Source organism: Vidua macroura, chromosome 5, assembly GCF_024509145.1.
Source record: "Vidua macroura isolate BioBank_ID:100142 chromosome 5, ASM2450914v1, whole genome shotgun sequence".
NCBI classification, from domain to species: Eukaryota; Metazoa; Chordata; class Aves; order Passeriformes; family Viduidae; genus Vidua; species Vidua macroura.
The window spans coordinates 8,634,049-8,778,227 of record NC_071575.1 but is presented as its reverse complement, the minus strand read 5'-3'; the positions used below and the strand labels follow the sequence as shown (position 1 = coordinate 8,778,227).

The window sequence follows — 144,179 nt, the reverse complement described above, 5'->3', positions numbered from 1 at the left end:
GCCCCACGGAATTTTCCAGGAAACCTGGCCAGAGTTTTGTGTTTCTAATAAAACCAAAACGGTTTTTAAATCCAGCTTCAAGCTTCATGGCAAATATTTCTCACAGCCCTCTGCAGCAGGAATAATTACTGTCCTTATTTATCGGGTAGATTATACAAATCCCCTAGTAAGTAAATTGTAGGATTAAGGTTAATGTGCTAGATTAAGCTGACAGATTTATTTACTTCCTCTGAGAAGGAAAGACGAAAGGATGATGACCTATCATGTATATTAATTCAACATTTAACCCTGCTGCAGCTCCAGTGATTATCTCTGCAAGTGCCAAGTCTCAGTTTAGCAGATTAGAGTTGCCATACTGCACATCCAGGGTTCCGTTGTCTCCAGGATTTTATCTGTTCAGCTCCTGGTTTTTCACATGGTAATGTGCTGTACTTTTGCCGTGCCTTCCCTCTGGAGTTTCAGAGGGCTCACAAGGAACTACACACGCACTCACCCTGCAGAAAGCATTACTTATCCTCATGTTACAAGTATTCATGCTGATGCAGATTTTTTTTTTTTTCCTATCACTTGTCTGGATGAAGTAGACAATTCATGCATGATGCAGAGTCACTGGGTGTTTTGGGAGTCCCTTGGAGTGATTTTTCCTGTTGTAAAAAGCCACATTCCAGGTTATGGAAATGTTCATACTTCAGAGCAAGGTGGCCAGCTGGGTTTCATGCTACTTTCTGATACTGACACTGGTATTGTGGTCAAGTTATCTGAGGGCTGATGCTGCAGTTGAGGACAGGAATGAAAAGGCAAGCATGGATGTTCCCTTCTGTTAGGTCTATCCCATCAGTGCATGTAGCCTGAGTAGGGGCCAGGCTGCTTTGCTGTTCAAGTGAATGTGTTTCTCGTCTGCTCTCTCCATCACTAAAGCAGGTTGCATCCAACAGCACTGCCTGAGCATGTGATCCATCCTGAGCAGCACATGCTGCCCAGAGCTGCTCCAGCAGATCATTTCCTGCAGATTAATGTAGGATATTTTATGGGATTACAGAGGTGGAGACTTGCTGCGGCAGGTTGTGTGTCCCCCCCTGCTCCACCTAACTGGCCAGTGAACTGAGGAGAGGGAGATACCAGATGGAGAAGCAACTTTCCTACAACCACAAACAAAGGATGTGGCAGAAGCAGGACTCTGGTCTTCAGAAAAATAACTTCCAGTGCCTAGATTCCCTCTTAGTGTTGTGAGCTCCTCAACGGTGAGATGTGGTAATGAACCAAAAGAGACAACACTGACACAGACATATCTTTCCTAACTGCCACACTAGTGTCATACCTTCCCCACTGTGGTAACCCTCCCAGAGGAACTTGGAAAAGCTATCAAGGTGCAAATGCCTATGCTTGCACAGCAGACTGGCAGCAGGGCTGGGATTTACCTCAAACCCTGGACATTGCCATCTGTGTGTTCTTCCCCCTTCAAATAAAAGGGTTTTTTTCCCCCATGTGCTGGCCCCAACAGGTTTCTATATTTATCTGTCCTTATTTTAGGAGGTCTGCAGAATAAAGGTATAGGTTACAGATGTGGTGCTTCTCATCTTAGCTATGGTTTTCAATAGGGATAGTTGTTCTGGGACAGAATCCCAGCCGAGAGTCATTTGCTGCTTGCCTGCCAAGTGGACTACGAGCATTGCCAATGCTCTGCTTGACTTAGCTTGAACAGTTCACAGCCTCTGAGAAAGGGGAGGAAAATTCCATCATGAAATAGCTGATTTAAAGTGCTGTGTCCCACAGTGACAGGAGAATGTTCACTAATGCTAACGCACTTTTCAGAGAGAGACTCTTAGTTCGGCTTTCAGAATGTGTTCCTGCTTGGGAGAGGGCCAGGATTAAATCCCTTCCTCAGTTCAAAACTTCAGTGAGTCTCTGAAAGAAAACCTATTCTGCTTTCTCAGCTAACACCAGTTTTGCAACATGTGACTCATTACTAGGAGGAAGAGGAGGAGGAAGAAGAGATTTTAGAGACATATCCATCTCCTCTTCTCCATGTCCTGTCCCTCAGTCAGCAGTGAAGCCTGTCCTTCAGTCAACAGTGGGATTTTGCTTGTGTCAGAAACAGAGAGACAAGAGGAATATAGGAAGTGAGCCTGCAAAATGGAAAACTTATTCAGAAATTTACTTTCAAGGAAAATTTGCAGTGTAAAATATGTAGTACATGTTCGAAACTCCCATTTACATGTGATTTTGGCAGATAATATGGTATATAGAGGTGCTCCAGGAAAAAAAAAAAGCAAAAGCAAAGAACTAGAATGGTGGTGTCTCTTAGAGGATCTGATAAAGACCATTTTCAAAGGCCAGTATAAACTTCTTTCCATCAAAAGATGCTAAAAGGGGAAATAATTCTATCCAGAGCGTTGAATTCTACAGAATTGTCTTAGTTTGCAAGGCTTAAATAGTCACAGCATTTTGATGTGTTTACATCTGATAAGTTCCAAAAAAGATAAACATATTTAGTGCATGAAGTGTAAGTTAACACTGGACATATGAAACATATGATAGGAGATTTATGAAAAAGAACATTACAGATTGTTACTAGCTCCAGCTGCAAATATCTATCAGGAAGGAATGGCTGTGTGTGAGTCAGTTGTCTTCAGAATGGTGGACCTCACTAGAAACCCTTCTCAGTGGATGCCTTTCCACCTATTTCAGCAGCATTTGGGTCAAGTCTTCTTTTACTAGAAAGATATTTAATTTAATACTGAGAGGAAGGACTGAAAACCAGACACCCACATTTCCTTTGCCTCTTCATCTGGCAAGGCTACTCTGTGTAATCAGCAATAAAGATTTAGAACATCACCACCAGTGTAAACTGAACATCAGCTGCAGGGAAATGTCTGTGGTGAAAGCTCAGACTAAGTGCATTGGGGGAGAATAGGGGCTTGTTCCAGCATTTTCTAAAACCAGACAAAAAAATTCTAGGTACATTTAAGTAGCACTGGCTCCTTCTCTACTACAGACAGCAGAGATTTTGCTCCCGACTTCAGTAAGGGAAGAACTAAAGCTGTGTGCCTTGGTGTAATTATACAGGAGGTGTTCTAAAAGGACACAAGGATCAGGTGCCTACATGAGTTGTACCTGGTTTTGAAAGAACAACCCTGTGTGGAAAAGGATTTATTATTACAGGGGTTTTGATACACAAATCCCAAGTGTGTGCCTTATTTAGCACTCTAGTTTTCCTATGATTAAAATAGATTAATGTCAATGAAGATAAATATATTTTTTCTTACTGAAAAGCTAGTAGATACAAGAAATATTATGTATGATGGAAACAATGTGGAAGAGAAACAAAAGATATACTGAACTATGATACTTTTTTTTCCTCTTTTTTAATAACTAGGTGGGGCCATTCAGCTATCACTGTCAGCTCACCTCTATTTGCATCCTTCCATACTATGATTTAAGTAAGTAGTTTTAAATTTCCTAGTACAGGAAAAGGGTAAAAGTAGGAAAATCAAATGTTAGATCAGGTCCAAGTGGCCTATCCATTTGTACTCAAGCACATGGCTGCACCAAAACCAGAGAATCACAGTAGCAAGAGTCATGTGCAATCTGTCACAGGTCAATTTTGCATGAGAGCAAATCTGTGATCAAAGTCTGCAAAATTCATCCCACTCAACCCTGACAGCTCCAGGGCCCTGGCACAGCTGAGTCACATGACATCTCTTCAGGAAACTGTGGGGTCAGAAGCTGGGGAGAGGAGACAAACTGTCCTTATTGAATGGAAAACCCAAAAAAGAATGAACACAAAACAGTGTTTAAATAAGTAGGAAAGACAGACAGATGGCCTATGAAATGGATGATATTTTAACTTTAGGCTCCTCTCTCATATTTAGCCCAGGCTGCTGGTGATTAAAACTTGTGGCCAGGGTTTATCTTTTACATTTAGGCTACTTTTTAATAACTACATAGCCACTCCAGAGGAGCATTGCTGCCTTTCATCAGTACTACAGTCTCAAAATGGGAATAGTGGCAACTATTTTCCAGGCTAATTAGAATTCACTGAGTAGTCCAGAAGCTCCTACAAAATCCATAAATAATGACTCGTGCTGGGTAAGGGACAGAATTTGGCCCTTGCTGCTGTTGACAAACAGGCTGAGTAACTCACAGTTTTGGTCTCTCATTCACAACAGGTTCGGATGGTGAATGTGGAGGGGAGGATGAAATGGCTGCCTTTCATTGCCTGCCAGTAACACAAACAGACACATCTAATTGGCCTGTTATCACTCTACAGTGCTTTCTAGGTCTGGTGTCACATCTTATGACAGTTTTTGGCTGATGCTTCATATTCTTGTAAAATGCCAAGCTACATTAGATCATTAATCTTGTGTAATATAGTATCGGACAATGCCACTGAATGAATACAGACCAGAAGTATTTTTAGTTGTTCTTTTTCCCAGGGAACTCCATCTAGCTCTTGGCTTTCTGAAAAATGCACTGTGTTGAGACATTGTAAGGTAGAAGGGAGAGTAAGAACTACAATTATGCAAAAAGGTTCAGAAACATCAATGACTTGCAAAAATATACACTTAAGGATTTGCAGCCTACCCAGGAAATCCTGCATGTTGAAACACCACACTACTCAGGACACGTATTTTAATTGTTGGATGAAGGTCATAGGTGCAAGCCAAACTGCTAAAAGAACAGCTGCAGTAATGTTACCACAATGATATGTAAGCCACAAATCCTGCTGTTGAAAAAGGTTATTCATAAACTGCTTCTATGATAATCTCTGTCTATGAAGTTAACTAGGTTTGGGGGTGGGGGGGGAAAGAACATCTGATATTCATTTTTACCTTCTCAGCATTAACTCACTGACATAAAATGAGATATTTATTATACCTGTGTTTTTTCCATTTAAAATCTGCCCAGATTTCCTATCAATTCATAGCCTTTCTTTATGGATGGTGCTGATGTTTTATCAGTCACCTCAGTGACACTGCCACGGCCTGAGCATGCAGCTGTCTTTCGGTGAGGGTAGCTCAGTGAATCACAGAGGATCAACCCTGTTCCAGAGAATAATCCAGGGGGAAGGATCACAAGTCCAGCCTCCTGCTCCATGTGGGGACAGCTTTGTGGTCAGACCAGCTTGCTCAGGGCTTCACCCAGCTGGGTCTTGAAAGGTTCTGAGCATGGAGGCTGCACAGCCTCTCAGTGCAGCCCCGTCCATGGCCTTCTGGTAAAGAAGTGGGGGTTTATCTCTCCAGAGGGGCCACCAGCAGTGCAGCAGTGGCTGAGGGCCATAAGTGAGACCATGGCTTTGGCTTGTTTAAGAACCAAGGGGCCATGGAAATGTGTACCTTCACACAGGTGAATAAATTCAGTACCTGAACTGTTTGTGTGCCCTGGGACAGGACTGACTGTGCCATGACCACATTCACTGGCACTGCTTAGCCTGGGCCAACTAAAACTCTTCCAAATATATCCTGGCCACAGTCTGGCAGCTCAAACACCTGACAATTTGTATGCAAACACCCTGGTTTACAGACCTGGAGTTTACTAATGTAGATGTTGGCTGTTCCAGGCCAACAGGGCCCTGAGGCTCCCTAGCACCTTTGATCAGCTGATATATATTGAGCCTTTTTTTTTCCCAATTCAGCTGGTTCACACGTGACTTTGTCCTGATCAATTTGTGCCTTCTCCACCTGTGAAGATTTAAAAACTAAGAATTAGTTGCATGCTACAGCACATTTTTGTGAGGGCTTGCACTAATCTAACCAATCTCCTGTATGCATTTATGAAGATGAAAGCTACTCTGTAGATAATTTTCCACGGAAGCTTGTACAACAGCTGGTGCGATACAGTTTTGTCACAAGCATGGATTAGCACCATCATGTAGCATTTCTTTCCTTATCTGAACAGTATCATTAAACTGATGACACCCAAGGCCATTCAGAGAGTTAGATTCCTCCCTCATGTATGAACATGATGTTCTCACAGAGCTAGAAAGTGTGAAAAAATGTGATGAAAGAACTGGCTGCTAAGACAGAGAAAAGTGACTTTCTCCTTCAGACTTTTCAGAGGCACAGGAGACACCCATCTCCATTAAGGATCAATGCCAATTAGCCAACCATCCTCATACAGTGCCCTGCAAGCTGTACAAAGGGGATTCTGCATTCCTGTGAAGATAAAGCTCCATGAGGATGTGTCAATTGCAGGGCTCAACAGGTTGCCCACCTCCTGTTGGCAGACTTACTGGTTCCTGCAGCTGACCAGGACACAGCCATGCACCTAAATGTCATCCACACGATGTCTTCATCAGATTAGTCCTTTCCCCATGAGACAGCAGAGCAGAAACCTACCTTTAGGGATAAGTGAAGCATAATATCCAGAGATATTATGAGAGAAATCCACAGTGAGATCCGAGGTTTTGTGTCACCAAATGACACAAGCAAAAACGACGCACCACAGCCTTGGTCACGATGAAGAGACTCATTTATTTTCTCTGACTCCAATCTTTTATAGTTCTCAAAAGGTGCCAGTGGATTGGAGGGTGAACGTGCCACCTCTCCAACGACACTGGACAAACTACCTGTACATCAAATTTCTCTGCCTCTATAAAAGAATGCAAAACTATAGGTTGTTTACAGAAAGTTGTGTGAGAAAGTTCTCTACAAGAATGTAAACTCAGAAGGCTTTAGAAAACTCTTGATAACCAGGGCGACAGTTTTGTATTGCATTCGTTTTGTTGATAGCTAAACAATTCCACAGATATGCTCAACCATGAAACACATAAATATGCAAGAGGAAAGACATACTTTGTCAGTAAACTTTATGTAAATGTAGCACAGATACAAACACATCAGTAATGGGATAAAGGCTTTTCGTGGATAAAACAGCCAGTTTACTGTAATACAAGACTTTTGTATTAAATTAGTAGTTTTTAATTATGCCAATGAATTTTCTTCCTTTGGGAGGACTGGTGAAATCTTTTTCATATCACGACATGAGGAAGAGGAGAGAATTCCTAGCTTTCAGTCATAATTGATGTGCCACCGGGAGATGTGCAGTGAAATTGTGGGATGCAGAGATCCTCCCATCACCCTTGCCCAGGGGAGGAGCACCATGGGCAGCAGCAGAACCCAGCTGCACCCACAGAGACACTGCATCCTGCAGGAACAGCCCAGTTGGTTCTGCTTGTTCTGGGCCAGCTGGGCCCTGAGCCCAGGAGGCTCCTAAGCCTGTTCCCCCTCTCTGTGAGCTCACTCTACCGAAGCAATCAAGGTCACAATAAAAAAAGCCTTCATGGCACTTCAGTGCTGGGTAGATATGCCATAGGCCTACAAATTGGCCTAGGCTGTTATCAGACAAACACGGATCTCCTAAGTACATAACACTTCTGTCTGCCTTCAAGGGCTCCCCCAAATCTCTGCCTGCCTTGCCAGCTTACAGTGACAACTTACTGATTGCATTAATGAAACATGAGAGGGCTCCATCGACTCAGGAACAACTAGGGAACAGCAACTGTCTGCAAAGACATTTTCTGGTTTGGTTTTGTTTTTTTTTTTTTTTCTTTCCCTGCAACAGATCAGTCAGGTTTGCATTATAGTGCCTGTTTCCATGGCAGAAAGCTCAGACAGGGAAATGTCTGTCTTCCAGGTTTTTAATCATTCTCCTTGTGATCCCAGACAGGGATCCCTGTGTGCCAGGACAGATGTTTTTGCAACCTTCATGATGGACAAAATCACATGTGTTGAAGGAGGGCTGAGATTTCAGTTAAGCCTTGTCAGAGAAGTTTCTAGGGCTGAACAAGATACTGATTTTATACTGAAATAAATGGTTTTGTACAAACACAGCAGCAGTTTCATCTCTTCTCAGTAAACTAAGCATTCCTTGGGGTCTATGACTGTCAAGCTGCAGCTCTCCTTCAGAGGGAGACTGCAGGATAAGGCATGGAGTAAAGTTGATCAACTGGACACAGGACAAAAAAAGACAGCCTCTCTGCATTAACAACAGTGCAGCTTTTGAGTCAGTGATGCAAAAGCCCAGAAGAGAAGCAGAACACCGAACACCTCGTTAATGTGGCCAAAACAAAGTTTCAGCTATGTTTACTGTAGATATTCCTACATCCTTAATATAACAGCAAGTTGTAAATGGAATATCCAGTCACACAAAGCCCAGAAAGGTGCCACGTACCCTGAATTTTATTTGTATCTGTTGTACATATTTTTTGCTGGAGTTTCAAAAGATTTATTCTTCTGGCTACACAAAACCCACTGACTTCACTTTGCGCTGGCAAAACAGAGAGAAGAAAAACAAGGCCAGGAAAGAGCACCTAATTCTATTCTTCAAGATTTGTCATGACACCATTTAAATTTACCTTTACATTTGTATATATGTATACCCATTAGTTTACTTGCAGATGCATATAGAAAAACATGAGACAGAAGTGTCTTTGTCCTTCCATCAACTACAAAGGGAGTTTAGATGGTGAGATCATCTGTCAACATCTCTCCCATAAATGTTTAAATATGGACAGACAAGAGTGTCATTGATTATCTGGTTCCTTTATTCTGTAGTTTGGGGAGTAGATGAATAGTGGTTTACCAGGAGCAGCAGGAGCCCGGCAGTGAGCTGTCAGTCGCACCCAGTCAGTGCAGAGCTGGAAAACTCTCCTCAGGCTTACTCAGCAAGTAGCAGGGAAGACAGAGGTTGGTTTTGCTGGGCACAGTATCATTCCCTTTCCATCCTGAACTGTATATTCTTTGTGTGTGTTGAGTCCCCTGAATTTTTGACTCTGTTATATAAGTGGCAATTAATTAAAACAAAAGGAACAAAAAAAAAAGAATGTGCTCTAAAACTCGTAGAGTTCAATGTGCAGATCCCAGTGTCTTCAGAGGGCTCTGGAGCAGGGTCCTATGCCTTCAATGCTGTTTGAAGTGAGAACATATTGTGAAGTGTTTTACCAAAAAAACAAAACAAAACAAAACAAACAAACAAAAAAACCCCAAAAAACCAAACAAACAAACAAAAAAAACCAAACCAAACCAAACCAACAAAAAAAAAAACCAAAAAAACCCAACAACCCAAACAGCTTCCTATGCCAGTAAAAAAACTTCCAACATGTGCCAGCTCAGGAAGTTCAGCTCTTTATGGAGGGAAAGAGCAACTTCTATCCCTGAGATAAAACTGAACAGAAATTTCTCATGGAAGACTTTCCAACTATTTATTAAAAGCATACAGAACTGATATAATGTTATTCAGCTCCAAATCATTGTTTCACCAGACTTCCACACTTTTTGGTTCTGTTTTGTTTCCAGGACTGGGCTTTTCCTTGCTTTTTTCTTACAGTGGTATCTTTTGGAGGCCAGTTTCCTTCCTGCTATAGCACTACATGGCTGCCCTCTGGAACATCAGATCTCACAAATGCCATTTTAATCTCCACTGGAGAATGACACCAGTTCAAATTCTTTGGAAACATCAAGAGCAATGCTGGACAAGTCTACGATGGAAACTGAGACTAGGGATGAGGTTCATATCTTCCTCATATGAAGTCAGTATTCACTGTTTTCAGGGGGTTTCTCAGGATCAGGACTACAAATAGGTTGGCAGAATATCTGTGCTGTCTTGGAGTTTTATGGCAGCATTATCCCCCTATAAACCTGCAGACCAGAATGTGCAAGTTAGAGTATTCAGGCTGCTTCTATAAAGGCTTCAATTTAAACCTTGCTTGTTCTCAGTTTGCCCATCTGGAACAAAATGTCAGAGAACAAAGAAACTGGAAATTTAATCTGTAGGGATATTTTAGGTACAGAACCCCTAACTAAGAAACAATCCAGTTTTCCTTCTATAATATGTGCTTTCACATATCCTCCACCTTCTTGAACTTCATCTCTATGACAGCTTTTACTACATCAGAAAATACTTTTTAAATGTTGATTTATTAAAAAAAAAAAAAGCATTTTTGTCTAATACAGTTGTTCTGGCCACCACAGAAAGAGCAATTTTTCTGTTAATACTTCCACTGCATTCCCCTCTCCGCCTCCAAAACCCACAGTGGGATCACCATTCTTAAATATGGTGTAGCTTATAAAGCACAGACACAGAACAAGCAACAGCAAAGAAAAAAGGGAGTGAGGATCTGTTTGAGGAGAGGGAAATCATAAAATCATTGTCTCTGCAGCTCAGAGACACAGCAACAGGTTTTGCTGCAGCAACCCAAAGCTCCCAGCAGACCTGGAGTACCTGAAGGTCTGTGTGGAATGATGCAGATTACTGCTAATTTTTGTGTTCCTGAAAAGGATTCAGCACAGAAACTATACATTGCTACCAAGCTGATCGAGGTATTGTTAATTTATATAAATATGCTAGGTAAGAATTTATTAAATAAGTAGTCAATTATTAAAAATAAGTATTTCACTATGCTAATCCTAAGAATTTACAAAAATCACAGGCTTTTCTGGAAGGAAAAATAACACTTGAAACGTTGAGATTTTTTTTTTAAGTGTTGGGATCTTTTTATGCTGTCTTTTTTCAGATGTTAGATTTCATATTTCTAGCTTCTCTCTATTATTGGGAATGGTTAAGTGATAAAAGCTGCAATTCTGCTTTTAGGACAAGGTTTTTTTCACAGGATATGCAGAAAACCATCAAATGTAAGAGCATAAGGACCAAAAACACTGAATATTTTTTATTGCTTTTTTCAAGTGTTCATTGTAGGGTTTTCAATTTTTATTGTATTTTGTTTTAGCCAACCTCTAAAATGTTCCCAAAATGCATGCCATTGTTTCCTCCTCTCTATATTTTTAACCAGACAGCAGATTTGTCTTTGGATTTTACTGAGGAAAGGCAGGTGCCTCTAGGAAACAGTTGACTTGTGGAGAGTTGTATGGGAATTGTATAATTATGTACAAGTGATGGGAAGAAATCGCACAAATCTGCTTCTCTGCAGTCATAGTTTTGTCAAAAATCAACCAAGGGAACAATTTCAAATTGCCATCTGTCTTTGTCACTACCTCTGCCTCCTCAGAAGCAGATCAAAGACTGCCTGCTGGGAAGAATATACAGCAAAAGGGTTAACCCTACTAATATGATTACTAATAATAAATAATTCATTGCTACTGTAATGCAAAGTGAAAGAGGCTAAAGCCAGAGCAGCACATGGCAATCCCACTGCTAGAAATTTGGCTTGCCCAGGAAGTCAGGAGGGCTAAAACCCAGAGCAGAAGGCTGAGCTGTCACGTGCCAATGGACCCCAGCCGCCAAAGCTACTGCTGAGCATCTTCATTAGCACATTCCCAAAAGGTGAGGTAATTCTACCTGCTCAGAATAAACAATCTTTTGCTGTGCATGAGGTCACACACTCACCGGCCAAAGCTTGCAATAAATCTTAGGTAGTTAACTAAATGACAATTGCTATGTAGAAAGGATTTTTAAAAATAAAATCCACATTTAGAAAAGTAAATATAATAGGAGGTGCTTAAAGTTAAGCATCCTTTAAGAAGGAAATAATCATGGCTCCAGTCTTCCTGCCCATAGAATGGGGGTAACATTACATAGCCATTTTCTAAATTACTACAGGATGTTAAGATGGGAGTCTCTACATTAGGGCACGATGGTGTTGTTTTCAATCTCTTTCCACACAATATTAAGTGTAATGCTTTTAAAAACCTGCCTCATCTACACTGCTGCAGAGTCAGGTCTGTTTAAAAAAAAAATAAAGGAGAGTGAGTGATCAAGCACACATTACAGCTGCACCGCTGGGTCAGTAAGTGAGAAGTTAAAATAAGAAGTTCATTCAATAAAATATTGATTCTGGAAACAGATTACAGGAAATCATACCATACCACTAACTTAATTTATGAGTATTTATATTGCAGGAATTATACCAATATATCAAACACAATGCCTTCAACCTTAGTTCAAAAGAGAATTTTATCTCTAAGCTTTAACAACAGGGTTGAAAATAATTCAGATTATATGGGCAGCATTTTAGCAGCCCATTTTCATCTTCTTTAAAAGCAACATTCTAATGCATGATGGTTAAGGATCAAGTTGGGATTATGAGGAGAATGTTAAACATACACCAAGTAATACATCTGTTTTGAATAAAAGATGTTGTATAGAGTTCCAGTTCATTTTTTTCAACTCTTTACTGTACGTGTTGTAGCTGCTAAGTGAAACCATGCATCAGATAAATACATCACTTCAGCAACAGATTGCTAATCAATTGCCTGGCATGTTCTGAAATATGTGGATTAAAAATACTTGGGGCAAAGGCTTTTCTGCTTTGGAAAACTGTTTCATGTGCTGTCATGGTTCACTCTTCCACCTCTGAGCTTCTAGGATGTGTTATTTTTTCTAGACTTGTGCTAGACCATTCCCTCCATGGTAGGAAAGGTATGTTCTCTGTCCATTTCCAAACACCACTATGAGGGAACGGCATATTTGCTGGCCTGTCAGTCTCTGGCCAACAAACAGATTGCTCCCAATAAGAGAATCACTAAAATATTCTGTTTGCTGTATATTATGATTTGGATATTGTTTTGAAGCAACTGATTTTTCAGAAGGTTAATTTAGAAGTTCTGATACAGGGATTGTTTTAATTTTTTCCTTCAATTGGAATAGGAAACAGGAAGTTTGCTGTAGCATACAGTTTATCAAAATTACTCTGTTTCACTCACTAACACTTTCATTTCAATAATGTCAGAACTTCACACTTATATGGATTTTAAATAGCCACTTTTATCAAATCTGTTTGATAACAATAACTAGCATGACTAGTTCCTAATATTCAACCAAAAATATGTTTAATATTTCAATACAAGGGAAAATGGGTGCATGTAGACTCCACATGTGCTAGGCTGCAGCTACAGTTCCTCCAGAATTCTGGAAGCAGTTGTCCTCTCTTCCCATTCTTGGTATCCTCCCTGTCTGCAGCCTCACCTCCTTCTCTTCAGAGCAGCTCTTTGTCAGCTTCCTCAAGGGGCAGAGAAGGAGGGCATTCAGGTTTTTGTTTCCTGATGAGGGGAAAGTAACAGTAGAAACAGCTGCCATACAAAGGCCAAGTGTTTAAGATCAGTGCTCTGGTCCTTGTCTCATCCAGCCTCCAAACACCTCTACTCAGTGTCTAGGTTTGGAAAGACAGGTGTCTGCTAAGGAAGGCAGGAGCCTCCCTTGAAATGGAAAAATGTAGACCCCCTCCCTCTGAATTGTTATAAATTTGAAATTAAGGAGGGCTCTCAGGCAAAAATATGGGAGCATGAATAACAGTTCTTTATTAGGGAAGAAAATAAAAAGGTAAAATAAACAATGCAGTGAACCAAAACAACACTGACAGGGTCAGAACACAACCAGACACCCTGTTGGACAGGGTGTTGGCAGCAGTCCAATTGGGAATTGTGGCTGCAGTCCTCCTGGAGTGTCAGGTGTGGTTCTGCTGGAGCCGTGATCCTGTAGAAAAGGGTGCAGTCTTCCTCTGAAGAGGCAGTGGAAGAGGCAGCTGTTCCTCTGGGAAATCCAGTGCAGAAAAAGCCGTGCTGGTGGGCCAGAATCTCAAGAGTATATACGGGCAGGAATGCTTGGCTCCTCCCTCTGGGCGGAGCATCTCCCAATGGGATGTTATAGTTCCTATCAGTCATGCAGTGACATTCAATAGCCCATTATCAGCAGATGTCTCCCTGGAGGGAGGATTGATTGTGGAAGAAATAAGGAAAAACTGCCCACTTAACACAAGACAACTGCCATACAGATGGCAAACAGAATACTTCTTGCTTTTCAATCTAGGACACTCAGGAACCAGAGATATTTTCCAAGTATTGAGTAATTTAAACTCTATTTGATGCCCTCTACTTCTCATACTGCAGAAAAATGTGAACAATCACTCCTTCTTCAGCTTTTTCACTCCACTAACTCCTATTGTGTCATTGTCCAGTGATGTTTTTTCCATGCTAAAGGGCTTTGGATAATTAATTTTTGTCAAAGACCATCAAAGTGACATTTCTTTGTCTGCCACAGCTGCAACTCATCCAAGCTTTCTCACCTTCATCTGAGGAAGAAAGAGTAATCAAACAAGTCCACACAGACTAAAGAGTCCTGAAGCTGCTGGCCCCCATGAACTCAACCATTCCTACATCAACAGGTATCAGAGACAGAAAGCTTGGTAAAAACGCAGTCATCACCTGTCACTCAGACCGATCCTGGGCTGATCTTTGAATATTTCCTCACTGCTGTAATTCTCTGTGGTTTTCTGATAACCTAAGGCAGATGCATGTGATGACAGAAGAAATACTTTGAACGTGATATAGTGCTGGGTTATGGTTTTGTGCAGTCCTCTTGCTGTGACTGTGAAGTAGGCAGAGAGTTCTTACTGCATCTGCTAAGGACCAGAGGCATTTACAGTCCCACTAGGATCTGACTGAATACCCATCTCCTTTCTACTACACAGAGCAATCCTCCTGGGTCAGATTCTTTAGCACTTAGCTGCCAATGCAAGGGCAATAAATACTCAGTGATTTTGAGGCAAAGAAAATCTAGTCACATCAGCAGATGTTCCTGCATCCAGTGGCAGGAACTGGCACACATAGGAAGTGTATCTCCCAGGGGGAAAAGATGGATTTATGGAGTGGGAAGTTTTCAAAGGGGCTCCCACAGCCCAAAGGGACACCTACTAGCAGATCTGGCAATGACCCTTGGTGTCTTTGTCTCCCCTTTGCCTCGCACCAGGGCTGTGTCTGCAGGTACAGTCCCTGTGAGCATTACAGAGCCACAACAGCAGAGCTCTGCAACAGAGGTCCAATGTTTGCCAGCTGAAAGGATTTTATGCCATCGTAGTTACACCAGGCTCTAAACCCAACAGGTTAATCTGGCAGCAGCCTTTTCCTGGCAGCACAGCTGAGTCCACACCAGGAACTTTGCTGGCTGAGCTCCACTGGGCAGGTGGGATTTATTTTATTTTCAGATCCAGGCTAAGATCAGCATGTGAGCAGAAGTTTCTAATGTAGGCCTGTAAGAAACATCTCTGATCTAAAAGCTCCATTACCTCTGCACATAGCAATGAGCTGTCTTGTCCCTCAACTTCAACTACAAAAAAAACTTGATTCGTGTCCTCCAAAAAAGGAGATGGGAAAACTGGTGATGCTGATGGATCACAGGAATGTCAGAAATGCTTATGAGTTTTCCTGTGACAGAAGCATTTGATTTCTGCACTAACAAGGCAATTGGTAAATCTTCTTGGTACTGCTGGTATGTGAGAGACATGGCATCAAGATACACATTAGAGCAGAATCAACTTCAGCTTTGGAAAACAGAAATAGGACCACTGCCATGCAAAGTTTTTTGGTTTTTTGTTTTTTTTTTTTAAATAAAGGTTTAATTACTAGGCTTAGAGATGTCATACTTTCAATTGCAGTACAGGGACTGGAAAGTAACACAAAATTAATATGCATTTAGAAAGGAATCAAGACATTAAGCATTTATGCTAGATTAGCTGTTTACTTGTTAATATTGTGTATCTTTTTGCTATAGGATGTCATTAACCTTGCTAAACAAAACAAACCTCATTGTATGAAGATCCAATATAAGCTGGAGGTCTTTGTATGAACTGTTGTCACCAAGTGAATCTTCTGCTATCCTTAAGGATCTTTTAACCTTTTACAGGTATTTTTTTCTGATTCATTTGATTTAAAAACAAAGCATCTTTACTGAGAGAAATTCCGTCCCTCATATTACAGATATCTTGAATCAAGATCAGTCCAACATCCTCAGTCTTGTGTAAAATATAAAAAGCCCCAATACAATATTAAAAATATGCCAGTGCATTATTAACATTGGGCATTTTATAAACGTGGAGAATGAAAAAGATCTTGAAACATAAAATGAGACTCTTTGTATTCAGATGGTATAATAGATATCTTCGATTACTAGATACTTGCATTGACCTGATTTGTATTTTAAATGAAATATAATGAACTGTACAGGATATGTAGAGCATAAAGTCACACACTTGTAAAAAACCTGTTGCATTTCCCGACTTAAAAAGCCCCCAACATTTGAAAACTTGATTACTTCATAAAAACTGCAATATGATACATTAATAATAACTCAATGTTATGTAAAGCTCAAATCTGCTGCCAAACCCTGAAGGTTGCCAAGTTAACATTGACTTGCAGATAACCATTATCACGATGGAGAGCTTTTCTTGAATAAGAATGTATTCACCAAAAATGCAGTTTTCTCAAATCAAAGCAGCCCTTAACTCATGTAAAATCTGGCAAACACATCTGAACATTTTTTTTTTCAGTTATGAAAATCCTTTGGCTTTATTAATCAAGTAGATGAAGAGCATTCAAGAGCATGACCCCACAGGGCAAAGGTTAAATCATAAGTTGGGATATCTATTTTGCAGTTTCTGTTCCAAATTCTCTTAAGAGGAGTTTTTGTCTTTTAGTTCTCCCTCACTGGGCTGCTAGTAAAAGCAGGGAAAAGGAAGAATGATGAAAATTACCATCTTCTCCTATTTATCCAGATATATCAGTGTCTTTTTACTTTATGAAAAGTAGTAGAAATATTTTGCCAAAGACAGTTTGTTAATGTGCCATTATTAAAATGCTTGATTCTACCTGAACCAATATGCAAAAACTTATCTTGTCTGCCATAACCAAAACACCCTTTATTCACCTGTTTTTTTTTGATCAGTACCTTTAGAAATGCATTTTCCAGAACTCTCTTCCTTTAGAAAAACCTGTGTTGCAGAACCCTGCCACATCCAGAAAAATAGAAAGGCATTAAATACAGCAGGATGTAAAAATCTCACTGCTGTGCAGGGACAGGAAGAAAAAACTATATTAATGATCAATAACTAAGAGAAATATCACAGAGCCTGTCTTTTACCAAAAAGAACAGGCTGAAGACGCTGAAGCCAACATATTCATTGCATAGAAATGCAGATTTTTATCCCTTAGAAGCTTCACTTCCATGTGTAATACCAAAAAACCACAGTCAGCATCTGAACCGCTCAAATGGACCTTGACCAGCCACTTTTGCTACAACCAGCATCCCTCAGTGCTCCTTCCTCAACTGCATTTAGCATTAATCCTGCCTGATCCAGATTAGAGGGAGCTGAAACCCAGATTGGATACTACTCCCACTTAAAATACAAACCAAAGCAAATGATATTGATATATTTCAGAGGCTTATAGAACACTCCAAGTTAATTTAACTAAATGTTCATTGAGAAATCACAGCAAGTAACAAAGAAGAGACCTAGATGGAAACCTGTTTTTCCAGAGTTATAGATACCTTATTCATTTCACTACTTCCTTTTCTTTCACGAGTTTCTTGTTTCAGACCTCTTAAGAAAAAGCTGTATTTAAGATGTCAAACAAACTCCTTAAGAACCAGCAATACTCTCTCTAGGGGTTGTTTTAGGCAATTATAGTTTTACAGCTTCCTCTTCACATTGGATAAGGATCTTGGATAGTGTCAGATATTTGGTATGTGGACATGATCTTGGCCCCCGGATATGTTGTCATAGCTACTCTGGATGGTTTCTAAACATGACCAAATGCTCCACAGGATCCTTCCCAAGTTTCATGGTCTGCAAAGAGCTTCCCTTTAAAAAAGCAACAGTTTGCAACAGTGTGTGTACTACAGTTTTTCAGGTAGAGTTTGGGATTTTCTTTTGAAAATAAACATTTTTAAAAATTATAAAATAGGGAAAGGGTGGAAAAGAGAAACTATAGACCAACTAAGAGAAAGCTCATCATCTAAGATCACAGGAAGAAGATCCAATTCTTTTATGCTAAGTATACAATAAATTCTGGTTTAGTCACAGCAGTGTAGAACTGGAATAAATTCATCAACACTGGAGAAGCTGAGCTCGAATTATACCAGAACACCTGGAGAGTAAAGCCAGGCCTTTAGGTTTCGTATTTTGTTCAGTTCTCCTATAATTTAAGAAGAATCATAAATCAGCAGCTCATCATCTCTGGAAATATATAGAAAACAAATCAATTTTCTTTTGGGCCTAAAAACATAAGAATGGTTTAATTAGATTCAAGGCAATAATCTTGAAGTATGGTCATACTTCAGAATATGGTTTTATAATCTTTTTAACATGGGACAAGGAACATTTTCCAAACTGCATTCCACCCTAGATACTCAGATTAGTCTCTGTTCTTTTCCAATGCAAGAGGCAAGAGCAGAATAAGACATGAACAGGGATTGTTGATTCCAAAGTTACAGGGTATGTTCATAGCAGAGAAGACAAAAAAGGAAATTTAGTAAATGGAAAGTGGTTTAGAACAAGCTCTTCAGCAAGAACTACTGCCACAAAATACCACCACTGAAGTTATTACAAAAAAAAAAAAAAAAAAAAAAAGGGAAGGAAGAAAGAAAGAAAACCAACTCATCTTAATAGGTTAGGTCTGCTTTGAGTAGGAGGTTGGACCAGATGACCTCCAAAGTCCCTTGCAATCTAAATCATTGCATGATTCTAAACAAACTGGACTTTTCTTGTAAACATATTTGTTCAAGAGACTAAAAGAGATTTAAAAATCAAGATTGATTGGATAGGTACTTATTATTACAGCAAAAATTACAAACAGTCACTTACAAGTAGCAAAAATATTACTTCCTCAGAAATACAAAAAATTATGATCTTATCATTTGAGCATTCAAGTAAAGTCTGGTCAGAAAAAAATATAATGTATAACACTTTTGTCATTTTCCCTAAGCTTTCCCACTGATGGAACACAACCTTTTGGTCATGTATATCACTGCTTCTCTCTCAACCACAGCCCTCTTGTTGGATTCTGAAAGACGAAGGAAATTATGTTGTTGAATACAAAATTTTATGAATGTCCTAATGGAAAATGTTTTGCTGTATAACTGCTAGGAAATTTAGCCTTACTATGGGATCACTTATAAACTGGGCACTTAATTTTTATTGCCTTGTTGATTAAGTTAATTACATTATGACTGCTAGCAATTTTTCATCAAAACAAGAGGCTGTTTTACCATTTCTTTTACGTTTTGCTTCTCTAGAGTGCACTGGAAAGTATCACAAATGTAGACAGAGGACCACTGTTAAGTGGTGGCATTTCTGCTTGTAAGTTTAATCCAAAATAAATTTGCCATAAACCAACAATAAAATGGAATATAAGACTGACATTAAATAAGTGGATTTTGCCACAGTGAACTAGTGAAAAGAGGAATCTTAGAGGTATATTGGGTGAAAAACAGGTAATATGTAAAGTTTATTTTATTGAGTCTCCTATTGCACATGTGTCACTATACAGCGCTTTGTTTGTTCCTGCAAACACAAACATGGTCAGATGGGCAACTAAACAAAAGTAACAATGAAATAGGCACAGAGACTCTGCTGATGCCAGTGTGTGTGTACAGACCCTGCTTCCCTACCCAAAAATCCCACTGAGGTCTCTACTTTGATCATACTCACTTTAACCACAGAGAGAATCCCTTGTTATTTCAAGTATGATATTAGAGTCAAAATGGGCCATAATGCACTAATTTGAAGAATAACTACAATAATTCTTCCTAGTGCAGTTAGAATATGCCCAGCGAGCTCTGCTGGTTTATGTGTCGGCACTTTCATGCTTGCATTTCTGTGCAGAGCTGTAACCCTGGGAGCTATTCTGGTATTCACCATGACCATCTCTGTGTTTTTCCAGTGTTTTGATGTGAAGCTGTTTTTAGATCTGCTTGCAAGTCTCTGAATCAGCAGCACAAGAGAATGAACTGCTTTCAGTGATTAAAGGCAAATATCACTAAACACTTTCAGGACATAATTACAGAGCATTTTCACTCCTCTGCTGCTATTGACTTAAAAGAGTTTGAGTTTCTGCTGATAGTTATCCTCTAACAGCTGGGGCCACTTTTGACCCAAACACATGGATCTGATCTATCTGGTACCACTATGATCCTCAGAGATATTTGGTTAAGATGTTCTTCAAGATCAGGCCCAAAGCATGAAGAAAAGGTGACTCAGCTGTTAGGAAATGTACAAGTACCATTGTAGAACTATTTTCTGTTTTTCCTACTTTTATCATTACTTTGTTGGTAGTATTTATATTTTTCCCCCTCTGAAAAGACCACAGTTTAAAGCTCTCCCCCAAAGATATATTTTCTTCCAATGGGTTTATAGCTTGACATTTTTGCCTTTTATTCCTCTTGCAGTACACCTTTAAACATTAAAATATTTTTATGCCATGTGCATCTTACCAAGGAGCCACAGGTATTTCCTGAGACAAGGAAAGTGCAGAGACAACAAAAGTCTCCCTTCTCACCATAGTGTATATGCACCCTCACCCTTCTTTCTTTTTTTTTTCTCTCTTTGTTAATCATCATCTACTTCAAAACATGGGTTTAAAAGATCAGTCTGTCTTTCTCCAGATGAGGGCATCTTATCACTCAGTAATTGTAAGCCTGGGCCACTACACAAGATGCTATACAGGCATCAGCTATAAAGACAGTTCTTCCCTCAAAAAGCTTACTATAAGTAAAACATCACAGTTGGACACAACACACCCAGAAAAGAAAGAAAACTGAGACTTGCAGTGGTGTTTGGCAGAAAATCAGGTAAATTTTCACTTGGACAATATTCCCCTGTTAGGAGATCAGTGGTAAGATGTGTATGACTACATGAATGCTGCTCAGTTGTACTTACCAAGCCAAGCTAATGCTGATGGAAAACAAACAACTAACCCATGGAAGTTGTATTCCTGAATGAGAAGATGTGGTGCTGGGCAGGATATCACAGCAGCTTGGGATTCAGATTTGAACCCTGGAGCCCCTGTAGATCTGGAGAAGGCAGCCTCTCTGACCTTCCAAAAGTGTAGTATTTTGAGGGCTTTTTCTGCAACTGTTCTCTCACTTAATCCTTTTTAAAGCCACTGCCAAGGAGGGAAGAAGTTCAAAAGACGAGAACTTAACAGTCCTCCAAGATCCCACAGGTGTGGACGTGGCACATTTGGAGAAGAAGACTGTTTCCTCCTTCTGTGTCCCTCTTCTCTCCTCCTACCCCTGCCTTGCCACATAGTCCCTCCATACTTATGGAAGAATTAGATTTGAGCTTAGTTGTAATCAAACCCTACACTCCAGTAAGGCTCAGCTAAGAGACCTGATGAGGAAATGCTGCTGCTGAGAAACATCTGGGCTTTGTTTTATGCACCCAAAGAGTTAAAATTATTGTCAGAAATACCATAATGTATAAAAGCTGCAAACACCCAACTGTAGCGTCAGACTGCCAAATCATACAAATGTATTTGTCTCTCTTATTTGTAAACGTTATTTGAACAGAAATGGCACATTGTAACAACCTAACAAGAAGCAGGCTTTCTGATGACGTTTGAGACTTCTTTACTCCACTGTATGGAAATATTTAAGACTTAAAAGATTTATATTACAAAAATAGCAATTTAAATGGCTCAGTCCTTTTCCCAGTAAAGTCAAAGAGGGGGTTACTGTCAGCTTCAATGAAAGTGGCATAAGGGCCAAGATGAATTTAACATGATTTTTTTCTGTTTTGTTCCAAGAGTCAAGAAGTCTCTCCAAGAAGTCTACTTCTTAAAAAAAAAAGAAGGAAAAAAAAAATCAAGCAAGTTATCAAGCATCCATCACTGCCATGGCCAGACATGAACATCCATCAAGACCTCTGCATGTCAGAGTTCCACCACACAGAGTATGTCGGGCACAGAGAAACACCATGTATTTCCAAGGTTAGGATTGGAAGGCATCTGTTGCCTTTTAAAATATTTTCTCACAATATCCAACACGTCGTCCCATTTGCTCTGAGACAAAGATTCTCATCTTATGCAGACACTTCAAAGATAAAAATCAACACTAAAAAGTAAGTAATACAGTCTGATCCTTTAAAGGGATTAGAGTTTGAGTGAAGACAGCAACCTTTGATTCGTTTTCTTTTTTTATGATTGATAGATGCTAAATTAAATCAGATAAATGAACAAACAGGCCCATACATTTTTATATCCATATTTCGATTTAAATAGCACAACAACATGTATCTTCAACTGAGTTTTCCTATCAGCCTCCAGAATGAAAATGTCTTTCTTTGATGGTTTTTATGTTTTATGCTCAGATTTTTAAAATCATTATTTGGATAATGCATTTTGCATTTCTGTTGATCCTCAGATGTGAATAGCAAAATCATATCTAGCTTCTTGATAAAAGTTTACAGGAAATGTGGAAATGACATATCCTAATATTTAGATTATTCTTTCTTCTTTTCTTTCTTATTATCTCTCTTCATTTTTAGTAATTTATTTAGAATTATAAGCTCTGTTGGAGACCTTATACTGTGCATATGTGGGCTGGGACACCCTTCACTAGGTGAAGGCTGCTCTAAGTCCTGTCCCACCTGATTTTGAACACTTCCAGGGATGGGGCAACCACAACTTCTCTGGGCAACCTGTGCCAGGGCCTCACCACCCTGTTTCCCCTTTGGTGTTCTGCTTGAAGAGCCCTAAGTGACCCTTTGAGCTTAAACATAGCCAGACAACTTTCATCCCAGAAGTTTATGAGGCATAACACGGTATTGTCATGCAAACGTGATCCAGTGACTTAATTAGGATCAAGTTAGCAGAGACAGAATGAAACTGCACATGTCCTGAGAATCCCGGGTGACTGCTGCAGTAGGGTGAAGGCCTGGAAGAGCTGGGAAAGGGTACTAAAAGGACAGGGAAAAAAACCTTACAAACCCAAACCAGAACAAACCAACACGTATTTTATAGAGAAGGAAAAAAAAAAAAAAGAAAAAAAAAAAAAGTTGGAATCCAGCTGTATATTTTAAAAGGGAAAGGTTAGAAAAACATTCAAGGAGAGCGCCCAAAAAGTTAATTTCCAGCAGCACTTGAGGCAGCAAAGCCTGGGAAGGCTCCTGGCGCCCTCTGGTGCGAGGCGGCAGCAGGAGTGGAAATTTCCTCTGGAAAACACCTTTGTCCTGAAGTTCAGGCAGATAAAATGACACTTAAGCGTCCCGATGGGAAGAGGGGTAATTTGATCCCACAAGCGAAGCGGGACCTGGGGTGCAGCTTAGTTTTGGGGTGACGGGGAGGAAAGGAGGGAGATTGCTTTCTATTTTTATTCTTATTATTTTCACTTGGTTTTCATTTTTACTCCGGTGTCTCAAGTTGGGCCGGCTGCAATATGAAGAAAGGAGCCCTGAAAGCCGGTGAATTAAAACCTCGCAGGATCCTCGGGATAATGGTTGCAGCATGACAAACATTTTTTAAAAACAGCAAAACTTCCCAAATCATGCACGCCTGTTTCCCTCCCGTCTGGAGTTTCCGAGGGAGGGACAGCCTAAACGAGCACGGAGGACAAATGTCTTCTTCAACACGACTTAAATATTAAAAGGGAAAAGACTCTGGGGAAAAAAAAAAAAAAAAAAAAAAAAAAAAAAGGCAAAGAAACAAGAAACAACAAAACAGAAAAGGTTTTCTTGACTTCACTCCCTTAAAACTGAAGGACGCTCCCTCACCCAAATCGACACCCTTCATTTAACTGCCAGGAGAGTGAGAAGCACTCTCTGCTAGCAGGCTATGAATTCACATTTTTTAACATCTTTTTTTACCTTTTTACAATCATTAACAGCGATAATAGCTTCTTGTGAGAAACAAATGCACAAAAGCCCACTTCTAAATGCAAAGGGATCGACAGAGCAAACCGGTAAACATCAGGGTTCTTCCTTTAGGCATCTGCTGTGGAAATATACTCTAGTTTTAACCCCTAAAATTAAAAGGGGGGTGGGGCGCGGTGTTTATGCTGATTGGAGACAAATACACAGAGCTTTCCAGCTCATCTTTACCAGCTGTTTTTCCTTCATTCCTAGTATCTTCCAGCAAATGTATCCTCCAACCCCTCCCAGGAGACGAGATTTTTGGCAGGAAGCGCTTTTTGATGGGGGTGGTCCCGCAGTCCTGCCGCGGTGGGGGGCCTCGGCTGCAGGTCCGTCCCCGCGGGGTGTCCAGGTGGGAGATGGTCCCCGTCGCGGGGATGGTGACGGGGGTTTCAGCTGGCCTTGCACTGCAGCTCTTCCTCTCGGCACCCTTTCCATGCGGGCAGGAGGCGCTGGGCTTCTCCCTCAGCTAAAGACAAATTTACCTTAAAAACAAAACATAGGTTTGTTTTATTACCTTTTTTTTTTTCTTAATTACTTTTAAAAAAATATTTTTGTTTTATTTTGTGTGTTTATTTGGTGGGGTTTTCTTCTCTTTTAAAAAGGAAGCTTTCTGTGCGAGTGCTTTCACTGCTGATCTGACAACGCTTGACAAAGTTTGGGGATATTAGCGGCAAATCCCGGACTGCCGCTCTGGTTTTTTGCATACCAACCAAAACACACTTCCTTGGGATAAAAAATGCTAAACTAAACACAATTTATTTAGTAAAAGCCAGCAGATTTCTGTCAAGATGCAGGCAAGGCTCCGCACCTATCCTGGTTTGTAGGTATACAACTCGAGGTGCTCTTCCACTCCAAGCTCCCCATCGAAGTGCTGTGAAAGAGAAAAGATACTTGTACTTTTTTAATTTTTTTTTTTTTAATTAAAGGATCCATTTTACAGGCAGCGATAAGTCAAAGCAAACTGCAGCCGAATTCTTGTAGGAAGGGTCATGCGCGGGCGGATTTGTCCTATTAATAGGACACAGGAAGAGCCGGGAGAGCAAACGCCTGCCCTGAACACAGCGTGGGATATTATTTGAAGTAATAGATTGAGAGCAGACACGAAATCAGTACTTTGTGGACGTTCAAACGCGTCGTTATTTCGCGTTAAATAACATTTTAGAAGACACTCCCCCGTTTTTTCTGCTGGAAGGATGCAGGATTATTTGGAAGCATTTAAAATGGAGAGGAAAAAAAACCTGTATCCAGACGTCAGCTCCCCGTGGGAAGAGAATCAACGTTATAGATACCAAGCGTTCTACTATTAAGGGCCACTTTGCTGCAATTGGTTTTAAACAATAAATATATAAATACAGAAAATAATTCTGAGACCGGAGTTTACGTGGAAACTCGGAGTTTATATCGGAGTTTATGTAGAAATGACGGGAAAGTAACAGAGTATTCCCGATACTGTCAATACCCTTCAGGGAAGCTTGTTGATGCTAAATGACTGACAGTGAGCAGAAAAAATACCCAAAAAAAACCCCAGAAACAAACAAACAAAACTACACACAAAAACAAACAAACAAAACCCAGGACACCCCCCGAGCCCCAGTGTCGCCGCGCTTAGGAGGAAACATACAATACGTTTCTACAAATCCCGCTCCCTTAATTGTTACTATTGTAGTTAAAATACTGACTGACACCGCATTAAAGATCTCAGTAAATTACAGACGTACGGAACATTTAAAACATGACCCTGCCAGTTAAAGAACTAAGCATTTAAGGTAAAAAAAATACTCTAATAGCTATTCACTTTCCCTAATGAAGAATTAATGGGTTTTTTAAAGAATTCTTTTCACAAAAGAGACTTCACAAAACAAGATTTCAGTATTTTTGCTTGTTTTGACCTTCCTTTTCACCAGCAGTAAAAAATGTAGAGTTCAGGAGGTGCTGGATTTTTGGCTGGTTGCATTTTTTTTTTATGTTGAGCTTTTAATTGTTGTTTGTTTGTTTGTCTGTTTTTCAGTGTCCACCTTGTATTCATGTTTATTACATTAGTCCATTTCTAAAAATTTCCAGAAGAAAAAAAAACAAAAATAAAAACAAACCCAAAACTATGAAGGCGACGAGTAGGGTCTTTAATTAACGGAAAGACAAAATTTCTATTGACTTAGGGTGGAAGGGAACGAGGCCCTATGAGAATCACTACAGGAGCCAGGTGTATTTTCCTTCCTTTCCTCAGCCTTGAGAGACGAGGGGGACAATGCCGCACAGGCGCCCCGGCGGCTGCACCATCCCGGGCAGGGCTGCTCCGGCCCAAGCGGCACGGAGGCGCTCCCAAAACTCTTCGGGATCTCTCCCCACCGTGCAGGATCCCTTCCTTTGCAGAGGGAGGGCACACGAGTGGCAGGCAGCAGCTGCCCTGCTCGAGCGGCACCGAAGGATCGGCGCGGCAGCGGGAGCCAGAACCAAGCCAAGGGCTTTGCAAATATTCCCTTCCAAAGCGCAGTGAAAAGGGATTACACTGAATTATCAAGTACCCCGCAAAATTCTGCTTCCATTCACGCTTCAAAAAAATTACTTTTCTAATAATCCATTAACTGCTTTAATGACCAGTGTTACTTATTCACCACTCCTCCGTGAAAGTTATTATTTATTTGAAAATTCTTTCCGATTTCCAGTTGCTCTCCACATAACATGCACTACTCGAAGAAAGCAAGAGGGCTCTCAAACAGGAAAATGCAGCATTAGTCCCTCATTTTGCAAGACGGAGATGCCACTGGGACTCCTAGTTTCATTTTTAATACAAAGAAAATTATTTTCCTCCTTGCTAATCACTTACTATTCCCGTGGATCTCCCTGGCAGGTGCTGGGTGCTGAAGCCTTAGGAGAAAACGGGCCACCTTTTGACAAAGGCCTAACTATGGACTTAAACAGTCTCACTTGAAGCGCCCACATTAACAAGCAATAAACCCTGCGATGTCGTTTCAATCCCAAATTCACTGTACCAAGCTCAAATGATGACGTAAACAATGTGAGTACTACAGAAACATTGTGCGAAACGGGAATTTAAAAAAAAAAACAAAAAAAAAAAAACCAACAACAACAACAACAAATTAAAAAGGGCTCTCATAACCGAAAAATACTTTTAGGATATGTGACAGCCGCACTCTGGAGCAGGATACGCAGACTCGTCCGCTCCCTGAGGAAGCAGAGACAGCGCGCTCCGACCGCCGTCCCACGGACACTGCAGAGTTACACGGGCAGCAAATGCCGCTGCCCCGGCACCCACCCGCGGGGGATGCTCAGCACAAGGACCGCCGGCTGAGAGCCAAAACCACCGCGGGGGAGAGCCGAGGGTGCCCCGACTCCCACCAGTTATTTTTATCCGCGTCCGGCCTTTCCAACCCATCAGATACTCGCTGCGAGGCGGTGCGATGGAAAAGCACCCTTAGAATTCAGCCAGGCTCGCAGGGACACACAGAGCCCTCCACCGGGAGCGAGGAGCCCGCGGCACCGACATGGACCCGGGCAGGGCTGTGACATCGGGCCGCACGCTGCCTTTCCTGACCAGAAAGAGTTAACTACCTAAACCCAAAATATCCCAGAGATCTCAGTAAAGCCAAGAAAGAAAAATTAAAAGTATCAAAAACACACCCCCAAATACCAGCTTAGGACAGGCAGGCAGCAGCACAGCACTGCTGGCTCCCGGAGACTGAGCTGCTGCTCGGATTACCCTCCGCGACGCTCCAACCACGGAGGGAGCGTCTTTTTTTTTGTTGTTGGTTTGGTTCTTTTTTGTTGTTGGTTTGGTTTCTTAGTTTGTTTTTTTGTTTATTTGTTTTCACCCTTTCAATGTCTCTTTCTGTACGAAGCAGCAACCCCGTCCCTGTGCACTAGGCCTTGTAGAATCTCCCAAAACAGTTTAATAAACGGTAAACCCGGGATTGAGATGTTCTGATTAGCATTTAGTTTTTAGACATATAAAATATATAAAGTACATATTATGTATTTATGTGCACATATAAAAAATATATATCTAAGCTCCCCCTGGCCTTTTTCAATCTATCGGGGAAAACTCAGACTCGCGGTAATGCAAAGTCAGTAAACATGAGCAGCTTTTCTCCAGCTCTGTCTGACAGGCTTTGTCTCTATGTCTGTGTCAGACAGCGCTCCGTCTAAACCAACCGGATTAATCAGGACGATCCCCGGGTGATCCTGAGCAGCGTGACAAACCGCAGTGCTAAAATACCCCCGTGCCACTCTCTGCAGGCACCTCGGGATTGTTTTACAGTGGTACAGCCCCAGTTACGCCTCTGCTTGTGACTGTCGGCCGCGGCGCTGGCTGCGGGAATTAAAATCCACCATCGCACCCGGGGAAAGTTTTAAATCCCAGGATTCACTGTCCTCTTCACGAACAGTTTAAAAAAAAAAAAAAAAAAAAAATCAGGTGTAGTGATATGCTCTCATGTTAAAATCGTGACACGGGGGCAACACTTTTTAAAAAAAGTTATGTTTAAATAATTGCATTTTTAAATTAAAAAGCGTAGTCTTCAGGAATAGAATAGCGATAAACTCATGTATAATCATGACACGGATGCAATTCAAGTATTTATTTAAACAATCCGTATGGGTTTCTTTAAAGGGTTAGTATGATTTCAGCAACCTTGTCTTTAGAATACGCTTCGGAGGCCTGGAATGTTACGTGCTCAGTTACTCGGGAGGGAAAGGACAGACCGGGACGCTGTGGATGTTAGCAATTTGGAGAATTTTTGTTAGAGCCGAGGACAGGAGCCCCGGCGGGGGGAGCAGGCGGTCCCTGCACACAGCACCACGCAGACAGTCTCGCCATTTTACACAGCCACCGCTCCTGCGCATTGAACGGGACAGCGGAGGACGGGCTGGGATCACATCCAGGAGCGGCACAAGCGTTAATCCGGGGACGCGGAGGAGCCGGGAAACCTCCAGAGGGGCATGCGAGCAGATGCAGCCCTATGCCCACCGCGCCCCTTCAGCGCTGCTTCCAGAGGGCCCAAGATTTAAAAAAAAAAAATCGTGATAACAAGGGAGGAGAGCCGCGAACTCTCCCAGTTTGTGTTTCCACGCACGGCCCTCCAAGCGAACACGCCTGTGTCGCCGGCGAAGGGGCGACCGAAATGAAGCTGTCTGAGGGCCGCCGGGTCCTGCCCCTCACGGCGGAGAGGGCTCTGCGCTTCGTCAGACAGGGTCCCGCTGTTCGGCACCCGTCCCACGCCCTCCCAGCCGTGCCAGCCCGCTCGGCCCGCAGGGAAGGGCGGGCTGAGGGCGGCGGCTGAGGATGGCTGCCTGCGGGGGGAGCCCGGAGAAAATGGAGGCAGGCGGGATCGCAGCGCTGAGTGGTTGCATGGCGGCAGTGAGAGGCGGCCCGAGCTTCGTGCTGAGGCGGGAGCGAGTGAGCTTCCCCCACGCCCGTCTGGGCTTAACCGGGACACGGCAGGGACACACCGCCCGATCCTCCCCGGGCTCCGGACACGGCGTGCCCGCTCACGGCTCGGCCCCTCACGGCGCAGCCCCTCAAGGCGGCCCTGGGGCCGTTCCAGAACGTTCCCCGCGCCCGGGCTCTGCCAGCCCAGCATGGCGGGCCGAGGCCGCCCCCTGCTGCCCTCAAGCAGCGGTCACGGCCCTCAGGGGCGCCGGGACACTGTAACACGTGAAAAATAGTAATTCTATGGGGAAAACGTCATCTTTTAACGCTGCCTTACCACCCTGCAGCATATAAGCCTCCCCTCGCCTCCTTCACCCCCCCTGCCCACCTGCTGAGTGTGTAATTTGTGTCAGGATTTTGTCAATTTTTTAATTTAGCAGTGTAAATTGAAAGTGCAGAGTTGCCAAGTAAAATGAATGTTGAGTTAAACTCAGCTGACCAGTGCAATGCAGTTTCTTTTCCCATTTCTTTTTTCCCTTTAGAAATACGTGCCCATTTTATCAGCCCTTTATGGTGATTTATGGTTCCTTTAAATGGCCCTGAATATCAGATCGCAAATACTGAAAATGTAAACCTGGTTTGTCTAATCTGGAGTTTAAAATATTCTTGTGATGTCAGAAAGTGATGGCTTATAAAATATTTTCATTTAATTAGGAAGTGCTAAGAGGATTTCTGCAAGGAAAAAAAAAATAAAGGCAAGGAAGCTCAGTTTGAATTATGTATGTGCTATGAATTATCATGATTGCTGCTGCAGCTTTTCAAGTACAAAAATGCAGGATTTGCTCGCTTTTCATTTTTAGAACCTAATTCTTTAATTATTCAGGCATGCAAATTACTGTGAACAGGGATTAATTATGCAGGTAATCAAGGTTTTATTCTACGTTTACTTTTAAATAAAAGTAGATTGGCTGATACTATGTACTCTGTTGCTGACAGTGGGCTTGTGCAGTGAAATACTTCTGTAAGGTATGATAGAAGTTTGGGATTTCCTGGAAGTAAAAGGGGTAGGGATGAATTTGTGCCTTGCATAAGCTAAGGAACATGATGCTTGCCATACATCTTGCTATCCTGCGAGACAGAATGATCTCCTTCCTCACGACCAAGTGTTCATCATCCCCTTTCTTCTCACAGAATCATAGAATATTCCAAGTTGAAAGGAATATTCCAAAAGGATCATGGAGTCCAATCCCTGTCCCTGCCCAGGACACCCCAGCAATCCCACCCTGTGCCTTGAGAGCGTTGTCCAAACGCTCCCAGAGCTCTGGCAGCCTTGGGGCCATGACCATTCCCTGGGGAGCCTGGGCAGTGCCCGACACCCTCTGGGGGAAGAACCTTTCCCTGATCTCCAGTCTGACCCTCCCCTGACCCAGCTCCAGCCATTCCCTCGGGTCCTGTCCCTGGTCACGGAGAGCAGAGATCAGAGCCGTTCCTCTATTGCCCCTTGGGAGGAAGCTGCAGACCGCGGTGAGGTCTGGCCTCAGTCTCCTCCAGCTACAGAACAGGAGCTCTTCCCCTCAGTGGTGTGTACAAAAAGACATTCTGCAGTGTGCCATTAAGTGGGGAAGTCAGATGATGTTTCAGATTGGAAAGAAGTGTAAGTAAGAGGAAAAGGGAAGACCATTAATTCCACCATTTTGTCAAGCTGACTGGCCTCTATCAGTAGTGGGATTTGGTGCCCTCAGGGGTCTGTCTCCTCCAAGAAGGTGCTGCATCACAGCATCATGGCAGTTTAGTTCACCTGTGCTCAGACTCTATCTTGGCATTGGCTATCGTGGTTTGGCTGCCAAAGCACAGAAATCTAACAGTGGCAAACCATAAAATGGAGAAGCTCAACTTCTGTGCATAAACACTACTCTGCATCATTTAATAAATGATGCTGTCAAAAGTACCATAGAAGTGCACCATCAGTGAGGACTGGTTACATTTAGAAATGTTTTTGCAGCTGTAATCACACTTAGATGCTTCAATTAGCAATCCCTTATTTAAAGCTGCTGGGTATACTCATATACTTTCCAGATACACAAGTGGCATTGTATCTTCAGTATGACTGATTTCAGCGGGATTGTAATTTGTTATGAAAGACCTTCTCCCAGCCCTTCAGACTCATATATTCCATTGTGAAGCTGAGCATAAGTCCCTGAAGATAGTGAGGCTTAGGGCAGGGAGTGGTGGGAGGGGGCTGCTGCCTGTTTCAAGGGTCTCTTACAAACTGTTGTTTACTTCAGTACTTCTGGCTTTAAGGCATGTCAAGTTAGAAAGCCAAGATTTGTGGATTGGCCTGCTTTGGATGCTGCTTAGTTACACGTCACTTTTGATCAGTTATGGAAATATAGCCATACCCTACACAAGGCTTTTTTGGTGTTGGAGAAAGGGGGATGTTGTATACCTCTGTCAAAACAGCTGGATCCATAGAAATAAGGAGTAATATTATCTTATTCATTTTCCAAGGAGAAGAAAATTAGAGTGTTTTTTATATGTCAGAGGAATATTTTAAAATGTTAGGACGAGTTAAAAGGTCTGTGGAATGGGGCAGCATGAATCTTTTGGGGGCTTCATGACTCATTTCATCTTCCTCCCTCCCCAGAACTCCCATTCCATTGCAATTGTTTGAGTCACTTTCTGGGCAGCAGGAAGGACTCCACACCATTAAAAAGGCAATTTTATTTCAGACTGACAAAAATGCACTACAGTGTCCACCTCATGCACACACAGCAACTAGCAAAACCTTTTAGTTTCTCCCTGCCAAAGTAGTTTCCTCAAGCATCTTTCAATAGCCACTCCTTAAAGCAGGAGGAAAAAAAGCCTCAAACACTAATCCCCACCAACTACACTGCTGGCAGTCAAAAGGAGAAATGGACCTCTTACTTTTTTTGAAGTTTTGAGAGAGGTTAGCTACCACTGATAAGAGTGATAGTTAAGCATCAGCAGTGTAGTGGCTGTGATGATGTCAGAAGGAAAAGATGGGGTGGGGGATGCTGATACAGCAGGGGAAAAGTCTGCATGCTCGATAACCAGTTACATTCAGTTAGATGATTATCACAATGCAATTGATTACATGGAAAATGCTACAGAAGATATTTATGGCAAATATAAATTTACTCCTTACAAATATGAATAACCTTCTCAAAGAATGGAAATAGTAGTGCTCATACTAATCAGTATTGGCATTAGCATTGGGATAGTGGGGTTTAGCCAGCTTGAAGGAAGACACCCTGTTATGAACAAAACACACGAGTTCAAGCTCCTTCTTTGTTCTGAAGATAAGTTCTTCAATGTAAGAAAAAAAAATGCTGAGAAAAGGAACATGAAGAAAAGAAGTCATGACTATAGAATGTGCAAACTTGCCTGTTCTGGTGACATGTACTTAAGGAAGAAAAAGGTGGGCAGAGAGAAAGAGATAAATTAAACTCACAAAAAAAAAAAAAAATCTGATTAACCCCCTTATTTTGTCCCATGATGAAATGTGAACATAGAGAAAAAGCCCATGCACACAAAGGACACAAGCATCAGCACTTAATAATGGGATTATGACGCTCGATTTACTTCCCTGTAACAGTAAGGTATCATACAATGTCCAGCTTTCAGGGCAGTTTACAGGTGGTTTACAGAGCGCTCACCCTCAGGACATGCCAGCCATGGGGTTGGATACCGTAGTGACATCTCGTCATTGCCCTTAGTTCAGTTCCTCAAAGCGCTGTTTGACACTTCCAGCTTTGGGTGGATGGAAGAAGAAAGGGCAAGGAGCTGATCCTCAATTGTATAGAGTGAACAGCAACAGATGGAAAAGTAGGAGGCAAATTAATTTTCCCTTCCCTTTCTGGATATCTCTCTGTATTTAATTATCCTGGGATTTTATAGCTGTCAACTGATGGATGCGCAGCCTACCAGTGCCTGCTGGCTAATCCACTTTGGGGCTATATTAGATTGGTTGAAAATGACTGGATTAGAATAATATTCTTCTGTAACATTAGACAATAATGGGATAATGAGGAAGTTTACGGAAAAAGTATTATTGGTGTCAATAGAAGAAACTGAGTGTCAATTTCTAAGAGGCACATCTGAGTTTCAGTAACATTAGTGCAGCTTGTTCATATGAGACTGAGAATTACATAAAAGAAAAAAAAAAAGACAGATGAGAAAATAAATAGGATGTATGGTCTGGTGGTTTGGTAGGAAACCAAAGACAGGATATTAAATTATGTGTGGTCAGTAACATCTTGTAGACCCAGATGCAGGACATAAGGAGTGGTAAAACAATAAGAATTGGAAGAAGAGAAATAGAAAGTCATAGACCTGTCAAAAGAAATACAGGGGAGCTACTTTAAATGAGTCCTTGAGGTTTGCATGGGTGAAGATGTGTCTTAAGCCATGAGAATTCTTACTGTGTGTGAAGTTGTTATTTAATCATTCATGCTCAAACAACCCATCACCAAAACCCAGAATGGTCCATAAACCTGAGTGTGTTTTGACACTCTGTGTCCACTTCCTTGCTCTTACTTGTGAATAAAGGTTTGCTCTTAAGGTACTGATTTGGAATTGAGTAAAATGAGAGATTCTCTGTATATGTTAAGGTCTAAGGAAGCTTGGTTTTATATATATGACTTTTTACTTTTTTTGTGCTTAGTGCAACAAACACACAGTGGGTCTTTTGGCAGAAGTGTGAAAACTGTTTCTGCACCAATGCTATGCTTTTATCATCCTGAATTCTTTTCTTCAATATATGTCTACATGCCAGTATCACCATTACCTTGTTTGAATTGAGTATGATGTATTTTCTCTAAGTAATTGTGAAAAAAAAGTATTTTTTTCATCCAAACTGTTTGCAAACTGAGAAATAGAATAGAATAGAATAGAATATTTGCAATTGGAAAGGGGACACAACAATCATCTGGTCTAACTACCTGACCACTTCAGGGCTGGCCAGAAGTTTAAACATGTTATTATTGTCCAAATGTCTTAAGGTCTGGCTTTGATCATTGATCATCTCTCTAGGAAGGGTTTTTCAATGTCTTTGGAAACTTCAATGCTTTTCGGAATGATAGGTAAATAATTTTTTAGTATCTCAAGGGAGTAGAAGTAGCCACGGAAATCAGAGTCCTTGTACTTCCAAAAAGCTCCCTGAACAAACCAAGAGTGATTCAGGGAGTATCAGGAGATCTCATAAAATACATCTCACAAAATCTCATCTCATAAAATGTGATATCTTCAATAAGGTAGGCCTGATCTCCTGACTGGTTTCTCCCTGTGGGAGGAAGTGGTAATTTTCCTTTGTTTCATCCATATTAGTAATTAAACAGATAATTTATGGAAGACCTCTTAGGTGAGAATATTGACAGCTTAATTGCCTGTAATGAGCAACAACTGATGCAGTCACTGGCATTCACAGATGCTTTCTGTAGAAGTGCCTTTATTACAAATTGTGCTAAAGTGACCTATACCCTGCCCTTTATGTAGAAAAGTGTTAACAATTTTCTCAGTAATAACATCAAAACATTGATGTTGCTTTTTGCAAGCCATGAATGCAAAGGCCTAGGTCACCGGTTTGGCGTTTGGCAAAACTAGCTCACACATCCGAAGACTGTGGAATATTTATATCCTTTGGCTTTATTATCACTTCTTTCATATCAGCCAAACCTACTGCCACCTGTTTAGCTTTCCCCCACTGTTGATATCCCTACTGTCTTTTCTAGCTTTGGTTCTGTGTAGATAGTAAAGCCTGTAGAGAGGGAACTGGCAGGAAAGTCCCCATCTCCTTGCTGAGGCAGGAGGCGCCGTGGTGGAAGTGACTCGCAGTCATTTAGTAAGGCAGTGATTCAGTGCAGACTAGCATCCTCAGGCTTCCTGAAGTCATGACAAACCACAGGAACAATGATGAGCTGAAGTAATCTGTGACAAAAGGCAGAAGGCACCCACTTGCCTGTTGTTTGATCCATGGTTGTATTATTTTACTGCATTATCAGCAGTATGACTTGACAGACTAACATGGTAATGCACTTAAGATGGCTGAACTGAACCTGAAATGCATTGGTCTGTCAGCATCTAAAAGGAAGACTAGAAAAGCCAGTTGAAGGAAAGGTAGCATTCTAATTTCTAAAAGGGTGCTCTAGCCATGGAAATTGTAAAAGAAACAGCATCTTGTAGGTTCTAGAAATACTACATTTTCTGTCAGATTGCACTCTTGAACCCAGATTTCATTTTTATTTTCAAAATACAGTTGTTGATTTATAAAAAGTTCTTAGAAACACCAAAGAAATGCTGTATTTCCTGTATATTTTTAACAAAATTATTCATTTTATCAAAGTGCTTGATTTTTTTGGTTCCAGAATCTTTCTTTCCTTTACTCCTATTTCAGTTAACTCCTATTTCCTTCAGTCCTCTTTCCTCTATTTGCTGATTCTCTTCTGCACACCATTTTTCTCTTATATCATTGTTCTTCAATGCTACCTTCCATTTTCTGTTCTCTTGCAAACTCTGTTTTTTGGTCAATATGTAAGCAGAAATAATAGCCACCCTTAAAACCTTCTAAATATTTATTGTCCTAAATCAGATTCTTCCAAAATATAGAAAATAGATTGCTTTGTGTTATGACAGGAACAAAAGTAAGATTTTTTTAACAGGGCAAGCTTTGCAAGACCTGACATAGTGCAGTTCTAAAAAAGACAAGTTTTGATTTTCACATTACAAAGGAAAAGTACCCATACAACAATACGGTAATCAGAAGGAAACTTCTAGGAAATTGCTTTTCTTTCTTCTTAATTGCCAACAGTAAGGGGACGCCTACAGCTGTCAGCCAAAAGAGGGGTTTTTCTCCCTGCATTTATGCATCATGATTGTGGAAGATGCTGTCCATGGGCCATTGCCTTTAGAATCAATCCAAGTTAAGACTTTTTAAAAGAAGAAGAAATGTACGATAAAAAGACAGTTAGCCAAGAGATTGTATTTAATCAAGGCAATAAATACTCACTTCATGGCTCATGGAGGCTCAGTAGACAGTTCATAACAATCAACTGGAGTTTGAAAGGTCCCAAATAGCAAAGGGCAAAAGACTGTATTAGCTGTGGCATGCACACGAACAAGTCCAGTCTGATTCCAAGTCCAGACCATAAAGCTTTTGGTCACTTTAGAGGGAATAATTAACTCAGTATAAAATAATTTATTCAGCATAAAATTCCCCTGCATCCAGATATCCCACAGACAATGTGAAGTAGTGAGGAAAATTCCCAAGAGTGATACTGGGTTGGAGCTATGCTCTGGATTTGGAAGGATGTTGGGGATTAATCATTTACATTCAGTAATCAGAAATTCTGTGTTCAGTTATGTGAAGGTCACAAAGCTAGGCTCCAATTTGCTAACCCTCATACAAACTTGTAGCAAAAAGTCATTGTCTGCACCCAAAGAATGAAAGAATTTAATTAATACCCTGGGAAAAAACATGTTCATCCTACAGGAACTGTTTGTACTTCCTCAAAGATTCTTCAATTCTTCCCTTTTCTGAAAGCACAGGTAATGGTGTACAGGTACAAGCACAGTGACACCTATTCTCAGTTTCCCCCTTCTTTTAAAAAAGCAGAAAGATAAATTGATTCTAGAAACCACAGAGAACTGAAGACTTGCTGTGGCAAGGCCATGGCTGAAGACACTAAATAACTGGTCTCGGCTCTTGCTTGACTTGTTTTTCTCTCAGGAATGGTGGGTATGGCAGGAGGCAGCACTGGGCACTGCCAGCCCAGTGTCTTACAGGATTGGTTTGGGGTGCTTCCTTAGGTGACTGTCCACATCCTGGCAGCCTTCAGGGAAATACTCAGTGAGGGGAGAGGCAGGCATGATGCCGGTGATGCGGTGGCCATGCGACGATTTCAGATAAACATAGGATCGTAGAATAGTTTGGATTAGAGGGACCTTTAAAGGTAACCTAGCCCAAGCCCAGAGCAAGAGTGCAGTTTTCATGCCAGAAGGGCTTAATGGGGAATCTCTACTCTTTTGGGCCCTCGCTCAGGGAGCCTGTGTGTGGAATCCCACCTGTGCTTGGTTTGGAAAGAATTTTTTAATGATTTTTATAATGCATGTGAGGCATGTTAGGGCTGCATCCAAACAATCTGCAGAGAACCTTCAGCTCCAAAGGAGGTGATGAAAGAGTAGAGGCTGTCAACACCATGTGAGATTTAAACCCTGGTCTCTACAGATATCTTGTACTGAGTTTAAGGAGACACTGGAGTCAAGCAAAGAGTTAAATCTGTAAAGTGAAGTATGCACTTTTAAACATTTCATAAATTGCTTGTGACTGCACAAAATACCGCAGGGTGCATGTGAGCACCCCTACATGGAGCCGAATTGCAGCCAGATAAAATATCCTGCAGCTTTTGCTGATAATCCTGATGAAAGACAGGCTTATTGTAATGGAAAGAAAATGTAGGAAAGATTTGTAGATAAGTGACCATTCTAAGTCAGTGACCTAGGGGGAGGACATGATGCAAACAACATTATTTGATGAGTCATTGAAAGCTGTAAAGGGAAGAGTGGAAAACCATTTTAGATAATTTCCAAAGTCTGGCCATTACATATATATATATATATATATATATATATATATATATATATATATATGTATATATGTATATATGTATATATGTATATATGTATATATGTATATATGTATAAAGTTAATATATTCCATTCTGCTTTGTCATAGAACTGCAGGAGGACAACACAGCTAGGTGAGCCAAACCCTGATACACAGAGGTAATGATTAAAATATCCATGTAAAAGAGACAAATGTTCTGGAAAACAGATGAAGGATGAAGAGTAAACTTCGTTGGGCACATCCTTATAAAACTACTCATTAGAGGTCATCTTCATCTAAAAACCTCTTTAATGGGACATTTATTTTTGATTTAAGACACTAGAAATATTTCTAACTCCTAAGAAGTAGCCTATGAATGGACATTTATTTCCATTGACTTTACCTTAGCTGTAAATAAATTGCAGACTCTATTTGGTAAGAGCAGTAGATGTTTTTAAATAATGGCTGGTGGAAAAGACAGCAAGCTAAACAAACCAGTGTTCTCATGTTTAGGTTGGCAGCATTAATATCATCAATCCTGTGCTTTCAAAAATAATGTCTGGACTCTCCCTCCCCCCACTTCCATTATTAGATTTACTTTAAAAATCAGGATAATTTTAAATATTGCAATTCTAAATATGCTTGTTTTTCTTAGAAGGCCATAGTTTCTGTGAGCAGGGAAAAAAAATCACATTTAGGAGTTTTTCTTGGCCTCTCACATGTATGGATTAAAATAATACAGAGGTTTTCATTTGTCATTTTAAAACATCAACCATTGGAAGGCATGTGATTAGCTTTTGAAATCTAGAAATAATGTACTGTCAAATGTATATAAATACAGATCATCAGAGTAATTTTTAAAAACAACCATGCACAAAATTGAGAGATGATATTTTTATTCCAAACAGGAGGGTTCATATTCACACAGATTTATCTCAAAATAGTAAGCAGTATACAATAAAACAAATTAATAATTTCAATATGAATAAAGCCTGTAAAGTCCTGTATTTTTATGAAGAGATGGTTATCAACTCTGTTAATGAGTTATTCTTAGAAGAAAAATGAATATTTAACGGCTCAATTACAAGATAACGAATATGACCTAAACATAGGTCTGCAATTACAGAGTTTCTTACTGGTTGCTGAAATAAATTGCATATTTTCTTGATATGAGAGGGAAAAAAATATTCTTACATCTGCACTATTTGCCTTTCAGGATGTTTCCCTGACAGGAGGCTGCACCAGGTAGCAAGACACAAATAGGCACTTTGACTCTAGACCTGATATTTCTGGGAAGTGTAGTTTAGAAATCAGAAAGGAAAAAAAAAACAAACCAACCCAAGGTTTTTTTCTCTTTTATAGATGATTATTTATGAAGCTACAACAATATTTTGTATCTGCAGTTAATGAAAATGCAAGATTTTTGTGTGGTTAGATGCAGTGGTGCTGTTCTGGTCTGGAGGCAGTCACATTTCTTCTGATGACAGAAATGCATTTAAGCATTTATCTGAGGGATTATAAACAATACCTTTGAAAGCAGTAAGATGAATTGCTAAAGGAAATTCACATGATTAAGCTGTATCACCAGTGATGTATTGACAAATGAAAAAAGAGGTAAGCTCATCCATGTTGTGGTCAAGCTAGTGGGAAGTGAGTAATTTCCACACTGCTCAAATTGGAAGCAAGTACATTTTCTCTCAGTGTGTGGCAATGAAGCCAGAACATGGATGGATGGAGATGAGGCAGGGTAAGTGGAAAACCTCATGATACCCTAGAGCTCCAAATATTGATGTCTGGCTCAATTGGAAGAGAGAACCATTGTCACATTTTGTCAATTAATGCTTTTCCCCCTTATATTTCTCTTGCTTACTAAGGCACCCTGTCTTCTTACAATGAAAAGTACATCTCTGGAGGGTTACCTGAGGAAGGACTTCAAAGGACCCTGCAGCTCTAGATTCACAATCTCTCTACATACAATAGGGATAAAACCAATATCGGGTAAGGGGACAGCTGCAGTGGTGAAAAACCTACAGCAGGACCTGGTAGACTTTTCTTTTTGGCAATTAAAGGGTAGGAAGGTTTCTGTCATAATTCTGCTAAGAAGCAATCTTGCCTTGATAGAAGCACAGATAGAAGAGTGCCACACTCCCTGTCTGCAAGATCATCTCCGAATTTGGCACTGTGGCCACTTTGGCCTTACATTGGGATGCTGCCCTGGTGACAAACTGTGGGTCTCACTGTGTCTGAACCAAGGAATATGTTGCTTGCCTCAATGAGATTTTAAGGATTCTCCCTGTGATGCAAACTGTAATTCTTAGTTGTGTTTGAAATCTACAGTGATGCAATTTCACTGGGACAGAACATCAGGCCAAACACACAGAAGAGGTGGAGCTTTAGTCTTCTCAGGCTGAGTATCAATGCTTATTGGTTTGCAACTCAGAAGCTAAAAGGCATTTTGCACTAGATGGAGAAGGTTACAATAGAGAAGATCAGTTAGGAAGAAAAAACTGCTTAACAATGTGCAGCTTCCCTTGTAATATTTACAAAAATTGCAGCACTCAATAGGCAGGCAAAACAAAATTAGTATATCACATAAAACTATTCAGTCCCTTAGCTTTTGAAAGATGATTTTAAAGGTTATGTGTAATCTAACCCCACCATGTTATCTTTTGTAGTCATCTTACAAAACCATAGATAACTAAAAATGTGTTTGCCCATCTAGACATATCTGAGAATATAATAAGAAAACAGGAATGAGCATGTAAATCACAGCAAAAATCACTTCTGAGTCCTGATTTTTCCTTTTGTTGCATCATATGTAGTTGTAGGGCTTATAGACTTGCTGATTATAGATTAAATTACTAGTCTAAAATTATTTTATCTTGATTCCAGTAGAAATCTTGCTAAACTCAGTATGTAGTTTGCATTGGTATAAGGCTTCTTTAGTAGGGCTACCTTAAGCAAGTCATGGACTTGGGTTCAAAGATGATGTCTCACTGTATTATCTTAAGCATGGAATAAAAGTTGTTCACAGAACTTCAGAATCTACAGTCTCAAATCTTAAGTCTCTGAATTGCTGCACTGATTAGAAATGTGCAAAGGCTTCTTTCATTAGACATTTGCTTCAGGAGGACCGGGGAGAACGTTTGTTTCTGCAAGATAGGATGAAAGGGCTTGCTTCATTAAATACAGCCTAGAGATAACTGCTCTTAGTGTTCCTCTAAACTCCAGGATGCAAACTCCATCTCCTCTGGGCAAGCTAGATGCTTTCTGAAACACTTTCACAAGTCAGGAAGCATCTCACCATGCTTTATGAAGGTGAAAGGAATTTTGATAGCACAGTGATTGAAAGCAGAGTCACAGAATCATAGGCCTCATGTCTAAAACGATCCTGCACGTTTGTAGCCTGTGGTAGGATCCTGTACTACTAAATTTCTGTAGATGATTATTTAACTTGATCTTAAATCTTGGCAATATTTGCCATTAAACGAATTTTGTCTAAATGCTGCTCAAGTCCATTTATCGCAAGTAGGACAATTCCTTACCTTGCTGTCTTTGCAATGTGTTTTTGCACATTTGAAGACTATTACACTCTCCTTGCTCAGTTTGTGTTTCTGTGAAATAAAGCAACACAACCTTTCCTCGTGGATCATGTATTGCATTGTTGTAGTGGGTCATCTTCCTTTTGTTCACCTCTGGGTCAGCTCTAGCTGGTCTATGTACTCACTGAAGTTCACAGCCCAGAAGATAATTTCATACATGAGTCTGGACTTCCTACTGCTGCAGAGTAACAGAACATGTTATGTTCATTCCCATACAACATACCTGTTTATTCACAGTATTTCTCTTTCTTTGCAACCATATGTTATTGCTGACATTCCTTTTTAACTGTCCAACCTTCTTCTGCAGGGAATTTTTCAAAGTAATACAGTCAACAAAGTAAGAAATCAGTTCGTGAAGAACAGAAGAAAGAATCTAAAATTATATTAAGTCCAATGCAACAAAGCTAGTAAAGCTTCAGTTATCAAGGGAGGAGTTTGTGAGAAAGTCTGTAAATTCCATTTCATGCTGCTATAAAGATGTGTACTGTGCCTCTGCTTGAACACTGACTCTCAGCTTGGATGAAACAAGTAAACAGAAATTTTCAAACCAGCATTTACCTGTAAATATGAAACACCTGAAACAACTGAGCATGGACAACTGTGTTACTTATTAATTGAATTAGCTGTCTGCTAAACTGGTGGAGGCTTAACAGGAATTACAGGAAGACTGATAGCTTGAGAAAGTGGAACATATTCCAGGTAATGAGATGTAAAAGAGAGGAAAGAAAAAGAGGGAGAGAAACAGGGAAGGAACTGAGATGAAAGTCAGTGGTGATCAAAGATGTGACCAGATGCTGTTTTGCATAATACCAAGTGAGAGAAGAACTAAGAGAGCAGTGGACAGGTCAGTTACTATGTAAGACCAGATTCAAACCTTGACTATGGTGCAGGTTTTATTGCCATTAAGTTGTTGCCATGACAGATGCACATGCCAAAAGCTTATGCTCTTACCACAGATGCAAGATACCTATTTTGTGTGCTTCTTTTTTTTTTTTTTTTTTTCATTTTTCTTCTTTTAGTTCTTTTCCTCTCTTTCTTTTTTAGCCCCATATGCTCTGGGTGTTTCCCCTAAGGAATGTTTTTGTGCAATTGTTTTGTTAGTGATAGATGAAGCCTTCATCTACAACTGCGTGGAGCAACAGTGCCAGAGAGTGGCTGGCTGGGATAAATGCAGCTGGATTTGCCTTGTAGTTAAGCCTTCGGGACTTATAACAAGTACACACAGAATCAAAGAATATGCTGAGCTGGAAGGGAACCACAAGGATCATCAAAGTCCAGCTCCTGGTCTAGTTGTTCATCTGAGCAGTACAGAAAGAAGAGAAAGGCATGTAAAGTGGCCTGTCACAGAGTAATTATCTCTGTTGTCTGCATTCCCTAGAAATTTCATGTGATTTACTCTGATTTTGAACTATTTTGAACTGTTCTTGGAAAAATGCTAGGGAAGGTGATGTGAGCTCTGACCAACAGTTCCTTTTCCCTTTGGTCCTGCTTGCTCATACTTCCATTTACAAGCTGTAAGGCTGTAAGCTGTTCCCATACTATGGAGATTGCTCCTCCTGCTTGGGCAGAGTTCCCTGTTCATGAAACCCTATATGCCCCAGGTCAGACAAACAACACTGTGTCCCTTGTGGTACATCCTGGAATAAATGGGACCCATGCCTGGGCCAGTGACTCTGATTCCCATCATCTTCATTTTTTAAAGAGATGCACACCTAAGTTGCCCTTGAGTACCTGCACCTGATAGTTAGCTCCTGTTAACTAAGATTTCACAGCCTGACAGGTGACTTCTGAAGTTCACTTGGATTCTCCAGCCTAGGTGAAGGAAAAGGCTCTCCAGTTGGAGTGGGGGTAAGTGCATTTGTGATGGATTGGGAAAGCTGAAGCTCAGTAGGGCTTTGAAATATTTTACCACAGGAACCACTTTATCAAAAGGCTGTGGGGAGGTGTGGGAGAGGTGTAGGGACCAGCAGCAGTGTGTGTAGGTGACCTTTCCTTTGGCAGGTTTTGGAGGTGTGAATGTTGAGCTTTGTCAGCAGAAAGTCAGTGTAGGAGAAACTGAATTACTGAATTTTAATTGACTATATCCCCTGCTATGCCAATAGTTTTGGATGAGTAATAAATAAGAATTGTGTACTAGAAGACCATTCAGCAAATTATTTCAACCCACATCTACCAATTCTTTTCTATTTAGGAATATTACCTTGTGTCCAGAAAGTCTTTTAGCATTATTAAGGTGGTATTTGTTTAAAGTAATTCAACGGGCTTTATATATTTTGCACATAAAGTAATCAGGTGGATTTCTGAATACTAATCTGAGAATTAAGCATTTTAATATTCTACCGAGTTTTTATCTTAGATCACAGAATTATTAAGCTTCATTAAGTCTTCTTATCCTCAGCCTAAGTTTTCAGGAATAGTCAAACTGATATTTGAAGGTAAGAAAATATATCATTTTCTGCTGCCAGTCCAGGATCTTCAAATCAATTAGCTGAAAATAACAGCAGAGTAAGGGTCAAAAATACAGAAAATTTTGCCGTCTAAACCTAGTCTAGTTTCTGTTGTTGAAACTTCTTGGGTTTGCATGAATACTCAGTAGTTTGCAGAAACAAGTGGTATGTGCTAGCCTGACAGTCACTGAGGAGACGGAGACAATGTGAGTTGTATTCCCATATCCATGGGGTTTGTGACAAAACAGGCACGAGGGGTCTGTAGAGGAGACGTGGGACAACAGTTGTGATGCGGAGCCCGTCGCTCCTCCTAAACTCTCTGGCCATTGAATGCCGAGTTCCTGCTCCTGGCCTCACACGCGGGGGAGGCGGCCCGCCCCTCCACGCCGGTTCCGCACCCACGCCCGGGTTTGTGCTCGGGTGCAGGGGCAAAGGGAAGTAGCGCACGGGCAGCTCCCAGGTGCGGCGCTCCTACAGCCAGCGGCCGCGGGGGCGCCGGTCTGTACGTCCCGGCAGCGCCGGGGCTCCTGAGCGCTTCCCAGCCCGGCGGGACTGGGCCGCCCCGCACCTTCCGCTCTCCGGGCCCCGCCACACCACCGCAGGGTGGCGCTGTGACCCCGCGGGACCGGCGGGGCCGCCCGGTGCCGGGGCCGCGCCGCCTCCGCAGGGCTGGGGCAGCGCTCCGGGGCGCATCCCCGGGGCAGCGCTCCGGACGGCTCTCCGGGGCACGTCCCCGGGGCAGCGTTCCGGACAGCTCTCCGGGGCACATCCCCGGGGCAGCGCTCCGGACAGCTCTCCGGGGCACATCCGCAGGGCGCATCCCCGCGGCACCCGCCCGCTGCCGCCGTTAGGGTCCGCCGCCGCCCTCGGCATCGCCCGGCCCTGCCGCCCGCTTCGTCCCGCCCCGCAGGGAAGATCTTTGTGTATCCCGCTCCTCCCGCCACCACATCCCCGCGACTCTCGTGAGGGACACATGACACTTCGTTTCCAAAAAGTTTCAAAAACCGGAAAAAAGATTCACAGGTGGCGGGTGGTGGTGGGGCTGTATCGTGAATGACGTTTTGGTGTTGGTCGAAGAGTTTGGGAGGCAGCTGTGAGTAAAGTTAGGAGGCTGTTGGAGACATGATTCTGCAAAAGCGAAACGTAAAATCAAAGTGTCATGGAATATTCTGAGTTGGAAGGGCCCCACAAGGATCTCCAAAGTCCATCCCACGGACTTGCACAGGACAGCCCCAAGAATCGCATCATGTGCCTGGGATTCCTGTGATTCTGAGAAACATGGCCTCATCTTACAAAAAATTGCTTAAAAAATAATGTGGATGAAGAACAAAATAATCCTTATGTTGGGTCAGGGAAAAAAAAAAAAGAATAAATGACATCTAAATACAAGGAAATGAGTGTGAAGGGAAGACTCGGCATTTTTTAAGGACAAATTGTCTGTAGTTGAGTATTGATGACAGTGTAACCGAGTGGACTGGAGGAGAGCTGCCTGCCTCCGAGAGCCGGAGTGCTGATTATTAAAGAATGAAACTGAGGAATGCGGGGGAAAAGAGCCAAACCGATCCGCAGCAGAGGAATCGGAGCTGCCGGTGGAGTGGGAAGTCTCAGCCGCCTTCGTCGCTACTGGGGGACTTGCTCTGAGCCCCCCTTCCCCAGCACGGCCCTTCTCTGTCTCGCTAAGCTTCCCTTCCCCTCACAGGGACTGGCCTGGGGTCTCTGCATGATGCCTGGAGAGGACCCTGTTCTTGTGGGCTGAGTGGGTGATGACAAGGTGCGGGCAGCCTTTACTGTGGGAGTCTGAACATGACCTGCGATTTCACACTGCACCTCTTCAACCACGGCAGCCTGGCTGGCCTTTAAAAAATCCTTTGTTTTCTCCGTCAGGATAGATACTTTACGATGAAGTTCTATGTTCAGCCTCTTTTGCTTGCTTGTCACTGCCTGCTTTCCTTTCAGGCTTTCCTGGTGTGTGTTTAGCCGATTCTCTTTGAGAGATGCCTAGAGCCATCTGTGCTGACTGTTGCTACACGTATATGAATGTGTGTAGGGGAGGGCAGAGGTGCACGAGTTTTTCCGTATCTGTGTAACTCCCTGCAGCCCACAGACTTGTATCGGAGTGCTATTTAAGCGTGCATATGCATGCAGATCTGTGCCTCCGGACAGGCACACATTGTGTAGTAGACTGGAACAGATAATTCCACAGAATGCAGGAATAAACGGAGCAGCTCAGAAATCAGTGAGGAAGAAAAATAAAAAACAGACAGAAAGAAATGAAAGAAAAAAATCCCCCCCAAAAAAGAAAGAAAAGGAAGCCTTGCTTCATTGTTAGTATCTGAACACAAAGTGAGGTTGTGTCCTGCCGATTAATCTCTCTAGAAGCAGCAAACTGACTATCCTAAGCTAGTGTTACAAGCTAAGTGTATCTGTTTCTCAAAGGAGGAAGCATATTCTCTTACTGCAGAAAATGATATCAAATTTGGTGGCAGGGTCCAGCAGGGTCAAACGGCCGAAGAAGTAGTCTGGACACATGTTGCTTTTTAGGATACAGCTGCCAGCAAGTGGGGATTAACGCCTGCCACTGTTTGTTTAGAAAGAAAAAAAAAAATAGGAAAGCTTAACAGTTTCTTTTGTAAAGTCCGTGCATTGCAAATCCAGCCGCGTTACCATACTAAAGGAAATGAAAAAATGCTTCGGTTTGAGAGGACGAGTCATTTATTTCCCTTATTGGATACGTTTCATGTGTTTTCCCCAACACTTCGGCTTAAGGACATGCCTTTTGAAACACAAACACACGCACAGCTCGCAGACGCACGCACAGATAAGATATGTATTAGATCCTGACACATGCGGGGTGGAGGGAAGAGCGGGAGAGAGAGAGAGAGAGAGAGGGAAAGAGAAAGAGAGATCCTCCTACCTGGAGCCATAGATTGCAAGATACGTAGTGTTACCTGAGGAAGTCAGAACAAGTAAAAACAGATTGAACTTCAGGGCTCTATGAGGCAGTTGATCAAGATCAGTGCTTGCTCATTCTCTCCCTCAGACTGTCTGTCTTGGGGTTTTGTTTTACTGTTTTGAGCAGCCCTTTCCGTTTTTTCTTCCTCTTTAGCTTTAATATCGAAGCCGGTTTCGGTCACCATGGCTCTGGGAAGAGCTGCCTATCTGCGCGGAGTTGACTTTTTACAGCTCGGCCGGCTTTGCTCCTGGGTAGCTTCAGCAATGCTCTTGACTGGGATTTAATCGACAAGATCAGTTCGGCTTTTTGTGCAATTTTTATGGCTCAGTCCATTTTCTAGATCATGCACAGAAACTTTCGGAAGTGGATTTTCTACGTGTTTCTATGCTTTGGAGTCATCTATGTCAAATTAGGGTAAGTCCTTTTGCACGACAAATCTCCTTGGCTTTTGGGTCACGTTAGTGCGGAGTTGGGAGCAAAATACTGCAGAGGAGGGGGAAAAAAAGGAAAAGAAAATATATGATTATTTCTCTCTCCGCCTCCGGGTGTCCAAGCGCCGGCAGCCCCCCGAAGCACGGCCGTCTCCCCCGATCCCGGGCCATGCCCGGCGGCGGGGCGCTCCGCCCGCCCCGAGCCTGCAGGGAGCCGGTCGCGGGTGATGACGGATCCTTTTATTTTGTACTGCTTAAGCGAACTTAAATATTATCTCTGGCTTACAGTACCCTCAGAGGAAAAAAAAAAAAAAAAAGGAAAAAGAAAAAGCAGTCTGACAGAGTTAACTCAGGCGCTGCTGCTGGGACAATAGAGCAGAGCTGAGGTATTAGGCGAAAGGGGCGGGAGGAGGGGAATCCCTGCTCTGAACCTGCGCTCAGGGATTTGGTTTATGCAGGCCTAGACACAATTTGCGTTTCTATCCATCACACAGACGTGTTGAAATTAACTTGACAACTGGTCCGGCTACCTCTGCTCTGGTGCTCCCGGGAAGCCAAGCGGGCTCAGGCGAAGGGACCGGCCCGGGGCCCTGGAGGGTGCGGCAGGGGCTCCCGGGGAGCCCGCTGTTTGCTCCTCGGTGTTTGATCACCGCAATCGAGTGCATGCGGTTATTTTGGTTGCCAAGTTTCGCCCTCTTTCCCTCTGTCTCTCCCCCCAGTGCCTGTATGCCCTTATTAATATTGCTCGTCGCAGTAGGCTGACTTGAGTTGAATTTCCACATTCCTGAGCCCCAGCCGAGTCCTTACCTGTCGAACTACAAACTCTTTAAAGATCCTGTCTTTGCGGGATTTTTAATATTGCTTTTTGGTTGTTGGTTTTTTTTTTTTAATGATCAAGAATACATAAGGTGAGTTGCAATCCTAAACCGCTCACTTCCCACCTTGAAATCAATACGTGGAAGAGGGACGGGGAAGCCAAAGGGCAGCTCCCAAAGGCAGGAGAACGGGCAAGTTCCCCAGAGCGACGGGCAGGCTGGAGCCCGGCCGGGGCAGCAGAGCGGGAGGGCGACGGGGAGCGAGGAGCGGCCCGGCCCTGCCCGCCGGGACCCGCCGCCGCGGGCGCTGCTCCGCGCACGGTGCGCGGCGGGAACAGCCACGTCCCCGCTGTCAGCAGCCCAGGCAGCGGTGGGAGGAGGGGGCGAGGAGAGGGAGGGAATCTGCAAGAGGGAGCGCGCCAGAGCCGAGGATTAAGGTTAAACAGCGGGGGGAAGGAATTAAACTGGGCTTCTCGACGATGAGAAAGGGAGCGGCAGGCTCTGTATAGCCCACCAGGAGCTCCCGCAGCTGCAGGCAGCAAGGGCAGAGCTGTCCCATTTTCAGGGTGCCGGCGGGACCTGCAGGCTGCTTCCCGGAGGGTTCTAAGCGGGTAGTTCGGCGGGCACCAGCCGGATCGCATCCCTTTGTGTTTGCTTATTTAGGTATTTTTGGCACGGCTCTCGGCCCGCCCCTGCGGCCGCAGGTGCCGCCGCGGTGGCCGGCGGAGCAGGGCGCTGCCCCGCAGGCGACCCGCGGAGGATGCGCGGATGCGGAAGGGGCACGGCCTACGCGCTGCCCCCTGCCGTGTGCCGATGGGGAGCCCTCGTCCGCCCCTGCCCCGGCTGAGCCACATGCCCGGGGATAGCTCCAAATCCTGCCTGCTGGAGACAGGTCCCTTCAGTGCTCTAGCCTTTGCGGGGCCGAGAACCTGCGCCGCCCTTTGTCGTAGCCGGGGTCGGCAGCGATGGGCTCTGTCCCCCTCTAGGCTCGTATTGCCGGGAGTTTAGATGTGTAGCGAATTTGCTGAGGCTGTGTATCCGTAAATGAAGCGATGACAGGGTACCCAATCTACTTCAATAGTGTGAGGACTTTGTACAGCACACCCGTCACAGAGAGGTAGGCGAGCTCAAGGAAAACGCTTTGGAAAATGAGGGCAATGGTACAGCTATTGCTTTTGCTGCGACCGAAGGGAACAGAGGGTTGGGCACATGTTGCAGTCTGGAAGGCAGATTTGTCTTCGAAATTATTTTGGCTGTTTTAGAAGGGGATTCAGAGCAAAAATCACAAGAATGCTGTCGGACTGAGCCTGGAAGTGAAACTGAGCGGACATCAGGAACAGTAAAAGGCTTTGCGGAAACCCTATCAGATCCATCACCATGCCTGTAAGGCGATGAGGATACTTCACTTTCTCTGAACAATAGGAGAGAAATTTGCTCTGAGATCCAGGGCTACTTCTAGGCTAGGCATGTGGGATGCAATTATTTCCTCTTTCATCAGCCACTGGAACTACCATTTTGTTGAAACCATATCCTTTGGGTGTAATGATGCCTTTTCTGGAGATCTTTGCTTTGAAAAGGGGGAGGTGAAGGTGGATAAAATGTCTTCCAGGGCATTCGGTTGATTTTCAGAGGGAAGGAGAGAGCCGTCGTGACAACCACGGCTAGGAGGGGAGTCTTGGCAGGTGGTTTTTTTGTGGTTTTTTTTTTTTTTGTTTGTTTGTTTTTTTTTTTTTTTTTCTGCTGAGTATGTCTTCGTATCTTGATAAAACATGCTAAAAGCTCCACTTTTGGTGGCAAACATGACGCCGAGGGGAGAGAAAGTAACGCGATACATAAGCTGTTGGACGGGCCGGGGTGTTGCATGGGGTGACATGGCAGGATCCCATAAAGAAGTCACTATCTCCTCCAGCTAGGAGAAGAAAGCAGGTCCCACTCAAGTAGTCCTTCCTCTAGGGGATCTTCTGTCGTTCCTATTTCCGGGCCTCCAGATTGCTGGAGAAACAGGGGTGAGGTGAAGCATCCCTTAATATTTCTGTCGATTAAGTTTCCAGGCACCGAAGCATTAAATATCTGCAGCCTTGCTGACTTCATGTAACCCCCCGCGGTAACAGGTCACATCAAATATTGACCTAGGCAGGATTGAAACAGAAATATTTCCTGCCAAGATCACAAAGCATTCGGATACCGTTTAATTAGGATACCGTTTTAATTATTAAATACGTCAGAAATTTAAAATTACAGCAGTACTACGGATGCAAATGACAGGGGAAGCTCTGGGTATGAATGATGTGTCTTTTGGAAAGATGAAGTCGTGGACAATACCCAGATCAGAGATCTGGGGGCAAACCCCACCCTTTTCCTCTTTATTCTGGAGGAGAAGAAAGGTAACAGCCGGGCAGCTCCAAAGGGAGCGGGAAGACCCCCCCTTTTCCTGCGGAGAGAGGGTCACTGTGACGTTAGAGGGATGCGGGCGGCGGGAGCTGGCGCTGCCCAAAGGAGCAACGAAAGGTGTCGGCACCCCTTTGAGGGAAGCAGGGAAGCTCGTGTCCATCCGAGCTGAGGGTGCATAGGGCTGCGGACGTCGGGGACCCCGGCCCGTTCTGGGAAGGCCGGAGCACTCCGCTTCCCGGGACTCCCAGGGATGCTGCGGCGGGGAACGTGAGAGCCGGTCCCGCTCGCCTCCCCTATGGCGAAGTTCGCCTTGGCTCTGCGACGTTTGCGGTAAAGGCCAACGAAATCCTGCTGCCCTCGCCATCCCCGCGGCTGTCCGGCCGCGGGGAGCCCGCCCGGGTCGGCTCTGTCTCCCCGGCCCTCGGCAGGCAGCGGACGGAGCTCAGCCTCGACGGCGGGCAGCACGTGGAGCGCCGGGAGCCGCGGCGAGGCCCCGAGAGGAGACCCGCGCGATTTCCGCCCGGAGCGCCGGGCGGTGCGGCCGCGGCGCGGGACTGCCTGGCGCCGTCCCACCGGCGGGACCATGCCCTCCCCGGCCCCTCCACGGGCACCTGTCGTTGTGCTGCCGCCACCCCCCTTCCCTGCTCTCCCATCGGCCAGACACCTCTCATTCTGAGACTCATTGCCTTCTTCTCCCCGGCACTGGACTTGCAGCTCGATGAGATACAACAAACACACGGTTCCGCCCAGAAAGGACCCGGTGTGTTGCCCACCTGGCGCATCTTCCCGGCTTCCGACGTGCCCTTCTGCCGGATTCTTCCCAGGCTTATGGTAAAAAAGGAACCGCGGCTGGGAATAGATAGATAATAGGGAAGATAAAAAAAAAAAAAAAAAAGGCAAATAATTTATTAGTGCCTGCCCGACTGTAGTGTCGGCAACTATTTCAGTGTAATTCTGCCCCATTTTGTCCAAAACACAGCTGTTTGTGGGAAAAGGAGCGACAGATGCTGAAGTGCCCATATAAGACGTTACCGACAATACCTCTTTTCCAGTGTGACATTTTATTGAAGGGAATGTTTCCGTCTTCAATCAACAAAATGAGTGTGGTTCTCTCTGCCCCGGCTGACATATGTATAGAAACAATTTGGATGGAATTTGCAAGGTTATTCTCATCATCATCGTCATAATCTTCATCCTCCTCCTCCTCATCATCATTCATCATCAATAATTTTTCGCCATAATAACCGGTCCGTGGTTTTAGAATAAAAATTAACTCCCCGAAAAGAAACTGCACGGTTTGTTTTCTTTGTACGACTTTTCTTCCCCTACACAACACATCTGTGGATAAAGTCAGTTTCGACCTGAAAATTATGAAAATTGGTAAACCGTCTTCGTTTCAGGTGGAGTGGGTCAAATTTTGCCAGCACAAGTCCGAAGTTTTCCAGTGCCAGCTTTTATTTGTACTTTTACAGTTCGCTGTCCCCCTCCTTCCCCCCTACCCCAGGCACATCTCTAAAACCAGACGCACATTTAAAATACCTATCCGAAGCGGAACAAATGCTAGAAATAAAACATTAAAGGGGCTACTCGTTCTCCTGCTTTCACGTTCAGCAGAGTTGCCCCAGCCACATGTCTAGCAGGGAAAAGGGCACTGAGGAGTGCCCATCTCTAACTCTTTCGCTATATATAGACTTGCATGCACACTTACAGAAGTATAAATACGTGTATTCTAGAATTTGAAATAATTATAAATAAGACGGTTCTGGGATGTAAGTAGTCGTTGAAAGACTTAAGCTTCCGTCTCTTGTTAACCGAGATCAACGTTTCTCGAAAGGACATTGACTGCCCCAACGTCTGTGCTGAACTTGCTGATGAAAGTGGTTAAAGCAACCAAACCCGAGAAGATTTTTATCGCGTATTGAGCGGCATACAACGTTTTTGCACCAGTTCTGCAATTCCCAGTCCATCTGAGGGCATATTTCGTTGTGTCGCTGACAGCTGCACCCATGTTCTGGGGCTAGTTAACTGGAGAAGGTGTTACCAGGGCGTTCGGTAGAGCTCTTAGCCAAGACATCTTTAGTCAATAGGCAATTAACCTGAGACGAACATTTACAGACCGAGGACACTTCGGAGCCTGGTTCTTGTTCGTTTCAGCTGCATTTCAGTCTAAGTGTCTTCGGTGGCCGTTTATTTTTCGGGGTTCGTTTTCAAACCCCAGCGCCGGTATCCGCAGCGCACGTATTTCACCATCGCTCTCAGCACTTCCGAAATAAAGGACGGACGCCCAACAATGCAGAGGAAGAGCGACTGTCTCCTGCACGCCTGGGGCTGCTCAGGGCTCAGGGCTCAGGCCCGCCGGAGCGGGAAGGGTCGAGCATCTCTTTATCGCAGGGCGCGGCGGTGCCAAGGGGCAGGAGTCGCTCGGCTCAGGGGGAAGGCGGGGGAGAGGCAGCAAACCTGCCGGGAAACGCCTCTTCGGACTTGCATCTTCTCGGAAACGAGAGATGCAAAGGGAAGAGCGGAGACGAAAGCTCTTCCTGCGAGAGTGGCGAGAGGTGTGGGGAGCCGGGAGCCGCTGGCAGCCGCCCCCCGCTCGCTCCCTACAGCGGCTCTTCCACACTAGTCCTTTCCCTTCGCTGCTCTCCCGCGAAACCCAATCTCGCCAGGAAGCTACGAGTGTGCATGTCTTTATTTCTCACTCAGTAAGGCTATGACTACATATATTTTCCTTTTTTTCTTGACGTTGCTCCTGAAATCGAAGCCTAATTTTTAACATCGGGGGAACAACAACAGCCAAACCCCCGCTGAGGCTGGAGGGAAGGCGGAACCCTTCGATGGAACCGGGACAGCCGGCCACAATAAAGCAATTAGCCCGGAGTGGAGTTGGAAGCTGCCAGCTCGTTCAGCCTCTCGCAGGGCGAGCTAAGAGTGCCATGGCAGAAGCAGGGAACTCTCAGCCCACGGAGCGCTGATGGGGGGCGGGGGGGAGTTAAAAATGCCCCACGGAGCGCGAAATGAGCTCTTGACGGGCGAGGTGTACGGAGACGGCTCAGCCAGGGAGCACGGATTCATTGCAGCCCGGGCTAGATCAGTGTCTTTCCATTGTCATCCTCCCCCTAAAAAAAAAAAAAAAAAAAAAAAAAAAAAAAAAAAAAAAAAAGGGAGAGGGAGAGAAAAAAGTAGGCGGATTGCAGTGACTGACTGCCCAATGGCAGCCCCGGGCCTCAGGAGAGTTACAGAGAGAGAGGGAGAGAGAGAGAGAGAGAGGCACTTTCTGCCATCCAAATCCCTTAAACCATCCTCATTCCGACACGAGAACCCACTGTAACAACTTCCAACCACTGAGACATGACAGGCAGGAGCCCAGAGGCAGCAGCAGCAGCAAGAGCAGCAACAGCAGCAGCACACACTCTGCACAGGGAGCAGCATTAGCACCAGGGGAATACTACACACAACAATACAAACAAACAAACAAACAGACAGACAAAGCCCCCCCAAGCCCAAGGGACTGGATTCCAACTCAGATTCAAGCCACAGCTGACACCAAAAAGGGTGGGGAATTACGACCAGGGGGGGCCAGAAAGGAATAACCAAGGAAGCGAACTCAAGAGTGTAAACGGGATTCAGCCATGATCCTTTTTTCATCTCGCAGTGTGTTACTCTCAGTGTATTACCCTCAGATTTTCCTCATCCTTACCAGTGGGAGTTACCTGTAAGTGATCCAGATTTTTTTTTTTTTTTTCCAAATACTGTTTGCAATGCCCCCGCTAGCAGCTACCTAGGGGCAATGCGCAGAGCGAGCAGAGGGAGCCGGGAGAAGCCAGCACGGGCGGCAGCTCCGTGCGGTGCGTGGTGGTGAGGATGGTGGTGGTGGTGGCGGCGGAGGAGGAGGAGATGCTGTGCTGGTGGCGGTGCTGGCGCTGCTGGTCGGACCCCGCCGGGGGAAGGGACGCACCGCCAGGTAACTCCCGGGGCTGCCCCGCCGGCGAGGCCGGGGCCCGGCGTGCCCGCAGCGGGGGCGGCGCACCTGGGAGGGCGGCGGGGCAACGGGACGCGGAGCGGCCGGCGTCTCCCCTGGGGACTCCGACCCCGACTCCTCCTCCTGCCAAACCGGAGATGGGCATCGCTTCGCGCCCGTCGGGGGAAGGCTGTTTGCGTGCGGAGGTGCCGGGGAGCGAGGGGCTGCCGCAGCCGGCGGCGAGCGCCCAGCCCGGGCCGCCCGCGGAGAGTCCCCGCCGCCGAGGCGCTCGCCGGCCGGCTGCTTTCGCTCCGGAGGGATCTCCAGCCCCGCAGTTAGAGCTGGCTCCAGGACTTTTTCCTTGTGAGGAAGGGGGTGGAGGTAGGGGTGGGGGAAATGAGAGTCGGTGGGTGGGACTGCGAGGAATTTCGGTCTCTTTTTTTAATATCTATATCTGTATCTGTCGTTGCGGTGGATAAGAAGTGGCTGGGCTAGTCCGTGAGGGCTGCGGAGAGAGTGTCCGCCGTCGTTCTCCTGCAGGTCCCCCGGCAGGTCTCTGTGCCCGTCGGCCGTCGCCTTAGGGTGGCAGGGGTGGTGGGCCGGGGTCCCCGCGCCGGCCGTGGGGGAGCCGGGCCCGTCCGGGACTGCAGCCGGAGTCCGGAGGGGCTGCCGGGGACCTGTCAAGGGCTTCTGCTCTCCTGCACTCCGGAGGACCTTTCCGCGCCGCGGGGCAGCCGTGCGGAGAGGAGGGCGCTGCGGCGGCAGGTACCCGGCGGAGGGAGCCGCTTTAAAATCGGGGAGCCTTCTCCCTCCCTTGAGCATCCCCCCAGCCCCGGGGCAAGAGTCTCCTTGCCGGAACGCGGGGGTCGGGCCCGGGGGAGCTCTGGGGCTGTTTGGAGCCTGCCCAGGCTGCCGGGGCTGCGGCAGAGGGGTTCACCCCTGTCGGTGATGGGGAACCCCGTCTCGGCATCCCCGGCCCCACATTTGTCCCGGCTGCCGGGGTCGGACGGATTTCCCTACTCTCCTACCCCCAAGCCGACCTCAGTTTTTTGTGCCCCGACGGATGCGAATTTGAGGTCCTATCTCTGAACTGTACGTGGATTTATATATATTTGGGTTTTTTTTCTCTGTATGCGCGCACAGGAGCACATGCACATAAACAAGCACGTGCGCGTGTGTTCGTCCATGTGTGTGTGTCCGTCTGTTTTCTGTGGGCTATGGAAAAAACATATCCTACTGCTATGGGAGAAAAGTAGGAATAAACACGCCTATAAAAAGAAAGAAAAAGCCTATTTCTACATTCTTAATTCTTAATGAAATGCACATGTCTTGGCCACCGATTTTTAAAAGCGCTTAGATTTATGGAAGCACGTTAGATTAATTCAACCAGGGCTGCCTGTTTCTGTTCACAGGAGGGATATGTCTGCTGCGTAGGTGACCGATAGCTTGTAAAAAAGCTTGCCGTGCTATCTTTGGTTGGTTGGGGTTTTTTTTGTGGTTATTATTTTTTTTTATACAGGAGGAAGGAGTCGTAATAAATAAATAAATACACCCTTTTAATATAAGCGTAGCCATATTTTTCTCAAAACCGTAGGAAATTACTATCCTACAAAGTTTTCCTTCTATAAATAGTTCAAATCTTAAAACAAAAGTTTGCAACCGCACACCAGATGCTGGGATGCTGGCGGTTTCCCTTGCTGTGTGACATAATTATAAGGTCCGAAAGCAAAAGCTATAGAAGTATAATAATAATACTAAGGCGACTGCTGAGGGGAAATACAAGGGAAGCAATGCCTGCTTTATTTAAAGCCAACAGCTTGTGGATCTTTTGAGCACTGCCCCGCGACAATGAAGAGTTGTGGTGGATAAATAATGCTCTCTCGCCTTTCCCTGGGCCGTCCCCAGTTCATCCCCTCCGCGGCGGGTCACTCGGAGCTGGACCCGTGGAGCTGGAGCCGAGGTGGCTATTGCAGCCCAGCAGAGCAGAAGCGAAAGGGATCAGGAGGTGAAACCCAACAAAGCGGAGCCCCAAAGCGACGCCCACCTCCCTCCATCCATCACTCCGGAGGCACGGAGCCGGCTGCTTTCCCGGGGAGAAAGCAGCGCGCACGGGGCCGCTGGGGACAGGGTCCCCGGGACCCGACCCCCCTGCTTCTCCTCCGTGCCACCCCCAGCACCAGCCCCCGGCTACACTTGCTCCTTTTCCACTGTGTCCCCCTCATCCCTCCCAGAGAGCAGGGGCAGCGGCGGGAGAGCCGGGCGGGCTGCGGTGCTTCGCCTCTCTCTCCGTAGGAAGTGAAAAGAAAGAGGAGTTATTTCAGTGCTTAATGGAGAGTAGCCTACTGAACTTGTGGTGTTTGTCTGGTGGGTAAATATACTTCTCTGGCTTACTAATGCTAGCTTTGGAAGATTAAAGCATAGTAGAGTCTGTTGGAGCATTATCTGCTGGTGTCTGTTTCTGCTACCCTCGCCCTCCGGAGGGGAGGATGCTTCCCAAGCTGCTATTTAGTGAGCTCTCAGGGACTGTCAATGGTTATGTTAATTTTCCCCGAGATCTCTATCATCTTTCGGCTATGGGAACGACTCCTTGGCTTCTGCATTGCTGCTCCTTCAGGGACAGAGGGGGTGAGTTTCAGCGGGCAAGCAAGTGGAGTGCGGGGTGTCCGTGCTCAGTCTTTCTTGGTGCAGGGAATGCAGGCCGGGGGAGATGGGATGCTGCCCTATTATTCTGTGAGAAAACCTGCCAAGCAAAAATCCCATCAGATTTTTCTGAATGGAAAAGGCAATGGTGAAATGAAATGAAATGAAATGGGCACCACACCTTAGTGTTTTTTGTGCAATAGCTGGGAAGAAAGTTACACTATGGTCAACTGTATCCAAAATTAATTTAAAACCCGACTCCTTTATAAAATTGATTTCTATATTGTAAGTGTGCTATCTGATAAAGTCATCTTCTTCAGTGTGCTTGCCTGGTATCCTTTGGCCTTCTGAGGCACTGTGAACACTTTTACAACCAGAAGAAATTAGTGTCTGCCTCTCTGAAAAAAAAAATGACTGTGGCTCCAATAGCTGATGCATTTTAATGCTGGGCATATTTTGGTAATCCAATTAAATATTTAAAATATAAAGCTGCCATTAAATAATATCAGTGTAATTAGCATAAATGTCTAAATGCCAGGATTATGCAGAACACTGGCACTGTTTCTTGCAGTGCATGTGAGAGTGTGCATGTGTCTGTACACACACACACACATATTCAGCTGCTTCTAAAGAAGATGGTGCTCATCGGTTTTCCATTGGTTCACCTCTTTTACTGCTCATCTTATTTAGTGCAGGATCCATTCACCAGCAACACGAGAGTCGGTTCTGAAGAAGTTTATTCAGGGATTATCTGCTGGCACATAGATGCAGTTAATTCAGTTATTTGCTATGAATTGATTTGGAATAACTCTTAAGAGAGTGTGTGCGTATGTAGTAATAGCAGCACAAATGCTCAAAGCAGATACATTTTCGAACACTATAGCACAGCAAATAATTTATATTGGTGAGCAGATATCACTGCTTGGTTAGGAAATGTAGAGGAAGATAATTCCTCTGCATGTTTTGCATTTGTTCTGCTGGTGCTTCCACATCCTTACAATTCCATATCCCTAACAACAGGGTTTCTCAACACTTGTGGGAAGCAGATCAGAAGGAATGCATATTGCTCATATGCCTACAGGAAAGTGGTCATGCCTAATCCCTAAAGATTAGGACTGCTGGAGAGAGTCCCTGGAGTTTGCTTCTTAATCCATCAGTGCTGGAGGGAGCTGCACAGGTAGAGAGCAACCCAGCTGCTCTATGAGGCAGAGCCTTCAAGGGGGTAGTGGGCACAGCTTCACCAGCAATGCCAAGCAGCCTGACCGATGCTCCCACTTTAGCTGGTGCAGTCAGAGTTACACAAGCTGGCCCACTCTTCCTGTCCTGGTTAGATCAGGGCAGGATCAACCTCTGTGATTAAGCTGGCTATTATGGGAATGGGATTGTCTCTGGCTCAGTCACTGAGCTGCAGTGTAAATCCATCATTTCCCTACTTTTGCACCTTGTTCATTTTATAACTGAGACTTCAGGGGAAGCTTGTTCTCTCAGCCTCTAGTTATGCAGTGTACAATGCCCAAGTAGAGCTCTGCTGTTATATTCTCCTTTTACATGGTACTGTAATAATGATTCTCTATAAGAGGATTTGTAATAGGACTTCCTTCCACTTTACCATCCCTTGAAGATGTGTTTGCTTATAGACAGAACAGGTCAATCTTCAAAGAGTATCAAGTATTTTCAGGCTCATCTAAAGCTAATGCTTTTGCCCAGCAGAAAAGAGAAAGATAAAGGATATTTTTATGCTGGACTACCATAAGCTTGGCTTACCTGCCTGACACAGGAAATTTCCATGTATTGAAGCAGCTACACAAAGATGGGAGAATGATTGTGATATGATTTCTTGGTGGCTCTAGGAGGTAAAGTCCAGCATTTCACTGTGAGACCCAGAAAAAAATCCCTGTCTAAAATCAGAGAGCTCTAGTAAATCTGGGACTGGCCATTCCTCTTCACTCCTCTCCTCTCAAGCACTCAAGTCTTGAATATCCTTGGATCCAAATGCATTTGAATGAAGGCAACTCTCTCAGTCCTTTGCAACCATCAGGTTCCAGGAATTAGATGTTTACTACACCTTGAAATTGCAAAACAATTAATTACTTTAGAAATTATAAGGAAAGGTGGCAGGATCCAGAATGTGTAGGATGACGGCATGGAATTACTACATATGTTGTATTGCTAACATAAAATAAAAAGTGGGTAAAAAGCAATATGAAATATTCAGATGAATAGGTAAGGATGAATACAGATGTGTTTGCATATTAAACACCCAACAAAGCTAATCCCTCAAAAGAGAGTCTTTCAAAGAAGGTGTTAAAGAGCTAAACAAAATGACCAGCAATTATACAGTTAGACTGACAAACACCTTTTTTGCAATGGGAAAGCACCATATGTACCTGGCAATGTGGCATGCTGAGGGTAGAATGCTGGCATATGCTTTGTCAGTGCACAGGACTGGGCTGACATGCAGAGAGAGAACCTCCTGACCCCAAAATATAATTTAACCCTCTAGTCCTCCCAAGTTACCCCAAGCAACAAAAACCTAGGACCAGCTGTAGATCAAAGGAGTTCTACAGATGCTGACACTATGAGTTACAGAATTGGTTAATGTTGCAAGCCCAGTTTCTTCAGCCCACAACTTTTGGATGTTGTTCTACCCTTTGTGGACTCTCACCAGCGCCTTTCATGGCTGCTGGCAAAGCATGTCTACCTGTTAATTACCTGACAGATGAATTTTTGCAATACAGGTTCACCTGTCTGTTTGGTTCTTCTCATGATTTTTGCTCTTTCCCCCTTGATGCTCCACTGCCCTTCTGTAGAGCATCTCTCCAACCTACCCCAGGTATGTAACTTGCATAGTGTTACAGTAAAACTCTACATGGAAGGGTTCTATGAGAACCAGACAGGCCTCTATCTGTAAGAACCATGACAGAAAAGCAAAATTTCCATGACTTTTTTGTTTTGGAATTGTGCCATGCACATGTGAACAGCCCATCAATGAGCTGATGAAACTTGTCACCGAAAGCTTCAGGTTTAAAAGCCCAGAATTATGTAGGAGGATAAGAAAGTCCAGGCACAGGAGTACTCTGGAAGAAAAGCCAAGGAAGGCATGTTTCTGGAGAATGTCTTTCAGTCTTTTAAGGGTTGTTAGAACCCTCTCCTCTTTTGCTGTCCCTTCAATCCTCCCCCAAATGTAGATGTATTTTCTCTCCATTGTTGATAGCTGCATAGGACTTGCTGTTAACTTCTTACTAGGAAGTTAATTCCTATGTATTTGCATTTGCTACAACACATGCCTAAGGATCATTGCAAATTCTGCATTAGCAAAAATGGAAAGAAATTCTAGATACAGAGACTTAAATATTTGACCAGTAGGTTTTTCTGTCTGTACGCATTTCTATGACTTCTCCCTTCTGTTACTGACAAAATGTTTTTAGGACAAACCTTTAGATAACATGCTGAGTTGTTTTTTTCTATGCTTTCCTCTAGGGCTTTCTTTCTAAAAGTCAGTTTGCTAGATGAAGCTGAAAGTTTGCTGCCTTATTCAGTTCTAATAGAGTATGGGCAGTTTTACTGAGGTTAAGATAGTTACGGCCAAATAGTTGCTCTCATCATAAAACCATCTTTCTTCCACTAGGATCTGATAATAAGATGATTATCACCTACTAATTATTTTTCAGCAAATCATAGCTTCTCTAGAAAATCTCAAGACAGAGTAAATCAGGGAGTTATTGTATCTTTCTTTTCTGGAAATAATTTTAATAGTGCATACAGTTTGTACTTATAACACTGTTACCATTTTGAACATTTATTTTTGTTTCAGCCTATGCTTGTGGATCAGATTTCCCTTAAAAAAACCTTCACGTTTATGCAAAAATCCCACTTAATCATCATGGTGACAGTCTTTGTTCCAGCTCTTTGTCCAAGGTCAGATTTCACCCTGAGTTCCTAATAAGTAGAAAAAAGACATCCAGTGGTATAGCAAGTGTGCAAGTGAAGGAAGAAGTGAGGGTTAGGAGTTTGATAGGTGGCAGAAGAATTTCCGCTGTGTAGTGGCACCAAGTTCACTGGTCCCCGTGCATCCCAAATGTTTTATCTGAACTAGAGCCACACTGTTACCAGGCAGTGACACCACTTTCAAAGCTGATGGAACTCTATGGACTTTTTACTGGCAGATTTGTGATGCAAAAAGTAATGTTGGTGAGCTGGATCTCCACCAGCATGTACTTGGAATGCACAACAAAGGCATTCAAAATAATTTCCTTCTGAATGGCCATCACTGTGTAGAATTTTGGGAAGCTCTTACCTTTTGTCTTTTAAGCACTACGGGCCTATGGCTTCTATACCCTGAGGCCATATCCACAGCTCAGCAAGATAATAAAGCAGGAGTATCTCTGCTGCAGTCAACTGCAGTCAACTGAGTGACTCCAGTGCAATCAAAAAGAGTATCAAACAGAAAGTCAGCACCAGCCTTATCCTTACAGTATCCATTTGAATGCAGCCTTGACACAGGCTGCTGTTTTATGCAATTTATAGGGAAGTTCGCAAGAACATACACGAAGACAGTATTAGTAGGAGGCCATGCCAGACAAAGCCCAAAATCATGGGCCACTGAAAGAATTATGGCCTTTGGAATCAGCAAGACCAGACATAAATCCAAAACCTTATTTAATTTTTTGAGGGGAGAAATAAATCAAAAGCCTTGAAGCATTTGCTGTTGCATGTGAAGTATTGCAGAGAAACCCAAAGCTGGAAGTAAGCATAAGCTAGAAAGATATAAACCACTGTCTGCATGCAAGCAGGACCTGGGAAATGTTTGGAGTTGGATCCAATTTAAAATTTTAAAGTGCTGCAATACTGGGACTGGATATAATATGCACCTTACTAGTCTGGTTGAAGTGAGACATAATTATCAAATGTGACTACTATTTAATAATAATTTCTTTCATTCAGGGATTGTAAGAGAATGAATCCTACCAGTATTCAAGTGAATTGGGCAAGGATCATTTCCCTCACTGCTGGGGTGGAATGCAGCAGTTGCTGTGCAGCACCCAGCAGATGTGTATGGACGTGCAGGACCAGCACCAGTCCTGACATTCCTGGCAGCAAGGCAGGAAAGCATCTGAAAAAGCCCAAGCACATCTTTGATTGATCTGGACCTTGGCCAGGGCCAGTCCCTCTAAATACTGCACTCCATGGTGTGTTTCACTCTGTGGTGAAGATAGGAACAGTCCGAGAGTGGGCCGATGCCTGAGATGCCGAATAGCAGTATCGTGACTTCTGCCTGCCTCAGTTTCCCACAGCTTTAATAGGGCAATAACAGCACTGGCAAGGCTTGAAAGTAGGGGAGGGGCAGGAGAGCAAGAGCTGCCACAGCACTTTGGAGAGAGAAAATGCAGTGTAAGTGCTGCGTCATTACTTTCAGTGACTCTTTCTGACCACAAGCACAAAGACCGCGCGATTGCACTCATCTGAAGCACGGCGTCACCATCGCCCTCTTCACCACCATGCCCAGCATGGCCTTGGGGAGAGGTCAGGGGAAAGGGCTGCTCACCAAAGTCATGAGCATCATTTCTGACAGTGCCTTCTCCTTCTGTGGGAGCCAGACAGCCACTGTGGGCAGCGTGGAGCAAGTCCTGGCCTCGGAGAGCTGCTGGCCTTGGGCTACAAGACGGCCGCTGGCGTGCTGGGCAGCAGACAGGACATGGTTAAGGGAGTGCTGAGGGGAATGGCTGCATCTCTCATGACTCCTTTGGCTGCTTGCCAGGGAGCCATGTGACTCCTTGGTCAAAAGAGTCCTCTCAACCATGAGACACTTTTTTCCCCCTCTGGTTGTACCTTTTCTTTTCTGAAGTTAAAAGAAAACAAAACGTACCCACAAAACTTTCCACATTAAAGTTATATTGTAGTCCGGTGACTCAGGGTGAGAAATTCAAGGGGAATGAAGAGGAAGGGAAACATTCCTGAATCAGATCTGTTGTGCAGGGCCTTAAAGATGATTTTGTTGGATGGAGAACAGCTCTGCTGCAGCACAGTGAGCAAGAAGTAAAGGATTGGACTTAAATCCCTTCCCTGCTGCTGTGGACTACTGCTAAATCTCTCAGGGTAGCTTCAAACCCAGTGGACTTTGACGCTATCAAGAGGGCTGAGGGTGGAAGCACAAATAAATATGGCTTCTGATTCACAGTGAATTCCTTTTTCTCCACTCCCATGGCCTAAAGGGTATATCAACTAGCTTTACAGTTTTTGGTTAGCTTTTTTTCATTGGCACTGCCCACAATAATTAGATTGGCACATCCCTAGTAGACTCCCTGGAGTCTTTTGTTCCTCTGCCTACTCTGTCTCTGGGGAGCTCTGCCCAGGGTAGGTGCTTCTGAGGGGAGGGATGGGGTCAGGTTATTGTTGTTAATGTCACTCTGGTTATGTTGTAAAAGATGTATCAAAGAGAAAGTTCTTGCACTATGACCTAAAGGTCATCAGACTCTGGATTAGGCTAATCTCTAAAAATTTGTCCCCTAGACAGATCCTTTCGACCGAGAGTAACTTACCTTTAGGCACAGAGCTTTGTTATGTGTTTTGTGATCTCCATTGTTCCAGAGAAGCTCTGCATCTGAGGCAGAGGTTTGTTCTGTGTTCTCTTGCTGGGCCATGATCCACTAATTGTTGTGTTGAGGTTAGGCTTCACACCTTGAACTAAGGATGAAAGAGAGCAGGGGAGATGAGAAGACCTTGCATGCAGTGGTGACGTGTGCTGCAGAGCCTCACCCAGACACTGACTTTGAAGTCAGCATGCTGTATTCATGGTCAGAGCACGTTGGAAGTCATAAAGCCTGCATCTCACTGTGGCTTTGTGCTCTCTTTGGAGAAAAAGGGCAAAACATTTTGAAAATTGCCAGCCAAGAAGTTTTCCTGTCTGTCTCTTTGGGACTCTTGTAGGCAGCACTGAGTGGTTGGAAAAGCTGTGGATGGAGAGTTGCAAGTTCAGGGATGTCCATTAACCAGTAACATAGAATGCAAGCTGTGCCAAGGGTGTGGAGGTGCAGGACAGGATTCAGAAACAACAGCCTGCTCCTTTGTTTGTAACCCCCAAATGCAAACATGCTTCTGAGTAGGGCCAAGGTCTCCCCTTGGTGTAAATACTCACTTTTAAGGAATGCACTTAAAATAAGCATGTGTGCCTGGCCCTGTATGCTCCTCTCCTCTCCCCACCCCAGTTATGCAGTGTGCAAAGTCAGTTCCTCAGCAACAAGACTTGCCAGGTGGCACCTGATGAGATAATTGTGCCCCGGGGACATTAGGAGTCATAAGGTGCAGCCAGGTGCTCCTGATCCTTCCATGGGTGTGATTTTCTGTCGTAACCACACCCTCAAGTGTTGTCCTACTGCAATTAGGAAATTTGTTCAGTTTGGGTCAAGTACTTCTATTAGGGTGCTTTTCACACCTAACGTGTTGGTATGGAGAAATCTGTGGATGTCGAGGGCCAGGAGATGCACTAGGCTGAGGGGTGTTCCTCCAATGAATAGGGAAGAGATCCTACTTCTCACCACTTTGATCTCTGCTTATGTCCAAATCTGGACCTTCCCTTCATGAAGAGCCTCTAATCTAAGCATTGATTCAGGTGCAAATAATGAAATGGCTCCCTTGGACAAGATGCTGCTCTATTTTGGGTGTAACAGATGAGGAACCTTTTAAGAGTTTGCCACTTCTGCTTCCTGGGATTTCCATTTTGCAAGAAGGTCTTTTAAATCTTAGATATATGAGGCCCACACAGCAGGAGAGATCAAATGATAGTTCCTTTTTGTAGTTTGAAAATGCCTTGCTGTCCCAGGCTGGCTTGCCTTGCTGTCTTACTCCTGGTGTGGAAGCTAGAGGTTGAATCAGTCATAGCTTCTTATTAAAGACTTGGTGTAGCAAAGTCCAGCAGAAAATGAAGTGCTCTGGCTATCATGGAGGTGAACAGGAAAGGGGGGGGCCTCCAGTGAATTGCAGTGTTCGCTCTCTGTGTCTTTCCTTGGGCAGAGCTGTCATTGCTTGCCATGTTTGCTGCAGTGCTGTGCAGTGCTTGCAGGAGGCAAGAAATGAGACAGCCGAGAAGTGGCTTGAAGTGCTGCCAAGTCTTGCTCCAGCTTTGGGGAAGCCTTTCCTGACAGTGCACAGAAAAGTTCTTCCAGCATCGCCTGCTTGACCTGCAAGCAGGGGAGATGGCTCTGAGCCTTCACGCAGGGAAGCACAGGCAAGGCTCGTGCTATTTGCCCTTCTCACAGCCATCTGGGTACTACCTAAAGATGAAGTTTAAACTTTGGTTCCACACAAACATTGCCTGAATAACTTCAGGATTTAGGTCACAGTATTTTGTTAGGAGAGTGCTGTTTTTTTGGAAAGAGAGACTGGTGCATTTTACTTCTCTAAAACTGAAAAACTCTTTCAGCACTAATCAAAGTCCTGCTTTTCTTTGTTATGCCCAGATAGGATTTTTTGAGGTGTATCAGACCTTTTCTTACATGATAGTTGCCATTGTATACCTAATTAGAAATCAGCTTTAGCTTTCTGACAATAGCTGGCACAGATTATGTACACTCTAAGACATCTTGTGAGATAATTAAAGTGTTGACTGCAAACATAGCACAGCAAAAGGAATGTTTCTTGAAGCGGAGCCACTTTACAGGTTGGTTGTGTGCATTTTGTTAAATGCAGCCCAGGCATAACTACCCTGACTTGGATGAATTCCCCAGAAATTGGCACCTTATTTTTTTTGAGAAAAAAATCTTGAAATTCTCTCAGTTTCTGGCTCCTTTTAAAATTAAACAGATGTATATGAATATACTGCTTGTGAAGGGTGCCTGAATCACAGCCCTGGAAAATGAATTCCTCTTCTTACCCACAAAACCAGGACAGCACAAGCAGAGGGTGTGTGAGTTTCCCCACTCCACCCCATCCTCATGTCTCATCCATGACCTAGAGGGGCAACCTCTAGCTAGGCATAAGCGGGTGGCTCAGTCTCTGTACTTTTAATCCTTGGCCAACCTGCCAAGGCTGCTGAAGAGGGTGCCAATTGTGGTGGTGGTTTCTGTGATGTGGATAGTCATCCACTGGGAACTGGATTAAGACCATCAACTCGTTTCAAATACTCTAGGCCACAAAGCTTCTGCCAACCAGTAACCATTTTTTTGGTCACTACCGACTTGGGTCATGTTTGGATCAGCGATGAAAGGCTCCATATCCCAACACCAAGCCCCTGAGCCATCCAGTTTCCCGAAATAATTTTTTTAAAGGAGGAAAACATTATTTTTTGTCCTAGATTCTACTTTGATCTGCTGATTTTTAATGTGCATATTGGCACTTTAAGACACATCATTTTCATTACTTGATTGTAGAGGGCTCAGATGATGCAAGTATTTTGGAAGATGGCAGGTGGCAGACTCATGTGGTGTGATCCGAAATAAGCTCTCAGAGATAGTGGTTACACACTGGCACCCCAGCTTACATTATATTTTGACCTAAAATTGATTTTACACCTTGAAATTTATCTCACAATGCCTCAGGAGAAAAATTACCATTAAAATTGAAGATCAGATTCTCTGTTGCTCTTGTTCTCTGTTGCTCTTGTGTGTCAGATCTGGTACCATTTCCAGCAGCTGTTTATATTGTCAGTGGTCCCTGTTGGTCTCTGTGCATGCCCACTAGCACTCTGAGTTGTTGGGAGGTGATTTATTTCTCAGAGATAGAGACTAAATCTTTTTGCTTAAATTGCATGGCCCAGCAGGGCACAGAAATGGAGGTCCAGCTTAATCCCCAAACCATAAGGTCTTCTCTTCAGCACACCTGAGGGCCAGCTGAAATAGTTTTGTTGGCAATAAATTGTATTGCTTCCTGGGGCTGTAGCTCTTACCCAGAAGAGACCCAGCCCCAAAGAACACTGGAGGTGAGCAGCACGTTTTCAGCATGCCAAATGAAAGATTCTGGCCTTTCTTGTGTAATATATAACCATGCAGTGTTGCCACCATCTCTCCCTTGAGCTGAAGCAATTCCTGAAGGGTAACTGGTTTTATTTTTCTGGGGGTAATTTACATTGAAGCTAGCATGAGGGCAATACTTTGATTGCTTTAGTTCCTTGGAACAGCGAGTCACCCGTCTCTTTCTTCCCTATTACACGTGGAAGTGACGTGTGCTGGGACAACAAAGGAGTGACTGTTAAGATGATAGAGAAATCTGAGCAAAATCCATTTGCAGCCATGGATATTCAGAATCAACAAAGAGAGGAAAAAATGTTGGTATTTATTGATGGTATTGTGAGGCTGTGGTAGAACCTGCTTTCTTGCACACAGGTGAAGTGTCAGAAGCATCTTACCAGTGGTTTATTAGTCTTGGACTGTGAAGCATATATCTTGGATTTCCTTTTATTTTGTTAAAAAGAAAATGAAAATATTTTATTTTATGTATCCATCTGCTGTGAAAAGTTATCCCTGTTAAGAGAAATAGAGGAAGATAAAGAGTAGGGAAGAAATTGTGCTTGAAAGATTATATGTAGCCATATAGATCCACATAGAAATAATAATCCTTTGTTGTTTTTTTTTTTAATAAGTGTGTCTCTTATCTTTTAGAAGTTTCTCTGCTTATTTGGAGCCCTTTATTTATAATCTCTCTTTCCAGAGCAGAAGTTTCCCTTTTAGTGACAGCTGAGGCCTAAGTTTATGGAGAGCTGGAAGCATACAGGCTTTGGAGAGTTTGTAGTTACATATTTCAACAGACCATGTCACACATGTAGAAAACGGGATATACACAGTGCCCAGCACCCTTGTATGTTCCCTGAGCACAAAGGGATTCTAAGACTTGCTTAACTCTTTCCTGAAACAAGCATCTCAATTGAGTGGCATCTCAATTTTACTTTTTCCCTTCCAAACCCATGAAAAGAGAACTGAAAATGTACTTTGTCTGAGAAATCTCAGTTTGGGACACACAAGTTTATGTAAGTAAGTCAGATTTTTCCTTTCAGCTTGTTGGCTGTGAGTGAAGACCAAGCTTACCATCCTAGGAGTTTTGAGATGAGAGGTGATGAGGAGTGATGGTGGCATGGGAGGGACAGCCAGGGAAGGGCCTGCATGTTCCCCAGGGAGAAGGGAATGGAGAGAAGGGTGGGGTGGAAAAACCCATCTGGAAGGAGAGTAACAACGGAAAGGAAGAAAGTAAGAAGTCTATGAAGCCTGGAAAAGGTGGATCTGAAGGATGAAAGAGGCTTTAGGATAGCTGCCAGAGAGGGAGCCGGTTCTTGGGAGGTTCAGCATTTAGCTAAATCATTGCTCAACCTGTCTTTTTGGTCCAAGTCATGACCCCATCAGCAGGTCTGAAGTTTAATCACTTGACAGCAGCTTTTTTGCCCCTCAGCATGAGGATCATATCCTGTAACCAGAATGCAAGTGGGGCGTTAGGAAGTATGCTCATGAGGTGTGAGCAGAGTGGCTCAGGAAACCAAGCTCAGCCCAGAGACACCTGCTGTGCTGCTGTGACTTGTCTGTCCCCAGACAGGATGTGACTGACCATTGCTGGCCAGGGAGAGAGACAGCACAGGACAGAGTGCAGGTCACAGCCTGCTAGTTTCAACTAGCAGAGCATGATCCCCTTTTTGAGGGGAGAAGTACAGGAGAGGGAATGTAAAAGAGATAAGAGACAAAGCACAGTTTACATTAATAAGAGAACCTCGTATTTGAAGAAGATTTTCTGCATGGCTGCTCCACGTAAATTGTGCTCAGCTCTATGGCTGCAGGATTTTGGGGTCTCTGATGAAGCTCTTGAATTGTCCTAAGAACAGTTTTGCAATTTAGCATTTGAGAAATGTAAGGCCTTTACATGGGTGCACTTTTAAACTTAGAGATTCAGAAATGCTCTAATACTGGTGGTCAAAAGAGATGTGGAATAAGGGCTGTCTTTACAGGTTTTAATTTGTGGGCATGGGGTAAAAATACGGTTTGGCCTGAGAGTTTACAACTGCAGTGTGTACTGGGAACACACAGTATTGCAAATCTTTGGTGGGACACTGGTGTGTGAGGTGGAACTCACACAGTCACTGCCGCGTGGATGCTCAGCTTTGCCTTCCTCTAGAGCATGAATTAATTTCAAAAGCCAGCTTTCAGGGAGTATAGCATTGCTTGTGTGCAGCCAAACCATAAGGGATTTTTTTCCCCCAAATTAAATTCAGCTCTTTCCTTGCCATCTTTAGAACTATTTTCAATATTTCAGCTGACTGGGATCCAGTTTTTGAAATATATATATATAGGGCCCTTTGCTTGGCACAGAATAGAGACCTTGGATTTTATAGCACTTATGCACTACAAGGGTCTAGTTTATTACTTTGTAAAGTGTTTTTGGGATATATATTTTTTATATAAAACTAAGTTCAGAGCAATTAATATTTCACATATCTCTGTAGTTTTTTTCATAGATACAAATATATATATATATAATATTTATAAGTTATAGAAAGGCTCCAGAGAAGGTCTGACTGAGTGGTTTTGAGATATTATTTTTAGCTTTTCTTAGAGTCCTCTTTTCAAAGTTACACACCATTTTAGTTGAAATTGGTGCCTCATCCATACAAATATGATTTTGGTGTGTGTCCAAGCCTGATCCTCAGGGTTTCACTCAGCAGTTTTCACCAAGGGCATGTATTTGTAGACCTGAGACCAGGCAAATGTTAACATAAGGTGGCTGTTGTATCTCTTCCTTCTGACTCAAACTCCTTGAGATGAAGATTGGTATGTGAAATAAGCTATCTTATCAAGGCTTGTCTCAGTGTAGCTATGCCATTTCATTCTTGCCATACAGTCAGAGAGCTGTATTTTCTTTTTCTCCCCCTCCTCTCTTCCCTCTATTGTTTTTCCTAAAATAAAATGCTTAAGGAAGGAGATAACTGATAGAGAAACAGATGAAGCTCCAAGGAGGCTCAGAAACTACCTATGATTCCCTTTGGTGTATCCTTCTATTTGGAATAAACCTCAAGTCACTCACTTTCCCAAAGATGTGAACCCCAAAATACACTTCCCAGGGACAAGGGAGCACCTGGCAAATACCTGGAGAGAGACTTACTCCTATGTTCAGCAAGATATGCAGGCACACACATGCAGTTGCCCAGGCAGAAGAGTGAATGCTGGCTCCAGTGTTTCCAAGTTGAGAACACATATCTGGGCAAGCATAGGTTATTATAACTCTGGACAGCAAACCACAAAGGCATTCAAAGAATCACCACCACAACATTTTACAGAATATTATTACAACTGTCACTAGGAGTTCTCTCAGAAATCTGGAAATTGCAAAGGACAAAAATTTAACCACTGAGGAGCAGGGAATTCTCAAAAATTGTCTGGCAGTATGCTGGCATATTTGACCAGACAGAAAGGTGCTAGACTTTACTGCTAATGATCTTGGAGTGTAAAGAGGGAAAGTAATGTTAGAATGACATTATCTCATGTGTCTCTCTTCCTTCAAGATCCTAATGCATTATCATTAGTGTTTTCATATCTGCTTGCTCTCCTCCTCTATATTGCACCACCTCTGAAGCTGGACTAGCTCCAAGAACTAACTTCAAAATCTCATATCTCATAAGAGCTGAGATTTTGGAAACAAGTTTGAGTTTTAAGAGAGAGAAAGTAAATGGAGCTGTTCTCATACAGCCTGTGCCGGCAAAACGTGTCACATCAAGATTGCATTTAAATTATATCTGGGTGGGCATGACCTCTTGTCTGTTAAAAGTCTTATTTTGTGCTTTTGTATATTCTGATAAGATGTATAGCATTTTGCGATGCTCCAAATTTTAATTTTACGGTATGAATCCTTTCCCTTTGTTTCCTTGATTCAAGAGGCTATCAAAAGAGAAGTAGGGATTTGGGCACAAAGATCTGAAAGCTGGCACCTTTGAAACTTGGGAAGTTTGCACAGGAAGGGGTTTTGGTAGTTTGAGTCCTTGGCATATCTTTTAGACAAGAGGTGGAGCAGGGTCGTGTGCAAAGATGCAGAGCTTGAATTCCTTCACTGGGTCCCACATCAGCAATGACTGAGGAATCTTCATGCTGCATCCTTTTTAGATGCTACTTCAACCCAAAGTGATCCGTGAGCACATTGCCTAAAAGCTTTTGGTTGCACTACTAGGAGTGAAATGATTAAGCACACTAATCACCATTTCTGCCAGATTTCAGGAAAAGCAGATTTGTGGCATGAACAAGCTGGCTGATGTTTCTCTTGGACTTAAGGTTTCAGGCTCCTTGTGGGATTGCTGCACCCAGAGCAATTCTGTACCTGCCTTCTATGTTCTTCTGTGATGCTCTGTGCAGAAAAAAGGTTTATCCTGGAAATACCTGAGAGAGCTATGAAACATTATTTTTACTGCTGGTCATGCTCACCTCTCTCCAAAGCCAGGTGTCTCTAATACTGACAGTTCAGGTTCTTGTCTGTAACACAGGACTGGCGCTGTGGAGGTGTGAAAGTGCCCAGTTGTGCAAAATCCTTTTGGCTGGCACTGCTCTGATGACTTGGCATTTGGTGAAGATCTGGAAATTGAAGTTTAACTTCAGTTTGACAGGACAAGAGGACATCAGCTTAAGCTGTGTGCCAGGGGAGGTTCAGGTTGGAAATCAGGAAGAACTTCTTCATGGAAAGGGTTGTAGACATTTACTGCCTAGAGAGGTGGTGGAGTCCCCATCCCTGGAGGTGTCCAAGGAACACCTTGGTTGTGGTAGGAATTGGTCACAGGCTGGACTTGATGATCTGGGAGGTTTTTTACAACCTTAATGGTTCTATGATCATATCCTCTCACTTCATCCCATCCAGCTCTGGGACCATTTTGCTGTCCAGCATAGTAATTTGCAACCAGGAGAAAATGCAATTGTATTTTTGAAAGTATAAAAAACCTCATAAGCTGTAGACCACAGGGTGAATGAGAATGTGTTGGACCAGGGATGTTTTTTAGGCAACCTGAGTCCATAAGCTATGTAAAACTGTGGATTGCCTTAGAGTCATATGATCCTGTAAGGCCTAGAAATGGACAGAAGACAGTTCCTAGCTCCTCAGGGGTGCAGCATGCTCGTTTCCAGCCAAAATGACTTATGAGATATTACACATGAAGCCTGTCGGTCATCCTGGGCTGACTATTGTGCCTGACGTAGGAAATACTGATTCTGGGGGGAAATATGTTTGTGTATGTGCTGGTGGTTTTATAACTGCTGCTTAGGTTTGGGGCTTCTGAAGTGGCTCCAGGGAGCCTGGATTAATGGGTACAAGAGGTGCAGGGCAAGTACTGTAGGAGGATTTCCACAGCTTAGCAGCTGATATCACCACAATGTAAGTGAAATCAGTGTCTTGCTGAACAAAGCAATCTGCTGTACTGGGTTCCCGTCTAGGGTCAGTTCTGGTGTTTTGTGACCTAATTTCACCAAAACACTGAAGTCTGGGAGTATCCCACTGGCTCTGGTTTGAGCTCAGTGGGAGCATATGCGTGTTTAAAACTTTCCACACACACTTTAGAGCGTGTCGAAAGCCCATGCCTGGTGTGCTCCACGGGGCCAGCACCAAGAGGCTGAGTGTCATCAGCAGCCGCCAGTGACGTGCGTGCTTCAGTCACAGCCTGGTCCCCCGGGTGGGTGGTTGCTTTACCAGACTGTTTTCGGTTACATTTTTTTTCCTGACCAGGAATGTTTTGTTTGTCCCTTTCCTCTTTGCTTGCACAGTTGTGTTGCTCTTTTTAAGAGCTGCCTTTAGCACAGGAGCTCAGCCCTCTAGGGAATCTGCCTGCAATCAGCAAAATCGGAAGTGACAAATCTGCATACGGAACACGCTGGACGTGTAACGTCATGTACTGTCCAAAGGAGATATGAGCTCTTCAGGAAATCAGGCTGCTCCTGTGCTGGATATATGGCTTTCAACTCTTTGGAAAATTTGGCTGCTAGACAGATTGCCTTTTAGTTATCATTCTCTGAAGCCATTCCTAGCACTGCTAAAAGCTTTGTGAAGGTAGTCACCTTCTCTGAAGGCCTGAAGAACATTCATTCTCTTGCACGCCTGTGCTATTGCCAGTGCACTCAGCCAAAGATGCACATATTCCCTGGCTATGGCTATAGTCTGGATCCCATCCCAGTGCCTCTTTTCACAGAGGTGCCTCCAGGGCTGCCTCACCACCCCATCCATACACAAAGATGTGGTGTGACCCTTTATTCCTGGTCTTCTCCATCTCTGCTCTAGGGGTGGTCACCCCAGCATTGTCCTTTCCCATTCACTGCCATTCTAACATTTGCTATTTATTTATTTTAAGCTGGGCTCTACAGCTGCCCAAACTTCTATCTTCTAGCAGGCTCAATCATCAGCACCCATGGGGTCATCATCCACCCCACATTCCCTGGTCTAGCAGGGAAGGAAAAGGGAAAACATGCACTGTTCCTGTTCCTGCACAGGACAGGAACACTAAGGCAACAATCATGAGCACAGATACTAATCCTTGGCTTCCTAGTATACTCATTGCCAGTGAGAACAGTAATTTCTTTGGAGCCCCCAGAGACTTGTAGACTTAAATGGACTTTGGCTCAGGTTGCCTTTTTTTGATACAATAATTTGCTTTAACAATGTGAGTGAAATTACTCCAGTTCCCTTCCAGTTTGAGACGCAGCTGATTGAAGGGGAGGGTGTGGAGTAGCAGTAAGAGGGAGGAAGAGGGAATAGTCTCCTTTGAAAGCAGGTAAATGTTACAAATTCTTCTAATTGCATAAAAAATGAAAAGCTAAGCCATAAACTGAAATGAAGTCTAAGATTAATTGACACCCTGTTATTCAAATGCAGAATGCTGGATGGAGCAGATAGAGAGGAGCTTAGTGTTGGAAAAGGCACTTATCTTCACTTGTAAAACCCCCTGTGTGTGTGAGAAGTCATCCCCAGCCTGGCAAAGGAAGATTAGTGCACACCCATCAGGATTAAAAGGCATGGACACAAGAAACTGTGACACCAGAGCCACATGGCCCCTGATCTGTGGGGAACTGACACCTCAATCTGGCCATAGCTCAGGCCCCTGTAACATGAAACATTCAAAACCCACCCGTCTGTTATGTACTGATGAACATGTAAAGGGATAATTTTGCTATGAGGACTGACTTCCCAGTCCAATTAACCTAGTGAAAAGACTCCTGCTGTTCTCAATGAGCTTTAGATGAAGCCCAGGAGTGGCTGATAACACACACTGTGTTCCTGCGTGGCCCAGAAGGACAGCAGATATTGCTGCTGATGTTTGGCAGCTCCTGTTAAAGCCAAAGCATGCCTTGAGTAGCTCCTCAGAGATGACTTGCTATGGAGTGACAGAAAATTGGCCTCAGTGTTAAAATCCAGAGTTGTTTTCAAAGTCAACTGGAATACATATTTGTGTGTTGGATTTTTACTTTGAAAAATTCAATGTGCGGAAACCACAATTGCTCTATGATAAGAGAGAGGTAAACAAGGAGAAGAACAAAAGGAGCTGTGAAAGGCAGTGGCGTGTTGCAATCTGAATGTTTATCTGCAGCAACATGCAGAGGTGGATTCATACAGCCAAATTTAGGCAATGAGGAGAGGTTCTCAAGTTAGGAGTCCAGTCTCCCCAGATGTCTTCTGTAGTTAATGGAGAGACAGGCAGGTCCATGGAGTAATTCAATCCACCTCTGCTCTGAATCATCCTGGGAGGTGTCTGGCTCTTTCCTTGATGGTAGAGGGAACCTGGTACACCTGGTTGCTTCCCTTAGGTGCATCTAGTGGCACTGTGAATGGACAGAAAACAGGACTCAGTGAAGAAGTCTACGAAAACTCAGGATGTTCTATGATTCTGTAAAAAATCTGTTTTTAATTCCCATTAAAATTAATTAGACCTAGCCTGGTTGCCTGAACGCTGAGCTGAAAGAGAATTAGAAGGGAGTGAATGGGATGCTAAAGAGGCAGAGTACCAAACTCTGCTCTGTGCCTGTGATCCACCACATCCAAGGAACCCAAGCAGTGTTGGGGGAAATAGAGCAATGGCAATCTTTGTGCTGCATGGATTTTTATGTTGCTAAACTGGAGCTGTAACAGCCCCTCATAAATTGAAATAGTCCTGAGGTGCTGCACCAGCGCCATCCTTCTTTAGGCTTCTGGAGGAGGGTGACAACGTTGACAGATAGCTACAGTTCTTTGAAAGTGGGGTAGTGTATCATCCTGAGTTAGAAGGAACAGACAAGGATCATCGAGTCCAATCCCTGGCCCTGCACAGACACCCCAACCATCCCACCCTGTGCCTGAGAGCATTGGCCAAATGCTCTTGGAGCTTTGGCAGCCTTGGGACCTGACCATTCCCTGGGGAGTGTGTTCAGTGCCCGACACCCTCTGAGGGAAGAACCTTTCACTGATATCCAGCCTCAACCTCCCCTGGCACAGCTTCCACTTATACCAACCCACTCCTGTTCCTGAGACAAAACAACTTCTCCAGCTTTGTTTTGGTTTATCAATGTACAAGTGAGAAGGAAGCAGAGCAAAGGTTTCTCAAACAGGTTAGGGGCTCGGCAGCACTTTGGGCAGGGGGAACATAATCTCTAGAGCTGCCAGCATGTGCTTGGGACTTCCAGGCAGTGAGGGTGAGTCACAGGGAGGGACAGAGAGAGAGAAAGAGAAGGGAGCTCAGATCTGGGAAGGTAAAGAGTGTGGGTGGAAGGCAATTACCATGAAAGAGCAAAGGGCTGCTGTGTGAGTCAATTGAACCCTATAGATACTAATAGTTATCATGAATACCAAAGAGGTTTTAGCAACCACAATTTTCAGAAAGTAATAAAAGAAAACTGTTTCCTGTGGTTAGAAGGACCAGAGAAGACGACGTGAGTGGAGGAAGAGGAGATATCAGGACTGCGAACACAAGGAAAGGAGTATTGTGGAGGATGACATAATGGAACACGGATTAGCAGCAATTATGTGGCATGGGCACAAGATTGGATGATTAGCTTTTCCAGAAAGATGTTGTGCTGTTTTTCCCAGTAATCTCTTATTAAATGGGTGCTAGAATGCATGAACAATACAAGAAAACCCCTTCTTATTCTAGTGGTTTTCTTTCCGTAACTAAGTAAGTTTTGCCCATAAAGCATTGCCGGACACTATTTTTTTCCCTAATGCCGCTTCATTTCAGTGCTATGTGTCTTTCTTGCTTTGGTTTTCAGGTGGCACTAAATGTGAGGCGGTCTGCAGAAACATTTTTAACTCTTGAAGTTTCTTTTTGGGAGCTCTGTCTATGCAGAGATGACTGTTTGCTGCTTGCAACATTATCCCTTACAAAGGCCTGCACTGTGGGGTGCAATAGCCTATCAGTGATTCATTTATCTTCTTTCTTTAGAAAATGCATTGAGAGGTGAATAAGCATTATAACAATATTTTTTACTCAGGTTTTAGATTTTAATAACAAAACAGACATTGTGAAATAAAAAAGATAGAATTGCATCTTTGAAGCTATGACGGCAAAACAATGTCTAGGACAATGCAGAGTTTTCTCTAACCCTTTTACAATTTTATAAAGCCTAAATTTTGGGCATTCCCAAAATTCAGAAGTGGGTTTTTTCCCCATTTTCTGAAGGACAGAATGCAGTGATTTTCAAATGAAATTGTCAATAATGTACCTAAGCCATTTCAACTGATTCAGTTTGCAGGTGAAGTATAGCACTACTCAGAATGGATATAAGCATGGGACACTCAGCCACAGATGTAAGTGAGGGCTATGCAGACAAACCAGAGCAGGGAGAGAGAATTTTTATCTGAAATTATAGGAGGGATTGTTACGCATTTTGATATGGTGTCAAGACTTTTCCTGTTCTGTGATGTAAAATTTCTGCCTCAGTGATTTCAGATGATTTAGTGCAGAAGATGATTAGAAAAGAGGCTGCAGAAAGTGAGGCTACCCTGAGTTTCATGTTTCTGTCATAATGTGCTTTTGAACAGAGAGTTGCAGTTGGTATCCCAGTTGTGTCCAAGTTTGGTATTTGAAAGTTCCCGTTTGGGTTAAAATTTCAGTCTAGCAGTTATTTCTTTTTTTCTGGCAACTGTCAATGGATCCTGAATGTGGCTCCCACCTAAGTGTGTGTCTGATCTCTAGTTCAGTCACATATTTCTACAGTATTTCTGCCTCAGGGCATTTACTTCAAGTGGCTTTGGGCTGTAGGCTTTCCTTCAGGGGCTGTGTCTGGGCATGGGCTCTGCAGGGGGAGCAGAAGGCTCCTCTGAGTCAAATATTTGAGTGTTGCTATATGAAAGATTTTTGTTTTTTAAGTGAGAAGTAGCTATTCCCTGTATTTGGTTGCTTGGTTCCCAGAATGTGACTTGATGAAATGGGGAATGATCCCAGCTGCAGAAGTAGTCAGAAGGATCAGACAACAAAAAATATTTTGAAGGCTGAAGTCCTAAGAGTTGTCAAACTCAACTCCTTGGACCAGTGAATACTCCATAGCTAAATCTTGCTGAATTTCTAAGGTGGGAGGATTCATGTTTCCTGTCCTCAAAGGGGTATTATCGGATAATTTTTCTGTGATTCTCTCACACATTGTATTGATTATCACCATGCAAAAGGTGAGGTCAAGCTCAGAATCTTTCAATAGAATGGAGTTTGAAATGCTTATAAAGCCTGGGTGTGCACAGTGGATAAGGAGGAAGCAAGACAACGCAATTCCTCATCCAGAGAGTGCATCTACCCTGTGCACCAGGTGGATGAGAGGATCATGTGGAAAAAAAAAGTTGTGTTGCTGTAGAACTGCAGGCTGCATTCCTGTGCATGCACAGGAGACAGGTGAATTCAAGTTTCACTGTCAATCCTTGTCCTGGCATTTTCTGACTTGCAAGTGCTTGACCTCATGACCTGAAAATGTTAGTGTAGAGTTGCTTTCTATCACTTAGTATTATGTATGGTTAGAGAGGTTTGAATGGAAAGACTGGCAGAATGAACTAGGACATAAAACCCTGATGGAAACATTTTTTTTCATTTTAAGTAACTGTTCTTTTAATACTAAATTTTTTGAGACTTTATCTATATCGTAATGTATTGGCTCACTCGTTTTTAAATTACCAAGTTAATTGAAGCCTGTTAAATCCTTGAGTTTAACAGCTTGGCATTTTAGAGGCATTGCTCAAATTCATCCATCATATTGCTCTAATGACATTGGTATTTGGCTTATTGCACCCCTTTCATTTTGGAAGGCTAATCCTGCTAGTCCTACTCACAGTGAAGGGATACATTGACTTGGCCTATTACACTGGACTCCTTTGTGTCAACAACTCAGTAAACAAAGAGACATATCTGGATGCTTTTGCAGGGAACAAAAGAAACAAAAAAAAAGAACTATTTTGTGTATTGCCAAAGAAACAGAAGCATTCACAGAGCAAATGAAAACTTCACTACATGGGTGATGGAAAACCGCTAAGTGATAATTTCAGTCAGTTTCCTAAAGGTTGCACCCCACTTACAAACTCTTGATTAAATCCATTCTAGCTCCTAAACTCTTGATCTAATTAAAGCAAGATGTATTTTTAGATAAAGACATTAGAACACTCTGTAATTTCTATGGCTGATTACACTCTGCAAGAGCAGGGAGGAAGGTGAATGACTGGGTGTGTAGGAGCCTAGGTACGTGTGTACGTGTGTGCCAGTATCTGAAACAAGGTGGAGCTGAGTCTTAGTTGAAAGAAGAAAATCAACATCAGCAATTTCTGGATTTGCTTTGGATTTTTTTTTTTTAAGAAAAAAAACCCTTGTAAAAGGTACAGCCTGCAAAGCAGCTTGGCTGTGTTTCCCAGGGTAAGTGAAGAAAGGTGGTAGGTAGTAGAAGCAGGATATTGAGGCACATGTCTAGATAGAAGAGTGGTTGACCAAAGTCCATTGTACAGAGATCTCCCAGCTTCACAATGAGTTGCCCAAATTCCGTCTAGAGCAGTATTAGATGGGAGACATCACCACACAACCGCTGCTGGGTGGCTGAGGAGAAAATAGCTGTTGTGGCTTCACAGCAGCTCCCCCATGGGGCCCACCAGGCCACTTCTGTAACCAGTAGTAATTAACACCCCTATTTCCAGTGTTAGCTCCGTGGCCATGAGGCAGGCCTGGAAAGGTGAGAGCTTTCCCCCTGGGTTGTGGCTAAACTTGTAGAGTGAGCACTGTAGTATCCTTTGAACACACACAGAGAGCAGGCAGCTGAGAAGAACATAAGCTAGGGAAAGAGATGGGTTAAACTTGCTCTCTTGCTATTTAACTAACCCAGGGAAAAGCAGTGAGATTGGTTAGTGAAGAAAGAGAAAGCATCTATATCTTAGGATGCCATTGTCAGAGTCATAGAGCAGAACCGAATTTCATATTGCAGATGTTTCAGTTTTGGTTTTGGCTGTCATTTGCTCTTCTGTGTCAAATATGTGTGTCATCAATGACTGGAGGCAGAAAACAGAAAAATTCATATTTTTATGTTTCAATTGGAATTGCTAGAGCAAACTGCTATGAGAAGTGATGGGCTGTTCATCTTGGAAAGGGCTCATGAAAAATCAAAATCCATTCCAGCACGTGCTTTAAAGCTAGGTTTCTCAGATGAGTGATTCGTGACCTCTCTAGGGGTCAAAAGAGGATTTGGGTGATACTACAAAGTATTATATGGCATTGTGCAGCCCCTTGGCTCCTGAGAGAGAGGCAGTGCAGATATGAGTGTCCTGTAGCTGCACCAGCCAAGGCACAGCATCATGGCTTCAGTGTGCTCTAGGAACTCAGCTCCTTCAGACCTGTGGAATGTGCAGTAGGCAAGGACAGTGGAGGAGAGGAGGTGTGTTATTGCCAAGTGCGGAGTCAGCACCTAAAAAGTCACAAAACTTCTGCTGGGTTTATACTTGGTTCATCTACATTAAGAATTTGAGATTTAATATATTCAGGATGTCCTCCTCATCCTTAGTGGGAGATATTTGATCCACAAACTAGTATTAGTATCCTAGGCAGGTAACTAACATGCTTTTTAGTGTTTAATATGGCTGAATTTGAAAATTGTCCTTTAGATGGTACTCCTGAGCAGCCTGAAGGAGATATTTAAGATTTGCTGTGCCTACACTCATGTACCTTCTCTGGAGCTGGAAAGCACTGACACATGTTTGGCAGGAGTGAGGAGGATGGTTTGTTTTAGAATTACTACTTTGGCAACAACTCCAGCTCAGCTAGGCAAAGTCTATGGGCAGCTGGAGAGGTAAGACCAGACTCCAACCCAACATCTTTCTTCTGTGCAAATGAATAACAGCAGCTACAGCAAAATTGATCATTTAGGATAGTTTGGATGGCAGAGGGAAGCACTAAAACTGATGGTACTCTAATTTTTTAATCCCTCTCCTTTTTGCTGTCAGCCTGCTTGCTACTGGTGGTACCTATGTGACAGTCAGTTGATATATATATATATTCTAATTAATTTTTTCAAGTAAATTAATGCCTGGCACTCAGTCTGTAGTGTGGAAGAGATTGCAAATACGGGCAAGTCATTGTCCTGGCTCACACTCTGTCTAGGAAGGTAAGACTGCAAAGAGGCAGGAAAGCAGCACACTACAACACAGCAAATCAGAGCCAAGAGTAGGACCAGATCTTGTTACTTTGATCCACTATTGCAGCTACTGGAGAAGTGGCTCTCCACTTCTCATCTGTGGATCTTCTGGAAGAATAGGTGAACAAGGAGAGCAAGTTTAGGCTGCTCTTCAGGACCAGAAGACTCTCAATATCCTGCACCTACTGGATTCATCCTTCCCACAACATGCTTTAGCTTGCAAACATGGGAAGTGAGCTGATGTTCTAGGTATGAACAGAGCAGTGTAAGACCTGAGTCAGGTTGCCTGATTTTCTATGAGTCAGCGACTCCAGAGGACAATCTCAGATTTTTGTTTCAAATTCTAACCTATGGGATGAACTGGCCTATCATTCCCATGATTTGACATTATAGTCCTAAAGTCTTCCATTTAGAAAGACAACAGTGATGTAAATGTATATAATACTGCCCTCAGTGTGTGCCATGGAGACTTCCCATGCCATTTAGAAGCAGCAAGCATCTGAAATGTGGGAAATACTGGTGCAGACAACTAAAAGCAGCAATCTCGTGTCCAGCAACTGCTTGGGTTTGATCCTGTAAAAATGTACACCTGATGGAAACTCTAACTAACAATTTTCTACAAGCTCCTCTGTGGGCTTTCAATCCCTTCCTTTTATATTGTGCTATAATGGCTGGAATTGTCTCCAAAAAGGAATGGGTGATTCTTTAAGTTTCAGTAATCACCAAGGAGCTGAGCAAGAGGTTGGTTGACAAAGATATTGCATGTGGAAGATGTCACTAAATTAAGATGGTAGGGAGCCAATTAAGATACTTTTTGCCAGCTTTTTCATTAAAATTCATTAAAACCTTGGCAAACCAGAAGATGTTTTGGATTAACTGGCACATTCAAATAAAAAAAAAAAACAGTTTTTTGCATAGTTCTGTGCTTCAGTATTCACATTTTAGAGTGCCACTTCTCATCTATTGCTATTGCTGGGAATTTCAATCTCAGATTTTTTAAGACCCTAGGCTTTTCTTTATTTCACACAGGGTAGGTTTGAAGATTATTTTGTTTGCCTATACAGTGTCTCACCATGCTCAAAGGAAGGTTGGCAATGTTTTGGATCCCACCATCAGCTGATGCCAATTAGGAAGAAATGATGGAAACTAACACATTGTAGCCAGGATAGGAGTAGAGTTCCTGCAGCACCGCTTAATTCCTCGATAAAGTTGCCGTACAAAAATTGCTGGAGTCCAGCTTTCATTCCTGGCTTCAGTAACTCACAAGATCTTCTCAGGGACCTATTTCTTCATGTTTTCTTTTTAGTCAGTGTCAGGTTACAATTTGGCGCTTTCTACACAGCTTTCCTTATAACTATATCCAGGCCAGGACAGCTGTAAGCTTGCAAGTCAACAGCTTGCAATCAAGTCCAAGGATCTCAGCCACTAGGAAAACAGTCTGTCAATAAGACAAAAATAAAAGCTACCCACCAGTTTACCATGCTTCAGTGTCAGGGATATTTAATTCCACCCCTTCTAGCTTGGAGTAACAGCAATTTGAAAGTATTAGCTTATTTCTGTGTGAGTTCACCAAATTTAGTGAAGCGTGTGGAATGTGGGTGGAATTTTGGTATTTTGTGCAGAATTTGGAACTCATGAAGATGCAAAGAATTGGTGGCCAGTGAGATAAGTTACTATAGGCAAATATAACACAGCTTTTTATTTTCACATTTTTGATTCAGATCATGATGAAACTAGTAGTTTGGAGTGATGTGAGTTTGGCCAGCCTTGGGGTAATTTCCAGAACCCAGAACACCACAGCTGTTATCTGTCATTGCCTCATTGATAGTCTCTACAGAGAATTCAAGGATTTACTGGTTGTAGAACAGGAACTCTCTCTTCATACTCAGAGAAGATTTTGCCAGTTCAGCAGTGCATACAGCAATCGTTGCATGTGGGTAGGGAAATAAGCGAGGGAGAATATCAGTTTCTAGAAACTTACCAGAAGAATCGTGCCAGGATTTTTTTTTCTCTCCTTTCCTTCCTGCATAAAAAAGAATACACCAGCTATATCTTGTAAAAGCTGAACAAGAAGCTTTTTATAACTGGAAAAAAAGCCATCAGGCAAACACTGAATTATCACTTTTTTTTTTTTTTTAATGTTGGCTAAGCAGAGTTTTATTTTTCTCTGCAAGCCCTGTATTTGTCATACTGAGTCATCTGAGGTCAAGCAGCTCAGTCCTCTCTGCCATAGTGCCCATCTTTTCTGGGCTCAGTCTTGGCATGCTGGCACAGTGCAGCTGTTGGCATTCCCAGGCCCAGCTTGGCTTGGGTGCCCCTGGCAGGGCAGTCAGTGGTGCCTGGCATGGACCAGCAGCTCCTTCAGGCCACACCGTGTCGCCTTCCCCTTTCTTGTGCAGAGCTTCTCCTGGTGTTGTCACAGCTGGGACCACATCATGAATAAAGTGACACTGACTGTGGGGAGCAGAAGGTTCACTCTATGAGACTTCTTTCTCCCAATATTTCCAGTTCTCTCTGGTCTGTCCTGTTTTATTCCTGGAATTTATTACCATTTCAGCCTTGCTGCAGACTTCAGTCAGTAAAAGTGACTTTAGTTGGCTGCAGTTTGTTAGGACCTTATACTACAAGCTATTTGATCTCTCTTTTGGGTTTACATTTTCCTTCTGAGTGAATGATTTTTTGGCATGGGGAACATTTTTATTAGTTATGAACTTTTCTCTGTGTTAGAGTTTCGTGCAGCCCTTCACCTCGAAACTGGCTGTCAGTGTTTGTCTTTCACTGAAATAGCACAATAGTGGTTTTGGGCAAAATAACCAAACTGGATAGGGAACTTATCATGACAGTTATGATTCAAAAATAGTCCACAGTATAAAAATCATTATTAGGTCAAGTTTCCCATTTGAAGTCTCTAAATCTGTGAATCACATTTTCCTCTATTAGTAAAACAAGGAGGATAATATCTTCTGTGCAGTGTGGATTCATTCATTACCATTTTTAGAAAGCCCTGAGTGAGCCTATTTCATAAGTCTGGCTCTTTTGCCACCCAAAATTCTTTTTTGGTAGGTTATGGCCAAAATCTATCCTGGCATCACTTCACTTCTTCAGCCAGAGAGAACCCTAAGAAACACATGAAATGTTATGCCTTTTCTTTTTGAGTTAAACCTACATTCACCTATACTTTGCATGCATTTCATACAGATAAGTCATAAATATACAATATTTATGTCCCCAAATGAGTCCTAAAACAGTTGCAGGCCTCTGACACATGTACTCAATTTTACATTCATGGGATTGTCCTCTTAGGCCACAGAGTTAAATATCATGTCTGAACTTCTAGGTTGAATCATTTGAATCTGACCTGGAAAATATCAGCCCTTTACTTAAGCCCTTTTTCTTAAGTAATCAGCAGGTTTCTTGCCCCCAAAGATAAAGAAGCTATGATGGTTTTTATACAGGAAAAATGCAGAAAAACTGTTTAAACAGAAAGTACAGAAGAATACAACATATAGTTAATACTTACAGGGATTCTAAGCAGGCAATTTTAATTATCTGATTTTCCATCAGTTCTTTGATTCCAAAAAATGCCAGAGGATTTTTAACACCACAAAAGATCAAGCCCTCTGTTTCATCTGTGGGAGGCAACAACAAACTGTAGGACATGCATCATCGTCTGTGACCATCTATTTTCCCTGTGAATTAGGCCTTTGGTATCTCCAGAGGAACTGGATTTTGGGTTGGCATGAAATCTCATTGTTTTGTTCTACAACAAAGACGCTGATTCTTGTTAGCTTTTGGGAGTTGCTTTGTGATGTTTGGATTGTATTATCAGGATCATGCACCATATGGGTTAGTTATCAGATCCTTCATGAACTTACAGTTTTCTCTACACCAACTAAAAATCCCCAAAGGGGCGATTTTCTTACTCTCATCTTTCTGTAAGACAGAAGGAATGCTGTTGATTTTTTTTTTTTCCTTTCTGGTGACAGAAAGTTTTGAAGCATAACAAACAAGATGCTTAGGAGAGTTCTAAAGCATACTTTAAGACATGGCATTAAGGTATTATTTATAATTCTTTTTTTCCTGAAAGCATGCAAAACATTCTCTTAATTAAAGTAACTGAACAAATACATATGTTGTTCCATTAGTGCAACTAGTTTTTCCTTTAAAATAAAGATTTTTAACATTCTGTAAGTATTTTTTAGAACACACCAGAAGACAGAACAAAAGCAATCAGCTTGGAAAACACTGGTCAGCCCAGGAAGAGCCTTAGGGAAGATGGATTTTGAACAACATGAACTGTGATTTTTTTCCCCTGTCTGTGGGGTGGGCTTCCCCAGACAGAAAGGTATATTGTGTCTCATGGTCAAATTTTCAAAATAAGTGAGAATTCTGTTTACCCTCCAAATGGGTGGCCAACTCATCACAAAGAATTGTCTGTCAACTGAGTAGATTTGTGAGAGGGGTGAGTGGTCCTACTTACAGACTGAACCCATGACCTCCTAATCCTATCTCATGTGTAGTGCCTGCCAGACTGTTCAATGGTCATTAGACTTGGGTGAACAATTTGGACAAAAAAAAAAAAAAAAAAAAGGAGCCATTCTGGGGATTAAAGATCCAAAGAAACCAAAACCCAGCTCCCAAAGATGCTCTGGGCTTTCAGCTTCCACTCAGTTTTATTTTATAGTAATGTCTTTCCCATGCTGCGTGTTTGTTCTGCCATGGCAGTAAACTTTCATCCTGGATTATATAGGCTATGCTAGGAAAACTTGAGGATATGGCAGAAATGCTTTATGTGTGAGGTAGAGAAACCGGTGTTTAATGATTCATGGTAATGGCATAATGCAACGGTAATCCAATAAAATCAGGCACTTTGATTTTTACAAGAGATGAAATGGTCAGAAGTTGGATGAAAACACTGGCTTAATTCTAGAAGTGTTACTGGATAGAAACTTTTATATCATCCATATTCTACAGAAAATCCATTAATTACAGAAAATTCAGAAGCACTGAATGATCTGAACTGTAAATCTTAACTCCTAGGGTCCCTTGAATGTACAGACTGGCCTAGAAATTAAACAAAGGGTGACAGTATTTAAGCCTGCAACTGAAAGATACTTTTTCACCAAAACATGTAGCTCCACACAAGAAAAAGTTCTTTGGCTTTGTTTGGAGACACAAGAGAATGACTTAGTAAGGCTAAGAACATCTTCTTAGTTCACAGATCTCCAGCTGGAGCAATTCTCATTCTCCTGAGCAGTTGCTCCGACTCTCAGAAGTGCAATGAAACCAAAACACATCAAGCCTACTTTGACTACTGTTTATTGGGAAAATGGATTCCTATGCCGTAATTCCACTCAATACTGCACCAAAACTTGGCGTAGATTTATTCAGGCTCTGTATCAGTGGGAGGCAATATATGCAATATTTTTAAGACTCTTAAAATAGGTGCTTTTAGAACACAAGCTTTGTGTATTTTAGGTACTTAGTGAAGATACTTTTACTTGACCTGTCTCAGACAGTAAAACCTTTAATGTAAATATTAAGCACAATCTAAGCAAATTGTTTTTCTATACTTTTAACAATACTTCCCCTCCATCTGCCCCATGTTCTCAAAGTCAGATGCTGCAAATCAAAGGAGTGCTCATGACTGGACATGAAATGCTGAACGGCTACTGTTCCACTAATGAGGGGGTGAGACACAAGGAGTCAGAATACTTTTGGGCCTGTTTTACACAGCTGCAATGCAGTCCATGCAGGAGCTGAAGAAGTCAGAAGCAATGGTAATTCACTATAGAACGAGGACTGAAGAGCCACTTTAGGTCTCAATGCTATTTTACTAAGTGGAGCTAAAGACATGGAATGGCAAAAGCAGTTATCTTGTTTTTGTATCCCTGAGAGGAGGAGATCCAGTCATGATGTGTAGTTTATCTTCTTGTACAGAAAAGCTTGGACCAGTGGGAGAGAACATTGAAAAGGGGCATAGAAATAATCAGAGGTCTCATGCATGACAGAAAAAATTGAATGAGGACTATTTTATTCTGCAAAAGGTTTATAAACAACGTAAAGGGCAGTGCAAAGCCTTTGGGGACAAAATATTCTGTTCACATTGGGTATCAGAGAAGAAGCCCTGAGCTTTAATTGCAGAAATTTAATAGAATCATAGAATAGAAACATTGGAATATTCTGAGTTGGAAGGGACCCACAGGGAAGGGGTCAAGTCCAACTCCTGGCCCTGCACAGGAGAACCTCAAGAATCTTACCCTGTGCCTGAGTTTGTTCAAATGCTCCTTGAGTTCTGTCATGACCATTCCCTGGGGAGCCTGTTCAGTGCCCAACCACCCTTTTGGGGAAAAGTTAGGTAGGATGATTTATAAATGGTATGAAGTGCCTGTCAGGAGTGAGAAAGGTGCAGCTGATCCTGCCCAGGGAAGGTGGATGGACTACTGTCTCCTCAAAGTCACTTACTGTCCAGTTTGCTCCCTTCTGTGGAACCTGTGCCTTCCCATCACCACTCAGACAGATGTGCTCACTACATTGCTTTCTCACCAAGCTCTCTGGGGGGAATGCAGCTCATTCAGTCCCCAGCATTCACAGTCTCATACTCTCCCAACAGGAGCCTTTCCATGTGAGCACACAGGGGCCAGTTCTGCATGCACAGCTGCCAGTCTGACATGCCTTGGCACGTGCTTTGGGATCCCTTGGTGCAGGAGTTCTGTGGTGCCTGCAGTGCCTAGGCAGCTGTAGTGCCTGGGTGCTCTTGGCCTAACACCATGTACAAAGGCACATCACATCAGCAGGGTAACCACTGGGGGAACGGAGGGGGCAGGCTGCAGACTTCACATCTCAGAGAATGTCCATGGCTGTCCTTGTCTATGACCACAACCCTTTTAAAATAAACTCATGCTCTGGTGCTTAAAAGATATTTAAGTCATAGAGTTTTAGGAAACTTTGATAATTTCTAAGCTTCCTAATAGATAATTCATAATTTCTGAGCTTCCTAATAGTCTGTGATGCTGCTGTTAAAGTTTTTCTTCTATGGAACAGATAAATGTAATTCAGACAGAAAGCTAGCTTCTCTATCAATTTCTGTTTTACCTAGGGGTAAAAAGTTAAAAAGATCAATGGCAAAAGAATGGTAGCATCAGGGAGAAAAATGAGAGTAAGTATTTGTTAGCAGTGAAAGGAGATTTCTGTGTGAGTGTGGGGCTGACTGACAATGAAGACTGGACTGTGGCTCAGACGTGGCTGTTAAGCCAGGCTTAACCTGCTCTGGGTGCTCACTGGCTGACATTGTGTGTGCCATCAGCTGCCTATAGCCCCTGTAGATTGCATATGACTCACTTTGGTAGAGCTGTTTTAGTACCACCTCTGCAGGCTCAGCTGTGAAACCCAAACAGTCCTTATCACTTACCTCTTTAAACCTCTTCATTCTTTGGATTGCATGGCCATAAAGGGATTTTTTCAAATTATCAAATTCAGAAAGAAAACTGGAGGAAAAAGAAATTAAAAATGCCCATAGTCAGCAGCATCTTCAGTTTGAAGGCAAGAAGCAGCTAAATTGGGGTCAATATGCCACCTTACAAAAAGGCAGGTATATGCCTGTGTGTGTATGACTGACAGCATGTGCAGGATCTTTTGAGAGAGGATTTTAGAAGAAGTATTCCATCCAGCTGCTTTCACAAGCTTATAGTGATCTGCAAAACACCAAGGACACACCCAGCATGGGCCACTGGGATAATAACACAGATGCAAGATTTTTATGGCTGCACACCAAATTTAGAAACTCCCTCTAGAAAAACAACTCAAAATGACTTTTGCTAATCCTTCTGAACACCTGGAATAGACTCAACAAGCCAGGGAACCAGAAAAGTTACTGTGTGGTTTACCAGGCCTCTTATATCACTCAGAATTAAAATTTTGAAATAAGTAGCTGAAAGAAACCTTAGACATTCATAGATAGCCCTGTTTGGTGTCACATTATTTTGTGCCAGTGTTGATAGTTCAGATTATAAAACAGAGAGTTGTTGTTCACAGAAAGCCCACATGCAGTATACAATAATGTTTTAAATGCTTGGAAATCTGCACAGGAAATAAACTTTAATATTCTGCAGTTTCTGAGGGGTTTCCCCCTTTTTCTCCATACTTGAGACTTTCTCAGAGTGAAGCTATTTTATAGTAATATCTAACTTTTAGGTACGGATTTGAAGGTCTGATCAGACTAGTGATCACACCCTATTTCCATGTCTAACCAACAAGTATAATGTCAAGCAGACAAACTGTCTCATAACTTCAATAGGGTAATTCCTGTAAGGAGCTAACAATAAATTATCTGCCTGATGGATCAGAATTTCTCTTTGCATGATCACCAATAGCCAGTGGGGAGTTAGCTGGGTTCAGGGAATGCAGACCTTCTCCATGGAAGTGCCAAGCAGTTTTGCTTATAGCTGGTGTGGTGGTACAAGAAAGGCTGCAAATAATTTTCTCATCAGGGAACAGAGTCAGAAAATGAGAGACAAAATTAGTTAACACACTAAGAGACTATTAAAAAAATTATTTCCAAATGCCATTTGCTATTTGCTTAAAAATATGTTGCATTTTTTTCTTTTTCTTTTCAATAACTATTAATTAAAAGTATAGAAAACCTACCAAGTGTAACATTTCTGCACTCTGCATTTCTTAGGCAACTTCCTTAGTGAAACACCTCTACCTTCTTAATTTATTTTGGGACCTGGTGTTTAGCAGGAGGTCTTTGTACAGGGGCATATTCTGGTACATTGACTTGGGCTGACTTGCAGTTAACAACAAATTTTCCATGGAAGCAAATAGAACTACATGATCCGGAAAACACAAAGGGTGTCAGCCATACATCTAACATCTTGAAATCTGTGATGGATCTCTTGTATTTAGTAAGGTGGTCCTTTGCAAGAGCTTTGCAAGAGCTTAGCTTTCAGGGCACTTTTGTTTGAAGCTGCAGCCAGCCCAGGGAGGTCATTTAAAGTTGGCTGTCCAGCCCCAGCACAACTTCCTGGCTGTCAAACCTGTCCTGGGAGCAGAATGCGTTCCCTGTGCCAATCTGAGCAACCTGCTCCAGTGGAAAGTGAGGCCCTGGTTTGGTTGCCCAGAGAAGTTGTGGCTGCCCTATTCCTGGAAGTGTCCAAGGCCAGGTTGAATGGGGCTGGGAGCAACCTGGGATAGTGGAAGGTGTCCCTGCCTGTGGCAGGGGGTGGCACTGGATGGGCTTTAGGGTCTCTTCCAACCCAAACTCTTCTGAGGAGCAGAATCTGTTTCTTTTCAAGGTGATGCATCCTCCCTCCTGTCCTTGGTGCTGGAGATGGAGAGAAGTTGTACATTCAACCCATGTCTCTGACAGAGGTACCTCTGCACCCCCACCCAGCCTCTTGCAGACACACCACCCATATCTGGTGGGATATTGCAGTTCTCCTGTGAAGGAATAAACTCTGATATGAAATATATAAAAAAAAAAATTAAACCCCACAGTTTTCCTCATTCTTACCCGTTCATGCTAAACCTGGAGAGGTCCATGGTTTCTGCTTCTGGGACTTTGTGTTTCTTTTCCAGTTTTTCCCACATCTTGAGAACAATGCAAATGTGTTCACTGTGAAGGAGTGTCCCCCAGTGTAGTTTGAGGGAAAGGTGAAGGTGGGTAAGTGAGGAAGAAAAATAACAAAGGCTCAAGGCTTTGCAACCAAACTGGGACCATTGTCAAGGCACCAGTGATCTGCCTGGTCCCACTTGGATGGTGCCCAGTCCTCACACTCACTTCCTCGCCTGCTGCACACCAGAGCAGGAGGAGCTGCCCTTCTGTCTGTCATCCCAAAGCTTCAGCTGTTGTAGAGAAACATAAAAAGAACTTATCCTGCTCCTTGTACCCCGTGACAATGGTCTTGTCTGAATTGAGGCATTTAGAGCAGATGAGAACAGCACACACTGCTGCTGGTTTGAGCAATGCTCCCATTCCAGATGTAGGAGCCAGTAAGTAAACCTGACAGCACCAAGTCTATGGGGTTTTGGCTTTAATTTTGTTTGTGGATATCACTTAATTCCATATCCTGACTTTTTATGGCCTTAGGAAAGATTTACTACCTTGAAAACAGTGGTGAGGGAAGGAATAAAAGAAATAAATCATGGCTCATCATAGTGGCATATTCAGTGGATAAAAATTCAATGTCACTGACAAAGACAATTTAATTTTTTTCCCCTCTGCTGCTAATTCAAGACCAATAAGTCTTGCTTTGTGATCATAGATCTGTGTGCAAATAGCAGCCCTCAGTGGTCATTTAGTCTGAAGTGCATTATGGGAAGGGTCCATATGGCCTCTCCACCTTAATAATAAAAGAACATCTGAGACAACTTTGTATGGCTTTTCAGGGGTACCTCAGAGCTGCATTCAGATTTTGATCCTCATGATTAACAGACATTGCAATGGAGTCTCAACATTTTAACACAATATACTAAATTCTCCAACATAATGGATCAGTAGACTTTCAGAATTTATTCTCATTGGTTGCTCAGATCCTGATGAGCTCCTGCCTGAACCACGACAACAGTAAGGCCAGCTGACTTCATTTTGAGAAGAAAGAGTCTTCCTCTCCAGTAGACCCATTACTACATGCTTTCCTCTTTCAATTTTTGTATCACATCCATGAAAGCCCTATGCAAACAAAGCAAAAAAATTAAGATCTTTCAAAAATGTTTAATGAAAAATATCACAAAGCATATATTTTAAGATAGGTTCTGGTAACAGTCCACCTTAAAGATTTTAAAGCCACAAGGCAAACCTGGCATTTTAGAATGAGCTAGCCAACACATAGCTGCTTCTGTGTAGGAGATCTGTGGTAGGACTGTGACAGGCTTTCATCAGATCTCACAAATTAAGCAGGGTATGGTCTTGATAAATCTTGGACTTTGCCTGAAGACTACCTATTTCTTTCTTCCTCTTAATCCATTCCCCAAACAGAACAGACTAATAAACTTTTGCCAGAGACAAAAGATGCACTTCACTTAAGTTTAATTAAGGCTTGGAATTGATAAAGCTTGGAAAATGCCCATATCTATGTATATGTTGTGTGTGATTGGACAAAGCTTATTTGTTCTTATTTACTACATGAAAAACATGACAAAACCGTGGACTTCACATATAGAAGTGTGAAATTTTTATTTTTCTATGACACTGAACTGTTTCTGCATAGACATAGAAGATCTGTGAGTTATCTCTTCCAGCCACTTTGGTATCTCTAAGTTGCATTCCACGCCAGGAGAACTGCATTATCCCGCTCCAGTTATTTTGCAAGGTAACTTTGCTTTCCACAGTGGTGGGTTGCTGCTCAGCAAACAGCTCTGGGCCTCCCTGTCAGATATTAGTGTGGCTCTTTCTAGTACTAAAGGAAACTAGAAATGGGGTGGAAGGCAAATTATGGTGCTAGACATCAACACCAGCTGTGAGTGCTTAAGGGGCATCTTGGCATTGAGGAATGGACTTTATTGTTACTGAGGGTGGAAGCTCCTTGGTACTCTGCAAAGTAAGACATGTGCATGTTTGCAGAACTGGACTGGTAGGTCCTGCTAACACTGTTTATAGAGACAAAAGAAAAAAAAACAAAACTGTGTGAAACAAAAGTGTTTCAGTTGGATTTCCAAATCTGATAAAGCTCTGTTTGTAAAAGGAATCAAATAATTTAATATCAACACCATTTTTCATTAAGCCTATTCAGATAAGTTCAATTGCACCATGTATATCACCACCTTCATCACTGACAAGAACAAAGCAGGAGTATTCCAGCCTTCCATGAATTGCCCAGGAGAATGCTAGAATTGCTGCCTTCCTGCAGTTTTTAAACACTGGCCTATCAGTTTTCTCTGGTTTAGCAAACCAAACACTTATTGAAGCACAAATTCCTTTGGAGTAATTATTTGCCACACTTCAGGTATTTTAACACCCAATTTTATTTTTATAAATTTTTATATCCACAGGATGTGTTTTCCACCATATAACAAGATGCCCCCAGAGTAAAGTGATTTGAGACAAGAAAGAAAATCCTCATTATACAGTAGTTTGTCATAAAAATTCTGGAGGAAAGTGAATGTCCAATGAAAATGGAAATGTAAATTTGCTAGTGTGGCCTTTACAATAGGACACACGAGGCCTGTGAGGCATTTCTGTTCTCCATGAGCCTTTTGTTGATGTAAAAAAAGTTGAATACAGGTAGACTATGGATGTAACAGTCTTCAAGATATCCTGCTGCTACATATCAAGTGTTGCCTCACTGAAAGATTATTAAAAAATATTGTAGTGGACCAGTCATACAGCAAATAAGATATGTGTCAAAATCAGATTTCTCTTGCTCAGGGAACAGCAGGAATTTGCAGGAGGCTGGTGCTGGTTGCTGGTGCCGATCTGTGAATGGCATCCCAGGCAATGTCTCCCCTCCTGCTGAAGCCTAATGATTCACTGCTGGCTTCACAGCAACCATCCCAGCTGGCAGGTGGGGGAGGGTGTGACCCAAGGGTTTGCTGGTGTTCCCTGATCGCTATGGCACAGAGGGATGGGGGGCATGCCCCCACTCCTCTCTCAAGCAGGCATTTACCCCATTTCTGCCCTTGTGTGAGTCATCCCTCGGCTCACCCATTACACCGCGTTCATTCCTGGCCGTGCCAGCACACTGCATAGGATGTCAGGCACTTTTTTGGGTGAGCTCCTCAAAGAAATCTCTGCCTTTCATTTGGTGGGAACGAACACATCTGTGTGCAGCCCCCAGGTCCAGAGCCCCAGCAGAGGGGAGAGCACCACAGGGCTGAACCACACAGCCTTACTGGATTTCCGCTTCAATAACACATGTGCCGAACATCGATTTCCCAAAGCCAGGGTGGAAAACAAAACTGAAAGCCTAAACATATGCATATGGCATTCAGAGCCCGGGACACTCCTGCCAATTTCTGCAACTGATACGCACTCAAAATATTTACTTAGGAATTCTTAATTAAGTCAACCATTTGGTAGTGGTGTACGGTTTCAGATGTGTCGCAATGTCACCACAAAATACCTCGGTGGCTCCTGCTAACAAAGAACCCACTATGTGGACTTTTTTGTCAGAGATGGTGGGGTAAGTTTTCGGTATAGTGTGCCAAAAATCTGCACAACTCCTCTGCTGTTAATGGGGTTCACGTGGCTAAATTCCTTCATTCCTTGCTGAAAACAAATCCTCTGCCCAATAGCAGGTTCAGGTGAATATCAAAAAGCAAAGCTAGGGTGGGATCACTGTGACCCTACAGTTGCCCATCCAAGGGCTTGCAGCAAGGCTGGCTTGGTGGGAAGTGTGTGTTGTGCTGTTGTGCAGCCAGGAATGCAAGTGAGGGAGGGTGCTGGAGGAGCAGAAGTTCTTGACACCAGTCCTGGGCTCCAATAAAATGTAATCTGTCCAGGGAGCACAGATGGGCAGAGAATTTTTAAAGCAGCTTTTTAGTTTTTTTAACCAAAAGGTTAAAATCAACTTGATTAAGTGTTTAATCTGTATCCAATGTGTTGTTGGTTTAATCTCTTATTTTACATCTTTTGTCATGTACTTGTCAGAATGGTATATTAAGCTCCTAGAAGAAATCTCAGTACACATCTGTGCCTGTGCAGGAGCTTGGGGCCAACTCCAAAGACCGGTCAGTTACTGCTCTTCATCTATAAGTAGACAGCTCTGTTTGATAATTTTATCAAAATTCAGATTCTTTTAACAGGAAGAAAATGTAAATGTTTTCTTCTCATGTGCTTGTACAGCTGTCCATTATATGGATATACTTTATATATTTTCCACTCGTGCAAAGACTCTGTAAACTACAGTTCACATGATAACCTTCTTATATGTAAAATTAATCAGAAGTTGCAAGGACATGATAACATTTGAAATCAAGGGAATGACTCGTGCTCAAGTTAAGTGAATGCTTGTTTTTGCAAATATAAAATGGAGACTCAAGCAAGCCAACCAGGAATGAGGAGTACATTTCTCTTCCAACAAACAGTTCTAAAAACTGAAGTGGCCTTAATGCTTAATTTCTGAAGTGTTTCAAAGACCTTTACTTTTATGACTCGCTTAGAATATCTAATAATTTTCATTTCACTTTGTGAAAAGGGAAGCTGGAGTTGCTTAGGCCCTACAGAGGAGATACAACTGTAACAGGAAATACATTTTGAAGGAGAAATTCCACTTTTTGTGACAGGATTCATCTGTCTTTGCAGAAGTAAGCAAGCATTATTTCAGAAAATAAGCTGAAACTTGTCTCCCACCACCATGATTTTCTGCTTGCTGTGACACAGTCCTAGTTATTTTTTCAAATGATAAAAACCCTGATGTTTCAGAATTCTTATGCAGAAACCAAGCCTTCCAAGATCTTGTTCATCAGGTTTAATTTGAGGGAAGTTTGAACTTCAAGGTCCTTTCTAATCCCCGATCTGAAGGGTTTTTTTTTGTTTGTTTGTGTGTGGGGTTTTTGTTTGTTTATTGTTGTTGGGTTGTTTGGGTTTTTCCTGTGTTTTGTTTTATTCTTTTTTTTGGTTGGTTTTTTGTGGGTTTTTGTTGTTGTTTTTTAAATTTGGGCATAACTGTTTATAGATATTGCTCAATTTCAGTGCTGGTGTGTCCCTTAGATTAATGGCATAGGCATGAAGAAATGTCAAAGCTCTCCATAGTGCTGATTCCTTAGGAAATGTGCCATTATTCCACTCACTCTGTTTATCTGGATAAGCCATGTGGATGATGTTTAATTGAATAGCCCACGTGGATGACCCAGCAGAACACTCTGAGCTGTGTGGAGACCGTTGTGGTGCCGGATAGTTGCAATTACTGTAAACTGCATCAGAAATCTTAACAAAATGCCACACTCAGGAGTTTCTGGTGATAAGAATCAAGGCAATTTGCACCACAAAGAAAGATTAGATGGAAGACGATGCCAAAATGTGGCATGGAGGATCTGCCTTTTGACAGTTATAAATTGAAACAATCTTCATCTTTGAAAAAAAATAATGTAGCCTTCAACCTGCCAAGGGGCAGGAGCACATCACAGCCCTCCCGAATGTGTGATGGATGCACAAACTGAGGGACGCCACAAGAAATAGAGGAGAGGAAGCTTGAAATGCTGGTGGGTGCATTTCTTTAATAAAAATAAAGCTTTCCAAAACCTCAGTTTCATGATTCAGCATTTCTTTTGGCAGTGTAACAATTTAAAAGTAGGCTAAACAAGTTTGAGGGAATATGCTGGTAAGTTCAGGCCAGAGAGGGGGAAGTTTCTGGAAGTTATAGAAAAACTAAGACCCCTTCCACCCCCAGTAATTGCAGTTTAATTGTTATAATACACTTCACAAGCACACAATAATTATAATTATAATGACACGACACCCTCACAATATGTTCTGAAGCAGGTATGACCGTGCTTATTTTCTAGATGAATAAACCAACCCACTGCATTAAAATACTTTGACCAAGGCCTGCTCCAAAAAACAATGGGAGACCAAAGAATATACTCTTAAACCTAATTATGAGAGAGCAGTGACATGTATGAAGGAAACAACTTAACTGAAAATTATAAGTTTAGATGCTGTGGCCAATTCTTGCTTTCCTTTGTTTTGAAAGTCGTAAGGTTTTTGCTACTCAACTTGAGAATAGTTAGTGGAAACTGTGGAAGCCCAGCAGTTAAAAAAAATGATGTCAGGAAGTTATTGCACAGTTTTTATCAATTTTTTAATTTTTAAAAAAGTATTTATATAACATACAAATAATTTTTATGTGTAAGTTTTGCTAGTAAGTTGGTGGCATAGCCTCAGTAAATTGATGACCATCAGGCAGCTACAAGACCAGAACTGTGTGTCTTGTGCATGTGCCAAGCATCAAATGGAATTTTAAATTCCTTGTGCATGTCTCTTTCTTAGGAATCAACCACAGATTTCCTCAGGGCTAGATTTCCCTGGAAGGGTCAGTGTCTGAAGCAGCAGTGGAAATGGGTCACCAGGTGGGAAGGTCTTGCAGGAAGTCTGGGTACCTGGTTTCTCCCAGGGAACTGGGTAAAGCCAGGTGGAGGGCATGGGGCAAGAATGGGGCACAGCACTTTAGTGTCATCAAAGAGTGTATGTTTGTGAATTTGACATCATCTATTAAGGAAAAATGCTTTCCTTTGTATTTTACTGCAATATTTTCAGAATCTCCATCCTACTTTGTGTAGAAAATCAGACAGAGAAAAATTCTATGACCTTTCAAAGAAAATAACTTTTATTTTCCAATATTGAAAAGTGTGTGATTAAAAAGAAAAAAAAAAGAGAGAAAAAGAAATACTGATACTTTCCTCGGTGATTTTCATTAGCTTTTGAAGCCATAACATAAAGGTCATAAGCCACTGTATAGAGAATCTTATCCCTATATCAAACATAATACTTTTTAAAGATTATCACATCTCTTGGAAAGTCCTAATTTAAAGACATCACTATTTTTTTTTTTTTTAATTTTAAAGAGGAGAAATACTTTTTGCCAGAAAAAAAAACCCCTCAGCTCAAAACCTGTGTGAATCTCAGGGACTCTGTGGTTCCAGGTGATGCTCCAACTTTGTTGCTCAGCATCCAGAGGAGCACAAATTAAAGCTGCAGGTCTGAGCATTCCTGCTCCAACACTGAGAGCGATCAGACTGCAACAACCTTTTGTTCTTCTGTTTAATAGGCAGAACAACAGGGGATGCACGTGTTGTGTGATACCTTATTTCTATATCCATAACCCAACTCTGCTGCCATAAATAAAAACCCACAATGATGAATTTCTCATGGATTCTTAACTTTGGAAAAGATGCAAAAATGCCTACTAAAGGCAGAGTGGATCATCATGGAATTTCCATCCCACAGGAATAGCAGTATTTCATTTTGGCCAGGGAAGAGCTCTCAATTTCACCCTCCTTGCTCTGGCTTTACTGCATCTTATTGAAATAGCAAAATTAAACACTCTGATTTCATTGAAATGCAGCATTTATGTAATTTTGCAGTTACCTTGTGATGAAGTTGACAAATCCTTATATAATTCTTTAATTTTGTTTAGTCACCATTTCCCCAAGGGAGCATTTCCAGTGGGAAATTTTTAACGCTAAGATGAAAGGCCTAGGCTGGTGTTCAAGGTAGGAAGTAGGATCCTGGGGCAGTCAGCCTGCTTGTCCAGAGCAAGCTGAAGCATCTCCACGGGCCTGGAGGGTATTCAGTAGATGTGACCAGAGGCATCATTGAACCCATGTTGTCCTATTTTTTTTCAAAATATTACCATTTAAAATGTAGACTGTAAAGATGTTGAAAATGAGCCTGTGAAGATGGTGAAAAGTGAGCTGAAAAATGAAAAATAAATGTGCTTAAGTGAAAACATATTGCCATATGTTTTCATATGCAACAAAAGGTGCAAGTTATGTGCAAACTTCATAATGAATTCTGAAAATATAGTTGAAGAATGAGAACTGCAAGTGTTTCTAGCCTGGATGGCACATATTAAGGATAACTCCTATGTGCTCCATGATGTTTGCCAGATCTAAAAGCACAGTTATGCTGGTGGACTTCATTAATCATTCAATATTCTGAGCATAATAATGGGCAAGAGTGTTGGTAGTGTCAAGTAATTTTCTAAATTGTGCTTAACAGTTTCAAATGAGGGGTGAATGAACTGGCTGCAGTAACTAAAACACTAATTCTGAACCTGCATTCAAAGTAGACATGAGTTTCAGAGATTTTGTGGATGATCGCTTATCACTATATTTTGATTTTAAATAAGCCTTTCTTTCCACATCTCACAAGCTGATGTCTCTGTGTAGGACTGGAAACAAAAGTCCAAAATTCAATTTCTTTGTTTCTTCTGGCATAAACCAGATCAGGAATTACTGCAAAATTTCCAGGCTGCTATACCAGACCAAAGACACTGTGCCAAGTTGGCATAATTACAGGAACTCAATCTCCGACCCTTCCCCTTTTGCACAGCACATTGCCAGCCACACAGCAACACCTGGTCACCTCAATTTGGTTATAACGTGTCTTTCTGCTTTTTTCTTCAGAGCTTTGTCATCCGTGGTGGCTTTAGGAGCTAATATAATCTGCAACAAAATCCCAGGCCTGGCCCCTCGGCAGCGCGCGATCTGCCAGAGCCGCCCTGATGCCATCATTGTGATCGGGGAAGGGGCACAAATGGGAATCAATGAGTGCCAGTACCAGTTTCGGTACGGGAGGTGGAACTGCTCTGCGCTGGGAGAGAAAACAGTCTTTGGACAAGAGCTTCGAGTAGGTAAGGGTGTCTCTGCTACGGTGCTGTAGGGACCTGTTTGGGATGGTTTTCTCTTACTTTTCTTGCTATGGTCCTGCAAAGGTTTATAACCCTCAGAGTTTCAACAGTGATGCTTCCAGGACAATTTCCACTCAGTGAAAAGTAACTGGCAAGAGACGTGGAATCTCCAGTGATCTGTAGATGAAGTCACTCATATCTGTGCAACTTCAGACCCAGCAATGGCCTCAGTGCCTGCACAGCCATCCAAGGTCACAGCCCATGAAAAGATTATTTCCAACTGTTGTCTTGTTACACGTTGTCATGATAACTGTGGTGAATATTATGGCCAATCAAAAATTAACTAAAAGCAGCTCAGAAAAATCCCTCTTCAGACTTCCCAGAAGCTTAAGTAATGGGAGAGTCCCAAATAATTGATGGAAGTACTGTGCGTACAACGCTGGCCTTCCAATATGTGGCAATGATACATTTTAGTGTTGCTACCATACTGCAAAGAAAATACTGCAAGTGATTTGAGGCAGGAAAAATATTCAAAGAAAATAATACATGGCCTTGGCCTGACAAGCTGCTAGCTGTTAGAAGAAGTTAAATCAATACCTTTTCATTTACCCTATGTCTGATATTATTTCACAGGGGAGATTATGTAAATCTTTTTCCAGCACTGAGGTCACTATTTTCCTCATCACCCAGCTGGATATCCTTAACTTATTCCTGACCTTTTCTCTCTCTCCCAAGGACTGCCCACTCTCCTGTCTGCTGCTCTGGGTTGGGATAACTTGGGCTGTGTAGCTCTCTCAAGAGCACTCAAAGTGATACCATCCAGCTTCTCAGTGGGGTTGGAGCCTATTCTTCTTGTGTCCCATTTTTCTTTGGGTCATAACTCTTAAATTCAATGGTTTGGATGAATCTTGTGCTTCCAGTACAGCTGTGTGTGGTCAGACATAAGATCTCATTAAAACTGTATGAAAAAAGGCTTAACATTTAATTTCATCTGTGCAAAGAGGTGTTGACTCACATGGTGCTTTGGTTATTAGTGGTGGTCAAGGCGTCAGGGTTTTTTTTTCTCACACCCTTGTGAAATGAATGCCAAAACCTGAAGTATGTTTGGGTCAACAAAGGAACTGAATATTTTTTGAAAGAACATCCAAATCTGGGAGTCTAGCTGAGGTCTGAGTGCTTTAAGGACACAGTAGTTCAGCTGTAAAGTGTTGTTAGGGAATAAATCCATTGGCATTGGGCAACTGACTTACATTTGCAGGGGGTCTGTCATACTCTGTGAGCTTTACATTACATTCTCAAGGCATCATATTCAGGAATTAACCTAAATTTTGCATTCTACCTTCAAATTTAAATGAACCAGGAAAAAAAATCTAGTCACTTGTCTTGACTGTTAGAAGCATGGTCTGGTCCTCCTTGGTTGGTGTTATGTTTGTTTGCTTTCAGTTGGTAACCAGAATTACGTTGCTGTCAGAAAATACACATCTGCCAAGCATTCTGTACTTCTTCATGCTCTGTTTTCATCTGCCAAAGCTTGCAGGCATGCCCTGACCTTAGATATGTGAGTTGTCTTACCTTCTGTGAGATCCCTTATGGCCTGAGAAGGGCCGCTCTGGAGGGTTGTATCAGAGTGGGTGTCATCACAAAGCTTTCCAGTGAAAAGGCTTTCACCACTTCTGCTCTCCTCTTTAAGCTGAGGATCTTGTGCTGCCTCACCATCTTCACCACTGTGCTTGTGGGTAACAATCCTCTTCACCAGAGAGACTCCTTTCATCCTCCAAAACTATGCAAGTGAGGGCTGTTCAAATGCCTAAACAGGACAAGTTGTAGTTGTGCTTTCAGCCTCAGTGTTTCTATGTAAAGTAAGAGCTACAAGGAACAGAAATTATTTTTCATTAGGATGGACCAGCTATCAGGCTATACAAAGATGGAAAAAAACAGGGTTTTCTTGAGCCACTGTTCAAGCCATATTTGCCAAAATGTTTACCAGATTCTTGACCTCTTCACTGAAGCTGGGTGGTTTCTTGCACGTCTGAAATGACTGATGTGGAATTTGGTGGGTTCTTTTATGGATTAAACCAAACATAGATGAAACTTGGCTGTTGCAGCTGAGTTCTGCTTTGACATTTGTTGGGTGTGAAACCACACCGACTCTAACAGTTGCAGAAGGTTTACATGACCCCTTCCAGCTGAGCCAGATGAGTTCCATGCAGGTCTATAAAGCATCCCATAATCCACAAGTCTTTATTTTTTTTATTATTGGAGTAGCACCCAGAGATGAGGAGGTCAGTACCTAGGAAAACGATAGGGTTTAGGAAGTAGTGTTATTACATTAGCAAGGGGGAAAAAGGTAAAAAGATTTAAAACCCCAGCTACTTAAAAGTGCAAGATACTTCTAAGCACAATATTCACATGTGTAACTAAACACATGTGGTATTCACATGCCCTCTGAACAGAGAGAGATTTAGCTTCCTCAGGATTCCTCCTGAGAGAAGCTGTGAGAGAAGCAGAGAAAAGAGAATCAAAACAATTCTTATCTCATTCACTGCTCCTGTGTTTGTGCCCATGTGGAATGTGGTATGGAGATTGTTTACCCAAGGTGATTGCTTGATTGGATTCTAGTGATGGTTGTTTGGATTCGTTGACCAACTGGATCCATGTGTGTGTCGGGACTCTCTGCAGAGTGTCATGGGTTTTTCTTATTAGTGATATAGTTAGTGATAGGTCTTGTTAGTGTAATATAGTTATAGTATAATATAGTATAATAAAGTAATTAATTAGCCTTCTGAAATAATTGAAGTCCTGCACATCATTCTTCCTACATTTTGGGCATCCCAGCACCGATGAACACACACCTCTGTCTGACACAGAAACACCAAACCAGCCATTCGGCTCTTCCTGAACGCACTGAAGAAAGGACTAACACTAAAAAAAGACAGGCATGTTTTTCACTTCACCCCAAAGGAAAGCTTTGTCCCAGAACCCCTTGGGGAGATGAACACTGAAGGTGAATTATTCAGGTCTCAGGGTAGGGAGGGAAAGTAAGCAGTGATGACATATTAATTGCTCTCTTGCTGCGTGGGAAGGAGAGGACCTACTCTTTAGCCACTGATCAAGACTCTACCACCACACTGACAACTAGAGATTTAGGGTTATTCTAATTTGTATTTTGATGCAACACTCCCCCTTCAAAATTCAAAGCAAACACTCAGACTCACCCAACATGAGGTTTCTCCAACAGATGTACATCTGTTTCTACCATCACCTCTCGGGTGCCTTTATATTTCTAATTATGCATGTCTTCCACCCGCCACCAAGCCAGAAGACATGACACAGGGACACATGTACCCCCTTGTGATTTCTAGGGATCCTACTGTGCCAGGAGAAGCCCTCAGTTTATTAGCTAAGCTCTAGGATGGATCAGTGAGGAGTTATTTATTCAAAGAGGTGAATGAGGGCTGCATCACCAATACAGTACATGGAATCTATATTAAAAACAATTGAAATAGTCCAGAGGATGGAATAACAGTTGTAGAAATCATGGGGCATTCGTGTTGGTGTGAAAGATTTATAGCAGCCAGACATAAAAGTGACAGAGAAATCTAAATTACTAGCATGAACAAAGGCTGTAGCATGGGATGAATTTGCCAAGCATTGTGTATGTATAGCTTATTTTGATATATTTATAGCTGGGAACTCTTCCATTGTCATGCCATCCCCAAAGAAAGTCAGTCTGCACTAACTTTATTCATGCTGTCCTTGTACATTTTTGTATTTGTCACCTTCCTGTGCTCATCCCTAGTTTTCAGACCAGCTTCTCACATACTTTTCTGTACTCTCCACTCATTTTTCTTGCTTTAAGCCTCTTTAAAGATTGCCTCTTAAACAAATGAATTAAAAAATTAAAAATTAGATATTTTTAAATTAATTAAAATATAATTACACATGAAATGTTATTACTGGTAATCACTGTTGAAAGATAATTGCCCTTCTAACATTTTGAAAGCGAGGACCCTGATCTGGAAGAGGAAAGCCTCTGGTCCTATCAGGTTATTGATACAAAAGAGCTCCAGCACTAAGTCTCTATTCCCCCAAATGATGGGCAGAGCAATTTGTCACTTACACGCCTCTGAAAGCTGCAGATCATTAACAGCATTGAAAGCAAAGAACTCCCCCCAGAAAAGTAAGCAGTGCAGGCTCTGTAGTATGAAGTCTGAATCAATAACGGAAATGAAACCTACTGTTGTTCTTTTACAGTGGATTATTCTGGCTAATGATTTGTGCATTGACCCTTTCCACTGGAATCCTTTAAACTGAAGTGCTCATGAACAGGCAGCTCTTACCAGTGATAAATCCAGGGCAAAACTGAGCTGTTTTGGTGTTTTGAAAAATATACCTGTCAAGATATCCAAAGTGATCTGTACCTGTCTCCTTTCTCAGACTCATGATGTGGAAAATGAGCATGATTAGCAGTATTTGGCTGTGTCCTGTGTCACTGGTGCAGTGATTTGGAAAATCATTAAATTGGACAACTGACAGGGAAATATTAACAAGTAGGCCTAACCTAAGGGAGTTCTGCAGTTGTTTTTGTGGTGTTGGTTTTTTTTTTTCTTTCTTTTTTTTTTGTAAATGCCTTCCCCTTTGTTTTGATCTGCAGTTTTCTGGTGTGTTGAAAGGATGCATCTGAAGGGAAGTTACAGCTCTGCTTGCCAGGGGAGGTTTAGGAGAAGAACATCTTAGGAAGTGTCCTGTCTCTTCCCATTCACTTAACTTTTGATCCACTCTCCAGGCAGAAAGGGGGAGGGATAGGAGAAAAACCCTACAGTTTAAGCAACAAACAAAATCTGTGCATGGATTTTATTAACTACCAGGTGAAGAAGACTTTTGGCAAACACAATCAGAACATAAACTTCAATGTCACAGTTCTCTACAAGCATGCATTTGTACATGTGCACACATAAACTGGGAAGAGGATGGATAATTCCAAACAGAAGACTGGGAAAGGGAGGGGGACAACTTCTGAAAGAGAGATACTCATAAACAACTGTGATTCTTGCTCTCTTTGTACTGGAAACAGGTAACATTGTCAGTCCTCTCTTGATCCCATGTTTCAGCTGTAGGCCTGAAAAAACTTTGGAATTGGGCATGAAAGATATCTAAGTGATGGCGTCATGGAGGAGCCGTTGGCATCTTATCGTACATGCTGAGGGGGTGTCAGCCAGTAAATTATTCTTTGTTCAGGCCATATATAGGCTTAATTAAATTTGGATTCCACATATGAATCCAGTCATTTTTATTCTGGGCTGTGATGATGGTTTAACCGAGATGCCAAATGTTCATAAAAACTTCCTACCAAAAATGGGAGGAGTAGAGAGGCTCATTATTCTCCAAAAATGGATATTTGGGTCCAAGCAGATGGATTAATCTAGCACAGTAGTGTCTAGTGTGGTATGAGTTGGCCAACTTGGAAAGCTTGGCTTTCAGTGTGAGCAGAAATCTTGCGATACATGAAGACAGGCGGCATTCTTAGGAATGCTTTACAACCATAGCTGTGCTTTAATGCTATCAGCAAGTCAATAAAGGGAACCATAAATGAATCCAGACAGTTTGCTAAAGTAAGTACATTTCTAGCTCACTTTTTGCCTTTATTTTCTCCTGCCATTTCTTTCTCTGCTACTTTACGTTGTCATTTTCAATTTTTTAGAATCAATTTATGTTGTTTGTTATATGTTTGTTAAGGCTTAGTAATATTCATATATCAGGTTGACTGTATGTTTATTATTCTAACATCTGTGTATTTATTATGGGAAAATCTATCTTTACGAACTTGCACTATATCCAATAAAAACAATATGGGGGAAAAAAAGGAATTGTACAGCTGGAAACAATTTGGAGGAGGAAAATGAGTTGGAATTAGATTATTTTAAATATGATACAGAGCAGGGTACACACTTCACTGACGGAAAGGCAGTAATTATCTTTGTCATAGCAGTAGGTGCTATGATTGGTTTAGGCATTTGTCAGCTATGAGAACCTCAATTGCACAGTGGCTTTTGGACCTAATGTAGAAAAATTTGGGGTTTTTTGTTGTTGTCGTATAGCATGGGCCCAGACAAGCATTTGAGCATTCAAGCAACAGAGCAGAAATAAATTTATTTTCAGTAAATTGAACTGGATTTCTCCATTGGTGCTAGGATATAGTAAAAACCTTCCAGTGTGAGGGGTGGCTTCTCAGGGCATGCCATCAACTTTCAGCTCCTAGTACAGTGGGCTGTCTGGGATTCCAGAAGAGAGGTGCACAGGATGCATTCAATTGGCTGCAATCTGTACTGAGGATGTGTGCAGCTCCAGAAGATGATGCAGGACCAATACAAACTGTGTCTTTATTGCTCATGTAGCCAACTTAGAGTGACTGCTGGTGTCCATTTCCCAAGATGCCATATGGAGTCATTGCATTTGCCCGTTTGATTTAGTTAAACTATGAATACCATGGCAAATTTAATGATCTGTGGCTTAAGCAAGCATAACTCTTAATAGAAGCACAGTGGTGCATAACAAGATGTATATTTCTTGGTTATTTGGAGAGGGAGAGTTTTGTCATTATTAGCCTGAATGAAAAAAAAAAAAAAGACATGCATGATGAACCTCCACCCCTAGCAGCAAGATAAGTGGCTGGCAGGTAGAGGCAGGCAGTAAAGAGATAAACCCCCCAAAATCTGTGGAATTCCTCTGCATGTTCATTTTGCAGGAAAGATTTACCACCCTGCAAACAGTCATTGCAAAGTCTCCTCTTAAAATGTCTCAAACCAGTACCTTTATTTTCACAACTGGCATGTTGTTGCTGGAAGAAGAAACTAAAATATCTCTATCCTTAAGAATGTCCAGTCTATTTGTTCTCACTTATTAGCTATGTATTACTGCAGAAGGATTCTGGTGTGTCAGTGGCTATCCCACAAGTTGCCTTACAGAGGTAGAAAGGCCATGCTGGAGCAAAGCTGAGCTACTCCACCCAAAGCCCTGTGTGCTGGTCTGAGCTACACTACAGGCAGTGAGAAAAATCCTCAAAGGCTGCCTTAGCAGAACAGTTTCCTCAGTGCACTTCATCTCAGCTGAAAGCTAAGCACTGGGGAAAAGGTGTGATAATGTAGCAATAACAGAGCAAAGTGTGTGAGAGGGCATTTCAGTTTGCATTATCATCTCTGGGGGAAATTGAGGAGTTGATTCAAACTGTTCATAACTTTCTTACTGTAGAAGGTTGGATAAGCTTTTCACTATCACAAGTAACAAACTAAGACAGTAACCCAGACCAGAATAAAAAAATAAATCCTCCCAGCTGGTGGTAGCTGAGGTTGTGAAGGAGCAGTAAAAAAGTTATGAAACCCTTAAGGTGCTAAGAATTTGTACTTTTTAAACTGAGGAGACAAGTTATTATGGGAGTGGTAGGTTCAGACTCTTAATGACTGTCACTTGTTTTTAGAAAAATAAAAATATCTTTTTATTCTAAGAAAGTAGTGTTGTTTTAAAGAAACGTCCTATTTTGACAGGATGGAGGATTCCCAGCTTGGTGAATCAATTTGAACGTTTGTGGGTGATAATTTCTCTGTGCTTTAAAAATTTCTTAGGTGTCAGAACCTCAAAATGATTCAAGGAGGCCTTAGTAATGTTTTCAAAATACATTGTAAATCATAGAGGAAAAGACAAACATAAATGGACAGTACCATTTTTAAATTATGAGTTGACTGAAATAAATTTTGTTTTACTTTACTAGAAAAACTGTCAATTTGCCACATTAATTTTATAATCTTTATTTCTTTGTCTCCCTATAAAATAAATAAAAGCATATATAGTCTGCAGCATATAATAATTTCCAGCCATGAACAGACAGATGTTTATATATCTCAATTTATCTTCTCAATTTCCTTGTCTTTTTGTAAGGTTTTACTGTTTAGCTCCAGTATAGCTCAATTGTATTTTCTCTTCCCTCAAGGGTCATGTGTGTGAAGAATAGTATAAATTCTCTTAAATTAAAATGTTCTCGTTGCCATTTAAATATTTACCTATTTGGCAGCAGACTTTCTTTAAAAGGCAGATATCCTTATTCCAAGCACAGTGCTAATATGATAATACAATTACTTGGTGAACTGTGTGTGGCTTGCAGCTGGATGAGGAATGATGGTTACTGATCTGAATGAAATCTGGAATTTCCATTCTAAGGAAAGAGCTGTTGTTTCATTCCGTTTCATATAAAAGTGAAGATTTTCTTGGAACAGGTGCTTTTCTGTAGACATTTTCAAATTTAAACGACATACCTGACTGTGAGCAATTCCATTTTTGTTTTCAGAGCACTTAATTTTAAATTTATTCCATGCATTGATGTAAATTAATGCCAAGAACTGTAAGCTGGGAGACTCAAGTCTCTGGATCTCCTGAACTCTGCTCTCACATGCTTCCATGGGTATTCTGGGATGTAAGGGCCCATAACACTGCACAGCTTGGCAGGAAACATCATATAGTACAACACAATGTCTTCCTGTGACCCTAAACCTCAGACCTCCTGAAAAACCAATGGAGTGACATGGGGATGGGGTTTAACACATTGTTTCCGTGGCTCAAAATTAAATGGACCTTTTTATTGTGTGGAATTGCTCCATCAAAGAAACATTCTTTGGGTACTCATAAGTTTTGTCATTTGATCATCCTACTTGTGTACTTAGGTGTAGTGTAAAGGGGGCAGGATGGGGCCTTGGGTCTTTGATGATCATTTCTTGCCCAGCACTGGCCAGAACAAAAATCCTCCTTTTGTCTTTTAGCTTTTCTTTTGCTCTACAGGGTAACATTTTCCATATTGCTTTTCTGGTTTCCCTTGGGATGAGTCAGTCAGAGGTCCTGTGGAAAAGATAGTATACAAATTCTAGGCTATGGTTTAGTTGAATACTGTACCAAAGTTTGGACACAGGGCTAACTTCACATAACAGCTTTAAGCTTGGCATTTCCTCACTTCCAAGTGCCTCCAAGGCACTTGTTCATTTAGTGTCATTTTTTAATATCACTTTTCAATAAAATTGCTGAGTACAAGTGTTCCACAGCATGCTGACTCATTAGTTACTTCAGCATCCCAGCCCTATTGGTCAATGACTTAGAACATAATGCATGTTTAAGCCAGGAAGGCAAATGACATTGAAAGTCAAATAACGTGGGGCTGGGCTTCATCCAAAAGGACAGGGGCCAAGTTCTTGTCCTATTACTGTCAGTAGAAATTTTGCCACTGGTTTCACCAGAACCACTAAAAAGTCTCCTGGCTTTTGGTCATGAGCAGAACTTGAAAGTGAAGTTGAATTTCATACAGCGACTCAGCTAAACCCCAATTAGTTAAATGGCAATCAACCATGCAACATTTGACTTTTTAAGTACAGAGCAACTTTGCAAACAGGCAGGTGCTGCCAAACCTTGCCACTGCAGGGGAAGTTCTTTATGGAGAGTGACAGGGAGTGCAGGACAGCACCTGCTGGTGTGTGATGCCTTAATAACTTAGGGTTCTAATGACTTTGGAGATTCCCTAAGCTTTACTACTGCGGTTAAGTGTGTTGTCAAAATCTCTTCCCTAGAATTACAGATGATAGGTTTGGTCATCTAGTCCAACCTCTACGCCAAGCAGGACAGGCTAACATAACATTAGACTTCAGAGTTACATGTGTAGCAGCATCCCTCCCTTTCCTCCTCTGTTCTTAGGGATATGTTCTGTTTGGTGAACTACGTGTTTCTACATTGAAAAGCTTGAAATACAGAGAGAGGCATGTACAAACATTACAAAAAACACAGCATTTGTTATCTGCACATTTTGGTCTGCAAACAAATATTTTAGCATTCAGGATTAGATCACTGATCCATGCAGTTTGCCATCGTGCCTCCAGTCACGAGCAATTTCTTTTCCTAACAAAGTGGCTGGTGTATTGCAAAATATTACATCTGACAAATACCTCATTTTCTAATTGACAAAATTTCCTTCGTGCGTATCATGCCTGACCTTTTAGCATTGGATTAAATTGTGCATGACTGTAGTTTATTTCTTACTGATGTTCATACAGTGAAGAATAATATTATAGTTACTGATAGAAGAGGAAAATTGAAAAAAGAAAACAAGCAAGCAAGCAAGAGGACTCTATAATCTATTATTTGGAGACTCAAAAAAGTGAATCAAGCATTCTAAGGTAGTCATTCTCTCAGTATTCAAACTGGGAACTGACTCCAGCCATGCTTTTTTTACCCAATACATGCTTAACTTTAAGCCCTCCATTGTAAGTGCTATTAAAGAGGCCTTGAAAGCCTCTTTTTAAAGGCAGAACCAAGTGGTTTACAGAATATAGAAGTCATAGTGAAAGCCAGCATGCAAGATCAAGTCAATGATGGGTCCTTCTGCTCATCCCAGACCCACTTGGAGTGGATCTAGGAGACTACTTTTAGCCACAGGTGTAGTTTGTCGCTGTCTATAATGCTTTCTCCACTGCAGAGGTTCAAACTTCTATTCTGGGATTGTGTGAGAGGGATGATTCTTAAGACTTAGCCTAAGACTTAGGTGTTAGTTAAATGGGCTTGAATTACTGATGTGTCTTTTTGGTTTGCTCTCACCCCAGAAAGCTCACTGGTGCACTTGGAGAAGGCTCTGCTATCTCTAGATGAAAGCTCAACAGACATGCATGGAACTGCATGTAGACTTTTACAGCTTTATTCACTTTGCTAAAATGAAAAAAATGACTCATGGATCATTATTTTTACCTGTTCACTCATTTCTTCACCAAAATGTGGAAACTCATACTCTGTCTATTCAGCCTCCAGCTATCTTGTTCAGAAGAGATCTCCATTTTAAGTCCCATCAGACACGGTCAGTGCAACCTTGCAGTTCCTGAGGGGAATGGCACAAGAGGTAGAAGTGGTTTCTCTCTGCTGCTGAATTAAAGGGTTTCAGACAGCAAAGGCAGAAAAATGAGGAGCCCCTTCCTCACTTTTCTTTGGCCCAGTTTCACATCACACAGCTCCAGGCATTTGCTTGAGATGTCTGAGATAGGAACCTAGTCAGGCTGTTTTCCTTGTATGGTCAAAGAATAGGGAGAAACACTTCCAGAGGGTGATTTGCATCTTAATTTGACTGCACAATGGTCCCTGTTGCCTCTCCTGGGAGTTTAGACTCCCTTAATACCTAAATTCTCTTTGTGTTTGAAATTTTTCCATCTCTATGTATATAGTTTCACTCTCTCATAAAGCCTTACCTGCTTCCCCACATGGCAGACATGGAAACTTGACCCCTATTTAAAGTCCTACCAGTTCTTAGTACTCAATCACCAGTAGTACCTGCAAAAGTTGTCTTAGCTGTGGACTTTTAGACAGATAGTGGCAAAACTCAAAAATAAATGCTGCAACCACAGGCGTAGCTCCACCGCTGCTCTTTGGAAATTTAAGAATTGGCAGGCCAAAATTACCATCAGATGGTGCACCTATTTAGCAAGTGACAGAGACATGTTCCACAAAAAAATGGAAGCCACAGCCTCCAACAACCCACCAAGTAGCTTCCCCTGCTCTTTATTCTCAGTTGTGATATAAATTGAATGTGTTTGAAACATGGACCTGCTGGTCATACTATCCTGTTACATTTAATATGGAGTATGTTTTCAATCTTTGTAATGGAAGCCTTTCAACTCTCTGGCTAGGGACGTGAGGAAGTGGGAAAGAGTGAAGCAGACCTATAAATGCATGTGAAGGAAGAGGGAAAGAAAAAGGGACGGGCCAGAAGTAGGAAAACTTGGTAATGGTGAAGGGCAATGACAGGATCCAAAATCCTAAGTGGCCAGCACAGAGCAGTGGTGCATTCCTGTTTTAAGTTGAGGCAGTTCTGGCTATCAATGGTGGGTACCTGTCAGTGCATTTTTGAAGGAATCTCGATGTCTATATTTTAGAAACTTGCTAATGCCAGTATTCCAGGCAGAATCAGACAGGGTATTTCATTAAGGGCATAGTAAAGGTGGTGAACTTTCCTAAACAGTCAGGTGGGTTTTATTCTCTGACTGCTTCTCATTTCTAAGCATTTGGGTCCTCCATACTCAGAGCAGGATTAGCACAAATTGACAGGCATATATTTTAGGCTATATTTGTCACAATAACAAAATACCACGTGATTCTTTCAACTATCAATACATTATCATGTGTAGCATATGAGCTGGTATCTATTTCCATTCTACTCTATTTCTTGCTTTAAAGAAAATTCCAAAGTAATAGCTAGGTTCCTGGCAATCCTATTTCATGAACCTCACAAAACTTATGCAGAAAAAAATATTGTGTCTTATTCCTTTTCTTAGGTGGGTCTTTTACTGCTTTCTGTTGTTATAGTGTCTTTAAAATTATGCTGTAAATAGAATTTAGTATATTGCTAAGAATTACTAATTAGATTGTTCTCTTAGTTACAACTTCACCAGTGAAAATGAACTGAAAATTTCCTGAGTGAAAACATTTGAATATTCTTTAACTCAAGAAGTATTCATGCAGAATGGATAAAATAATTTTTCATTCTCTTTAGCTAAGCTGAGAGGAAGGAATCACATTGAGAAGCTCAATGCCATTCCCTTCCTATCCTTTTTCACATACCTGTGTCTCCTAGTTCAATGTAAGAACAATCATTTTATGGTGAAAGCGTGGACCAGGAGATAATGGACTTGTTCTCTGCTCCCAGCTGTGCCTTTTTGTGTGACCTTGGGCAAGTCACTTCATATCTCGCTCTCTGTAAAGAACAATGACTAATTTCAGTGAGGAATTGAAATGATTGGGGATTAACCTCCACTTAAACATTTGGGATGTCTCCTCAAACAGAACTGTTTGCTGTTAAAGTCTTCTTACTCAAAGAGGAAAGAAAAAGGAAAAGAAAGAAATATCGTGGAGGAATACAGTCTTCTAAAAAGTGAGTCCAGGCCTGAAACAAAAAAAAAAAAACCATAGTGAAAAATCCCAGTAGAAGAGGCCTAGTAGGATTATTAGCTTAGTTTGCAGAAGGAAGTTTGAAAACCTTAGGTAATTGTCCACTCAAATTTCACAAAGAGAAAATACTGAACTGACATTCAGTATTATATGTAACATAGAAGGGGCAGAATAAAGCCCACAGGGAGAGTAAATTCTGGTTACTTTTTGTATGTGTGCTGCGATTCTTTGAGTAAATCTTCCTGTCTGTGTTCCCTCTTTTTCTAGCTACTGGTGCACATCCTGACACCAGAGATGGGGCATTAACACTTTTTCCCTCTTTCCCTTTCTCTTTCTCCTTGCTGTCTCTCATTTTCTTTCACTTCAGCAGCTCAGTAATGCTGAAACCAAGTTCCCTTCCCTTTTGTTTGCTTTCCCCTTGTCCACTGATCAACCCTCTTGATTATTACACTGTAGTATTAACTATAGTATAAACAGAAGCACTGAGCAGGAGATTTAGCTGGGTTTTCCCTGCCCTCTTATGCAACCAAAGGTTCTGTAGCACCCACTTCTTGTTTGTTTTCAGGGATTAGTGGCATTAATCCACATACTGGTGACATAATGAGGCATAAGCTTCACTCAGAGAAGGCAAGACACTGTGCTTTGAGAGACCCTGGACTACTGTGCTAGAAGGGATGGGCATGGAAAGTTTGAAAGGTGCCAGCCTACCTTCAGAGCTGAGTGGCAGGAAGATTGCTGATGGGGTTTTGCACATCATGAAAGCATTTCCATGAACACTGTCTTCTTCTTGAAGTTGGATTCAAAGTGTCTGCATGGAACATCTCATACAGCAGCATGTGCATGCTGTCAGTTTTGTTAACTAGAAGAACATGACATCATGTGATAGACAAAAACAGTACTTGGTACCATATAGCCTGATCCAAAGCTTTTCACGTGAAACATTTGTTTGGTTTTGGTTTTAAGACATTTGCTGTTCTTACTGGTCCATTTTAATTAGAGCTGAACCTGAACCACAAACGATAGATTTGAACTTTCCCAAAGTTCAGCGGTGTTCAGATCTGGCTTTTGGTTTGGCCCATCACAAAGACAGGGGTCAGCTCCAAAGTTCAGATCTGGAAATGAGCTGCTGGAAGTGGGGGGCTGGAAAGATTATTTAGTGAGACCCATATTTCACTTTAATGGGGGATTTTCAGTATAGACACTTGCTTATGGGTTTTAGAAGCAGTTTTACATAAGCAGCATCTCAAAGACTGGTATTAATACCAGTCTACCTATCTATTGAAATACTCCTGTACAGCAGAAAGGGCCTTGTTTCTCCTTTTCTGGTCATAAAGCCTGGATCCTGGTCTGAAGCTGGAGTACCTTAAAAACCTAGAAATTTTTCTTCTCGTCTTTGTTTAAAACTCATCATTCCTTTCTAGGGTACACTACTTAAAAACAATTGACTGTTGGCTAGAAATTTGATAATTTTATTCCTATAAAATTTAGTTTTTTTCAGCAGGTAGCTTGCAGGGTTGTTATGGCATCTGCCACTTGTCAATCTCTTGCAGGTTTGGATCCCCATTTTAGGGTGGCCTCGCTCAGTCCGTGGCAAGACACAAGCTTAACACAACACAATTAATATACAGCAACCACTTGTCTACTAGATCAGATAACCTGACACAGTGGGGTTAGCTGGACAGGCTCAGATGAAACATTGATTCAGTATCTGTTGTAAGTCCTGAGAAGATTCAGATAAACCTTCCTTGTTTATGAGAATCTTGACACTTCCCAACTCTTGTCAGGACCAGAAACTCCAGAGCTGAAAAAACAGACTTTTTTCTTGTGATGCTTCCAAACTCATTTTGCAAACCAGAGAGGTTTGGATGAGAATCTAAACTTTGTGTATTTATCCAAACTTCTCTGAGCTCTTTACTCTTTTAAATCTCTTTCATATGTGTGATTTGTGCTGTGTCTTGCTCCCTGGGGTTACAAATGTGACCAGGCAAGGACCCTTTAAACACCAAGGAAGGGTGGACATCATTACTTGACCCTGTCTCTCCTCCCAGCAAGATGGCAAGCCAGATGTATCAGAAAGGTGAATGCAGCCACACAATCTTTCTTTAGAAATGTTGTGACAAAGTAGAATTAGTACTTTATATAAACTCATCTAATTCTGTACTTGATAGAACCAAGTTAAGTGATACTGAAAAAAAAAAAAACCCCAAAACCTAGAAAAGTACGCTAGAAGAAGTTATATTCAGAAGAATGTCTTTTTTTCTAATCAGTGAAAGCAACAAAGTCATCTCCTGGCTTTTCATGTAAAGAAATCTTTTTTCCCCAGTCAGAATACTTAAGGGTGGGCTTTCCTTCTCAAAAACCACCATGTCCCTCCAGCAATAACACTACGATGATTGCTGCCAGCAAAGTTGGAAAGACTCACTGTGCAGGGAAATCTGGCTTAACTCTGATGGGATAAGTTTAGACTCTCCCTTTCCTTGCATTTTGTACTGCCAGTTTCAGGGCTCCCCCATGCAGCTTGATACCTTCTAGGAGCCTTGCTTTTTTGGTTTCTAATTCTCTCAGTTGTTGGTGAAGCTGGATTTTTGTGCCAACCACATGGAAAATGCTATGTGGAAGAACATCTGAAAGACAGGCTTTTAGAGCCAACACCCTGTTGCAGATTTAGCTCTAGGTGCTTAGCTCTTGCCCTATAGATGTAAATTATTTTGTATCCCATACACTTTAGGACCTAGTCTGAAAGAAGTATCTCATACTTGCTAAATGTCCTGGGCTACGCTTGCTTTGTATGTGTTTCCAAAAGGAGGTTTCTTAGATTTATATCTTTCTATCTATCTCTATCCATCCATCCATCCATCCATCCATCCATCCATCCATCCATCCATCCATACATCTCTCTCAAACATTTGTGTGGGCTAACATAAAAAATGAGTACAGGAAAAAAGTGTACGCTGACAAACAGAATATCCAGCTCGAAGTTGCACTTATCTCACTGGTAGTCAAGAAATGTCAATTCCAAATGGGGATGTGGAATCACTTAGTGTCTCTCTGAAACAGAACAAATAGAACCTCAGCAATTCTGGGAAGACATGTTAATTATTTTTTAGTCAGGTATTTTTTCCAAATTAAAAGTAAAGGAAGGATGTGGATCCATGCTAAGCAGGTATGGCATGTGAGGATGTGTGTGAGTGTGAATGTAAGGAGTGGGCTCCTACAGCCATGGCTTTTTCTGGTAGGTACTGGGATTTTGAGCATTGCTGTGTCAGATCCCTCTGTGTCTCTGGCAGGAGATGTGCAGGTCAATACTGTACTGAATAGTGGAAGAGCAGAGCATAGGATTCCCAGTCCCAGGACTACTGCTCCTCTCTGGGAGGGCTCCTGTCCCACCATGCAGCTCCATGGATATTCTCCCTGGCTTGAATTTGTATTTCAGATATCGTTTGAGAAGATTGCAACTGAATTACTGTTCTCTCCTCATAAAAAGAATCCAGCAAGAGGACAGCTTGCCCTCTTGCAGGTCCTTCTGTCCTCTGGATACATACCTTAACCTCCTCGAGCCTCTGTGAAAGAGAGGTAATTGTATCTCTCGTCTCTTGCCCTCTCCAGCTGAACTATGTGTCTCCTTAAGGCGATTTGTGTCTCCTTAAACAGATTTGTGTCTAACACCAATTTTGTCCAGGTATCACTCAGACATTTGTAATTCAATAATTCTGGCAAAGTGGCACTGACCTATTCATAGGTTCTGCGCAGAACATTCAGGCAATATTCATGATTTAACTAAACTACCTCAGGAAGCAAGATCAGAAATTTTACCTGCAGAATATACAGAAACCCATCCACAGACACTCTGGCATGCCCAGGTACAGGAGTTTGGTGCTTACCAACCCATAATTCAGTGGACCCTTTAGAGGATTATTTAACATGTTCCTACAGCAAAGGACAGGTATGCAGAGTGATTTAAATGGACATGATCACTGCCCTTGTGGATTTGTTATTTGGGCTAGAAATGACATAAGATAATAGAGGAAAAGATGACTTGATGCTAATGGCAATGCAGATTTATTTTTAGAGAGGTGCTCTTCAACACAGTGCAATTATGTCAGACCACTGAGATGATTTAAGTTAATTAAAATACTGACCCAGCAAAAAGTCCACTGAGAAGGTCTGAAACTGCATGGTAGTGGATTTTTGATACTCATGAGTATAATAGAAGGAATGACAGAGTTTTGTGAAATAGGGTCCTCAACAAAATCAAATACAGTCACAAAATCACAGAATAACTTAGATTGGTAGAATCCTACCTAGAGTGCATCCATTCTGAACTGATTCACTCATGAAAGGCTCAAGCCTTTAAAATCTATGCACATGAACATCTCAGTGGTTGTGGTAGCCACTTCCTCTGCTGTTGTATCTCCTTAAACAGAGCATGAAGTTGACTTGAAAGCAAATGTACTTTAAAAATGTGATTGGTAGTACTGTCCTGTTTTTTTCTCATGTTCAGAGTGGAGGTTTCTTTTCTGCTTGTTTTTTCTTTCTGTTTTTTATTATGTAGCAAGCATCTTTTCAACTTCTTAAATCGAAGTGGAAAATGTTTCCCTAGCTGAGCACCACACAGGTACCTCAGAAACCTTTAACAGGCCATATTATAGGGCAAGAATACTATGAAGAGCAAACCTAAAAAAAGGATAAAAATATGTACCCACACAGTTATAGATTCCCTGCCCTTTTTTCTAAATATTGGACTTATTTTTCTCTGTGAAATGCCCTTTAAAAGAGAGATTGTAATGCAGTGTCAAATCCTACATAAGAACTGTTGTTAACATGTTGAGGGAGTTGAATTATTAGGTTAGAATAGAATAGATTAGATGAATAGAATAGAATAGAATAGAATAGAATAGAATAGAATAGAATAGAATAGAATAGAATATATAACACATAACAACATTCCTCACAGACTCATTTAATTTAAGGACATTGGTATACTTTAGAACACAGTTGCTCTGTGATGCCTTCAGGATTCCATGCTTTCTGGCAAGGGGTGCAAAGACCTTTCTTAAACCTCAGTACACTGCAGGATGTCTCCAGCTGAGCTTTCACATACTATGACATATCAAACCTCTTGTCATTGTTGAAAAGAAAAGGCACCAAACATTCATCAGGGAACCATTGAGCTCCACAGTGGGACATCAGCAGGTCTAGAAGAGAACACAAGCAGGAGACAATCTCTCTGCTCCAGCTCTTGTTTCCCACATGCTACTTTGATAGTATTAGCAGCAGCATTGTCAAAACACAGCCGTCTGTGACACACAGAGGCTCCTCTCAAAGGCACAGTGCATCTTGGAACTACCCCCTCGTGCTCCTCCAGCCATGCTCTCGTGCACTCTTTAAATGTGTGCTCAGCACCATGTTCTGATTTAACTTAGACAAAAATAAGCAGTGGTGCTTTGGGACCAAAACTAAATTTCACCATCATTTTCTCTGAGAATGGGATACAGTTTGCTTCTTAGGGCTGAGTTGGTAAGAAATGTTTGTTATGGCAAATATAGTTTTACAGCAGAGAGCCCAAAATTTTCATATTTCTCTGGGCACTGCTAAACATCTTTTCAAAGATTACAGCAAACTCACTAACCTCACAGAAACTATCCCAGAAAACTTCACCAAGGGACATGTTGCCAAAAGACAGTCAAAAACATAACAGCATTGTGCTCACTGGAACAGAAAAGCTGACTATTGTTTAAGGTTGTCAGGACTTAACTAAATAAATTAGGGGGTTAATTAACTTAAAAATCCCTGTAAATCCTTGGAAGACTTATTACAGAAATCACAGTGGAAAGTAACACCAAGTCTTTAGAAAATACCCATGACATTCAAAAAATGTTTGAGAAAATGTGAAAAAGAGAGGCAGAGTAAGTATCTCTTTTTAATAGACATGCTTTCAAAAGAATATAAAGAGTGACAGGAAGAAGCTGCAATAAAGCTAGTGTGAAATAATTCTGTCTCATGTACAGCCCATTCTAAAAGAAGATTTGACAAACCCACATGAGCAACAGAAAACAATCCAGTTGACAGAGCAATTCTAAACTGACGGCCAAGATCCTGGCACCTCCAGCCATAAAAGCTTAGTGGGAGCCTGGAGATGAAAAATGCTGAGTAAGAGAAGAATCTGTAAATAAACCATTATGTCATATCACTACACATGCTCAGCTTTGAGATCTGCAATTTTCTCTGTCCTGGCCATGTGTAATTGAAAATAGATACCACAGACAGCCTAGGAAGAAGCTGCTGTAATCACCCCTGCTCTAGCTCTGGTTCAACTAAACAGACCTATATGGATGAAGCAAAATTAAACAAGATTATTTTAATTAGACTACAGTAGAAAAATAAGGGGTTTAAGGAGGAAAAGTGAAATGAACTAGTACTGTAAAGAGAACATTACTGAACATGACCATCAGCAGGCTCCATCAGAGCTGACCAGAAAGTCCTGCCAGTAACAGATATTCAGCCAGCACCACATTCATTGTTCAGGAACACATCTGAACACAGGAGCTTCAAAGGAACCTCACAACCATGGATGGCTATATCTATGTTTTTTTACAGGAGGCTACACAGAAATCAATGTAGTAATAATTTATTTAATAATCGATGTAGTAGCGATTTGTCAGTGAGTAGGAGATGTAGAACAAATGCTGATCCACTACTCAGTGGAGTGGACTCCTGAGGAGAGTACAAACCAAGGATAATGTCAAGAAGGCCAAGCACTTCTTGCCTCAGACTTTACTAAGCAGGTGAATGGTGTGCAGATGGTTATAAACTTATACCATCAACAGAGGAACCCTCTGAGCATATTTGTCCGTGTTGCTTGCTTTCCAGTTAGCTGTCCCTCATCTCAGAACATTTAATGGAGTGAGTGTATAGCTGGTTGTCCTTACAGCCACTAGTGAAAACTAGTGGGGAACTCTAATTAAGAAGAATTGAAAAGACATGTATGTTGCCTTTGTCAAAAAACAAAACAAAACAAAATCAAAAAAAAACTAAAAGAAAGGAATTGTAGGACCGATCAGGTTAACTTCAGTAAATTAAAAAATACATTTGTAAGCTCATAACTAAGAACAAGGAGATGACTAAGAGACAACTGGGATCTGTCAAGAACAAATCACGTTAAACCAAACTAATTTCCTTCCTTCTTTGGCCACCCAGGGCCTCAGAGGCAGAGCAGAAGCAGTTTATATCATAGATCTTCAACTTAAAGGGAGCTTTTGACGCTGCTTTATGTGACATTTGCACAAGAAAAATAAGAACTTGCCAGATCATCTGAACTTCAGACCATCTGGAGATCATACTTTGAGGTTGAGGGTAGTTATCAAAATGGAAAGGTGTGCTGGCTAGGTTTCTTGTGATCTGTGTTGGTACCAGTCAGCATTATACTCTTGACTTGACCAAGAGAATAAGCTGTGCACATTGCATTTGCGAATTATATTATGTTGGGAAGGACTACAAGGAAGCTGGAGGAAGTTTGGGTCAAAATTGAACATGATCATGGATAAGTGGTCCACAAAAGAAGAAAAAAAGCCTTAAAGCAAAGAAAGAGGAAGCAAATCAGGAAGGCAAAGATCTGTACGTGGGAATGATCATCTGCATAAATGCAAGATGAGAAACATCTGGTGGGAGAGCAGCTGCACAGGAGACAGCTGCAAATTGAGTAAGAGTCAAAAGTGTCCTGCTGCTGTGAAATAAGGAATGCTGGCAGGAATAAACAGGACTAAACAGGCATATGAAGGGCTCCTTCTGCTCTGGCCCCAAGGAGGCAAGACCGCAGCTGGAGCACCCTGTCACATCTCCAGCACTGCAACACCAACCAGGCCAGCTGGGAGAGCAGGGGCAAGGAGCAGAGCTCTTGGGGGTGCTGGGCAAGAACTGATGATGCAACATGTCTGGGAAGGGGTGGAAGTCTTTACATATTCAAGGCTACTGCTAGAAGGAGGGAATAATCTGCTCTTGGCAGCTCTACAGAAAGAAGCAGTGGGTTTGCACTCAGAAAGACAGTTTCAGGTTAATATTAGTGAAATACATACCAGGAGGGGTCCTTAGGCCCTGGAACCTCCTCTACTGAAGGTCCTTAAGAACAGGAACAATAAAAGCTGTTGTGAGGAACATCTGTCTTATTAGCCTATGCCTGGGTTGACAGAGTAGAGACCCTCATGAGTTTTCTGCTCTTCTTAATTTTTCTGCCTGTACAAAGTGGTTTCAGTAGCCTTTAGTTCTGACATGTAGCATTGGGTACAGAAAGTTAGAGGGACAGAGAAATTAAATTAAATTAGATTAGTCCCTGCTTTTATAAACCAAGAAGTTCAAAGATAATTACACTGAAAATGCAAATAAAGGATCTATTCCAGACAGTGAGAAAACTCCCTCTGACTTGTACTGCCCTAGGATCAAAACCAAAATGAAGAACCTGCACTATTTTCCTTGAGAATTGTTAATATGTGTGTTGAATAAAATACAAAATTACAAAAGAAATAAACTTGTCTGTAGAAGACTTCATCTAACACTATTTAGGATGCTGTTGTCCGAGTTTTAGTTTACTCATCTAGATGCATCTATTGTCTTTTGCCATAAAAAAAATGACTCAATCTGTCTTCAGCTTGCCAGACTTGTTGAAAAGGATAGGTTTGTCAAAAGAAAATTTAGTTCTGCTTTGGTTCATTTCTTTTTCCCATTGACCTATTGTATTGTGTCATATAATCAATCTAGTGCCTTGTGTAAGTGCATGAAGAATTTGTTTTGTTTAATAACAGTATGTATTTTTTCCATCATTGCTGATGCAAGATCTAGGAAATTACTGGCCAAACACTGTATGTTCTGCAGTTAAATATTTCAAGTTAAATTACAGTTCTAATAGCTGACATTCAGTGGCAGCCTTATTCATCTAGCTGCTGACATGAGTCATTTCAGGATGGTGTGTGCAATAGCAGAATTCTCATCTAATTACTCCAACAAATAGATGTCTTGCAAATAGCTGTGGAACAGTTAAATCTTTAACCCTGTGCTCACAGCTGAGTAATTGAATGTGTATTTAGCCTATGTGATTCTCAGCTGATTGTGGCTCCAGGCTGAAAATACTCTGCTGAATCTGTGCACGTTGGAGTCTGGTGAACTTCAGCAATTGTGGAACTGGTAAGAATTTCCACATCAAACCATACTGAGTTAAGTGCTCTGTTAGAAGTCTAAAACGTAGCCAGAAATGACATCTAAATGAGGGGTAAAACACAGGCTACTCTATGACTCCAAGGACAGATAAAGGCTCCTCTCTGCCTATCTGCCAGAAGACATGTGCTAAGGAATCAGTGGTCTAATATCTGTCTGTCTGAGTAGCAGCTGCCTGCATTGCTGGCTATTAGAACACTTTTAAAGTACAGCCCTCTGTTAGAATGCAAATAAACTAAAGAAAATGGCAGGAACTCAGATTAGCAAATGACAGACTCCTCTGATAGCCTGGCAGATTGCTAGAAGTGGCCTTGAGCACCTTCACCAAAGAAAAAAGGCTTAATTTTAATTAATACTGGCAGTCATCTTATTTTGGAGTTATTATATTAGACGGTTATCAGATCAGATAGTTATTAGCTCATGTTACTCATGAAAACATCCCTTCTGTGTTTTGGGAATAAAGTCACAACTGTCATCTTTGACACCAAGGCAGGCATTTCTAACAGAGAAATGGACAAATCCAAGGGTTGCAATAAAGCCAAAGCAATGTCTTTTCCACCAAAATAAAAATCTCAACAGAATTTTTCTGGTCTATGTGACGGAAAACTTTGGAAGTCAGACAAGATTTTTTCTTCTGAGACTGAGAAACAGAGTGTATACAGTGCCAAATAACTAGATAATCAGCATATTCACTGGAAAAAGAAATATCTAGCCCCAAATTTGAGTCAAACCCCAAATCTGCTGCTACTTGTATCTTTATTTCGTGAATATTTCTGGAAAGACCTGTCTCCTTTTTGTTGCAGACCAAGAATATTTTTGAAATCTCAGAAAATTCCATAAAATGAGATTATTGTTCTCCATTAAGGTATCACAGCAATCATTACTTAAATATTTTTAGCTGCCTAACAAAGACTTGCTTAGAACTGATTCCAGGTGATGACATGCTAATGGAAAGCTCTGTGTACAGCAGACATTATTTGAGCTCAGAGGTTCCCTTCCCTCCTCCATCAGCAGTTTCTGATAGACTCCACTGATCCTGGGACCTTAGCAAACTTTCAGGAACACAAGTGAAGTTTTAGAACATATTCTAGTTAAAAAAATACTAATCCCCCAACACCTTAATTCTTAGCAGGGCAACTTAACTTGCTAATTTCTGAGACCTTCTTATTTGAGAGCTGCATTGAAACAGGAGAGTAATCTCTTAGGAGAGTCAGTGTGGTTTCCATTTGATATTATCCCATGACTTGAGAAAATTGATTTTCTTTCATTTTATAAAATTGATCAATGGAAGCAATGTGTGAAAATTTACAAAGAAGTCACAGACACAGTGGCTATAATGAAATGTCTTACCACCTACTCTGGAGACATGGGGAATATGTTGAGCTTAAACACAAAATATGAGCAACTGTCACTAAATCTCTGAGTAAATCTACTGAACTGTAGGTCACAGCTGCTATGTTCCCTCACAGGAATAAGTTTCTTCTTATTATTAAGCCTTTCTACATATACTTCAAAGGTATCTGACCAAAAATTTCCCTGGGTCTGGTTTTGCATTGTTGTTTACCCTCATCCTGAAGAAAAGCAAACTGTATCTATATATGTAGCTTCTATTACATCTCAGACTTCCAATATTTCAATTTATAGATTAGAAATAGATTTTTTTTTAAAAAGAAGAAGAAAGAAATCCTGCAAGTCAATAGAACACATTTTAAAATAAGAGTCCCAGGTTTGAATTTAGCTGGCAAGCGAAGAGGATAGGAGTGAATATCAACATGTGAAGATCACACTAGGAACTAGAACAGTGGTTCCATAGCTGTTTTGGATTGCTATAAACCCTCAGAATTTCTTACAGACCACCAGGTATCGTTATCATCAAACTTTTAATTGAAAACACTATTTAAAATAGTGTTTAATATGGCTCTGTGGATTAGCTGTGAACCCTTTACCGTGGCCTCCTGGACCACCAGTGTTCTGCAGACCATGGTTTGGGAAGCACTGAACCAGACTGCACACATCGTACACCCCAACAAAACACTGCTGTGTCTAAAAGCAGAGGCAGTCCTGCAACTGCACCATCTACTCAAATAATGCATGTGTCAGTTCAACCTTCTTGGTAGCTGAAGAACACAAAACCCTTTTGTTTTTTCCCTACCCAAAGTTTATTTTTTATTTCTTTGGAGAAACAAGAAAATGGTGCCAAACCTCAGTTGCTGATTGTTTCTTGTAGGATCTTCCTCATATCTGGCAATGGTGTAATCTTTCAGGAAGCTATGAAAATAAGAAATATAAATCCCCCATACTGTGGAGTTATCATTCCAGAATAATTATGAGATCTATAAATCCAAAAATTAAAAAATGAAAACTAGCTTCTAAGTTGGTTTGTTTTTGGTTTTTTTTTTCCCTCCTCTGGAAAATTTGTTCGTTTTTTTTCCCTTCCCAAATCCACTAATGATGCTAGAGCTCTGTGTGTGGTCATTAAAGCATTTCAGCAACTTTCTGCAAATTCTTTACAGTTATTCTTTGGCTGCAGCAGAAATGTCTGTTTATTACCAGAGAAACACACTGAGGAAAGCAACGAGAAGGGAACTTATGGGGAAAGCACTGAGAAGGGAATTTGTGTGGAAGTGTTATAAATAACAGCAGCAAAACACCACGATGCAGCCCTGTGTGAAGTCAGTGACAAAGTGTGGTCTCACATCGGAGCAGGGATGGGCTGTAGCTTCCCCTCCCATCATTCTGCCTCCTTGCACCTCACAGGCACCTCAGCCAATCAGTATAGAAAGGGGCCTTATTCACCTCTCCTCATATGCTCATTATCAACATCTATTACCTGGAATTGGCAACGAGGAACCTTTGCAAGTAGCAGCATCACAGGCAAAACAAAACAAAGCAAACAAACAAACAAACAACTCCTTTTTTAAAAGAGCTATTTTTAAAAAAATAAGTCTGTGCTTCCATGACAGCATCTCACCTAATTTGGAGAGAAAATAGTGCTGTCACAGCACTTCTATGCCCTTTGTATGCTCAATAGCCATGGTAATGTAGAGGTTTGAGTCAGAGTGGGAGTGGAAAAGGGTCACTTCAGCAAAACTATGCACAGGAGAAGCCTGCAAGGGAAAGGAGTAACCTCTACCTTGAAAGAAAATGAACCCTACCCAGTTCTTGTCTCTATAGGTCTCTCTTGCAGTACTTCACACTCAGCATCACTAATGGATGCTACTGAGCATTTATAAAGTTAGATTAATAATCAGCCCCATTTGTGTCCTGGGGTTTTTCTTTGTTGTTGTTGTCTGAACAGTTCTCTTTTTCCATGCAGTGCCAGTGCTTAGAGGTAGCTATTAACTCACTTTTTATTCATCTGAAACAGATACACTTCAAGCTTGCAAACCTGACTAGACAGTGTGAAAACAAATCTTGTGGCCTCACCTCACCACTGTCCAGATTCATTGCCAAGTTCCCCTCTGGTGAAGGGGTGTACGTGGGACTATCACATGGCTGCAGACCTGGGGTAATATGCCCGAGCTGAGCCAAGCATTTTAAATACGTGTGGAATTCTGTAAGATGAGAAATCCACACTAAGGAATAATGCCCTCCTCACGTTACTGCCTGACCCCCTTGATGTAGATAATGTGTGTACTTTCTTTAGTAAGTACGTGCTGCCTTTCTGCCAACCCATCAGCTTTTGGCTTCTCTCCACAGGAAGCAGGGAAGCTGCGTTCACCTATGCCATTACTGCTGCCGGGGTTGCACACGCTGTCACGGCCGCCTGCAGCCAGGGCAACCTCAGCAATTGTGGCTGTGACCGAGAGAAACAGGGCTACTACAACCAGGAGGAGGGCTGGAAGTGGGGAGGCTGCTCCGCGGATATCAGATACGGCATTGAGTTCTCCCGGAGGTTTGTTGATGCCCGAGAAATCAAAAAGAATGCACGGAGGCTGATGAACTTGCACAACAATGAGGCTGGAAGAAAGGTATTCCAGAAAGGACGAGGGATGGGAACATGTGTGCTGGAGGACGGGGGGAGGCTGGCTTGGTGGCAGGAGGCGTTCCCCGAGAACTCACCCCTCTCTCTGATCCCGCACCCACATCAAGTCACCGGATGGCATCTGTTGTTCACCTTTTTTTTGCTGTTTCTTTTTATTCAGAGCTGGCCATGTATTATAGGCACACCTGTAAAAATTTCTGCTTCCTAAGCCTTCTTTCCAGCCCCGATAACAGGGAGGATCTGTTTAGCATAATGATAATTCAGTGCTTTGCATCCAATTTGCAAAAAATCTAGCAAGGGATGTCGGGGCTTGTGATGGGACAGAACTGAGTTGTCTGCACTGTTCAGCTTCCACAGCACTTCCAGATATTTATTCCAGTGAAACCCAGATCAATTATTTGACCCCAGCTCTAATGAAATACACATAGTAGTACACAATGCACTTCTTAGCAGATGCACAACTGTCTCTTTGTAATTACAAAGCTTTGTAACTACAAAACTACAAAGAGCTGCAGAAAAAGAAGCAGTTTCATGCCTACAACCATGACTGAATTGCTTCTCATGGTAACAATAAACATCATGGAGCTATGCTGGTTTATGTTCCTCAATCCTCATAGCTCCCAACGCTTGTCCTTTAAAAAGTGTAACAAATCTTTCTGCATCTTATATACCTACCTCAGGAGAGATTATAGCCTTCAAAGTGTTTTTCCCTAGGAAAAGCCCTCTGCTTCAGTGTTGCAGAAGAATCCAATAAACCAATATAGCAATCCAGTAAAATCCACTTCCCTCTCTAGTCCCCAAAGTAAGACTGAATTTTCCTCCTCTAAAACCATGTGTGCTTTCAGTCCTGTGCTGAGCACTGGGCAGAGAGAGTAGAATTGGTGGTGACAGAAACAGTGCAATTATTTTACTGCCTGGATCTTGCTTACTAGCACAGTTGCATTGGCCATGCACTGAAACAGAAGGTTCTGTATGGGCAGGAGTTCACTGGAATGGAAATACTACATAAATTCAGTGTGGTGAGAGAGGCACAAACTCAAGTGTAGAGACAGGATTGATACTTCAGTGATAGTTCACACTGAGGTCTCCAGGTGTGCAGGAGAAAGCTGACTGAAGAGCCAAAAAGAAAAACAGCCTTGAGGGGCACAGTCTTTTTTCCTAAACATTGCTGCCACGGGTATAAGAGAACTTCATTCAGCAGCTGACTATCACATTGGAAGACCAGCTCCAGGTCTGATCACTTCACTTAGGCTGGGAACTTCAGCTCAGCATCATAAATTGTGTTTGGAGGCAAAAGAAGATGGAAGTCAACTCTTTAAAGTTGCCAGGGAGAATTTATTACTGCTAGATGCATTATTATCCCTGCTTAAACTGGCATCCTCTGTGGTGTGTGCTGTGCCACCCTCATGGAGATACTGATGCAGGTCCTGCTTGGAACATGTCCCAGTCTAGATGTGAGAGAGGGACAAAAGAGCAAAAGCAGATACTGAGATGGAAAACAGTGAAGTCCCAAGGACAGAAAGAGCTCATTATGTGAACCGAGCACTGATCATGGGTCCCCCAATTCTAAATACAGCCCAGTAACCACTAGACCACATTGCTGATTCTTATTAAGCACATTATATTTTACTTTTCATCAGAATTTCATAAGCAGAGGGACATAAGCAAACCAAACAAGTGCATGTTTTTACAGATACTTTGCTAGCAGAATTCATGCAAATAAATTTTATTTAACACTTCTAAACTATTTTTCAAATGTTCTTGCAAAAAATAAATGATAATACTTTCATATTTTAAGAAAGAAATACAAAGGCTTGCAATACCAACAATATATTTTTTCCCATTTTTAAAAATATAAATAGTATTTGAAATTTATTAACTTTTTGTTGCATTTTTCAGTAGTTATTTATACCCATAGCTATTCATTGATTCATTGTATTGCTTTCAAAAGCTAAGAATGACTGAAAGAATTTGGTATAGTTTTTTGGTTTTAAGTATAATCCATAAAATCCAGAGGAATGTGTTAATACAAAATATGGTTTTGGGGGTCACATTTAGAAATAATGTCCCTTTAATTGAATATTCAGAGTGGTACAGTAAATAATATGTAGTGATTTTGGTTCGTCTCAGATGATTTGCTATTTGTATAAATTAGACATTTTAAATTCAAGACTGACTGAAACTTAAGGTTAGAACAAAACTCTGGAACCTAGGATATGCTTTCTGTGTTTCTGGGTTGGACCCTTATAAAAGCAGTCACAGAATTTTCTGCAATTTCAGTGTGAAATCTCAAGTTCCTTCTGAGAATCCAGGCAGACTTGAAATCTGACCTACATTCACCTGAAATCTGGCTGTTTTGGGGGTCCTTGGGAAACCTGTACTGCATTGTGAGCCTGACACAAACTCTGAAACCAGGGGATTTTGCTTGTGCATGAGTATCATTCTTATATACCCCACATGGTCCTTATTCACACTCAAGTCAGAAATCACAGAATTGCAGAAGCAATCACAGAATCAAAGAAAGGGCAAGGTTGGAATGGTCCAACCCCTCTGCTCAAGCAGGATCCCCTAGACGGTGTTCCTCAGGATCGTGTTCAGATGGTTTTTGAGTATGTCAAGAGAAGGAGACTCCACACCCTCTCTTGACAATCTGTTCAGGGCTCGGGCACTGCCCAGGGAAGAAGTTCTGCCTCCTGCCCAGGTGGAACCTCCTGGGATCAGTCCCTGCCCGTTCCTCTGGTGCCATTGCTGGGCCCCGGAGCAGAGCCTGGGCCCTGCTCGGAGCCCTCCCTGCACACAGGGACACCCAGGCCTGAGGGCCCCTCTCAGCTGGGGCTCCTCTCGAGGCTGGACAGCCCCAGCTGCTGCAGATCCCTTGCTCCACATGGGATGCTGAACTCCATGATCCTGTGGTCACTACAGCCGTGACTGCCCCCAGCATTCCTGTCCCCAGCAAGACCTTCCTTGTTTGTTAGAGTAAGGTCCAGCTGCACACCTTCCCTTGCTGGCTCCTCTGTTTGCCTGGGTGTGACACTGAACTTCCATCTTTCTCCTTTTCTCCTCCTAAAACTCTCACAACACAACTGGGAAATGCTTGTACTGCTCTGAGACAATCTGTCAGTGCCATCCTGCTGATCTGTATGTAGCTTGTCTTAAAATTTGGAAACACTTTGGAGCCAAGTTTCTGGTTCATTTACTGCTATTAAAAAGAACCAAAGTATGGAATTTTATCCATGTTATGAATAGGAGTAAAAGGTAAGAAAGAAAACACAGGCAACGGGAATTTTTAAATTCCTTCATTGCTTTAGAAGTTCTCAAATATTTTCAAATAAGGTATTTTCAACCTTAGAGTGGTAATGGACAGTAAAGACAGTAGAGGAAGTATATGCTTTTGTAGCTTCCTACAGAGATTTCACAGCACTTTCACCATTTAAAATACCCTGCATTCACATCTCTGACGGTAAGGCTTGCAGTTCTTTTTTAGTCATACCAAATTGGCTTTTTGAGTTAGCTAAGAAGAACAACTTTTAGCCAACAAATATGTTACCTTTCTTCTAGTCTTTTTGAATTTCAGAGCCTTCCAAGACAGAGACATGAGGGAAAAAGGACACAAAAAGCTCCCAACCCCACATACAATTGTTTCCAACTTGCTCTGAAGTCAGTGGTAGGCCCTTGATGACCTCACTAGACATCTACCAGGTGGCCAGAGGTTCATTGCTAGGATCATTAATCAAGACACTGGCTGCCAGTTTTGCCCCCCTAGCAATTATTTGAATGTTCTTTTATACCACCACAAGGACTTTCTCATGTGCTCTCAGAAATCTTGCCCATTCTCAATCTCTCCCAGCACTTGTCCCACACATGCCTGGGTGTCAGAGGGGTTTGTAAATACAGCAGTATGGCTTTAATAATTTGCCTTCATTGGGATGCTCTCAAAAGCTGGCCTGCTGGTACTTCACTGATGCTAAAAACAGAGCCCAGAGGAATTTTTCTTTGTGGAACAAGCAGCATGCTGTAAAAAAAATTGCACAAACTTGCAAACTGATGAGGGGAAAAACAGTCTTGGGGGGTCTTTTACTTCTGTCTAGGGCTGAGATGTTCAATACAACCCTATAATAAATTATCTTATTGGAAAAAAAATGACATTTAGGTTTCTCAGGGAATTTCTGATGACTCTGGAATGAGTCATCATTTTAATTGCCCCACACTGAATCCCGTATGGCTCTGCATTGAATTTCTAATAATTATTTCAGCTAATGGCAGGTTTGCAAAGCTTCTGCTAAATTTGCAATAAGAAGCACTAGTGACAAAATCATAATCTTGTCATTGGTGCAATTTGGAATAAATAAATGCTCAGGGATTCCTGGTGACACAAGACTCTCCTGACGGATGATTTATGCTTGGCGGCAAAGCGGCACCGCACGGTGTGAGAGAGCAGAGGAACAAACTTCCCTGTGAGTTTCTAAACTGATGTGATTCGGGATGGAAAGCACAAGTGTGGTAAATGAAAACAAGCCCCCAAAGGAGGACTAGTATAAGTCTAACACAAATGTTACTGAAAGAATGTTTTGTTGCAAATCTGAAGGATTACAGAGAGATCTGTGGGCAAAACTTTGACAGAGTAATGAAAAATTAAATACCAAAAAACCAAGTCAGCTTTGATGCTGTTTTATGAGACAGCTTTCTACCATGTATTTTTAGAAATAAGTATCTTTATTCTGGGATAAATGAACTTAGAGTAACATCTGGGAACACACATCATTAAGCTTAACTTTTTGTTGAAAGTTTCAAAACAATGACTGTCTCTCATGGGAAATCTCATTTATAAAAATGGAGGTTTCTGTTTGTTTTTATGGGGTGAGTTAAAAGAACAAACTGACAAATTGGTAGCAGATTGCAGCTTTTACCAAAAAGTAGAAATATTTCTAACAGTTTATCAATCAATTAGGCTCTTACTACAGACAGTGACTGTGGTTATGTGGAGAAAAAACTGGCCCTTCCAGAAACACACCCATCACACTGACTGCCAGCAACTCCGCCTGTCACCATCCCGGTATTTACTCCTTTGTAACAGCAGTGGGGTTTTCCTGTTGTTTTTTGGAATGCCTGGAAGATGACAACAGCTTATTTTACATATGAAACAATAAGAGTGTGGGGGAAAAAACAAATAATTCAGGCTCTCTTCAGAAGTGGTTTTTCAATTACTTGGGACAACATTTCCACCTAAGCCATGGCTTTTTCTTATAGTTTCTGGTGCAATAATTGGCTGTAGAACAGCTAATGAGGTGATTTGTTGATTACCATTCATTACATATATCCACATATAAAGATACAAAAATTATATTAATAATATTATATTATATTATATATACATAAACAGATACAAATATATATCGTGTGTGTGCACGTAATTATGGATATTTATATATATTTTTATATATTGTCTGTGCATATATTACATAAGACAGTGTTAGCTCCTTTCACCTCATGTGAAGCACTGCAATTAGACAGCTCATTCCTGCAAGATGCACAGTGCCTAATTTGCTGCAGGTTGTTCACACTGTCACCTGACAGAATGTAAAGGTAAGAAGCAATGCCCAGAAAAAGACTCTGAATTAAATGTTCTGAAGTCACAGTGGAAGCTGAATCCCAGTTTCAAACATGAAAGCCAACTAATTTCATGCTCTTATAAGCCTAAAATATTCTTTAAAATGTGACTTTGTTTCCTAAGTCATTTCAGGGATGCAAAGAATGTTACTTTCCAAGTTTTACAGCCTCGAGTCCATCATTTGCTGAAAGTTTCTTTCTCTAAAAGTGACAAGTTATTTCACTACATATCCCACGTGAGACCACTCATGAAAGAAAAGCTTTTGATAGTAGTGCTTCATGCCATACTTCTTCCCACTTAAAGCCATTTGCAGACAGTTACATAAATCCAGTTTCAAAACTTTTGGTGTTACAGCTTGGGTGGGTTAGATGGATAACTAAGGACTTATCCATATGTCCTGAATATGCAAGCTTTGGCTCAAAATCTCATGAGGATAGATCTCCTGCTTCCAGTTGGGCTGGATTTGTTAGCTTTTTTTTTTTTTTCCAGAAACACACCCTTAACACAGACTGCCAGCAGCTACATCTGGTACTACCCTACTTTTTGAACAATTTGCTTTAAAATTAGAGGGGGGAATAGCCAAATATTTTAGGACTTGCTAAATGGTTTTATTCAAGAAATGTGCATGCCCATGCATACCATGTAATGCATGCAAGGCATGTATCAAACATGTAGTGAAATATCACTGTATGACCTCAAACCTGACACATCTGTTCTGCCTGACAGAATAAACCTACTAGTGAAATATTTTTAACTATTTCAGGTGATATTTTACCTTTAAGGTTTACAATAAGTTCCATTGAGAACACAGTAGAACACTGCAAGCACACTTGCTTTGGGAATGATGGGGAGGATGCTTCTGAAGGAAATTGCTTTGCAACATTTCACTGTAAAAATAATATTCAGAATTAACCAATTGCAGCAGTTAATTGCTGAAACATCCATTTTCTCTTCTCCTAGAATGTAGGGAAGAAACACTGATGGATTAGGCTATTGGTCATCCTCCTAACAGTAGAGACATCCATCAAATGGGCAGCAGGTCCCAAAATGCTGGGCTAATTTTCCTGGTAGCCAAGAGGAGAACTTGTTTAAAGAGTGCAGTGGGCCTTCCTCAGCTTTTTCAACACATTAAGTGGGGACACTATGGAAGAGTGTGCCTTACCTAGGGAGACAAGTGGAGGGCAGGAGGAGGTGCATTGTTACCTCCTGGCACCCCTGATGGTCCCCAGCCCTGCTCAGCTCTGGCCAGTGGCAGGGAAAAACCACTTCATGCTGTGTCTGGACACTGACCTGCTGCAAAGCAGAGACTCCCTGCTCCCGTTAAACTGAACAATAAGGAAAGCAAGGATGTGACAAGAGGAATAAACACAGTAACTCATTTCCCCTTCCCACATGCCACAGAATATAAATACTGTTGTGATGCTTGATGGAACAGCTTCACAGAGTAGCAGAAAGAAAGCCATGCAGCTGAAGTACCCTTATTCCTCTCCTGCTGGCTCCATGCTCCCTCTTCACAGGGCTGGGCACAACCCAAGGAGACACACCATGAACTGCTCAATTTTGGGCTCTGTGATCTGCTATTAACAAAGAATAATTTCAGGACATTTGTATTAGAAGAGTAGCATTACACCCTACTAATCTTAGTTACACCCCTGCCTATCCAAGATAAAAAGCCAAACCCAAACAAACTGAGCTTGGATACCCAGAGGGGCACAGGAGATCAGCATTTTGTCAGCAGTGCTGGCCCCAGGCTGCACTGAGACTTGGGTTAGCAGTGCCCACACATCATCAGTAAGCCATCAGCTCTCGTGGCTGCAGCTGCAAGAGCATCAAAGAAGTGGTGACATCTTGTGACCAGAATCTGTCTCTTTTGGTAGTTATTACCCAAAACCAAAAGTTGATCACTTGCATATTTGATGAGGCAAAACTCTTCAATTCTTTTATTTCTTTTTGATACTTCAGTCAAAAAGTTATATGGATTTTGTCACATTCAACACTTGGTCCAACAATGTGCATTTCCATTAAGGAAAACCAAAACCAGCAGGGGTAAGCCAAAACACATACACACACAAAATGTAATGTATTGTTTTTACATACTTTATCCAAATAGGATTTTTACTATGTACAGAAACTGTATCTGATGTTAAGCAGTTGGGTCTAGATATGGAACTTGAAAAAGTGAATTTCCTTTAATGCATATAATTTTGTTTTATTTTGGTCTTCACAAGTCTTTTTCTACTTAACTGGCAGCAGACAGCCTCCAAATTGCATTTAAAATGTATGATTTATATAGGTATAAAAAGATGTGGGATTAAGAAAGCTTTATCGTTCTATTTCACAATTCATTTAACAAAGTAGCAGTAGTTAGAAAATTTTACTTGGCAAGATCACACTGGGGTGGGAGTGGGCCTGTATGTGGAAAAGAGACCTGAGAAATGTTCCTATGATTAATGTGAAGCAGCACAGCCCAGCGATGGGAATTTGCTCTGGGAGGTAGATCTTGCTGTAAACCATTCAAGATTAGATATGAGGTACTGACATATGACAAATGAAACTGCTGAGTGGCTCATATGAGCTAATGATTTTCAATCTTCAATTAAGCACCTAGCTTGGCATAGTGTCTCAGATTTGAGTGAATAAGTACCTTTAAGGTTCAGGGTCAGAGCTTTGATGAGAATTTTGCTGAGGAAAAAACTGAACAGGAGAGACTTTTAGGAAGCAAAATATTAGTTACTCTTCATTCAGAGCATTGAGCAAACAAGGTGAGATCCGGCCACCTTTGCCAGGCCCCATGGCACCTCCCTGGCAAGTGGGAAGCTGCTCAAGACACCATTCCTCTGGAGGGCCAGAACATGCTGGCCTGTCAGCAAGGAAGGGCACTCTGCAGCATCTGGGTGGAAAGAGGGGAAAAAAATGTTGCTTAGAATCTGCTTAGTTTGGGCCTCGTATTCCCTGACCTCCAAGTCTTTGGGCACAGTTTTATACCCACAGCTGACTGTGGGCACACAAATTATAGCATTCAGGAATTTAACTACCTGATGATTGGGCCTCTGCTCAGTGTTGTAACCCCAAGCATTCCACATTCATGAGAGAAGCCTCCAAAAAAATTCCAAAAACCTGCAAGATCGGCTTCAGGAGCATGAATTAATACTTCTTGAAACTTCTGATTATTTGAGCCTGCATGGCTTCCATTTGCAAGTCCTCCCACCATCAAAAACAGTGGTAATCTTTGAAAAAACACAGCAGTGAAATCAGGTTTCTGCTCACCAAAATGAATCACAAAATTGGACCTTCAGAAAGACAAAGGCAAAAAAAGAAAAAATATCAAGACTTAGGATAAAGTTGCTGGAGATTGTACTATAGAGGCTGCCAGGTAATGTCTATAAATAATATATACATAATGAATATAATAATGTGTATAAACATTGGCATCTCAACCAAATACACACAGGCAAACAATTATTATATAGACAGACAGGCATCCATATATAAATATACATTTCCAAAGATGTCACCTAGGACACCGAAATGGGTGATGTCTGTCTTTCAGGAGCAAAGACATTTTCTAGTGTATCAGGGAAGCACATCAGAGGCTCCTTGGGACAGTACCCACAGTGTGGTACCCTCAAAAGAAAAAGGTGCCCCATGAACTTCACCTCCTCTCACTCTCTTAGCAAGTTACTGACTTGGCCTTTTCATCCAAAATGTAGGCACCAGAAACACATGTAGGGCATGACAAAATATGAACCCTTCACCAAGATTTACTGCTCAGGGAGGAGTACGACTCAGGGGCGACAGATCCCATTGTCAGTGCTTTCCTGGAAATCCTTAGATCCTAGTGCTCTTTGGTGGAGGTGTAAAAGTTGCATCCATCCACCTGTTGTTGTGGATTTTGCTGCAGTTCTTACAGCAACAACTGCATGTTGACAAAGCTGTAGGAATGGGTTAGTTTCAACAAAACCAAACATTTTCCAGCACAACTTCATATCAAGCACAACATTTAAGCGTGTTTATACTTATATACAAACACATCTAAATATCAATAGATTATTTGAACCCAGATTTGTGGAACAGGATTGAAATCTTATTTAGGGGTCTTTGGGGAAAGACCTTCTCCATAGGCCAGAAATGGATACAGAGGAGACCCTGGAGACCCCGAAAAGACCCCAGAGTGTGTCACAGTGCACCTGTCTCCTCTCTGCCACTGAAATGCTGCTGCAGCAGAATGGCAAGTTTTCTCTTCTATCAGTATGGAAGACAGGAAGGTGATACAGCGCATTCCAGTGTCCACAAAAAGCCCAGCTCATCATAGCCTTGCTGATTTTCTTCTTTTAGAGCAGTTGCAGCTATAGGAATTTCTTTCCCAACTCAGTAAACCTTGCTGGGAAACACCTTTTCTGGCTCTGATTGGATAAATTGACCTTGACCCTGGTAAAGCCTGTGGTTCCAGAAGGTCTAAGGTATGACCAGACTGAGGTCAGACCTCAGCAGGGGCTGTAGCTCCTCCTGAGGTGAAGAGGAGGAGCAGCTCTGATTGCTGCTCTCAGTGACCAGGGACAGGACCCGAGGGAACGGCTGGATCTGGGTCAGGGGAGGGTCAGACTGGATATCAGGGAAAGGTTCTTCCCCCAGAGGGTGTCGGGCGCTGCCCAGGCTCCCCAGGGAATGGTCACGGCCCCAAGGCTGCCAGAGCTCCGGGAGCGTTTGGACAACGCTCTCAGGCATGCACAGGGTGGGATTTTGGAATTGTCCTGAGCTGGACTCAAAGGACTCAGCTATCTTATACTTGCTACTGTATGTTGGTAAGGGAGAATCAAATACAAATATTCTCTTTAATATTGAAACCCCAGAAATTTGGGAAAAAACAAACCATACAATTTAAGTGAAACTCAAACAACTCAGGAGGGTGCCCTCTATTTGCAGATCTGTACAGCTTTTATTTTAAGGCCAGTTTCTGAAGCAGTAAGCATTTTTTACTCCCTCCTACTTCATTATGCCATTGTACTCAGATTTCGGCCCTTTTATCCTTTGCCCATTTCAGTCATGTTCTGGGATCTGCAGTGAAACCGCTACAGGAGATGGTCTGCAGCATCAGTAATGCTTTCAGACAAGCTCGGTAGCTCATATTTCTTTGTTAGCATCCCATTGCGAAGGGGAAAGATCAGTTTGCTTTGTTCTTAGGCCTTGATTTTCATAAGCTAATGATGACTGTGGGTGTAATTATGGTCAGGCTTAAGTGGTAACGCAAGGGCAGAAAAACAGAGAGGCGCTTCCGTGGGGCTGGCTTCCCCCTGCTGCACACACGGAGCGGGAGGACATCGCCTGCCTTCCCCCCGGCACAACCTGGCCCCGGGAAGGAGGGATGTGCCAGGCGTGGCACGGCTGGGCTGCAGCAAAAACGGCAGGATGACAGTGGAGCATGAGCCTGAGCACCCACCAGTTTGTGTCACTTCTGACTCTAAATTAAACCCCTCTGGCTGAACCTCCTCTACAACAGCAATACTTTTCTCTTCGGCTCACTGTTGAGCAGGACCCTTGGGTGGATTTTTTTCCCTCTAATGCTGTGTTATCATTGCCCTGGTGGAAAAAAATTTTTGTATTTGTGGCTGATTATTTGCTGAATAGTTGGACTAAATACTGCAATGAGTGCTGCTTCTAAAGGGAACGGGACATTGTGTGGGTGGAATAATCTGTAAGTTTACCACTGGTGGTATTGGTATAGGTATATAGGAAAAATCTTTAATTATGCAGGGAACAAAGGATCATAAAATGGTTTGGATTGTAGGTGACCTTAGAGATCATCTAGTTCCAGCTCCCTGCATGTAGGCTTATTCAGTCACACAGTATATACTGCTCTTCTTAAGCATTCTTTGATCATTACTTAAAGCAATTAAGTATTTTGAATCTTATGCCACTCAATCCCCAATTCTTGTTTTCTGTTTTCAAAACAAAAATTATTTGAAAAATTTGAAGTCCTCTGTGGCTCTAAAGAAATGTCTCCTAAAACATAAGTAAATATTCTCCAGTATTTGGAAAAAGAATGGAAATGTTTTCCCAAAAAATGACAAAACACTCTATTTCCAACCAGGTGACACTTGAAACAAAATCTTATGAGCATTCTGGTGGGAGGTGAGAAGATTTATAAGCACGCATTTGAAAAATTTCAACCAGCAGTAATGAATATTCATATGAACTAAACAGACTGAGGTTTAGGCAGGCTTGCAACATTGCTTTCCTGCAGTAATAATATGCAAATGTCTGTACACATAGGTTCTCGAAGAGAGAATGAAATTGGAGTGCAAGTGTCATGGAGTTTCAGGTTCCTGTACAACTAAGACCTGCTGGACCACGCTTCCTAAATTCAGAGAGATTGGATATATTTTGAAAGAGAAATACAATGCTGCAGTGCAAGTGGAGGTGGTAAGAGCCAGTAGACTGAGACAGCCAACCTTCCTGAAGATCAAGCAGATCAAGAGTTACCAGAAACCCATGGAAACGGATTTAGTGTATATTGAAAAGTCACCCAACTACTGTGAGGAAGATGCTTCCACAGGGAGCGTCGGTACCCAGGGACGACTCTGCAACCGTACCTCTCCCAACGCGGACGGGTGCGACATGATGTGCTGCGGAAGAGGGTACAACACACACCAGTACACCAAGGTGTGGCAATGCAATTGCAAATTCCACTGGTGCTGCTTTGTGAAGTGCAACACGTGCAGTGAGCGGACAGAGGTGTTCACCTGCAAATAACGGCATCGTGCGCAAACACACAGAGCAAACCACCACAGGTGAGGAAAGTGGAGTACAACAAACAACGACAGCATCATTTTGCACATCTAATCCTCTTGGGGAAAAGAACCCCAGCCAACACCACAACAACCACTCCCTCCCCACAACTACCTATACTTCTAAGGATGGTGCATTTTGGCTGGCTGGCTGTTGTAACTGCTTTGGAAACAAGGGCAACAGGATTAAGGTGATGTTGACAACCACGTGAAACTTTCTCTCTGTCTCTCTCTCTCTTTTTTTTTTTTTTTTTTTTTTTTTAACTACAATCTGGGTGTTGTAGAGTTCTCTTAGTGTTTTAAATTATACATATCAGAGAAGCTGATTGCATTGCAGCTCCCATGACATTTAAAAGAAAAAGACACTTTCTCCTATTTTACGGCAACAAAACTGTCTGGCCCTGTGCAAACAAAGACTTTTTTAAGGAAATGAAATCGTCACTGACTAGAACACAGCATTCTCTCTGCTAAAACCAAAATTTCTAAGAAAGCAGATAGAGAGAAAACAACAGGTAGGGAGCAAAATCTATGGCAGAAATACTCCACTATCAGTTTGGAAAAAAACCCCAACAAGCGTTCACAAAATTACATCAGCTGCCAGTGACACTGGAACTCTTTGAACGAACATTAAAAATAATTATTTATGGTTTTAATAGTATCAAAAAATTCTAAGCACTAACGGGTAGCTATGTCTTAATTCTGTACTAAATGTAAACTTATTGGAACTCTGACCTTATGACTTTTGTATTTGGTTCTGCCTAAGTTGTTCAATGCTACTGATCTGTTGTCACTCCACTATTAGAGAGCTCAATTACTGTAGGCCTTAAGCAACTGCCAGAACTGAGCGAAAACATCACATGAAACTTTGGTTACCAATGTTTGATATAGACTTTTACCACTTGCCTCCTGAATAAGAATGACTTTTTCAGACCCAGGCCTGAGGTGTGGAGCACCTACTCACAGATCCTCATAGGGAGTTTTAGGATACAAAGATGTGCTTCAACAAGTATCAAAGGTTTTGCTTTGACAATGAATGCACTGGCAGGGTCTTCCAGGCATTGTGTTTTTCCCTTTAATGGTTGAAAGTTAATATTTTCAAGACTTTAAGGAAACTTATGCTCAGTATGCACTCAGAAGAGGATAAAAGTCTGGCAGCTGAGCTCTAGGTTACTGCAACCTCTGAGCTGTCGTGGCTTCATGAGCATAAGAAAGTCAAAATTTGGGTTAGTCTGTGTCATCATTATTTTAAGGTTGGCAATAACGTACCTCCTGGTAAGCACATGAATGTTAAAAGAAAGAAGCTTACTTCTTAAAAGCACTCAGTCCTAATTCCCACACCTTTTCCCTATGAGAGATTTTAAAAACAGCCTCAGATATTTTACTGCTGTAAAATCTAGTGTTTTAACCCCAAGAGCCCAGCCATTTAACCATGTAATTGTTTGCTTGTCCCAAGGGTCCCTGCCTGATTTTCTGAAAACGTGGATTAAAAATTTCCTTACCTCTGCATATGTGCATTTTTAGCTTTTGTTTAATTTTGTTCTTTATATTGAGGGGCTGCAGAGCCATGAGCCCTCCTCACGTAACATGGAAGCACTTGTCCATCCACATGGTGCTCTTGGGGCAAGGGGCTGGTGGATCTAGAGCTCCACCAGCTCCTGTGCTGGATATGTGAATGAGCCAGAATTACCTCTGTAATTTGTGGACCTGTATTATCAAAGGTAACTAATGATTTGGGGACCTTTATTTGAACACTTGTGAGGACCTACCTTTCTGACCCCAAGCACTTACCTTCTGAAAATCAGACCCCTTTGACAACTCCCTCACAGAGCAATGCAAAAATGCAAAATTGCTTTTTTTTTTTTAAATAATGTTACTGTTGATTTCTAAATACCAGCCTTGGCATGAATGAGTGCAACTTCACAGAAGTCAACAGGGGCCCCTAAAATACTAGATTCACTCCATGTAATCTTGGATTCATGGGTATTGTTGTTGAGTAATAGTGATGATACTGTACTTTCACTACATTCTTGACAGGAAGCAAATAAAGCTCCCAAACACAGTAATGCACAGTCTTATGGTACTAGATACTGTAAATTTATTAGAATAGTATTTGTCAAGTACAATTGAGGAATCCAATTAAGTTATATTATTGTATATCGTTTAAATGTCTATAGAGTATTTTAAATTATTGCGAACTACACTGAGTTAGAAAAAAGAAAAAAAGGAAAAAGGTTATATATTATAACACCAACCACTCAGAAAAGTGGACCAAAGTGACACTTCTCTCTTCCACACCCCTATTTGAAATAACTCTGTCTGCTACTGTAAGACCACTGTAACAGTCCCATGACTGGGTGAGCAGTCTAGAATGTAATGTTTCAGAGCATCCTACAAAAGCTTTGCTCATGTGGAGGTGCAGCATTCAAAAGGGTGCTGTATGGCACAAAGCAGGGGCTGGCAGTGGGAATGCTTGGACATTGGAATATGTCCCATGAAAAAGCAGTTCTGGTCAGAAAATACCATTACCACTAATATAATGAAACACTCCCCAAAGTCACGACTTTTAACGAAGGTGTCTGTGAATAGAAGTGGGTTACACACAATTTTTATTTTTAAAAATGTAGTTTGATGTCAAAGACCTGTGACAATAGAGGTTGGAACATGACCAGCAACATGTGGTTTAACCATACCTTAGCCATGACAAAATTCAAAATACTTTATATTATTAAAGAACCTAAGAGCAAAGATCAATTTGTTTACTACGTTAATGTTTTATGGCAAGCAGAAAACAAAAGATGAAATGTATTTCCATTAAAACTTAATTTTTTCCCCTTTCAGTTCCTTTTCCTTTTATTTGTTCTTTGTTAAGAAAAAATAAAAAAAAAAAGGCAACAGGGTCTTGTGAAAATACCATTTGTGTACAGACTTCTCCACATGAGAAATTATAGGCGAATTCCAAGTCCTAAGCAGTTTTTGTATTTCAGGAAAAATAATAATGAACATGACTATGTGTGGTATCAGTCTTGAGCCATCTGCCTACATCAGTGCTACAGAGAAAACAGCATCAACAATGCTGCTACCAGAGACTTCATCTGGCTACAATAAAAAATCTATTTTTTGGTGGAAGAAAATAAATGTTTTGTGATAGAAATTTAGCATCTAACTAAAAATGGCGCTTAACCATGAACCTCACATAACAGATTAGCCAACAGAGAGGAATAAGAGCTGTAGAGGACAGGGTTGAAGGTCCTGACTTGGGCACTTGTACGTGATCCAGCTTATTCAAGCCAGCTATGGACATATCTGAAAATCCTACCTGAATCTGAACCGGAAGGATTTTACATCATTTACTTTGGCTAGAATAGTTACAACCTCTTTGATATTGAGAATACTGTCTTCCTATACGAAATCTAAAGAAACTGTACAACTTTTGCTGTATTTACCCCTCAGGGAAGGTATCCAGATACAGATAGCGCTATAGTGAAATTCTACATGAACTGAGTCCAAAATAACTTCATTAAAATGAACTAAGTTGGCCTGGGTTTTACAGCAACATAAATATGCACAGTATTTTACCCCCAGATGCCAAAGAAAACACTGCACCTTCTTTCTAATTACATCATGGGAAACTTGTTAATAGAGCTGCAGGAAGTTTTTATAGCACATGGTAATATTACATTTGTTTCTACGATGACATCTGGAAACTAGATGAAACTCATCAAAAGCTTTGCAAATCTCTTAACAAATCTAAAGCGTGTTGTAAGCGGGTCACCTAAAGTTTTAAATATATTTCCATGGGTTTCTTTGTTAGTTGAAGACTAAAACCCCAAAGCGATACTGAAACTAACAAATCAAGACCTTCCCTTATAGCAGCTTTCCCGTGCAAATAACTCAGTGTGGCTTTCACTATTGAAGGCAAAATTGACATTCAGCAGAAAATGCTTTCCATAAAGCTAATTTGCATTCATAGCAATTTTCATAACTGGACAGAACGACTGCACGTTTCCTTTCCAGCCCTTCAGAGCTTTTGTTGCAGTGACAGTTCCCACAGTGAAGGCGATAGAGTAAACGGTACAGTAAAGACCCAACATTCTTCTCTCTGAGTGATGGCCACAACAAGATGTGGGATATACACAACAAAAACCATGCCTAAGGAAAAAAAAACATCAAAGTTGTAAAGGCAGGGGAAGTTGTAAGCAATTTCAGTTTGTGTTACTGATATTGTAAGAAACCTCCTGTGTGCTAAACAAACCGCATTGTAGGCTGAACTTCACCCACAAACTCATTTCCCCTCAAATCCAAAGTCCCTGTCTGCATGTCTACACATTCAGACTTCAACAAGCCTACCCAAAGGTTGGCAAGTATTTCCTTTCTCGTGTTTTATCTGCTATTAGGAAATAGTAGGGGATAATTTTCTGGCAGGGAACATATATTCGCAAATTTGAAATTTGCATCTCGTTTTTTAAATGAAGGTTTAGGGCTTTTCACCCCTGCACGATCCTGCAGAACAGATATGTTTGCTTTAAAAGATTTGTTCAGTGAAGAATGGCAGTTCACATAATACATGGTAATTGTTTGCAATGTGTTCCACAGAGCACAAAGACAGAGGGAATAGTACTACTGCAAACTCAAAATCTTTAGTCATGCTCTTTTTACTAAAAGCAATATATTAATTATGAGCTGTTTGGAGACCCCTGTGTGAGTCTATTTTGATCATCCTTTTCAGAAGTTAGTGCTATGAAAGACCAAAAAATTGAAATATTAAAATTTTGATTCCAGGTCCTCTTATTCTTGATGCAAACAGATCCTCAGATCAATAAAAAACCAGCTTAATGAGACTTAAACTTGCATAGGTCACAAAAACGATTAAGATATTTGTTTCATAGGCATCCCAAACAACTGGCAACCACACCAGACACTGGAAATGTTTGCATCTAAAGCCAGCTGTATGATTAGCCTCTGCCTTCATTTGCCCAGCAATTTAGGGAAAACCCTGCATTTTAGATCCCATACAACTAAAAGGAATTCCCAAGAAGATTACAAGATTTTGATCTTATTGTTTAATTCCTGTGGCTGAGAATGAAAAGGAGCATTCCCTCAATCTTTGGGTAAAGGGAAACCCAAAGGCATTTTGAAGGCTATTCACATCACTCAACTTAAAAGACTAAAAGACAGGCTAAGGGAAGTGACAGCCTCTCTGGAGTTCCTCTACAATAGGGAGAGCAATCTTGCTCCAAGGGGGGGGCCTTAGTTCAGCTCTGACAGACCTTCTCCCTCTCATCTGGAGAAAAATTCTAGGAAGATAACACTGGATAATTTAACTGCTGAAATGAAACACCAAAAATTGTATCACGGGAAAGAATTGCCGTTTCCCCTCTACCATTTGCCTTAGCTGCTCTTGGGTACCAATTCCATTTTCCCTAGGCTTTTCTTAAGTGCAAGCTTTATTATTTTTTATGTTGTGGAATAGATCCTCTACTACATCAGTGAAATTTGCTTGGCTTTTGCTTTTTACTGCCACTCTCTCCTCTCTTCCAACCAATCTCCAACTCCTGATTTAATGCATGGACTATCTCCATGCAGAAATTATTTCAAAGAGAATTGTAAAAGCCAGGCTAGTATCCAATTATTTGATTGAAGCAGTTACCTACAAAGCATGTTATTTATGATTTTTAATTCTTCTAAACATATAAGCTGTCCAGAGAACTCTTATTCAAGGGGTGAACATTTAATAGTGTCATGATACTGGTTGTGGACAATCCTAATGGATATTCATAGAAGTCCTCTCCTGGGTCTTTCACCAGAGTGGATCCAGGCTGCACTGAAAGACTATCACAGCAACTGCAACCCAATTATCTGCAAGGATTGCACCCTGCCATTGCACCCAGCTGAGTTCAGCTTCCAGGTTAGGCTTGTTCAAAGGGCAGTGAAGTTTAACAATCATGTATTTTCAGTAGTGCTAGACATAACACAGAATTTTCCATAGTGCTAAACATCATCTCAGCACTTTGCTGAGGTGAGTATTGCATTCTTTTAAGACAGAAATATACACATAACAGGAGGTTTAGGCTGGACATCAGAAAAAAGTTCTTCCCCCTGCTCGGGCACTGCCCAGGCTCCCCAGGGAATGCTCACAGCCCAAGGCTGCCAGAGCTCCGGGAGCATTTGGACAACGCTCTCAGGGATGCACAGGGTGGGATTGTTGGGGTGTCTGTGCAGGGCCAGAGGTTGGACTCTATGATCTTTTTGGGTTTTCTCTAGCTCAGGATATTCTATGATACTTGAAGGAATTAGCATACCCAGAGAGAGAGAGAAAAGGTAATCCTCAAATTGCATCTTATATCCCAAATAAAAAGCCTAAAATGCGCATACATTATCCATGTATTTCCATGCACACGTACAGATACATGTAAATACATAAAAATACATATGTGTGTGCATATCTGAAAAATACTCACTGCAGATATTCAGAACAATTTCTATAAGCTCCTTCCTCAATTTTCCCTTTTCAAGGGGAGTGGATTTTGTGGCCTCCTACTCAAATATAGGGATACAAATTTTCTATATTGTCTTCCATATATCTGTGTCATCAGCACCCAGTAACTTCTGATAAAACCCCCTTCTTTTACTTGTAGGTTTTTTTTTTTTATTATTAGTAGGTCTCTATGGAAAGCAGAAGGGGAATTGGATCTAGGTGATTTTTACGAGCCTTTTCTAACCAAAACTGTTCTGTGATTCTATGCTTGTGCACTTGTTAAAAGGGGATATGTGTGAAAACTCTCTCCCTCCACCTAGTCAGAAGGCAGACTAATTCCATTCTCAATCCCTTGCCAAAAGCCCCAGCAAAGGCCAAGAGTAAGGGCTAAATTCAGAGGTCCTGGTGTTCAGTGCTATTACCTGCCCCACCTGCCCTGGTTCCTGCA

At 42.1% G+C, this 144,179-nt stretch overlaps 1 protein-coding gene across 3 annotated transcripts; it reads left to right on the top strand.

The window, feature by feature from the left end:
- Positions 1-46,986: 46,986 nt before the first annotated feature.
- Positions 46,987-137,441, top strand: WNT7B (Wnt family member 7B). 3 transcript variants are annotated; one of them, XM_053977718.1, is made up of 6 exons: positions 93,060-93,135; positions 94,016-94,095; positions 94,563-94,671; positions 98,494-98,720; positions 124,578-124,849; positions 136,742-137,441. In XM_053977718.1, exons 4-6 carry the CDS (start codon positions 98,624-98,626, stop codon positions 137,219-137,221), a joined length of 849 nt encoding a protein of 282 aa, XP_053833693.1. In that variant the 5' UTR covers positions 93,060-93,135; positions 94,016-94,095; positions 94,563-94,671; positions 98,494-98,623; the 3' UTR covers positions 137,222-137,441. The 3 variants fall into 3 exon arrangements, with proteins under 3 accessions (XP_053833692.1, XP_053833694.1, XP_053833693.1); XM_053977717.1 differs by lacking the exons at positions 93,060-93,135; positions 94,016-94,095; positions 94,563-94,671 and adding an exon at positions 46,987-47,057; XM_053977719.1 differs by lacking the exons at positions 94,016-94,095; positions 94,563-94,671 and having other exon boundaries at positions 93,054-93,135.
- The last annotated feature ends 6,738 nt before the right edge of the window (positions 137,442-144,179 follow it).

Excerpts from the sequence above, each read along its gene's own strand:
- WNT7B (XM_053977717.1), top strand. The coding sequence starts at position 46,987 with ATGCACAGAAACTTTCGGAAGTGGATTTTCTACGTGTTTCTATGCTTT. Across the intron at positions 47,058-98,493 it reads GTCATCTATGTCAAATTAGG|AGCTTTGTCATCCGTGGTGG; the intron begins GTAAGTCCTTTT and ends TTTTTTCTTCAG. Across the intron at positions 124,850-136,741 it reads ACAATGAGGCTGGAAGAAAG|GTTCTCGAAGAGAGAATGAA; the intron begins GTATTCCAGAAA and ends CTGTACACATAG.